The 131,458-nt window shown below is 46.6% G+C and overlaps 5 protein-coding genes and 1 pseudogene across 5 annotated transcripts; 3 read left to right on the plus strand and 3 right to left on the minus strand.

Annotated features, from left to right (window-relative positions):
- The first annotated feature begins 4,775 nt into the window (after window positions 1–4,775).
- On the plus strand, window positions 4,776–9,765 carry LOC104026713 (C-type lectin domain family 4 member E). The gene is made up of 6 exons (XM_009480883.1): window positions 4,776–4,812; window positions 5,471–5,566; window positions 6,615–6,707; window positions 8,810–8,961; window positions 9,179–9,309; window positions 9,606–9,765. Exons 1-6 carry the CDS (start codon window positions 4,776–4,778, stop codon window positions 9,763–9,765), a joined length of 669 nt encoding a protein of 222 aa, XP_009479158.1.
- A 19,546-nt stretch (window positions 9,766–29,311) lies between these two features.
- On the minus strand, window positions 29,312–36,469 carry LOC104037755 (C-type lectin domain family 4 member D-like). Its single transcript, XM_075724838.1, has 6 exons — window positions 36,427–36,469; window positions 35,776–35,871; window positions 31,399–31,491; window positions 30,629–30,780; window positions 30,283–30,404; window positions 29,312–29,572 (listed from the first exon to the last, which is right to left on the minus strand). Exons 1-6 carry the CDS (start codon window positions 36,467–36,469, stop codon window positions 29,425–29,427), a joined length of 654 nt encoding a protein of 217 aa, XP_075580953.1. The 3' UTR covers window positions 29,312–29,424.
- Window positions 36,470–41,926: 5,457 nt separating this feature from the next.
- On the minus strand, window positions 41,927–62,565 carry LOC104027945 (TRPM8 channel-associated factor 2-like; annotated as a pseudogene).
- A 3,786-nt stretch (window positions 62,566–66,351) lies between these two features.
- Window positions 66,352–79,818, minus strand: TCAF2 (TRPM8 channel associated factor 2). Its single transcript, XM_009489812.2, has 7 exons — window positions 79,163–79,818; window positions 75,895–76,865; window positions 73,823–73,917; window positions 72,595–72,808; window positions 71,513–71,752; window positions 69,328–69,665; window positions 66,352–66,597 (listed from the first exon to the last, which is right to left on the minus strand). The coding sequence occupies exons 1-7, from the start codon at window positions 79,816–79,818 to the stop codon at window positions 66,352–66,354; spliced, it is 2,760 nt and encodes a 919-aa protein (XP_009488087.2).
- A 10,359-nt stretch (window positions 79,819–90,177) lies between these two features.
- FKBP4 (FKBP prolyl isomerase 4) lies at window positions 90,178–110,517 on the plus strand. Its single transcript, XM_075719927.1, has 10 exons — window positions 90,178–90,261; window positions 96,412–96,556; window positions 97,836–97,978; window positions 101,984–102,104; window positions 102,641–102,797; window positions 104,137–104,227; window positions 104,569–104,652; window positions 105,371–105,556; window positions 106,045–106,284; window positions 110,330–110,517. Exons 1-10 carry the CDS (start codon window positions 90,178–90,180, stop codon window positions 110,426–110,428), a joined length of 1,350 nt encoding a protein of 449 aa, XP_075576042.1. The 3' UTR covers window positions 110,429–110,517.
- Window positions 110,518–113,787: 3,270 nt separating this feature from the next.
- ITFG2 (integrin alpha FG-GAP repeat containing 2) lies at window positions 113,788–126,755 on the plus strand. Its single transcript, XM_075727682.1, has 12 exons — window positions 113,788–113,883; window positions 115,547–115,642; window positions 116,083–116,124; window positions 116,959–117,136; window positions 117,451–117,590; window positions 118,028–118,176; window positions 119,273–119,367; window positions 121,914–121,967; window positions 123,866–123,957; window positions 124,488–124,605; window positions 125,210–125,383; window positions 125,541–126,755. The coding sequence occupies exons 1-12, from the start codon at window positions 113,788–113,790 to the stop codon at window positions 125,687–125,689; spliced, it is 1,383 nt and encodes a 460-aa protein (XP_075583797.1). The 3' UTR covers window positions 125,690–126,755.
- Window positions 126,756–131,458: the final 4,703 nt, after the last annotated feature.

Here is a 131,458-nt window from a genome sequence, read left to right on the forward strand (position 1 = left end):
GCAACTACTGCAGCAGAAGTTGCACCCACCCAGGGAGAGTAAACCCCCCCCGAGACAACCTGGCTACACAGTCCCATTGCACACAGCCAAAGCTGTGGAGGGAGCTGGGCACAGGAAACCAGCTCTAGGGATGTTATCACTATTTGTTTCCATTGCCGAAAGCCTTGGCTGGGAGAGTAACAGGAACTCGTGCCAGCAGTCTGACCTGCACATGGCTGACCAAGTGTGAAGAGTATCCTCTCTCTGGGTCCCAAAGAGAGGCAAGAATTTTTACTAGAGGCAAGGTAACCAAGAGATTTGGATTCCCAAAGCAATCAGTGGTAGTAGTTCTGTGAACCCTGGTGGGTGGTGGCAGGAGCTACTGAATCCCATAGCCCAGCAAGGCTGCTGCAGCTCAATGTCCCTTTTTTTGCAAAAAGATCGTCTTTTTCCTGTAGCTTATTTGGACACATGGGTAGTGGCATGGTCAGCTGCCTGGGTAACAACCTGCAGAGAACAATCCATCATTGTCCTCATGGTTTGGTGACTCCAGACAACAGGCCATATTCCCTCTCTGTCCTCTTGGTAGCATTCACTCTGTGGCCTACTCAGTGCAAGGCTGGATGTGCTGTACAACTGGCTGGAGATGCTTTCAAAAATGCTGCTACTACACATTGGCTGAACAGATGTCCTGGAATGAAAGCAAGGACACTCGCACAGGGTTGGGGTCCCACATGGTGATCGATACAGAAGCAAATCAGGTAGGTGGGAGTCTTCCTATGGGAATCTTCCAAGCAGATCCTCAAATTGGCCAGTGTCTGCTCTCCTGAATTTTCTGGTTGTGATCCTGGGTTTTGCCCTGCTCCCTCCTCACAAGATCCTGAATTCCAACATCTCATAGCCACCACAGCCAAGTCTGCCCCCAACCTTTACATCCCAAGCCAGTTCTTCCTCATTTGTAAGTGTGAGATCCAGCAGATCACGTCTCCTCATCAGATACTCCATAACCTGTGTCAGGAAGTTATCATCAAGGCACTCCAGAAACCTCCTGGGTTGCTTGTACTTTGCTGCTGAAAACAAAGCTTGGAAACTACTGCACAAACTGCTAAGCCTGCTGGCTGCCTCTGTTAGCTGCACTCTGATACATACTGCTGGGGCTCAGGACTGTGGAGCTGGTCTTCAGTCCTTAAAAGTGCAAAGCAAACAGGCATGTTGGGAAGAAATTCCCATGGGATTAAGTCTTTCTTCCTGTACTGTCACAGCTGGTAGCACTTCCTCTGTGTTTTCTGCCTTTCACTTTGTCAGTATTCCCTTCTAGACTGCTTGCCTTTATTTGACTCTTGCAGCTAAGTCTTTCCCTTCAAATCATTCTGAATTCAAGAAAACTGGAAAACAGGACTCCCCAGGGGATTCAAGTTGATGGAGAAACTGCCATCAACCCCTGAGAATGAGTTAACTAGAAGTTCATTTCTGAACATGAGCACACTAGCTGTTCTTTGTTGGTGCTTGGAACTCTCATGCATTCTCCATCCTGCTTCAGGTAGCCGGTTGCTTCTAAAACTAGGCATCTTCAGTGCTCCCAGCATGCAGTTCACTGTGTTTCCACCTCTTAAATAGGAGCTGCAACTAATTTCTTGTGTGGTATAATTTTGCAGAAAAGCTGATGAAATTTTATCTTCTAGCTTCTGGCTTTCAGCTTCTCAGATCCTGAGTACCTCTGAGGGAAGTTACATTCTATGTCTTCTGCAACCTTAAGTCCTGCAGGACACCCTGTAACTACAATATTTTCCTTAGTTCATGTCCCATTGATCTTATCTGTATCCATTCTGTGCTCATTGACTCTTGTCTGTACTGCAAGGGTTTGTGAAAGTAGATTCAAGGTTCTCCAGTGCCTGTTCTAGGAGTGCACTTGTTATAACCAAGTACCACTGTCTTCAGTGATTCAGGGGCAGGAGTCCCTGGCAATTCTGCACTGCCAGGTTGCCACCCTGTTGTCCCAGCACACTGATCTGACACATATTATTTGTGAAATAACCAAGGGTCACTCATGAAGCTTTTCCTGACTGAAGCAAGTAGAATACAGCTGAGAATCTTTACTCACAGAACTGTGGAAAGACATACAGGAAGACTGAGGTCATTAATACATGCTCTCCCCAAGCATGCTGCTGGTGTTTATGGAGCAGGAAAGAGAAGTAAGTTCCTGCCATTTTGGAAATACATTTGCAATGTTTCCAGAGCCTTCCACTGAGGAGGTAACCTCTCCTATCACTGGTCCCAGCTGCCTGGCACCAGGACTACTAAGGAGTTTCCATGCAGACCAGTACAGAGTTTGGCTACCATCACCACTTTGAGACTCTCTATCCTGGAGTGGGACAGAGCTGTTAGTCATCTGAATGTTGTGAGGTCAGCTATTGATTTGCTGGGAACAGTAGTTTCGTTTGTGATGCTGAAAAGACAGTCTTTTGTTGTCTCTCTGCTTTAGACCCTGTGCACACACCAAAGTGCTTTCACATGAGGGTCCTTGCACAGACCTTCATCTTGGTCAAATGGTCTGGATAGCAACAACTGATTGATAAAACAGAAACATGAACATAAACAGCTGCGTGAACTGAATACCTGAAACCATCTGAGAGGGCATTTGCCCCAAATCCACTATTGTTAAAGAAGAACATGACCACCAACTGGCTTAACAGTAACCAGGGAATTAGTGAAAGGCTTTTGAGACAGGGCAGAATCAGTCTGGAAAAAAAAGTTTAGAATAAGCAAGAACATTTTTAACAGAGAAGAGAGAAGTGGGAAGGAAGTGGCAGTCAAAATCTAGTTTTACAGTTGTTGCAACTCTACAACCTCTGTCTGTAACAAAGCATCCTCCCTGTTGGATGCCATGGGTAGCCTGCATTCCTGGCAGTGAGGGGTGCAACATGTACCAACCCACGACTTCAGTGTGCATATGTGGCCTTGTGCTTTCTCACTGGCCTGTGGGTTCGCAGACTGTAGGAATTGGTGTGGGTACACACGAACCCTACATCTCCAGCAGAAAGTGTGTGAGAATAGGAGAACCCCTGTGCCCAGAAAAGGGGATGTGTTCTTGCAGCCTGCACTTCCTGTGGCAGGGGTGGGAGGTTGCACAAGTAATCATGTGAATGTGTGTGTATACGGGGGTTACAGCTTTTGGGGATTAGTTGCGTAAAGACGTTTAGAAATTTGTAGGTGTTTATTAATATTTTGTGTCTGGTATTGTGCTTTATCTGTTGGATTGCTGATATTGATCCTGAAGGTACAGGTCATGGTTTGTCAGTTAATTACATGTCATGAATAAATCGGTAAACTGCTGAGATCCATCCTGATTAGATTTAAACCACATGAACTGAGCACATTTTCCTTCTGACAGTTTTGCACCCTCTGCATTCTCCATACTGATCAGCTGAAGTCAGCATCCTGCCCATATATGCAAAAGCAAGTATATCTTAGAGCAATAACAAATACAATGCATTCTCATTTTTGGGCATTTGTAGCACAAGTGTTCTCCAGCTCAGTTCTGTTCTCCAGCGTGATGGCTGGGAACTTTTTAAAATGTCACATGAGAATCTCTCACTGTGCTGTGAATCCAGTAGTTTCTATTAGCTGATACCTTTTATGACAATACCAGCAAGCACACGTATGGACCATCTTTCAAATGCAACAGAGCTGTTGGATGGTTTGACCCTGCCTGCAGCCTGTTGTGCACAAAACATACTCAGAGGATATTTCCTACATACAATTTAGGCTTGTCCTCATTTGTAATCAGTTTTGCGCCTTGCTCTTTTGAGACTTCAACTGATATGCTTGTGCTATTGCATTAGCTATCCCATTCCTTCCTCAGTGCATCCATGCATGCCTCTTTACAGGGAGAAACTAGCTGATGAAACAAGGAAGATCAAAGGCTGTGTACCCACCCCAGTCCATTCAGAGTACAATGAGATCCAGGAGGCATTCTTTATCGTTAGGGGTATCCTTAGGGACACTTTATCCTGCAGGGGTTTGAATCAAGTTGCCTTGAGCAGTGCTAGAACCACCCCATATGGCTGTGCCTTTTGTAGTTGTGACCAAGTAAAACTTCATGATCTATAATGCACAGGGATTCTGGCACTGTCTAGTGATCCCTTCTGACCTCCAGCTCCATAATGACAGGTCATATGCAATCCTTCCACTCAAAGGTCTGTCCTCTTTTTATGAGCAACTAGTTAAAAACAGTGTTGGCAAGTTCTTTGTTGTGCTCTGGGTTACTGGGCTCAGGCTTCACATGGGGACTTGCCCAGACTGAGTCATAGATATGCTTTATTTTTTGACTCCCTTTTGCAGGACACTGTGAGTGGGTTTAGCCTTTTGCTGGCAAATACCAACAGCATAGGCATTTCCACACACATACTCATTTACCAAGGAAGAACAAACACCAAAGAGGTAAGGCCAGTAGTATATCCTGTGAAACTGCTTGAATATGTGCAAAAGGAGGTTGTTTGAGCTGCAGTGATACTACTCTTCATCTGGTTTCATTTGCCTCTGGGATTTTCTGTGTTGCAATGAGCGTCTTGTGAAATGTCCCAGCAGAGAAATGATGAAAATTCCCCCATCTCCATGTGCCATGGGGAACACCCAGGATAGAGCTTTTTCTGCACACTGGATTAGAGACTGTGAAGGCTCCTCACCAGTGTGGGAGCTGCCCTCGTGCAGTCTTCTGTGCAGGAGGAAGGCCATATTCATGGCCATGTTGGTAATGTGGACTCCTGGTGGAGAAGAGTAATACTGTGGTAGAGATAATGAAACGCCGAGGGAGAGTCAGTCCTGGAACTGCAGGTAACCACAAAGCCTTCCTTTTTGTCCTCTGTAGAAGAAGGAGGGGGTGGGGAAGATACAGGGCTGGGATAGATAATGGGCATGGTACAGTGGCTAGCCTCATACCAGGAGAAGGGGCTTAGGACAAGAGCAAAGCAACAGATGAGGGAACTGGGGAGTGCCTGGGCTGGGAGAATGACCTTTTTCCCAGAGCCAGAGGGAATGAAAGTCCAGGAAGACTGCCATCCCCTTCAGTGTTTTTTCTGTTAACAATGGGACTGAAGAGTGCTATTCTAGTATCATTATCCAGGTAAAACTATCTGCATCAAGACAAGCACAAGGCACTGCTCACGTCGCTGGTGTCTCTAAGGAGAACCAAGCGAGGGCTCTCCCAAGAGCTTCCAAGTGCCCGTTCTCCCTGTGGAAACAATCTCTTTTGTGTGTCTGCCTGTGCAAACACTGAGCTGGACAGTCACTCCCTTGAATGACTATGCGCTATTGCGCACTGCTAATGACAGGCAGCAGGACCTGGTTACAGCAGGACCTGGTTACAGCTCCTGTGGGGCTTCCCAGTCCTTGGAACAAGGGTACCAGCAGGTTGTTGGGGCATGGAGCCACCGGGGTTATCCTGCCCCAACTCTGGGCTGGGGGATTCCCACTCTTGCCTTGTGTTTTTCAGCCCCAGCAGAAGAGAGAAGCTGCTCCTGGCTGAACCCCTGGGTCTTCCTTGTTTCTGTCCTTGCCATCAAAACTGCCTTTGTAACCGTCTGCCTTGGTGGGTTCCTGGGATGAAGGGAGCAGTTGACTGCATTTTGTCAGATGGAAAAATAATATACTAGTCTCTCTGCCAGCAGGCAAATGCCCTTCACCAAAACTGCCTGTTCAGATGCCCCTCCTCTGCCTCTGCCCTCTTAGTCAGGGAGTAAGGTCCCTTCCACAGTTAAGGTTTGGTCCCGGTCAGGGCCTTCCCACTACTCCTCTCACTTTCCCACGTGCCTGAATAAAGCCAGGGCTGGATGAAACCAGTCAGTTTCTCCCCTCCCACCAAGTGCTAAGAAGTCTCTTTAGTGCCAGAGGGTATCTGAGTAGGTTTCCCGAAGGCTGGCTGTTGGATGTTGGCTCTCCTGACCTGGTCTGTCTCTCAGAGCTCCCTGTGAAAATGTTGCAGCCAAGGAGCCAGTGTGATCTCCTTGGAAATACTGGTACCAGGCTGCCCATATTTTAGCAGGGTGGGGGTGAATCCATCAAAATGCTCCAGCTGCATCCCACCCACACTGCCTGGACTGACCAAAAGGGAAATCCTTCGCTTATACTGTCCTGGAGTATCATATTGATCTGTGATGACTCTTCAGTGCTTCTTCTTAACTCCCTTGGGTGAGGCCTCAGCACTCAACAGTTCTACCCTTTCTTGATAAGGGTAAGAGTGGTGCTCTAAAGCTGCAATGGCTGGGAAGATTAAGAGGGAATGTGTATTAATACTGTACCTTTATTAAACTTATCCCATGACTTCTTTGACCCTTTTCTGACCCCATCCTCAAAGGATGTCTAAGCTGGTTTTGTCAGCTGGGAAAATGAGTCTCTCAGGCAGGAGAGGTGAGAGGAGCTCATCCCATTAATGCCTGTTCAAAGGAGAGAGTGACCAGTAGTGGGAGAAATGGCCTGTTGTTTCTTATCTCCTTGTTCAGTACAGATTTCAGAGCCTGTTAATGTAACAGAGTCTCTGTGGGGACTCTAATCCAGAAGGTGGAGAATAGGACAGGTTGCTCATCAATGAGGAAGAAAGGATGACAGTAGCACTTTCCTTTTCTCTCCTCTCTTCCCAGTTGTTTTCCTTCATGGAAGCTATGGCCAGTACAAGACTCTGCTCCAGAACACTGCAGAGTGGCGCTGCGTCCCCAACGTATCTGCAGGCGAAAGTGAGTGATGCTAAGAGCCTCATAAGCAACACTAAGAACCTCACCAAAATTTACTCTGGTGTCAGTCAGCCTTTGAGTTTGGGAACATGGTTGTCAGCCAAAGTTGGATTGTTTTAAGGAAGGAAGCTGGAGAATTGAGGAAAGAAAATGCTGTATTACATGATTTTACTTAGGATGCTATGAAAATATGTTCTGGGCCAGTGGAAGAGGGTGGGTTGTTCCAGACCTACCTTTGACCACCCTTCTGACTCTTCCCCTCTCACTGGCCCTCACACAACATCTCAACTGCTAGTCCAGTTCACTAATCTAGCTGAAAGTGCTTCATCCTTTTGTAAGGGCTGGTTCAATCCAGCTCCACTCCCTGTGCTGGCTTACTGCCTGTTCACACAAGCATCATGGGTACTGTGAGGGACAGAGGTAGGAGTGGTAGGAGGATGTTGTTACGCAGTTTAGAGTAGCTGGAGAGCTGGGCTGCAATCACACATGAAGTGATGGCCATGGCAAGTGCTAGAATTCCTGCAATGCAGATTCCCAAACTCCACTTGGACATCTGTTCTCACATTCAGAAAACAGGTTGCAGTTAGCACAGGGGCTAACCGCTACACATTGAGTACATATGAGCTAGCTGTTCAGACTCCCTTTATAGTCCATGATAAAGAGGTGTTTGTAGGTATAAAATAGGCATGGTCCACCTATTCTTCTGGTGGGCATCTATGGAAGGCCAGACAAGCTGTGTTCCACACATGCTCAATTTGCTGTTCCCTGTAGAAAAAAAAAAAAACCCTGCCTAGCTACACGAGGCACAAGCATGTCCATTGAACAGCAGACAGACTCTCCCAACAAACACACTTAAGAATTCAGAAGAAATTGTCCAGCATTGCTTAGTCATGTGGGAAAACTTTAGCTTTCATTGTGGAATTAGAAATGGATGAAAAAGTTTTGCAGAGTACATGATGGCTACAGGCCATCCTCCAGCAGTTCAGTGAAAGATCAGGGTGGGCAGCACAGAGACAGAGAGCTCCAAGTTCATTAGACTGCTTGAACTTGATTTTGCATATTTTCTGATGCTCTCTAGTGCCACGGTCTCTCTTTCTACAAAGGTACTTAATGGTGCACCTTGAGTGGCTCTAATATATAAGAGCACAGTTAGATTAACAAAAGTTTTGCTAGCTGTTCCACGCACTGGACCCTACTCCCTCCATTTGGTGCCAAGAATGACATGTGAGATTCTGTGCTGTGAAGACAGCTCTTGAAGGGCACAAGTTATCTGGGTACACCTTGTAGTATGAATATGATGTGCTTGCTTGCTGTGGGTGGGCTGGAGCATTGGCTTGACCAGAGCACCATCACTGCATGCAACTGCCTGAAGAGCTCCTGGCTGGGAAACCCATGAAGAGAGTCCCTGTGAGGTCTGAGATTCCGAGCAAGCATCTAAGGTAGCACATACAGGGGTGTATTTGTTTGTTGACTTTATTGGATAAACTTTTCAGTTATATTCTATACAGAGATACATCCAGACTATAACATACACAGATCACAGATATATATAGCCTCAAAGCATGTAACCTCATGCTTTGAGATAATATATCTGTGTTTTTTTAATCCATCATGTGACTTTCTGGCTATAAGGCAGATCTCTAGGAAAACCTGGCTAGTGTGGGGAACTGCCTGTGGTGGCGGCAAGGCTGTCAGAGAGCAGTTTAGAGTACATGTCTGTCAGTCTGCATGAGTTGAGAGCTAAACACCTGGACAACACTCCCCTGATGAAAGTGTTCCCAGAGGAGAGCGCGCCAACTACTTCCCATCTCGCTTCCTCAGGAAGGGTAAGGCAGAAACTGTGTCTCTCACCAAACAGAGGTTGCATGGACATGACAGAACAGATAGAGAAAAAGAAAGACACTTCAGGCAGGGGCCTTGTGACAGGAGCCTTGTCAGGCTGTTGACAGCTCTACTTGTGGAGCATGGAGGAGAGCGTTTACCTCTGTTCAGATTAAAAGTGTGGTTCAAACCCTTTCCCTAACACTGGGGCCCTACATTAAGGTCACTAAGATGAAGGAGAGCACATCTTGTTCAAAAGCAGGTTTTTTTTTTTTCCCCCACAGAGGAAAGCTGGATGTGCTGCCCGAGGGGCTGGAAACACTTTCAAAACAGCTGCTATTACCTGTCAGATGATCTGATGGGGTGGCCTGAGAGTGAGCAGAACTGCACTGGGATGGGCTCCCACCTGGTGGTGATCAACACCAGAGCAGAGCAGGTACGTGCAGGGCTGAGAGAGGGGCACAGCAGCCAGAGACACGGTGCCAGGCCCTGGAGGGGACTCAGAGCCCCCCCTTGCTCCTGCGGGGGAGGGGGATGTCCTTTCTGCATGCCTTCAGCACCAGCTCCCCTCTGCCACCAGCCCCACCCCACAGGGACCCCTGCCGCCTCCCTCTGCTCAGTCCTGCACCTCATGGACATTGTGCTTTTTCCAGGAATTTCTCTTCAACTTGGCGAAAGGAATATCTACTAATGCCTATGAAACAAAATACTACATAGGCTTAACTGCTTACGAAAATGGGCAATGGCAGTGGGTGGATCAGACTCCATATAAGAAGGCAGCCACGTGAGTATCCCAGGGGAGTGAGGAAGGTCCTGTAATTCACACCCCTCGGTCCAAGTGACCAATACACTGTGTAAGGCAGGTATGTGTCAGAGAGGGGTCTCTGTCCCTAACTGCACTGTAAGTCAGAAAACTTGACTAGTTTTCTGGTCAAAAATATGACTAGACTTTGCCTTGCCAGAGCTCCTGATCTGTATTACAGTAATCTTCCCCTTTCTCTTCCACAACTGTTTGAGGTGACTTTACTCCCATTGTCATGCATGCCAGTGCATTCCCAATAGAGGAACTTTCTTTTACAGGTTCTGGAAACCTGGGGAACCCAATTTACTCTTTGCAGAAAAATGTGCTGCAATTCACATCAAGGGAAACAAAGACTCTAGCACTTACAGTAACTGGAATAACATCCTTTGCTTCACAAGTTGCTATCGAATTTGTGAACTGGCAGTCAAATTTGTCTGAAGAAGGAATCTCCACTTTGGATGAAGGACCTGAAGGAGTATCCTTGAGAAAGGGCAGCTCATGAAAGAGCTTATGAAAATCTGGTCTGAACCCACACAAATGCTTTGTCTTGCAGTGTAGGGTGAGCAAGCCTGCCACAGAATCCCAGCTCTGAAGGACCTCAGTTCCCAGCCTGTGCCCCTGCATCTCTTTCCAAGCTGAAGATCAGTCCTGGATGAAATTGCTCAGGCTAATATCAAGGACCTACTGTGCCCCTTTTCACTCTCCTCCTTCATAGATGGGTGCCCTGATCCTCCAGTACTTTCCTTGACTCCAGGTCCAGTAGATATCTCAATGATGCGGAAAAGGCCCTCTCTGTTTCATGAAAGGATATTGGTCCTACAAATCACTGGAGCAGAGTTTGAAAGAAGAGCATTCCGTGGAGTGTGCTTTGCCCACTCCTGAAGGGAACAATTATTCATGGCTTATCTTTAATGTTTCCTTCTTCCTTCAGCATATTCTGTGTTGATTAAGTTAAAATAACGTATCAATAACTGTTAATTGTGCTCTTTGCATGGCAATGAAGGGGAGACAAAGCAATCAAATATCACATGAAGGATAAAAGCCAGAGTCCCCAGGAGGGATTTCTAATGGGAGAAAAGGGTAGAAGACCCCTATCAGAGGCATCATTGCAAATCAGACACAGAGAAGTCTTGAGCAAGTGCTCTGCTTCCCCCAAATTCCCCAAACCTCTGTCTGTATATTCCTCCCCTTTCATCAATGAGAGAGCTTGAAGAGCTGGGAGTTTTCAGTTTGGGACTAAAAATACACCCTGAAAAATCAGTTCTGTGTTTGTTTTAGATTTTTTTTTTTTTAATTCATCAAAAATCTGAGCACGATTTTGTGTCATTTCCACCTGAAGCAATGTATTTGCCAGGTTTCTGTTTTAGCCATTGGACCAAAATCTTGGCTGTTGCAAGGTCTTGGTCTCCTATTTTCTAGAGTTGCTGGGTTCTTTTCACAATGGAGAAAACTTTGTTGTCCTGTCCAACAAGACAGCAAACAGAAACATTGCAATGGACTTCTCTTTTTGATTTCCCCCAAGTCAGTTCTGGAAACCACAGCAGCAGGGTTTTGAGGAAGAAAATGGGACAGATAAGACACACAGAGTGACCAATGTTTTACAGGAGATTTTAGAGGCAGCTGCAGTTCTGGCTGCTGGGACATGGTATAGAACAGAGCAAAATTCACACCACAAGACTGGTTTGCAAGAAAATGTAACTTGCTAGAAACAGTCTCCATGCCCCAAATTTGGAATGCAAAGTTTTTCTTGAGATGTCCTGACAAAAGAGGGATCATGGGAGATGATACTGGGTTTGCCTGCAGAAGTGCTGAAAGGAAGTTCCTGATCCCACCTCCCTGCAAACACAGACACACATATATATGCATACACAAGTACAAACCCATTCTTTTACATTCGTTTTACAATACAGCAAATGAAGGTAGACAGAAGTCCCTGCTTTGTGCAGCTACTGTTGAAGGATAAGTAGTAAAACTCTGAGCAAGAGTTTCAGCCATGTCTCTGAGTGAAGCCAATGCCCTTGACTAGTCCACCCCAACAGCAGCACTCAGGGTTTAGGTAGGGATGGACTCTGTATGCAGTAGGTGTTTGCACAGATGTAGAATAATGCCTTCCTCAATGTATTCCTCTTTGATACAGATTTATCTGAAAGAGGTACCTTTCTCCAACATATGAGAAACAGGCATTACGTCTCAAGTCTGTCTTGGTTCAGGAGGCAGCAGATGTCATTGCAGAGGTAAAGATATACAGTCAGGTATAGCACTCTTAGAAAGCTTCAGAAGGACAATTCCTGCATATTGAACTAGAAAGTTGGGTAGAAGGGACAAAAAGTTTATCAGATTAGCATACTTCATGATGGCATCTGTAGTCCTTGCTTTCAGGTGGGCATCCTGGCCACATCCCAGCTGCCTGTCAGAACAAGACCTGGATGCTCACCACTCCTTGGCACATGAACTTCTCCTTTAGCAAGGAACTCAGGTGTGAGGATAGGGAAGGAGCCACAGTGACATTCGCTTCTGAGGATACATATGGTCTGACTGCAGCAAAAAAAAAAGTCTCTTGTGGTTCAAACCTGAGCTAGCTTCTGGTTTTCCTCAAGAAACCATGTGATGCCCAGTCTTTGAGATGCTGTCATCAGCTGGAAAAAACATCAGAAGAGCCATATTGGAAAGACAGCCTGGGAATACACGTCATTCTCCTGCATATTGCTTCTTTCTGCAAGGAAAGCACAGCCAGCTCTCCCCACTCCCTCAGTCCTACTCTGCAAGTCTCTTTGAAATTTCCCAGTGGGAATCTTGTTGTGGGGGAGATGGTGGTGTGCCCTGCTGGTTTTGTCCCACCTGCTCAGATAGCAGCCTAGGTAGAAAGGGAGGTTGGTTTCCTTTCTGCTGCTGGCATCATCAGCAAGAGATGGAAAGAAAATGCCAGGCATCACTGGGGAGAGAGACAGAGAAGCAAGAGTGGGAAAGAAACACTACTGCATTCTGTTTTCAGAAAATGTGATTAAAATGTGTATCCTGTGTGAGCTGGTGCAGAAGATGACATTCATTTTGTCCATGGATGGCATTAGGCAGGAGAAGGCAAGACCGGTACTGGTCTGTCACCTTGCCAGGATAACATGGAAGAGGAATGGTGGTGCAGGGTCTATTGCAGTAACAGTCTATTCACCCTCTTAAAAAATTCCCTATTGCCTGGCACATGCTGGCTTACCTTCCTTCTCCCTGTTCTGACAACTGATTCTTCTTTATAGGATACACCTGACTGTCTCTAATAAACAATGATCCTTGCCAAGCCAAGTGAAGAAATAAAGTGAAATGTATGTGTTTTTCATGACAGCCACAGTCTTTAAGGACTTTTCTATAAAAATTTCCTCCAAAGGTCTCTGTTTTTAATACAAAGCAGGGATTTCCTCCCTACTCTTTCTCACTTTTTCTCTCTTTTCTCTCACCTCAAATTCTTCCATGTTCCCTTACAACATGTATTCCTCTACTTTTTTTGTTTCTTTGCACTTCTGCTGTCTCCATATTGTTTCCCCCTTTATTCCTTTTTTTTTTCTTTCCCCTTTTTAATTTTGTTTTCTTTTACCTTTTCTGGCTACACCACAGATGAGGAGCATACAATGTTGTTTTGAGAAATGGCATTTAAAGGAGTTCTGACACTGGAAACACATCTGTTCTGGCTTTTAAAAGTTGAAAGAAAGAGGAGGTTATTGAGCTGCCCCATCCCTGATGCTGATACAAGTGTCTACTGTGCTGTGTTGTATCTTGGATAATAATAAAAAAAAAAACCCAAACAAACCTGGGTCTAAGACCACTGCTCTTTTCTCTTTCTTTTTCTTTTTTTTTTTATGGAGAAGGAAAATAATTCACATTCTTCTCACAAATCACTTTCATGAAACACTAAAATCAGTACCACCACCACACAATGAACCATGGCGGGAGAGGGGGGTACCAGCTGGTGAGAATGGTGGGAAGAGGTTTCCCACCTTAAGCACTCTCTGCTCGGGCAGGAAATTATCCTGTAGCATTGCTGCTGATCTGTTGAAAGGAGCACAAGAGAGGGCTAAAAAGGCCTGGCCACAGTTTTACAGAATAAAAGAAACTGGGAGAAAAGCACTTGTGAGATGCTGAGCCCAGCATAAACAGGTCAATCAGCAGGTGAAGAGTTAACACTTTCATAGCTGCAAACATGTTTCCAGTTTCTGCCAGTGTTACCTCAGGATTTGACCTTCCTCTTTAGATTGCAAGCTTGAGACATATTTGGTCCAAAAGACTATATTCAACTAATCAACACACTACTAAGAAATGAATAAATCAATTAAATGGCCAATAAATTAATTGACACCTCTGTTATCAATTTACAGCTCTATGATTTCTCACAGCTACTTGCAATTATGCATCTACAGTTTATTCCTCATACACACAACTAGCACTGAGTTGCATTTCTACTGCCCTTTTCCCTACCATCCCACACCACTTAGTTTTAGGATGGAATCCTGTCCCACCTTACTCCACCCTCCCACACCTTGTCTTTCAGACACAGGCCTGACAGAGAGGCCAGTGGGTTGTCAAAGGGGGATCCCTCCAATGTTCTGCTGGATTTGGATCCTCTGGGCAGGTTCATTACAAGCTGGAGGGATTCATAATCCTGCTGTTGGAAGACCTGCCCTCCTTTGTTCTTTGACTGATTTTATACTTTATTCTCCTTTATTTCCATTTTTGGAGCCAACTTTTTGCCACCGTAATACCAATCTTCCTCTACCCAGTCTCCTCCCAAGTAAAGAGCCTACATCTAATTACTCTTTCCCCATTGACTGCAGTTTTGCTACATCTGTACCCAAATTTGGTGTTTCTGAAACCACTTCCTAAGCAATTTTGTGTAAGGTATTAGTAGTAACCTAGGTACTGTTGGCCTTGCAAGGTTCTTATTATCCAAGAGATCCCCAGAACCCCGCTTCAGTTGTCCAGTTCATGCTGGTTACCCATTGTTTACCTCACATGTTGTCTAAGACAAATCCTGTGACTTTATCCTTTATACCTCTACCTGGTTACAAGTAAATACAAACACTTTCTTATTTTATACGCAGATAGTCCACATACCAGAGTAAGGTTTTTCACATTCTGTTTTTGTGCTCACACAACACCTTGCTCTCTCTTAGCTGCCTAATTAGAAATTATTTCTCTTGACATGCTTTTGGATAACCTCCTGGTTTCCTGCAAAGGCCTTAGCTGATTATGAGGTCCAATACTCCAGCACCATCTCTTGCTCACAGCAAGTCACCTGCCACTCTCTCCCAGTGTCAGTGTGATTTACATTCACCTGATGGTAATGGACACCCGCTGGGGAGAATGAGTGGTGGGAAGGCTGTTGTGGTGAGAGTGATGAACTGTGTGATGTGAGACTCTGAAGTCTCACACTGTAACGGTCTCCCACACAGCAGAGACATTTCTACCAGTCAGTCACCTCAGGGCTTTATCTCTGCCATACCTCTACACACCCTGGTCCTCCACACTGCCCACGGTTGTCCCACATTGACTGGTTCAGAATGAGATGGCTTCTCTCCAGGAAGGGCAACTCAGGTGTGCAGGAGCTGGAGAGGAAAAGAGACAGGAATAAGCTAAGATCTGCCCTAGCAGATAAGGAGGAAATGTTTGAAGCTCTTGGTTTCTTGATTTTGCAAACCAAGTCAGATTCTGAGCTCAGCTGCCAAAGGCCATTGTGTGGTATCGAGCAAGGACCAGACAAAGAACCAGTACCAGACACAGCAGCAGTATCAGACTACTGGTGGAAAGAGTATGTCAATTAAGCACTCTTTTTCCTCTAGAAGGGGATGTCTAGATCATGCAGCCAGCTGATACTCAGTCATATATCTCAAAGCAGCCATGAAGGTCTGGTTTGAGTGGACTTTGGCTGAGGAAGCCTGAGGACTGGGAATCATAGGGCCAAAGCAATGCAGTTGCTTTGGAAGACAGTTGCTGCATATTGTGCTTTTATCTGCAGTTTCTGTACTGTGAGAGTGCAATATGAAACTGTCCTGCCATTTGGTACCTTTGATGAACCATAGAGCACTTCAGGTGGGATTGAACTTCTGGAGGTCTTTAGTCCTACTTACTGCTAGCAGCAGGGCTACCTTCAAGGCTACATGAAGTTGCTTAGGTCCTTTTCTTGTTAGGTTTTGGACAGTCTCAAGGATGGAGATCCCATAGTCCCTCTGGCCACGTGTTCCAGTGCCACACTCTCAGGGAAGACTTTGTTTTTTGTACCTGATACAACTTTCCCTTGCAGCAATGCATGAAACTTTTTGCTGCTCTTCAGCATACTGACTTAGTGGGATGCAAGGGAATGTATGGGTTAATGAGATTATGGAGAAGGAATACGCACAGCCTGTGCCTTCTCAATTCCCTTTACACTGAGACATCAATACATATTTCCAGATTGTCCAAATCTGTTCACCATTTTACAAAAGAGGCAATAAAAATAAATCTCTTCCTCTCTCCTCCCCAAACAGATGTAGAAAAAATTCTCTGCAGATAACCAGTTACAGTTCAAGGGTCCTTTTTGTCCACCTCAGAAAATCAGCTATTTCAGACTTTTGCAGTGCCAGTTGCTTAGTGGCTCCGAACTAGAACCACTGGATAAAGCCATTTCCAGCTGTGGACAACTATAAGGCTCAAAGAAGACCTGAGACACAACTAAATTTAATTTCCAACCTAAAATGAAATGGTTGGATTCTTTCAGCTCTTCCAACAAGGATTGGGAGCCTCTGGGTGGAAGACAGGTATACTTCTTGGAAAAGGGTCTACAGGGCAGGAGTGGGTGCACTGTCAGAACTATGTGAGGGTCCCAGAGCTAGAGCAGCAGGTAGTCTGCAAGGCAGAGGCTTCTTGGATCACAAAAAGCAGTAAGGCAGCTGTTTGCAGGGGCCTTTGGCCAAAGGGCTGGCCTGCCTTCCTCCTGAGCGGGAGACTGCTGCCTCACAGCCCTGCCTGGAGCATGACAGCCAGGGCTGCCCCAGCAAGGCTGCAAGACACCTGGGCTTTTGCGCAGCTTGCGGAGAGACAGGGAGGAGATGGCAGGACCTGAGTGGGACGTACTTGACAGGAGCCATGCGGGGGTCTGCCAGGAGACAGGAGGAGGTGAAGGGAGCTGGGAGAGGGCTTGTGAGACCAGCAGCTGTGGCTGGGGAGAGACGGGGAAGGGAGGCAGGGGCGGAAGCAGCTGACCAGCATCTGCAGGTGGAAAGAGCCCCCTTCACATCCTCCTCCTACCAGAGGAGAGAGACAAGGACTTCTGTCTGTTCCCTCCACCCCTGCTCAGCTACCACGGAAAGTACCAACCAGCCTTGGGCTGTAAGCTTGTGCCATGAGAGTGTAAAGGGCCAGTCATGGCAGGCTGCTGGTGCAGCTTGGGTGGTTAACTGGGACTGCTGGGCAGTTGTGCTGCATGGGGAACAGTTGCAAGCTTGTGACACGAGAGCTGCGATGCAGAAAACTGCTCCCACAGCTCATGGCCCTGAGGAGACAACTTTTCAAAGCTGCAGCAGCAAAATGCTGCTGCTTCACATCACCAGGTTACCCCAAAGCAGTCTCACCAGCTCAGCAGAAATTTTATTATTCTGCCCAGAATAGTGCACCTATCCCACACGGAAATATGCACAGCAATCACAAGTTCTCATGGTCAGGTCCTGCATGACTACACCTGGAGCAGACATGTTTGCCTGGGAGGGTTTCTGCCCTGGTGGTGCAGTGCCCGTGGGTTAGCTGCCCACAGGTTTAGGCTGGCTCGGAGACACTGTGAGGCGTTTTGCATGTGACAAACTGAGACAGAATTTGAGCTGGCTTAGAGGAAGGCAGGTTGGACAAAGTTCCTGAGTAGAGGCTATGAGGCAGGCCTTTGCTTCCTTGTTGACATTTTTCACTGGGTCAAAGAGATATGGTGGGACAGCTCACACAATTGAAATGCTGAAATGAACAGCTACAGGCTCTTTAGGAAGGGCAAGCTGGGAAGGTAAGGAGAGCGGAGACTACCTTTATGGGGAGAGCATCAGGGATGCATGGAGCTCTGCCTGGCAACAGGAGATGATCCAGATGAGAGCTTACAGGTCAGAATCTGGGGGCAGACCACCATGAGTGGTGGTGTAGTGGGTGTCATTTAGACCACCCGATCAGGAAGAAGAAGTGGATGCAACCTACAGACAGCTGGCAGAAGCCTCATGTTCACGGCAGCCAAACTCCCTCACCTATAAAAGTAGCCCCCAGAGAGTGTGAGCGACCAGGAACGGGGCGAACAGGACGGGTAAACAGGGCGTGGCACGTCAGGAGGGCGTGGTGCGTCAGTTTGCACGGCAGTATGCGCGGGCAGGGTGTGCAGGGAAGGCGAAGTCCCCCTCCTAGCTCAAGAGGTAGGTTCGGTAAGTTCAGCTGGTGAGAGGGAGCCTGGGCATGGCCATGGTATCCACCCGGCGGAAGGCTGTATCCCCTGCACTAGCCAGAAAGGATGCATCCACCCAGACTGAGTTCCCAGGGAAACACACAGCCGTCCAGGTCTCTGGCTGCAGGGAGTGCCACCAGATTGCCCTGGGAACAGATGGCAGTGGAGGGAACAGCTGTATGCGCTGTGATCAGGTGGACTATCGACTTGGCCTGGTGGCAGAGCTAAGGGAGGAAGTAGACAGGCTACGGAGCATCAGGGAGTCTGAGCAGGAGATAGACTGGTGGAACCACGCTCTGAGCTCCTGGAAACCTGACCAGGGACAGCCTCCAGAGAAAGCCTGTGACCAAAGGGATCCAGTATCCTTCCCCCACCAGGATGTAGGCAGGGTCTTAGAGGGAAACAGCGGGTGGAAACAAGTCCACAATCGGGGCAGCAAGCGAACCCTTTCCTTGCCCACCATGACTCCCCAGGTGCCTCTGCACAACAGGTATGAGGCTCTAGAGGTGGAGGACCAGTCAGTGGACGATGTGGGTGTCGATTCATCTATACCAGAGGAGTTGCCAAGACCACAAAGACCTAACCCCCATATTCCTACCACCTCCACAAGGAAGAAAAGAAGGGTCATAGTTGTAGAAGACTCCCTTCTGAGGGGAACAGAGGGTCCAATATGCTGGGTGGACCCTCCTCATAGGGAAGTCTGCTGCCTCCCAGGAGCCCGGGTCAGAGATATCGCCAGGAGACTTCCCAGCCTGGTACAGCCCTCGGACTACTACCTGTTACTGCTCTTCCATGTGGGTGGTGATGAAGTTGCAGTGCACAGCCCAAGGGTGATTAAAAAAGACTTCAGGGCCTTGGGACGGTTAGTGAGGGAATCTGGGGTGCAGGTGATCTTTTCCTCCCTTCTTCCAGTTGTGGGAGGTGACATTGGTAGGTACAGGCGGATCCAATCTCTTAATACATGGCTCCATGGCTGGTGCCACCATCACAACTTTGGGTTTTTTGACAATGGGATGACCTACATGGCACCAGGCTTGCTGGCATCAAATGGGAGCCACCTTTCTCAAAGGGGAAAGAGGGTCTTTGCTCAGGAGCTTGTGAGACTCACTGACAGGGCTTTAAAGTAGATGTGAAGGGGGAGGGGGAACATACCAGGCTTGCCTAGGACAAGCTGTTGGATGGTACGCAATGGTTAGAGGGATGGGGTGCTACTATGAGCCCTCAACCTGTTGCCCAGAGGGATGATGGGGATGCTGCAGCACAGCTGAAGTCTTGCAGAGATGAGCTGGGGGCTCCTGAGGTAGTAGGAACTCACAAGGAAACCTCCGTGAAACACCCCAAGGGAAACAAGGGATCATAGAATCATAGAATGCTTTGGGTTGGAAGGGACCTTTAGAGGTCATCTAGCCCAACCCCCCTGCAGTGAGCAGGGACAGCTTTAACTAGATCAGGTTGCTCAGAGCCCCATCCAACCTCACCTTGAATGTTTCCAGGGATGGGGCCTCCACTACCTCTCTGGGCAACCTGTTCCAGTGCTTCACCACCTTCATTGTAAAAAATTTCTTTCTTATGTCTAGTCTAAATCTATTCTTCTTTAGTTTAAATCCATTATTCCTTGTCCTGTCACAACAGGCCTTGTTAAAAAGATGTTCCACTAAGAAGGCGACACGGCCAACAGCCCAGATGAAATGCCTCTACATGAACGCACGCAGCATGGGGAGCAAACAGGAAGAGCTGGAAGCTGCTGTGCTACTAGAAAGCTACGACCTGATTGCCATAACCAAAACTTGGTGGGATGAATCCCATGGCTGGAATGTGGCTATCGATGGCTACAGGCTGTTCAGAAGGGACAGGCGAGGAAGGAGGGGCAGAGGCATTACCATCTATGTAAAGAAATCAATACCGTGTGAAGAGCTGTCCCTGAAGAATAGCCACGAGCATGTCGAAAGCTTATGGGTAAGAATCAGAGACAGAGGCAACAAAGGGAACCTTGTGGTTGGTGTCTACTACAGGCCACCTGATCAAGGGGAGCCTACTGACGAAGCCTTCTTCCTCCAGCTCCAGGATGCTTCGCGCTTGCAGACTCTCATCCTGCTGGGGGACTTCAACCACCCTGACATTTGCTGGAAAAGCAACACAGCAAGCTGTAGGCAATCCAGGAGATTCCTGGAATGCATAGATGACAACTTCCTAAGCCAGGTAATAGACACCCCTACCCGAGGGGATGCGATACTGGACCTGATGGTCACCAATGCAAGTGAGCTCATTGGTGATGTCAAGACTGGAGGCAGCCTGGTCTGCAGTGATCATGTGTTGGTGGAGTTCATGCTCCTGAGGGACATGGGAAAAGAGAGTAGTACAGTCAGGACCCTAAATTTTAGAAAAGCAAACTTCCAGCTCTTCAAGGAGTTAGTCAGAAGGACACCCTGGGAGACGGTCCTCAGGGACAGGGGAATGGAACAGAGCTGGCAGATCTTTAAGGACATCTTCCATAGAGCGCAAGAGCTCTCAGTCCCCAAGTGTAAGAAATCAGGCAAGGAAGGGAAGAGACCAGCACGGCTGAGTCAAGACCTGCTGGTCAAACTACAGAGCAAGAGGGAACTGCACAGGCAGTGGAAGCAGGGACAGGTGTCCTGGGAAGAGTACAGGGAAGCTGCCTGGTGGTGTAGGGATGGGGTCAGGAAGGCCAAGGCGCAGCTGGAACTGAATTTGGCAAGGGATGTAAAGAATAACAAGAAGGGCTTCTACAGGTATGTCAACCAGAAAAGGAAGGTTAAAGAAAGCGTACCCCCTCTGATGAACAAGAATGGCGAACTTGTATCAACAGATGAGGAGAAGGCTGAGGTACTCAACAACTTCTTTGCCTTGGTCTTCACCAGCAACCCCTCTCCTCACCCCTCCCAAGTCAATGGACCAAAAGATGGAGAGCAGGGGGGTAAAGCCCCTCCCACTGTAAGGGAAGATCACGTTCAAGACCACCTGAAGAACCTCAATGTACACAAGTCTATGGGACCTGATGAGATGCATCCCAGAGTCCTGAGGGAATTGGCTGATGTAGTTCCCAAGCCACTCTCCATGACATTTGAAAAGTCATGGCAGTCAGGTGAAGTCCCTGCTGACTGGAAGAAGGGGAACGTTGTGCCCATTTTTAAAAAAGGAAGAAAGGAGGACCCTGGGACCTAGTGACCTGTCAGCCTCACCTCTGTGCATGGGAAGATCATGGAGCAGATCCTCCTAGAAGATATGCTCAAGCACATGGAAGACAGAGGAGTGATTCGAGACAGCCAGCATGGCTTCACCAAGGGCAAGTCCTGCCTGACCAGCCCAGTGGGTTTCTATGAAGGAGTGACTGCATCAGTGGAGAAGGGAAAAGCAACAGATGTCATCTACTTGGACTTCTGTAAAGCCTTTGACACGGTCCCCCACAACATCCGTCTCTCTCAACTGGGGAGATATGGATTTGATGGGTGGACTGTTTGGTGGATAAGGAATTGGCTGGATGGTCGCATCCAGAGGGTCATGATCAATGGCTCGATGTCCACATGGAGACCGGTGACAAGTGGGGTCCCTGAGGGGTCCGTATGGGGACCAGTGCTGTTTAACATCATCAATGACACAGACAGTGGGATCAAGTGCACCCTCAGCAAGTTTGCAGATGACACCAAGCTGAGTGGTACAGTTGGTTGACATGCCAGGAGGATGAGATGTCATCCAAAGGGACCTGGACAAGCTGGAGAAGTGGGCCTGTGTGAACCTCATGAGGTTCAACAAGGCCAAGTGCAAGGTCCTCCACCTGGGACGGAGCAACCCCCAATATCAATACAGGCTGTGGGATGAAGGGATTGAGAGCATCCCTGCAGAGAAGGACTTGGGGGTACTGGTGGATGAAAAGCTGGACATGAGCCAACAATGTTAGCTTGCAGCCCAGAAAGCCAACCAAATCCTGGGCTGCATCAAAAGAAGCGTGGCCAGCAGGTTGAGGGAGGTGATTCTGCCCCTCTACTCTGCTCTGGTGAGACCTCATGTGGAGTACTGCATCCAGCTCTGGAGCCCTCAGCACAAGAAGGACATGGACCTGCTGGAGCGTGTCCAGAGGAGGGCCACAAAAATGATCTGAGGGCTGGAGCACCTCTCCTACGAGGCCAGGCTGAGAGAGTTGGGATTGTTCAGCCTGGAGAAGAGAAGGCTGCAAGGAGACCTTATTGCGACCTTCCAGTACTTAAAGGGGGCCTACAGGAAGGATGGGGAGAATCTTTTTAGCAAGGCCTGTTGCAACAGAACAAGGAATAATGGATTTAAACTAAAGAAGAATAGATTTAGGCTGGATATAAGGAAGAAATTTAATTTACAATGAGGGTGGTGAAGCACTGGAACAGGTTGCCCAGCGAGGTAGTGGAGGCCCCATCCCTGGAAACATTCAAGGTCAGGTTGGACGGGGCTCTGAGCAACCTTATCTATTTAAAGCTGTCCCTGCTCACTGGAGGGGCTTCGGGCTAGATGATCTCTAAAGGACCCTTCCAACCCAAAGCATTCTATGATTCTATGAAAGACTCACTTTGAAATTAAGACTACTTACACTGATTCACACATGCATACACACAAACATGACTACATATATATGTATATAAAAATGGTATACCTGTTAAAAATTCCCCTCGAGTTTAGTGAAATATTCACATTGAATGTCTTGGCATTTCTCAACAGGCGAGGGTTGAGCCTCAAGGAGTGAAGCGTTTCAGCCCAGGCTCCACTGTCAGTCTTTGGCAATGGACCTCTGATTTTTGCAAGCTTTAAGAGTTTGCTAGCTCTGAGAAGAGTCCTGCTCAGAGGGAGGTGCTGGTGCAGCCCGCTGCAGTCCAGGAGAGCTCAAAGGGCCTCACTTAGGACTGCTGCTTTATAGGATCGTGAGATGATTGGCTTTAGTCATTGTAAATCTCCCTCCGAGCCACTATCTGGGTCAGTAATTACTGCTCTGTTTCAAACCTGTCAGGGGTAACTTGATTGTTCTCACTCCCCACTTCAACCATGTAAGAGTTTCTGATAAGGACAAGGCCAGTCTCCACTTCAGTCATGTAAGAGTTTCTGGTACAATTAAGGGGCACCTAACTGACCAACTCACTACACAAGGTCGCTGTCTGGCAGGAATCCCTGAGGTCGTAAAGTGGTTGAAGAGAGAGAAAAGGGGCAGGGGGGATGCACTACCACATGCCCAGTGACCTGACAAGAAGCAGTGGGCACAAACTGAAACACAGGAAATCATCTCCTAGTTCCACAAACTTCTTCCACCAAGTTAGGAATGCAGAGACAGACCAGGCTATTTTCTTTCACTTCTTCCCCTTCATCTTCTTTCTCCTGCCTGTGGAATTCATTTTACTAATGAAATGCAACTACAAGCATCTGGTCAATGAGGTGAACATAACAACTTAGATGCAATGTGTATTGTGGCAGATGTTGTGGTTTCTGGCCAAGCAGTACTAGACATTGCCTTTCAGGTGAGTTTCAACGTCAGAGAATGAATTAGTGAGGCAGCATGTGGGCCTCCTCTCCTGCACCTTGCTTATGTACTCCAGTATACCGCTGCATACAACCCCTTCCATAAGGACTCATGAGAGAGTCACCACCACCAGTTTCTAGGTACCTCCTCAGTTTCAATCACTGGCTCTAACTAGAAAGAAGCAGTGTGGCCAAGGTGACCCCAGTAAGTCTGCTGCAGAAATGGCAGCAATGGAGAATATATCCCATAAGCAAGGGAACATAGAAAACTCAGGAGGTCAGTGTTTGTGCCTGTACTGTGAGGCTAAAGAGAGATCTAGCTGTACAAACACCATGGCTACTTCTCACAGCCTAAGCACATAAATGTTTGATGGAGGTAGCAGGGGTGCACAGGAGAGATTTAACACTGTCAGGGTAATATGCCATTGGATAGACAGAGCACAAGCACTCAAAAATTTAAACTCCACCTCCAAGTCTTTTGAGCGTAAACGTGTAAAGAAATTAATTTTTCAGCAACTTGTATTTAATCTCTAATGGCTGGGTAGTAAGCTAGAGGCAGAGCAAAATCCCACTGAAGAAAGCAGGTTACTTGGAGTTACTGAACATCTTCCTCCCAACCTCCACAGGAATACTGAATAGTATTTTGAATGTTTGAAAAGTATAAAAGTAGTTGTGCTCTGTATTAGGGACCCCATTTCCTGTTCTATAGTTATGAATCACACCAGCCAGGAGGCAGACCCTAACTTTGCAGAGGTCAATGCTGAAAGGAGGTTGTAACAAGATGTGCATCAGTCTCTTCTCCCAAGTAGCAAGTGATAGGACGAGAGGAAATGGCCTCACGTTGCACCAGGGGAGGTTTAGATTGGATGTTAGGAAAAATTTCTTCACAGAAAGGGTTATCAAGCATTGGAACAGGCTGCCCAGGGAAGTGGTTGAGTCACCATCCCTGGAGATATTTAAAAGACGTGGCAACGTGGTACTTAGGAACATGGTCTAGTGGTGGACTTGGTAGTGTTAGGTTAATGGTTGGACTCAATGATCTTAAGGGTCTTTTCCAACCTAAATAATTCTATGATTCTACCACTTAGGCCAAGGTGTGGGTGGTGGTGACAGGCACTGTGACATGCCATAATGCCAAAGCAAAGGACAGAGGTGGCTTGTTCTTTGTTTTCTGCTGGTGGACAGTGCTTTGAAAACAGAAGTTCAAGGAACCACAATTTGGAATTAATCAGAAAGGCCTGCAAAAACTATAGTTGGTGCAGAGAAGACTCCACTGAGGATGTGGTAGCTCTGATCCAGACCTCAGTCAGACAGACAAAGGTGAATTGAAGCTGTAAGAGAAATCATGAGGGTGGCTTAACTCCTCTGGGTGTGCTGTACACAAAGAGATCTTCCATGGACCAGCCTGCTGCATCTTGGACTCCTAGGACTGACAGTCCCTCACCTTGGCTTCATGTCTAAGAGGGTTGTGGGGAAATAAGAACAGAGGTCTCCGTCCATCCAGCATTTCAAGGTCTTTGACATTAGGACAAACACAAGAAACACTGAGTGTCATGTTAAAGTCATGAAGCTGTGTGGTGGGTTGACCCTGGCTGGATGCCAAGTGCCCACCTAAGCCGCTCTATCACTCCCCTTCTCCACTGGAAAAAAGCTCATGGGTTGAGAGCAGGACAGGGAGACCACTCCGCAATTACCGGCATGGGCAAAACAGACTCAACTAGGGGAAAATCAATTTAATTTATTGCCAATCAAAACTGAGTAGGGTAATGAGAAATAAAACCAAATCTTAAAACACCTTTCCCCCACCCCTCCCTTCTTCCTGGGCTTAACTTCACTCCCAGTTTTTCTCTACCTCCTCCCCCCAAGCAGCACAGGGGGATGCGGAATGGGGGTTGTGGTCAGTTCATCAGGCATTGTCTCTGCCGCTCCTTCCTCCTCAGGGGAGGACTCCTCACACTCTTCCCCGGCTCCAGTGTGGGGTCCCTCCCACGGCAGACAGTCCTCCATGAACTTCTCCAATGTGGGTCCTTCCCATGGGCTACAGTTCTTCACAAAATGCTCCAGCATGGGTCCCTCCCATGGGGTGCAGTCCTTCAGGAACAAAATGCTCCAGCATGGGTCCCTTCCATGGCGTCACAAGTCCTGCCAGCAAACCTGCTCCAGCGTGGGCTCTTCTCTCTCCACAGGTCCACAGGTCCTGCCAGGAGCCTGCTCCAGTGCAGGCTTCCCACGGGGTCACAGCCTCCTTCAGGTACCCACCTGCTCCGGCATGGGGTCCTCCACGGGCTGCAGGTGGATATCTGCTCCATCATGGACCTTCATGGCCTGCAGGGGGACAGCCTGCCTCACCATGGTCTTCATCACAGGCTGCAGGGGAATCTCTGCTCCGGTGCCTGGAGCACCTCCTCCCCCTCCTTCTTCACTGACCTTGGTGTCTGCAGGCTTGTTCCTTTCAAATATTCTCACTCCTCTCTCTGGCTGCAATTGCTGTTGCACAGTAACTTTTCCCCTTCCTAAATATGTTATCACAGAGGCGCTACCACTGTCACTGATTGGCTTGGCCTTGGCCAGCAGTGGGTCTGTCTTGGAGCTGGCTGGCATTGGCCATATTGGACATAGGAGAAGCTTCTAGCAGCTTCTCATGGAAGCCACCCCTGTAGACCTCCCGCTACCAAAAACTTGCCACACAAATCCAATAGAAGCTGAAAGATCAAAAACCTCATATGAAAAAGGAACTGCCTTGATATCAGGCTGCCAAGTGGCTTACCCTACTCACTAGCTGATCCAGCTTGATACTAGCTAGCGATCACGTTCTGACGTACATACCCACGCAACACGCACCTGTTCCGGTCTCTCCAGTTGGTAGCACCCCAGACACACAAGCCTCTACAGTCCCTGGTCTCCATTTCTGTTGCTGGCCCTGCAACCCTCATTCTCTCACTCCCATTGTTTGTACCAAAGATGCATGGACACCTATGAGCCATGGTTAGATCACAGCCCCTAGCACATCAACTCTCACCTGCTTCCTTCTCTCCAGTTACTGGCACCACACATACGTGGACCCCTATAACCTCTGGTCCCACTTGTCATTGGCACTTAGACCAAGACAGAGTTCTGTCACCCAGGAAAACAGACAGAAATGAAGTTAGACAGGATGGATTGCAGTGACCAGGCACAGGATGTGGCCAGACAAGTGTACTGACCAGCAACCTGTTTACATGGAACTGGTCCCTCTTATCCCCTTTTCCCTCTTTTCCCACACTTCTTCCTCCCCAAAACACCTTGATCCTTCCCTTCCCCCACCTTTGGTTCCTCACCTCAACATCCCATAAAAAGTCTCACACAATCCCAAAATGCTCTTCCCAGCATCCCATAATATATCATATACCCCTGTAGGCAGTAAGCCCCTCAGACTGACAGGTGGTGTGGGGAGCCTCTCCCATTGAGTCATCTTGATGGGTTTCACACCCGGTCCATGGGCTGATCATTGTCCTATGACAGCCTTAGAAAGAACCAGACAAGCATACTCTGTTTCTCTGACCAGGTTACTGTGGTTCCCCTACCTGCCATCATTCCTCTGTGCTCCTCTGTGTTTGGGGACAAGATCCTTTAATCACATAACCAAATCTTCAGATATGGTGGCTTCAAAGCTCTCTACTTTGTGCATTTGGAAGGAGGAAGCTGCCAGTCAGAAAGGCATTTTCCTTATACTTGCTAGACATCTTTAACAGGAGCAGCAGAGGAAATCACATATTATACTGAGGGAGCTGGCAGCTAGTGCAAGAGTTAGGATGTTGGTGAGCAAGCCAATAAGTGAGAAAGCTAAAACCTGCTGATGCCTGCGAACTACAGGACCTCAAGTGCAGTGGCCAGTGTGATAATCATCACCACTCAGGAGCAGGTACCACTGGTGTCTGTTACCCTCAAGTAAAGAACAGACTCAAGGACAAATCCTGGGACAAGTGACTACAACGCTACTTTGCCAGGGTGAGCTTGGCCTTTGTAAAACTCCCTAAAGAGAGGAGTAAACTCCTTGTCCAACAGCGGGTCTCCACGGGAGGCCTATTAATTCCAGGGATAGAGGTATGACATAGGGAGAAAGAGGTAAATTGTGCTGTTCTGCTCACAGCTAGAGGATTGGGCTTAGCCAGAGTCAGAGGGGAATGGGAGGAGTCCCAGGTCAAGTAAGAAAAATGGTGAAAAGAAGTCCGTTAAGTAGCACCTGTGAGGAAAGATGAGGTTTGCCACTGGGAAACAGCAGTTGGAAGAGGGGAGAAGCATCTTAGCCACAGAGAGGCTGTGAAGAACACAGTGGTCATGTTCCCACCAGAGGACACTGGAGGACATTAACTGAAGTGGCAGTGGAGAAGGCTTTTGTTCTACGTGAGATACACCACTGTCCTGTGAAGCTGGAGAGGACCGGAGCACCAGGAAGGGTCAGGGAAGCAATCTCCAGCACTGCACTTCTCCAGTTCCCTGATACCACCACAAGTCTCTGCTGACCACCACTTTCTGACAGCTGTCTGTGATACTGCTTCATGTTGGCTTGTGTTATGGACAGTATCCTGTGGAATTAAGTCAAATCCCTACAAGTGTCAATACTACACCAGTAGAAACACCCCCGTCAACCCGTGGGGGTGGCTAGTTTCCAGAAAAGGACTCCTGAATCTTCTCACCTGTCAGATTACATGGTAGAACAACACCAGGCAGTTATGAACCCCAGGAACCTCATCACTGAAAATGGATCAGGGGTCCAGGTGTCCAAGTCAGCTCTCAGACAGACATGGGGGACTGGGAGGCAGCTACTGGGAAGGCCAGAAGTCTTGACCAGCTACCGGAGAGACCTTTTTTTCTTTGTCTCTGGCATGAGACAGAGTGTAGGGAAGACCAGGGGATTTAGGGCAGGGGCAGCTACGTGTAGACAGAATGGCTAAGCTTTGGTACTGGAGGAGTCCATGTGTAAACATACATTTTTTTCTGCTAGCAGGCTTTCATCCTGCTAGCAGCCAGAGAGGGGAACAGGATCAGCCTACTCATATTATTTGTGCTTGCATCAGTGCTTTCTGTCTGTGTTGCATTGTGTGGCTGCTTATATGTACATATTCTTTTTCTTCCATGTGCATGTATATATGGATGTATTGTACATACACACTTGGTCTCACTACTGTCTGAAGCTGCAGACATGGAGCTGCAGCAGCCTTGCTTCTGCTGGGCTATGGGGTTCAGCAGCTTCTGCCACTACACACTGCTGTTCACAGAACTACTCCCATTGATTGGCTTAGGAAGCCAGAGCTCCTGGTCACCTTGTCTCCAGTACAGATTCTCCCCTCTCTTTGGGACATAGAGACAGGATTCACTTTCATAGGTAGGACAGAGTCACACAGCGAGGAGATGCACAACAATTCCCTGTTTGGTCAGGAAAGCTTAGGAAGATGATGTTTCCTGAGGAGGAACCACTGAGGTGTCAGCCTCCCAGGAAGGTTGCTGCATCAGGTGAGTCCGGGATCAGCTCTGAGTTGGGAAGAGGATTTCTTCCTAGAGGTGGCACTGAAGACCCCAGTCATTTTGCTGCTGGGGACAGATCTTGATATTTGGTCAGACTGCTGGCACGAGTTCCTGTTACTCTCCCAGCCAAGGCTTTCGGCAATGGAAACAAATAGTGATAACATCCCTAGAGCTGGTTTCCTGTGCCCAGCTCCCTCCACAGCTTTGGCTGTGTGCAATGGGACTGTGTAGCCAGGTTGTCTCGGGGGGGGTTTACTCTCCCTGGGTGGGTGCAACTTCTGCTGCAGTAGTTGCGTAAGGCTCTATCCTGGCACAGCAACAGGTTTGGATCCTGCTTATACAAACCACCTGCAGCTTAGAGGGGGAAAGAGAAAGAGAGACAGACACACACCCACACAGCACAGAACCTTTTTCATTGGTCTAATACTGTATTTTCCCTTCTATAGGAAATCAGTATTTATTAAGCAAAACCAATGCAAGAAGAGGACATTCTCTGTGTGCCCCAAGAAAAAGCAGAAAGCTCTGCTCAAGGAGACAAAGGAAATCACAGCTCTTCACAGTCTTCCATTCCTGTGTCTTCTTCTTGGAGAACTCAACCTCTTTTCAGCCAGTGCCTGCTGGACACATGCAGGGAGAAGAGAACACAAGAGCCCAGAATGAGGGTCGCTCCGTCACACACTTACTGCTGCAGCTTCACAAATTCGATAATGGTCCTCGCATCGGATATCATTCCAGTTGTGTATTTCTGAATTGATACTGGTATGGATTCCACTGCACATCTCAGCAGACACATTACTTGGTTCCCCTTTCCGCCAGAACCTGAGATAGAGACAGAGTGTTACTCCCCAGCGTACCCCGTAGAGCACTGCTGGAAAAGGTCCCAGCAGGATGCAAGGCTTGGAGGGGAGAGAGAAAAATTCCAGATGCCGATTCACGGACAGAAGCACTACCCTTCCTCCTGCTCCGCTATCCCACTGGCACCAGTCTCATGGGGAAACCTGCCTTCTTCCTACAGCCAACACAACAGGGACCTGCTCAGTCCTGGTCGGGGGAGCTGCTCACCACCGCTCACCCCATGCGCTTCACACCCAGCAGAGGCATGTGTCTGCCTCCAGGGCAAGCTTGTCCTCCAGACTGCGGCGCAACAAGGACAGCCCTGGTGATCTCCCCCTGTGCCCCACCTCTTCCATAGCATCACAGCACTGGCCTGTGCATACACGTGCACATGTGCATGGTGGAGGCAGTATGGAGGTCAGGCAAGGCTGGTCATCCTGCTGGCAAGATACAGCTGCTTCTGTGCCTGCAGCATTGATGGCCGTGTCACAGGTAGTCAACTAACAACCACTAGCCAGCATGGATGGGGCCGTGCAAACCTGGTGTCATACACAGCCCTCTCCTGCTCCATCATTGTCCTCTCACAGGGATTTGTCTCGCCTCCCTCTCATGCACCAACAGACACCCCCACATCTCTCCTACTCTCTTGCACTACCAGGAGCCGCACTAAACACTCTCCATCTGGGGATACTCACGCTGCCATCTCATTATACGGAGTCTTGTCCACCCACTGCCACTGGCCCAGAAGCTGTGCCCTCAGACCGATGTAGTAATGCACTGCTCTTGCGATTTTTTGTAGCTCCTTAGTGAGGAAATCCTGGAAATCAGGGAGAGTGCAATGTCCATGAGGTGCAGGACTGAGCAGAGGGAGGCGGCAGGGGTCCCTGTGGGGTGGGGCTGGTGGCAGAGGGGAGCTGGTGCTGAAGGCATGCAGAAAGGACATCCCCCTCCCCCGCAGGAGCAAGGGGGGACTCTGAGTCCCCTCCAGGGCCTGGCACCGTGTCTCTGGCTGCTGTGCCCCTCTCTCAGCCCTGCACGTACCTGCTCTGCTCTGGTGTTGATCACCACCAGGTGGGAGCCCATCCCAGTGCAGTTCTGCTCACTCTCAGGCCACCCCATCAGATCATCTGACAGGTAATAGCAGCTGTTTTGAAAGTGTTTCCAGCCCCTCGGGCAGCACACCCAGCCTCGCCCTGTGCGGGGAGAGACCACAGAGACGAATGCTAACAACAAGAGAGATGGTGAGTGCAAGGCTCCCAGTTCTCCAGGGACAATGCTCATGTTCTCCTCAGGTCAATTTCCTGACAGAAAGGGCTTGAAAAAACAAGGATAGTACAGATATTTCTTCCAATTGCTTTGGGGTATGACCAGTGACATCTGTGTACAAAAATCCACGGTAATCCTTGAAAGATGATCTCAAGGTCTTGACACAGACAAAGTTATTTTGGTGGTCTGGTTTGGCTTCTCCTTGTACAGTTGCCTTGAGGCCTTTAGCCCCAGGGAACAGGGAATATTGCTTCTTTCCCTGACTAGAGCTGCACTTTTACTGTTGCTCCATTGTTAACCTCCCCTGTGTGGCTGTATGCTGTCCCTTTTGTTTTGCCAGTGTTCACAGCCACCCTGCCCTCCAGGGCATCAGTAACATGGCCCTCTCCTCCCCCTAAGCTGTTAGCAGGAAAGCCTTGTTCTCCCCACCTCTCTCCTCTGGAGTCTCCAGAGTCTGCTCCCACTGCTGCCTGCTGTCATAGCAGACCCCCGCATTCATTGGCCCCATCCCAAAGACCCCCTGCACCCCTGCCAGCACTACTGACCTTTGCCTTGCGGCACCGCCAAGATGCACTGCCACTCCATGAATTTCTGCTGCAGGGCTGTGGGCTGGTCACCGCTACGGGAGCAGGGAACGACTGGACAGGGAGAGGAAAGGCGGCAGCGTTACCCTTCCCTCACGGCTCCTCACACACCATCTCTGGCCTTCACTCTTCTTTCCCCATTTCCCCACCAAGCACTGTCTCAGCATCGCCTCTCCTCGGGCTGTCTCTTTCCATTGCACAAGAGGTAACTGCCACCCTCTCAGCAAAGGCAGCAGGCATTTCTGCTCCCAGCATCCCACAGTTGCCCGCAAGGTCTCCTCCGCCCACTGACTGACAACATCTAGCCAGGATGACCTGGCCAACCAAGCCAGAGAAGCCAAGCAGTGCCTGGTGGCCATAGCCAGCCTGCGGTTTGTCAGCAGTCTGTCCCAGCACCCAGCAGCTACCATCAGGCCCCCTCGGGAGCTGTGGAGCTGAAGGTGTGGGGTTAGTGGATCCCTGGTCCAAGGCTCTGAGAAAACTGGCCCGAACAAGTGGTATGGCTGCCTTCCCAGGCAGAAAGAGACAATCTTCCGTGCCAGAGAGCAGAAGGACCACTGGAAGGACATCACACTGAGGACATGCCAGACGGGGTGGGATTGATTCCACCCAACCACAGGCATTTACCATGTAGATACCTACAGCCAAGCTGCCTGTCTAACTCTCTTTACCATCAGTGAATTAAAAGCAGCACTTCAGTGGCACAGTTTGTCTCTTCCTAAGACAGACATCAACAGTACTTTGGATGAGTAACACAGTAGATGGGTCTACTTCAGCAGCAGCAAAGTCAGTCCAGGCGAAGGCAATCACATACAGCTAGAGCTGCTGAAACCAGCGTGGAAGGCACACTCCTAGGACTTACTAGCCAGTTTATGGGGAATAATACAGTGGTGGTGACAGCTGTCAGCAGGCCACATCCACAACCGGAAGGACTTATCACTAACTCAAACACTCAGGGATATTGACTGGAAGCTGATCAGGGTCTGCTCAGTAATACAGATGCCTATGTTTATCAACCGTTTCATTTGGAAATATCGTTACTAGTGAGGAGGGCAGAGTAATCATAGTGGCCTCCGTGACTGATGAGTGAATTCCTATAATGGAAGAAGGCTCAGAGGTGATGGGCAAGGGCGATGCGTGGCTGAGCACACCTGTTGCAAAGAAAAGTGACCTTATCTCAACACAAAGGGGACCAGGGGGTGGCCTTTGTTCTAGTTCAGGTGAGTGAATTGACCAGCTGTGTAATTCTCCATCCCTCTAAAGATCAAAAAGAGGGCAATGTCTTCCTAAGATAGCCAGACGGGCATGGGGCGAGCGTGTACGTGGCTCAGCCCAAAATAGCATAAAAACCTGAATGTTTAAAAAAAACATGTCTGAAGAAAGCAATGGGCCTGAGCTGGCTTTAGCCCACGTATTCGTTCTGGGTCACTGGGGACTTGACATTGAGCGTATTGCAGAGACTGGTAATGAGAATCACATTTGGATTGTGATTCAAGCGTGCATTGCAATTGCTACCCTCCACCCGGGACACCTCATCATCTGACAGATAATAGCAGCTTTTTTGAAAGCATCTCCAGCCCCTCAGGCAGCATGTCCAGCCTCGCTCTGTGCAGGGAGAGACTGCAGAGACGAAAGCTGATAATGAGAGAGACGGTGACTGCAAGGATCCCTGCTCTCCAGTGACAATGCTCAACTATTCTCCCCAGTTTACTGTGCAGGGCAGTGACCTCCCCTATAGTTTGGCTCCTGCCCCAACAAGGACAGAAAAGTTAGATGTTACTGGAGATCATGCTCAGTAACTCCCATGCATTGTTTCAGGGGCTGCTGACCTGTTCTAGTCACGCACCTTGATGCCTGTCATTAAACAAACCCCCAAATGTTCTCCTGAGGTAGTTTCAACCCTTCATCCGGAACAAGCCTGTGGTAGTCCAGTCAGCCTCAGCCACAAGGATTGTTTCCTCACCAGCAACCTGGAAAACTCCTCTTTCATACTTTAGTGTTAACACCCTGTGCTCCTCTTCCCTTGTGATGTTCATATCTATGCCACCCTGACAGGACTCCACAACTCCACCTCTGTCTTCTCCTTAGTCACTTCATAAAGGCTCCAGTTTTCCTCTCCTCTCCTCAGCAGTCCCACCCAGCCCTGTCCATCTGCTTGACCTTTAGCCAGATCTTGAAGGGCCCTTTCTGACCGCCCCAGACTCTCCTGTCTGCTCATTCCCGTCTCACAGGCACTGACCATTGCCTTCAGCCATGCTCAGAGCTGTGATGGAGGAGGACAACTGCAAAGGGAGAGGAAGCGTTAGAGAGATGGTTTAGGTTGGAAGGCATCTCTGGAGGTCACCTTGTCCAAACCCTTGCTCAACCAGGGCCACTTAGAGCCCATTGCCCAGGATCATGTCCAGATGGCTTTCAAATATTTCCAAGGATGGAGATGTCATAAACTCTCTGGGTAATCTGTACAAGCGCTTGGTCACCCTCACAGTAAAAAGGTGTTTCCTGATGTTCAGAGGGAACCTCTTGTGTTTCATTTTGTGCCCATTGCCTCTGGTCCTGGTCACTCCGTGCCACTGAAAGGAGCCTGGCTCTGTCTTCTTTGCACTGTCCCTTCAGTTATTTACACACACTGGTAAGACCCCCCCTGAGCCTTCTTCAGGCTAAACAGTCCCAACTCTCTCAGCCCCTCCTCATAGGAGAGACACCCCAGTGCCTTCATCATCTTTGTGGCCCTTTGTTGGACTCACTCCACTATGTCCACGTCTCTCTTGTGCTGAGGAGCCCATCACTGGAGACAGTACTCCAGGTCTGGCTTCACCAGTGCTGAGTAGAGGGAAAGGATCAGCTCCCTTGAGCTGCTGAAAACACTCCTCTAATGCAGCCCAGGATACCATTTGCCTCCTTTGCGGCAAGGACACATTGTTAGCTCATGTTCAAGTTAGCGAACATGACTAGGACCTCAGGTCCCTTACTACCAAGCTGCCTTCCAGCTGCGTGGAGAGAGGTCACAGACCACAGGTAAAGAACGAGGGCTGCAGGAGCAGGGGGAATCAGCCACCTAACCTCCAAGTTGCCTGCATTGTAACTGCTCCCTTCTGCCTGCCAGTTAAGTCCTGACAGGTTATGTCTGTTGCAGGGTTAGCCATGTGGCCATGTGGCCAGTGCACAGGATTTTGAGCACATGGAAATTTAAGCAGCACAGAACAGCAACGGGGAGTGATGAGGCACTGCTAAATGAAGCCACAGTGAATGGTACAAACTGGTGCTCTGGGGCCTGCTGGTAGGATGCAGCTTTAAAACATCGCCACGTAGGAGCTCAGGATAGGAGTCGTGTTTGGGATGCCTTGTGCATTCAGCAATGCTGTACATCAGCAAAGTGCAGGTGATGTTTTTATTGAGAGGAACACTCTGCACTTAAAATGGAGCAAAGCAACATTGCAAAGTTTGTGTAGCCCAGAAATCACAGGTTTGCACTAATGATTAGGGGACCATCTTGATTTGGACTTTTATCCTCACTCTTTCTTTCACCATGAGGAGAACAGGAAACATATTCTTTCCTAAATGACAGCTTAGCTTTCTGTTTACAAGTGTCAGTCACTGAGAAAAATCCCAAGCAGGAGTCTCGTGCAAGGACTGCAAGCAGCCGGACAACTCACGTCCCAAGTATAACTACCTACATGTGAACAAGCAACAGTGTGTCTCTTAACAGCTTCTGCAAGTCAGGGCAAGGGTGGCTTGGACCACTCCCGGAAGAACAGTCTGTGGAGCTCCAGGGACCATGCTGTTCCCCTGACCAGTGCTCAGCCAGATGGACAGATAGAATGAGACGGGGTCAGTAGGCATTCCAACTCCTGAGGACACGCAAAGGAGTAGCAGAGCAGTTGTGCAGCAAAGATTCTTCCTCACCTAGAGACTAGGGTCAGGCCCCCTCCGGAAGGCATATCTTAAGAAAGCTCCTTCCCATCTCACACCAGAGATGCTGTGTGGCAGGGATTCTTCCCATCCTAGTAGGTACCAGCTTACACCCTTGTGCACAAGAGTGTATTACTGCTCCTTAAGTTCCTCAGTCCGGCAACTATCACACAGAAACATCATCAGGCTGTGAGGATCCCTGCAGCAGAGAGGCATATTGACCACATGCAGTTGCCACCACACTAACCAGGAGTGTTTGTACAGCTGTGAACTGTTTAAGTGGGAAGGAGCTCAATCAGATGTCACACAATGAAGACAGTTTCTACAAAGGCAATTGAAGCTTCTGTAATCATGTCATCTTCTCCCACTACTCCCCTCTCCCCCAGTTCCTTCCACCTTCAGGCATAATAAATAAATTCAAGAACCCACCAAGACAGATGGATATGAGACTTGCTTTGAGGACAATGGCAGAAATGAGCAGGACCCAAGAGCTAAGCAATGGACAGCTTCTCTTCCCTGCTGGGGCTGAAAAACAAAAGGCAAAAGCAGGAGTCACACACCACCTGAGACAAGGACAGAATTGACCAGGAAACTCAGCAGCCCTCACCAGACAGCTGGCCTCCTGCAACACAGTGTCTGGAGAGAAAGGTGTGGAGTCCCACAGGCCCTTTTGTAATATGTAATATGCGGGCACTGAAGTGGGCAGCAAGCCACAGTGTCTCTGCTTTGCTGGAGCTCCTCTCCTTCCCCCTTTCCCCTGAGCACTTGTCCAACCCTTCACACCCCAGCTCCCTTCTCTCCCCTTTCTAGCCATTGCTCCCCTCTCTCATGCCCTTCTTTCCCATGATAATCACAGCCCACGTTGGTTGCAGAGGGAGGGTCCCTTGCACTCATAACTACCAGCACTGGCTACAACTAGGTGAGACTTGGACACTGTTCGCCTTAGCATTGCTTAGAAGCTCAAGAGAGTGGGCACCTGTTCAGTCTCCCACCACCGCTTCCCAGAGCCTCATCCCTCCTTGTTCCCACAGCCTCCTTGTTCCCACAGTGCCTGGACAGGACAGTAGAAGCAATCCCCACCATCACCTGCAGTCCCTCGACTGGGGCTCCCTCCAGGGGTCATCGTCTCTGATGAATCGTTCCTTTTCTCTCTGCGGAGTCCAAGGAACACAGGGTGTTGCCAGTACACAGCTCTTGTATTGCAGAGACAACTACAAGCAGCTGGTCGTCCCTCAGTACGGAAGTTCAATGACTGCTGATGCAATGTGGTGGCAGAGGCTTAGAGAACTGTCATGGTTTAGCCCCAGCCAGCAACTAAGCACCACGCAGCCGCTCACTCACTCTCCCTACCCCGACGGGATGGGGGAGAGAATCAGAAGAGTAGGAGTGAGAAAAACACCTGGGTTGAGATAAGAACAGTTTAATAATTGAAATAAAGTAAAATAGTAGTAGTAGTAGTAACAATAACAATATAATAATAATAGTAATAATAATATACAAAGCAAGTGATGCAATTGCTCACCACCCACCCAGACAGTTCCCGAGCAGCGATCACTGCCCCCCGGCCAACTCCCCCCAGTTTATATACTGAGCATGACGTCATATGGTATGGAATAGCCCTTTGGTCAGTTTGGATCAACTATTCTGGCTGTGCCCCGTCCCAGCTTCTTGTGCACCTGGCAGAGCATGGGAAGCTGAAATGTCCTTGACTAGCGTAAGCAGTACTTAGCAACAACTAAACCATATCAACATTCTTCTCCTACTAAATCCAAAACACAGCACTATGCCTGCTACTAGGAAGAAAATTAACTCTATCCCAGCCAAAACCAGGACAAGAACAAAAAGAACAAGCGCCTTCTAGAGCAGGGACACACAGAATCACTTCACCTTCTGTGCCATTTCTCAAGTGATGCTCATTGTAAAGCAAGCACTGAAAGCTCTGAAATTCATGCAGCAGCATTCTCATAGAAAGTGAAAGAAAGAGACTGGACAGAGGAACTCTGCATCAGCCCCATCATGCACTGCTCGTGCACACATTCAGCTAGATTTACAATCTGCAGTCTTAACCTTGCATCTGTTGGTTTGCTTCCTGGAAAAGGAAAGGTTAATAAACGAACAGCCTCATTCTTCACTTTTGGAGCTCCAGTAATCATTTGTGCAAATCGGTGATTTCTGGGCCATGTTGCACTTTTCTCATGAATGTAAGAGCCAATGATGAGTGCTAGCTGTGCAGCAGTATCACCTCCTCCCACATCTTCCCACCAGGAAGGCATGAAAACAAAAATGGGAAGAAGTAGAAAGCTATTTCTTTTCTGTGCAGGTTACTTTTGACTGGGAGGAGGGGATGAAGGGAGAGAGTTTGTCCTCTCTCTCATGATTTTTTGTTTGATTATCTACATGCACTTTGTTATTGTCACTTTCTGGGAATTCTTCCTGATGTTTCACTTCCCAAAGCATCTCCAAACCTCACCTCTAAAGCCTCCTTCAAAATTTGCACAACAGATAACAACATTCTGTCAGCAGTTCCTACCAGGTGAGTTGCTTGGTTTTTATTACCCCAGCTCCACACATCTGTTCCTTCTGTTTCAGCATTTTGTGGACAGCAACAAAAGGAGATTCCCAAGTACAGGTGGAACATGGGAAGTTTAGGACTACAATGAACAAACCAGGAGATGTTTTCATCTGTGACATGCTAATCTTGGAGCAAGCATTGAATCCCCCTACTGTTCCACTTCTGGCTGACATATTACAGGACTGGAATTTTCCTGCCACTCATCCACTGTTCAAAAATATCCTGTTTTCTCTCAGTAATACAGTAAAATGTCTTCAGACACCACTGAGCTGCGCTGCTCAGTGTCAAGCTACTGTGCCAACTACCGGGTTTAGGTTTCTGTCCCTTGATCTTGGAGGGAGCGGTTGCCTTCTGTCTTCAGTCCCCTAGCAGGAAAGAGGGGCAGACATTATCCCAGTTCTTGGGGGGTTCCAAAACTAGATTCCAGCTTTGTCCAGCAGTCTGCCACCTTGTCACTAAGTTTCATTTCCAAAAGGAAAACTCTGGCAAGGGGAAACCTCACCTATGATTTCCCTACCTGCATGTGGAGAAGAGGGGTGGTACTCTTCTACCTGCCTAGCAGGGAAGAACTCCTGAATCTAACCTTGGTAGGAAAAGAGTTATCACTGGGCATCTGCAGAGAGTGACTGGTGACTCCTTGCAGCAAGGAGGAGAGGAGCTCCTGTGAGGTGGGGTCTCTGGGAGTTAGAGGTGAGAGAGAAGATAAAACTCAGGAAGAAGGAGAACCATCGGAAAGCACTGAAGATGTGGAGCCAATTGAAGACTAGTGGAAGGCAGAATCCCCCTGGGGAGCAGTGTGGCGACATAGGATATGAGTTTCTGAGAGTGAGGGTCCACTAGCAGTAATGGTGTGGGTATGCACATGCATGTACTGTATTAGGTTGAATCCAAGACAAAATGAGACCTTTCATGGCACCAGTGCTTGTAGAGCATGAGCAGGGAGGCTGAAGTGAGATGCCCTCAGCCTTAGACAGCACCACTGCTCTTGCTCACCTGTTGCTGCTGTCACAGCTTTCCTGTTTATGCACTAGTCTGCAGAAACTAGGGTTCACTGAGAAAATAATTACCCATGATAAACTGGCTGATTCATTTCAGGTTAGGCTCACTGATGGGTTCCTCACAAAAATGAGATCTTCTGTAACAATAGCTGTTTGTAGTTGGTGGACAGTTTCAGGCCTAAGCTGGCAAACTCCAACCCAACTGTTCATGTCCTCACCACCACTCAGAGGCACTAGAGCAGTGCAGTATACCCAGCGAAGAAGTTTGCAGCTCTTCGGAGACCCCTGCAGAGGCAGCATGTCTTCTCAGCCTTGGCTACCGCAAGCACACCAAGCACTATGCTCCAGACCCTACACTGCCTTTCATAAAAGAAGCAACTGACTTGCCACACCTAGAGGATCTGAAAGATCAGATAAAGCTGTGGGCTCATGGCCATGATCCTCATCATGCGTTCCTGAAATAGGAAACAGCTCTCTCAGGCGCCTGTCCCAGACTGTCAGACAGATTGTCTGAGTCATCATGAATCTTCTGCGCAGAGTGGAAGGCACAATTCCTTACCTTCCTTCCCTCTTTTAATGTAAAGAAGCAGTAACAAGTACCTACCCATGCCTGAACACACAAGCGTGTGTTACTATTTTAAAATAAAACACCATACTACTCAGACTCCTTTCCAGGGGAGAAGCTGGGGAAACAGGTACAGAGCAGATGTCTGTTATGTTGATAATGCCAAGTTGGGGAAACCTGAAGATCTTCCCTAGCTCCAGGCCAGCATCTGAGAGCACAGTCAGATGCCTGAGTATATCTTCTGGAGGGGGGTTCCATGCAGTTACTGCCATTGGAGACTGAGGTACGTTTCTTCCTCATTTCTGGAGTATAGCCCTCCAAAGCGTTCACAGAAAATAATCATAGAACCTCTGCCAGGCCTTCATTTTTCAAGGCTTAAGCAACCTACGGTTAACAAAACCAATCTTAAGGCTGATTCCTCGCTCCTCCTCCCCATTATCTTTTGCATTTATTTCAGTTTCAGTGTATTGTAAACTATTCAGTGACCCACTAATATGCCCAGATTTTTTCCTCTATGCCATTTCCCATCAATAAGCTCTTAGCTTAGAAAAGAAACACTTGATGAGGAGTTCAAAATAGTTCTGCACTTTAAAATTGCGTCTTCTTTCCCATACTAGAGTCTTCAGTGACATCTGATTATTTTCAGATAAAGTTCATATGCTCTATACCAACAATGCTCATGTATTTGTGGCATAAGCAAGACTTATTAGCATGAGATCATGGTGAAAATGCTAATGAAATTTGTGCCTAGTACAATTCTTCAGGCTCTGCTGGTACATCATAATGGATGTTCATAAAGGAAACATTTCTAACACCTTGGATATACCTGCTGAATCCCAGATGTGTTAACAGTATGTTACCATATTGGGTACAAACAGATAGGAACAATCAAAAAGCCTTTATTAAAGACACCACAAAATACCAGAGGCAAAAAGAGGTTCTGCAGAAACATTAGATATCAGTGTTAAAAGTATCCAATTTGGAAGAATATTCTCTACTGTAGAAAAGGGAAGAGATAATCAATGCACTGTCAAGCTTTAATTCCTGAGAATAAAATCATAAAGTCTTCATCTCTTTCTCAGCTTAGAATCCCCCAAATTTCAAAACAGAATAGTTGTAGGACTTTGCCAGAAGAAAAAATTGTAGCATTTGAACATTTGGCTTCGAAGTATAGAATAAAGATTTTCAAGCTCAGGATGGTTGAAGGATTTGTGGGGAGGGTGGGGGGTGTCTTTCTGGATAACATTTGCTATTGGATGTACATGTAACTGATTTGTAGTATTATTAGTGCAGGTCACTTCATCAACGTTGGATTATTCATAGGTTTGACATACGTTTATCTGGGCACAGTAAAAAGAAATTATTGATCCTTGTATCCCTTACTTTCCAGCTTTTTTCCTGAAAAATCTGCTCAGCTATGGCCATATGATCTGGAGGAGTTGCAGAGAGCCTCCAACTCTGTCGCTGCTGTCCCTTGTGGTGCATGCCAGTGGCCTTAACAGCAAGACCAAGAATTCTGTAACGTTCCCTAGAAAAAGAAACCACAGCCACAAGACAAGCAACCATAAAATTTGGCTTGTGCTATAGTCCATGTTTTAACACAGGGGAAATGCAGGTGTAGCATTTAAGAAAGGGCCCTTGATCTGAATATTTAGATTGGAGACCAAAATAGACCACTGTAAGCACACTCCAGTGCTGCTTTCCTGTCAACACATTAAATCCTATGAGGTGAGGCACCTGCAGTCTTAGATCCTTAGGCAGAGCAAGCTGCCCCAGTTTTACATTCACGGATTTATTCTAGCTGAGGATCAAGGTGGTAATGTCACTGCCTGGACACTGTTTTGCTTCTGACATGAGCTGAAGCAGCAGTTTCTCACTACACAGCTACCCTTTTCAAAACATTAAACAAAGATCAAGGCCTTTCCTATGCTGTCCATCAAGGTTTTCCTTTGAATGATCATTCTCATTTCTCATTGCTGTAGCCATAATTTCACCTGAGTTCTTCCATTTATTTCTAGCTTTATTATCTCATAACATGTCTCTATTTTTAAAGTGACTTTTTTTTCCCTGTTCCTACTCTTCTTCTAGTGATCTTGACAACCTTTGCATATCTGTAACAAGAGTAAGTCTCAGAGAACCTTTTAGAGACAAGGAAAAGAAGAAAAAAATGGGAGGTGGTTGCTTTGTTTCATAGGTATTAAGACAGCAAATGCTTCCCCTTCTGCAGTTGAAATGACTGCTGTTGGGAAAGGAAGTAGTGGGACCCTAACATACAAAGGCAGGCTTAGAAGGAAGCCAAGAACAAACCCTTCTATCACATCTGCAATGTAGAGCTGCTTCTCAGATTCATGATAATATCATACCATTCAGACCCATTTAAAACTATTGCAGAGCACTGTCTTTATCACAGAAAATCACATTTCATTTTCATGAGCAAAAGCATGTTTAGGAGATATATTGCTTCATTGGATCATCTGACCAACTGGGGAAAGAAACAGCCAGGTGCTGGGAAAGGCTCTCCTTGATTGGCCATCCCCAGGCCTTAAAGAAAGGAGTCAAATTCTCCTTCACCAGAAAAGAAAAGGTTTCTGCCCATGGATTCACTGTTGAGCCATTATCACCTGGGAGCTCAGACATATTTTTAGTATTCAGAAAAGATTTCAAGGAAGGCTTCCTTTCCAAAGGCCTTTTGCAGCTATAAGGCATAAGAAAGGAGAAACAGTACAAAATATATGTATGGAAGTTGTGGTGGTTTGACCCTGGCTGGATGTCAAGTGCCCACCTAAGCCGCTCTATCACTCCCCTTCTCAACTGGACAGGGGAGAGAAAATATAATGAAAAAGGTGGTGGGTCAAGATAAGGACAGGGAGATCACTCACCAATTACCATCATGGGCAAAACAGACTCGACTTGGGGAAAATCAATTTAATTTATTGCCAATCAAAACTCAGAAGGATAACGAGAAATAAAACCAAATCTTCAAACACCTTCCCCTCACCCCTCCCTTCTTCCTGGGCTCAACTTCATTCACGATTTTCTCTACCTCCTCCCCCCAAGCAGTGCAGGGGGAAGGGGAATGGGAGTAGTGGTCAGTTCATCACTCATTATCTCTGCCGCTCCTTCCTCCTCAGGGGAGGACTCTTCACACTCTTCCCCTGCTCCAGTGTGGGGTCCCACCCATGGCAGACAGTCAGTCCTCCATGAGCTTCCCCAATGTGGGTCCTTCCCATGGGCTACAGTTCTTCACAAAATGCTCCAGCATGGGTCCCTCCCATGGGGTGCAGTCCTTCAGGAACAAAATGCTCCAGCATGGGTCCCTTCCATGGCGTCACAAGTCCTGCCAGCGAACCTGCTCCAGTGCGGGCTCTTCTCTCTCCACGGGTCCACAGGTCCTGCCAGGATGCTGCTCTAGCGCGGGCTTCCTATGGGGTCACAGCATCCTTTGGGCACATCCACCTGCTCCGGCGTGGGGTCCTCCACGGGCTGCAGGTGGATATCTGCTCCACTGTGGAACTCCATGGGCTGCAGGGGGACAGCCTGCCTCACCATGGTCTTCATCTCGGGCTGCTCCAGTGCCTGGAGCACCTCCTCCCCCTCCTGCTTCACTGACCTTGGTGTCTGCAGGGTTGTTCCTCTCACATATTCTCACTCCTCTCTCTGGCTGCAATTGCTGTTGCACAGTAACTTTTTCCCCTTCCTAAATATGTTATCACACAGGTGCTACCAGCATGGTTGATGGGCTCGGCCTTGGCCAACAGTGGGTCTGTTTTGGAGCCGGCTGGCATTGGCTCTATCGGACATAGGGGAAGCTTCTAGCAGCATCTCACAGAAGCCACCCCTGTAACCACGCCCCCCGCTACCAAAAACTTGCTGTGCAAACACAATACAAGCTGAAAGATCAAAAACCTCAGATGAAAAAGGAGCAGAAGTTGCTGTGATGGCCCTTGAGGCCAATCGCTAGTCCCTGAGAGGCTGATGAGGCTAATGTGGGGTGGGGACAGCTCCAACTGTGAGAAAGCAGCAGCACAGCAAGCTGTCTCTCACAGCAGAGACCAGAGCAGAGCCAGCCTGTCTGCACTTCCGCCAGGGACAGACTGTGTTTCTCAGGTAAACTACACTGAATTACTCAATGAGGCACATAAGTGACCAAAGCCCACTAACCCCTTCAGATGGAACCTGTTGGGAGTTGCCAAATCCAGTAGCCTGAGAGAGGTGAAGCTGCCACAGTTCTGTTTCCCCTGCCCAAGCCAGTAATGAGGTTAAGCATTTATTTCCAGTAAGCAAACACACAAACACACATGTGCAATGCACACTCACACAGACTCAGCCAGTCATGCATACATAATAGCATACAAATAGGCAGCACAGACAGAAACACTCAGCACTCATGCAAACACAAAGAGCACCAGAGGCCTCATCCCGTTATCAACTCTTTGGCTGATCAGGATGAAGGTCCATTGGTGTGTAGCTACACAATGGGTATCCCCCAGTAACTGGCCTTAGACACTCAGTCTACTCAGTAGCTGTCCCTTGGATCCTGTTGTCTCCAGTTGCCTCATGCACAGACACACACATGCAAATGGATCTTTCAGTCAAACCCAAGACCCTACCAGGAGTTGGCATAGACCTCCTGGTCCCTCCGGTAGTCAAATCACAGACCCTCAAAAGTCTCCCCAGTAGCTGGTCTAAACTTATGGCTGCTTGATTTCAGACTGCGAAATGTCTTACCCAACTCACTAGCTGATCCAGCTTGATACTAGCTAGGGATCACACCCTGACGTACATACCCACAAAACACGTACCTGTTCCAGTCTCTCCAGTTGGTAGCACCCCAGACACACAAGCCCCTATAGTTCTTGGTCTCCACTCCTGTTACATGCTTATAAGTACGCATACTTATAATATCTCTGTATACTTATAATACATAAGACTCTCTTCTCTCAGCACAAAATACAGGCTCTTTGTTTGGTGACTCTGCACTTGATGTTTGTACCGTCCATTAATTCTGGGTGCTACTGAATGAAGTATTGCATCAACAAAACTGAAAGACTGGCTTAAATTAAAAAAAAAAACCACAATTATCAATGATCAGAAGCCATCTTTGCTAATGCCCAAAGGCTGTACTTTACCATTACATCCCAAACCAGTACATTCCACAGACCAATGGCCTTTACACTGTGGTGAGATCACAAATGCCTTAAAACAAGTACATTTTTTGAGGACTGCTTCAAAAACTTTTCCCTGCAGCCCTGGGTCTCCTGCTGAAGTGTGCTACTCAGAGTCATATCAGGACTGACGCATATTGGTTTGTGGAAACCTATAAGCCTGCCCACAAAGACACTGTTGGAGACTAATAGGCAACAGAGAGAGATAATCTGGGGTAGGGATCAAGTGGCTGCAGAAAGTGAGGAAAAGGAAAGAAGCAGCTCTGGATTAAAATCAGTTTGTAAATCATAGAATCATAGAATGCCTTGGGTTGGAAGGGACCTTTAGAGGTCATCTAGCCCAACCCCCCTGCAGTGAGCAGGGACAGCTTTTAACTAGATCATCAATCCGTTGCAAGCTAAATTTGCCAGCAGGTTACCTGCAGGTATGTCTCCAGGGCAGTAAATACTTCCCAGTCCTTCAGCTGTGCTCCATTTTCAATGTAATCTTGGATCCTCTTCTTTCTAAGTTCTAGTGCAAGTGCATTGTGGGCCTTATCTCTTGGGATGTCCAACACAGTCTCATTCACATAAACAGACCAGAGATTGCAGGTGGCTTCAGTGGTGTGAGGGGGAAACTCCCATTCAGATTGCTGCTGATTGTGGCCCCGCTCATGAATGGCACCCTAAAGTCCATTGGCTTGGAGGGACTGCACATCTACTATCTGTCACTGACTCCAAATGATGCATGACTGGGTAGCCAGCAAGCATCCAACGTGCAGGGAAAGTAAACCACAAACAATCTTGGCAATCTGTCTGGGAAAGCTCAGGGGATGGAACACCACAGTGAGGAAAATAAAATTAATTCTCTTTATGTTAACTCATTCTTGGAGTTGTCATGAGTGGATGCTACTCATGATGTGCTTCCACCCCCTGTGCTGGAGTATCAAATGTGTCAACCACAAGCAAAAGTTTAATGTGCATATTGTATGCTCTTCTGTTCCATTTCCCCTCCTTGGCACTACCAAAAGCAAAGAACAAAAAAGGCCAAATGACTTTTGCCAAGAGCTACAGACATTGCAGATGACCGTACTCCCAGATACAGGAGTGGAGAGGAGGTGTGGAAATCTAATTCTGTCTGTAGAAGAATTTTCTTTGACACTGGTCTTATTTTCAGATCTGGTGAGGAAGATGCTATTGCCAGGATAGTTTGTATTCTTGTATAGCCAAATAACTGAATAGTTTGTGTTCATTAAAACAACCCCAGCACCTGCCCCAGCTCTCCCTAGAAGCTCTGTAATCTAAGTTCTGTCTCTGGAAGAAGCACAGGGCAGGAAAAAACTCATGATAAACAGCAGACAGAAATAAGGTAGAAAAATGGATTATTTTTCCTAAAGTGCTCCCAAAGAAGCAGCAGATTTTCATCTTGAAGGAAGGGGACTAAAATGTTTCATTGCAAAATTTTGTGTCAGGGCCCTGAGTGCACCAAAAGGCTTTAATGGCCTTGAGCAGCCCCACCTGGGGATTCCAGCCATACCTCCTGTTGGTGGCCCCAGGGGCTGCATTTCAGCTCAGCCCTGGGCCATCAGTCCCTTCCTGAGCTATGTTGTAGGTGTGCCTGTCTCCAGCTCTGCCACAACCATGCCTGTGTCTGGCCATGGACCCTGTTGATCCTGACCCATGATCTGACTTCCTTGCTTGATTTCAGATGTGCCTTATCACGATGGGTCTGCAGGGTAATCACTGGACTGTGTCTGATCCTGGTTACCATCACTGGACCTGATCCTGACCTGCAGATGGATTTCCTTGCTTGATCTCAGACCTGCCTCATCCCTGAAGATTTGTCTAGCAATCTAGACTCTGAGCTGACCGTGGCTGTTGTGCCAGGTCTGCCCTGCTTGCCTCACTCAGGTGTTGTGTGATGGTCCCCAGCTGGAAAGGCACCTGTCCTGCTGGCTGTGTTACTGCAGTTGGCTCCTGGCTCCCTGTCTCTCAGGGAGCAGCCAGCCTCCAGTGTGCCCTGACAATGTCCATTGTACCAGAAAGCAAAACGTGAACTGGGATTTTTTTTGTGTGTGTGTGAAGGCAGATTCTTGTCAGTGTTTTTAGTAAAGTAGCTCTCTACTATTGAAAAATATTCCATAGTTCATTTCAGCTTTGGTTAGGACTTGCTGCTGATGACCATGTTTACTACTTCACTATAATTGTCACCACTTCAGTTCCAGTTTTGCTGTTTCTCATGCTGTTCTAAAAATCTTTTTTCAGAAAAGACAAACAGACTCAACATACTCCTTAATATCTCCCATGAGTTTCTCAGTATTGCTGTCCTGGTTTCGGCATGCTACCTGCATCTGTAGACATCCAAGGATTTTAAACTCTGGCATTTGGAAACCAGTTGTTCCTGTGCATCAGTAAAAATTACTGCAGAACAGCCACTTGTGTTAGCACAAAACCTACTGATTGGCCTGGGTCATACACATGCCGTGGTTTGCTTGCTAGGCTTTCAAAGTCAATACAGCTAAAAAAAAGCAGGGAAAGGGATGGACTCTGTTCTCTGACATGCACTGCCAGATGAACTGCTTGCTCATCCTTTCTATCTGTACAAAACTACTAATGGCGATTACGTTACCTTTGTGTCCCGAGTCTGAATTTTCACACACGGCTGCCACTATTGGTAAGAACTAATGAGAAAAATATAATACTCCCATGTTCCCTGTTGAGCTTGAGGGGTTAGCAGTTACAAAAATTAGCAACTGACATGTAATCTAAACACAATTGTTGCAGAGTCACTGACAGATTACAACTTCATTGTTAAATTCAGAGCCACATGTGGCCAGATGTAATGACTGATTACTCTGATAAAATCCTTCTTAAGTGAGGCTATGCTTGGAGGGGCATATACAACATGGAAACATGGAACCTATTTATTTTACTTATATTTCACCAGTGATTATAATAAACTCATTATTAATACCTGAAGTGCAAACTGTTTACACTCGAGCGAGCCTCTCTTGAATTAGTCCTACTTGACTGACAGCAGCTACAGCACGTGAGTTAAGCTGCTAGAGCTGTGGATTATTGACAGATAGGTGGCCTGGGCAGCTGATGAACTTACCAATTCAAGTGGTAGAAAACACCTTTAGTGTTGCAATCAAGCAGAGCTGAAAGCACCTGCCAATCCTATTGAGAAAAGTGCAATACTTGAACAAAGATTAATTGCAAATAATGGTGAGATTTGGCAAACTTGGTTTTAGGAGCCTCCTTACCACCCATAGTAACACATCAGGCTGCTCCAGCCTGTTCGGTTCCGCTGACCCAGTGAGTTGTCTTTAAGCAGCACATTTCTTAAATGACAGATAGCAAAATGCTGCTTACAACAAACTTCTCCCCCTACCACCACCCTCACTTCCCCACTGATGTAAGCAACCCTACGCCTGCTAACATCAGGGTCTTATTACATAGCCGGCTGCCTGTGTGTCTGTTACATGCCTTAATTTAGGTTTCAAGATCTCATTTGTCCTGCCTATAACAGCTAGCTTTGTCTCCCTTCTTTCTGTTGCAATTAGCATAAACTCACTCCCACAGTACTAAGAGTAACATGACACAGTATACACATCATTTTGTGGCCAGCCTGTCTCCCTCCACTGTGTTTTGCCCTGGGATAGCCTCAGATTTAGCAGCAGAATGTGTTACTTCTGTGTACCAGCTCTTGACAGTCACAGAAGATTCTTACTCTCACGAGCAGTCTCCTTTGGTGGGATTAATCTGCTGATTTGAGGATCTGCATGATCTTGTGATAATGTTACTGCCTTGTGTATTTCCCTTAAAAATATCCATCACAGATAAAGACAAAATGTTCTAGTTATGATACTTGCCATGAGATATCTGGACATCTGCCATCATGGCCTTGGAAAAATTGCTGGGATGGCTGCCAGTCTGGCTGTTGCATTCACCGTCTTGTTCCAGATAGAAAGCAGACTCTCTGGGTTGTCCCTGTGGCGTACGTCAGCAGCTGGTACTGTCAGGATGATGTTCTCCGTGGCCAGCTCAGCCCAGGGGGCTGGGTACTGACGGATGGTTGACTGCCAGGCAGAGATGTCAGTTTCCCCTAATTCAGCATTCAGGTGAAAAAAGGTAGCCAGTTTAAAAAGAGGTTTTAAGTGTGAAGAGAGGAGAATCACCATAGCTAAAACCCTCTGCATAGCCTCAGAAACAATAAGTTAATCTAGATGTAACTGGGTTTTACTGAATCAGTGGGCAGATCCTGAGATTCTGGTGAGGGGCCCAGCCATCTTTGGTGACTCCAGGTCTACTGTCGCTGCAAGGGGTTCATGATACTTGCTTTTCAATATCAAGCCACTTCAAAGGCGGCTCAGACATGCTCATACTGGGAACATGTACAGAGATTAATTCCTAAATGAAAGTCCTATCAATATACTTTCTGCACTGTGAAATGTGAAGCCTTATGCAAAGCCTTTCCTGGGGCATTACTTATTCTGAGGTCTTCTCCATACATGACCACAAAAACCCAGGAAAATATAGACAAGCCAGCAATACAGAAATACTTCTTTACTCACCTGCCTATAGTTAGGTTTTTGGGACCACTTACCAAGCCTGAAGAATGGAGACTGCACAGTTTTTTTAATCGTGACTCATATTTAGCCTAATGTGCTCTCCTTTGGCACTATGATATATATGAGGCCACCCCACAGGCTAGAGACTTCCATGGTGTTTTTTTCAACTTTGAACTTCATTACCACCAAGGGAGGCCTCTGCAGCTCCACAGCATAGCTGAGGTCATCAGTGTGAATGCTGATCTGCACCTGGTGGGGAACAATTGTTGCCAAAAGGCACTGCAACTTGGACAGGCTTGGGTAGCTCCACTCCAAACTTGGTGTGTTCTGTAGCTACCATAGGCAACAAGATGCTCTTGTCTCAGCAGGGAAAAGCAACAGTATGCTACCATATGGAACATTATTCCATATCTCGGCACAGACATCAATCAGATGAAAGTAGCATGAAAGAATTCAAGGGCAGACTTAAGCCCCATGAAGAAGAAAATGGAAATGCTGGATCAGCTGCTAAAGAAAGGTAGAATTATCTTTCTACAGCTCTGTTCAAAAAGAGGGACTCCACTGGTTTTGAAGAAATTTCAAAGTTGGTTGGCCCCAGTTTTAGCACCCTTACCTCCCATCACAGCTACCATAGCTGTGCTGCTATAAATGGATAGATGTGGTGGGTTGACCCTGGCTGGATGCCAGGTGCCCACCAAAGCCGCTCTATCACTCCCCTTCTCAACTGGACAGGGGAGAGAAAATATAATGAAAAAGGTGGTGGGTCAAGATAAGGACAGGGAGATCACTCACCAATTACCATCATGGGCAAAACAGACTCGACTTGGGGAAAATCAGTTTAATTTATTACAAATCAAATCAGAGTAGGATAATGAGAAATAAAACCAAATCTTAAAAACACCTCCCCCCACCCCTCCCTTCTTCCTGGGCTTAACTTCATTCACGATTTTCTCTACCTCCTACCCCTCAGCGGCACAGGGGGACAGGGAATGGGAGTTGTGGTCAGTTCATCACATGTTGTTTCTGCCACTGCCTCCTCCTCAGAGGGAGGACTCTTCACACTCTTCCCCTGCTCCAGTGTGGGGTCCCACCCATGGCAGACAGTCAGTCCTCCATAAGCTTCTCCAATGTGGGTTCTTCCCATGGGCTACAGTTCTTCACAAAATGCTCCAGCATGGGTCCCCCCCATGGGGTGCAGTCCTTCAGGAACAAAATGCTCCAGCATGGGTCCCTTCCATGGCGTCACAAGTCCTGCCAGCGAACCTGCTCCAGCGTGGGTCCTCTCTCTCCACAGGTCCTGCCAGGAGCCTGCTCCAGTGCAGGCTTCCCATGGGGTCACAGCATCCTTCAGGCACATCCACCTGCTCCGGCATGGGGTCCTCCATGGGCTGCAGGGGGACAGCCTGCCTCACCATGGTCTTCATCTCGGGCTGCTCCAGTGCCTGGAGCACCTCCTCCCCCTCCTGCTTCACTGACCTTGGTGTCTGCAGGGTTGTTCCTCTCACATATTCTCACTCCTCTCTCTGGCTGCAATTGCTGTTGCACAGTAACTTTTTCCCCTTCCTAAATATGTTATCACACAGGTGCTACCAGCATGGTTGATGGGCTTGGCCTTGGCCAGCAGTGGGTCTGTTTTGGAGCCGGCTGGCATTGGCTCTATCGGACATGGGGGAATCTTCTAGCAGCTTCTCACAGCAACCACCCTTGTAGCCACTCCCCCCGCTACCAAAACCTTGCCACGGAAACCCATTATAATAGCATAAAGGTGAAAAGCAGAGCATGAGCAGAGCTTACCCTGATATGAAACGAGTGAGGAGAAAGGAAGCTGCAGAAGGGGATAATGCCCCCATTTGTAATAATTCATCTGCTTTCCACCCACTCTCTGAAACACTGTAATGCCTGCATGGGCCAGCCATTAGTGACTGAAGGCATGGGAATCCCTGTTTCCCAGACTAGTTCTGCCCAGTTCTGCCCAAAGCTTGTCCTATTATTATCTCTTTAAAGAGAAAAAAACAACCCAACCTGATACGGGATAATACTGTTTGGATAACTACCTCTACTGTAGTGTTTACCCCTTTTCACCTAGAATTACACATAGCCTGGTTTCAGAGTCAAGATATAAACCCCCAAAAAATATTTTTTAAAGTGTGGGTGTTCATCTGTCCTAATGACAAATATAATAAGACTTGAAAGAAAACAGCTTGGAGGCCTTGAACTGAGGAAGGATGATAGCAGAAGACAGCAAAGTGGGGCAAGTAAGATATTTTTATAGTGGGCAGAAATACCTACTAGTGTCCTCCACATAGACAACATTCAACCTTCTTATTTCTCATCATATTCACTGTAAATACAGGCATTATTCCTTTAATCTTGAAAGCAACAATATAGGTATTTGTCTTGTTTGGCCTCTGCCTTATCTAGGGGAATGGAGAAGGGCACAGAGGAGGTATGAAACCAACATGAGATGGCCACGGTATGGAGCAGATGAAAATCAGAGGTGTGTCCATTACAGCTGCATAGGGCAGTCATTTTTCAGGACAGAAGTGCGAGAGAATAACTTGAGAAATGTAGAAAGGTTTATGATAGGAGAAACTTGGGGAGAAATTGTGATTCATGTCTCAGTAAGGCCAAGACAAAGTTTGAAGAAATGAGAACGGAAGCAATGAAAGTTCTTCTGACTGCAATGAGAAACAAAGGCAAATGTTCACCTCCAATTTAGCTATAAGAACAGAAGCAGGAAAATGCAGAGTGGCTATTCTTCTGGGAGGAATATAAAACCCAGTGCTTCTCCATGCTTCTGGACCTTAGAAGGAACCGCAGGCATCAAGATAAAAGCACCTAAGTCATATGATAGTCTTCAAGTTACAGACAAAATTCATCAGCCTCTTCAGTTCTAATTCTAATAAATTAGTTTTCTGAAGCTTTCACCTTTGTGCTGAATCCTTCCCCATCTGACCAACAGCTAATGCTGAACCTTTTTTGAAAATTTTGAATTCTTAATGATTTATGAGGGAATTGAGAAAATGCAAGGGAATTTCAGACTAATCTATCAAGATAATCCTGCCCCACCCTCACGTCATAACAGTTAGTTCAGTTGGATAAACTTGATACCAAAGTGACCTTTCTGGTAAAATTTTATTTAAAAAAAAAACCAGCAGACATCTGAAGTAATGCTTGTTTCTGAAAAGAATGCAGGACAATCTCCAAAAATGACTTGTGATTTTATATGTCCAACTAGAAACACTCCATAACAGTGTGGGATTTTTTCTTTCCAGAGAAGCTCTCCTCAAGCAAGACAAAACACACAGATCCATGCAATGACATCTTCAGGTGAAATGTTGTAGCACCTGAATTTGACAAAGAGCAGCAGTGGTACTTCACATTGACCAACAAGTTAAATCACTTCCTCTAGAAGCATTTATGGTCCACCTGCCTGTACATCTCCCCTATTGCATAACCAAAAATTCATTCATCATCTGACCAAAATTGTACCCAGCAGATCAGATGATCCATATGCCAGCATCCATCATAAGACTGAGGTATTTGTGATTACATGGTTAGCATGCAATCTCAGAAGAAAGCTGGGGCAGGAAGGAAGCAGAGAAATTTAGACTATTATATTTATAGATTACTCTGGTCAGCCTCATTCCATTCCACAGTTTGGGTGCTGCTGAGAAAGGAAATAGAAAAAATATCCCCTACTTTCATTTCTTCCATCAATCTGGACAGTTACAGCTGGGGATGTAGTAATTTCTGGAAGATTTTGGTTGGGAGCATGTATTTGTTTTTGTACATCAGGGAAGTTGTCATAGAGCTCTGCAGCTCTGCTGATTAAAACCATTTCCTCAGAGCTTGCCTTTGGGCTGTCAGCACTGACATCGGGAACTCTCTGGGAAAGCACTAGCTCAGCCATCTCCTCCTGAACAGAGCAGATAGCTAGGGAGGTCTGAGCTGGAATCCTCAGGAACACTGTTGATGCCTGTGCTAATTTCTTGAGCCAGGAGGAATATGGTGGCTTTAGAGCTTTTCTCTTGAGGTTTTGCTGAAACTGGGAGAGTGCCTTGAGCAAGTGGTACTGTGAGAAGACCTCATCAGGATGTAAGACTGGCTGACTTGATGCTACTATGTTATCCCCTAAGATACCAACTCCACATTTTTGCAGTATTTTGTTCCCGGGGAACCCAACAATGGTATTCTCATCAGCATTCCCTGCAGCCCAGGACCATGCCTGTCCTCCAACCAGCAGACCACCGCCCCTTGAAAAAAAACTCATGAACCTTCTCCACCGCCTCATCACTGTAGGCTTTGCAGCAGTACACACTCAGGTTTTCCTTAAAATCTGTTAGCTTGCAAGGGATCTTCTCCTGGCTTAGGAGAGTGAAGAAGTCCTGTGGATCACCAGCAATACCAAGTTGTCCTCCCTTCCCAGCATCAAGCCAACCAATGGCATTGAGGATAAAGGTTTTCATTGCTGATGCTTGGAAAAAGTTTTCATGAGTGAGTACTACAACACAGCCCCTGCCATAGTGTGCAGCTGCAAGGAATGCCTGGTGGGAGTCAATCATAGCAACAGGAAATGCTAGTGCACCATGGATGAGTAGACAGGAGGAGACACTGCCATCTTCTATCTGAAATTTGGTCATTCCTTTCAAAATAACTTCTAAATACTTTTTCACATCCAATCCATGTCTGGAAAAACAAAAGAAATCCTTGTCACCCAGATTGATTTATAAATGCTGAAAGCTGTACTTATCTTTGCCCTGCTAGTAGTGATACAGTCATGACTTCCTATTAACATTCCTTGTTTCAAGAAGTTATCATGACAAATACATTAATGTCTATCAAAAGAGACTTGGAAGTTAAACCAACAGATACCAGTGAAGTGGCAACAATGTTAAAATTACAGGGATCACCAGCTTTTCTTAAGCATGGTATAAACGGAATTCCAGGAAAGAATGGTGCTGTGTGCTGTGACTCATGTTAGATTTTTCTGCAATGGGCTAAGATATTACCACCCACAGAAGGTGGCTCTATCCTTCACAAGAAGAACTTATTGTCCTCAGGGCACAGAATCCATAAGAGATCAGGCAAGCACTTCCTAATCCTTTTCAGTACAAAGGCAGACACGTACCTCAAAACATTCTCAGCGATGGCTTCAACTAATCCAATTGATTTTGCTTTCAGGAAGTCTAGGGGCTCTGACACTCTTTCTTCTAACAGTTCAGCTTTAAGGCAGTGACCTCCAGTCATAGAGCAAATGGAAACCAGGTAGTAAAATGTTAAAACTGTGATAGTTGTTTGCAAAGTTGCACAGACATCTGCTCTCTTGCTTGTCTCTTTACTACAGGTTTCAGTGTAAACTTTAGCCTCCATTGCCTGCCTGCCTCTCCATCCTAGGACATAAGGATAATTTTTTCCATCATAATGGTGGTTAAACACTGAACAGGTGCCAAACAGGTTGGGGGTGCTGGTTGACAGCTGGCTGAACATGAGTCAGCAGCGTGCCCAATTGGCCAAGAAGGCCAACAGCATCCTGGCTTGTGTCAGGAATAGTGTGGCCAGCAGGAGCAGGGAAGTGATTGTTCCCCTGTACTTGGCGCTGGTGAGGCCGCACCAGGAATACTGTGTCCAGTTTTGGTCCCCTCACTACAAGAAAGACATTGAGGTGCTGGAGCGTGTTCAAAGAAGGGCAACAAGGCTGGTGAAGGGTCTGGAGCACAGGCCTTATGAGGAGCGGCTGAGGGAACTGGGGTTGTTTAGCCTAGAGAAGAGGAGGCTGAGGGGAGACCTTATCACTCTCTACAACTACCTGAAAGGAGGTTGTAGTGAGGTGGGTATTGGTCTCTTCTCCCAAGTAGTTAGTGATAGGATGAGAGGAAATGGGCTTAAGCTGCACCAGGGGAGGTTTAGGTTGGATATTAGGAAAAATTTCTTTACGGAAACGGTGGTCAAGCATTGGAACAGGCTGCCCAGAGAGGTGGTGGAGTCACCATCCCTGGAAGTGTTCAAAAAATGGGTAGATGTGGCACTTCGGGACATGGTTTAGTCTAGTTGGATGGTTGGACTGGATGATCTTAAAGGTCTTTTCCAACCTAAACGATTCTATGATTCTATGATTCAGTACTTGACTAGACAAAGCCCTGAGCAACCTACTCTAAGTGGCCCTGCTTTGAGCAGACGTTGGAGCAACTGACCTCCAGAGGTCCCTTCCACCTCAACTATTCCATGACTGAGATTTCTATCAGCATGTTCCAAATGTATTGGCAGTGCAGCACACCTGAGAAACTACTGTGAGGACAATGGCTTATTGCCTCAGCAGAGCTGCCTCCTGAGCATGGCCAGAGCTGAGTCTTGTTATCATGACATGGTCTATTACCCTTGTCTGAACATAGCACTGAGACAGATGAAGCTTTAATAGTGTCTTCCTTATGTAGCAGTGTAAGGTCCAATTATAGAGCTTCAAATTCCCACCTTATTTGTGAGAAATTCCCTGAAGAATTATCATCACTTGCAGGGCCTTACGACAAGAAAAGAAAGTGCCTTAACTCTAATTGTCTAAGGTCACCTGCCTAGTGGATGAAGGGAAGGAGATGGATGCAGGTTTTCTGGATTTTAGTAAGGCTTTTGATACTGTCCCTCACAGTATCCTTCTGGGCAAGTTGACCAACTGTGAGACGAGCAGGTACATGGTGCACTGGGTGAAGAACTGGCTGAAGGGCAGAGCTCAAAGGGTTGTAGTGAATGGGGCTACATCTGGCTGGCAACCAGTCACCAGCAGTGTTTGTAAGGCCTCAATTTTAGGACCAGTTCTGTTCAATACATTTAGCAACAATCTGGATGCAGAAGTTGAATGCAGCATTACCAAGTTTGCTGTCAATACTAAACTGGGAGGTGCTGTTGACTCTCTGGAGGGACAAGAGGCCTTGCAGAGGGATCAGGATAGATTGAAGCATTGGGCAATCATCCATGGCATGAAATTTAACAAGAACAAATGCCGGATTCTGCACCTGGGACAGAGTAACGCAAGACACAAGTATAAGGTGGGAGAAGAGTGGCTGGAGAGCAGCCCTGCAGAAAGGGACCTGGGGGTGCTGGTCGACAGCAGGCTCAACATGAGTCAGCAGTGTGCCCTGGCAGCCACAGGTGCAAACTGCACCCTGTGGTGCATCAAACACAGCATAACCAGCTGGTCAAAAGAGGTGATTATCCCACTGTATTTAGCATTGGTGCAGTCTCACCTTGAATATTGTGTGCAGTTCTGGGCCCCACGATTTAAGAAGGATGTTAAGGTGCACAAATGTGTCCAGAGGAGGGCAACAAAGCTGGTGGAAGGGCTGGAAGGAATGTCCGTTGAGGAGCAGCCAAGGACTTGGGGTTTGTCTAGTTAGGAGAAAAGGAGGCTGAGGGGCGACCTCATTGCTCTCTACAGCTTCCTGAGGAGGGGAAGCGGAGAGGGAGGTGCTGATCTCTTCTCCCTGGTATCCGATGCCAGGACACGTGGGAATGGCTCAAAGCTGTGTCAGGGAGGTTCAGACTTGACATTAGGAAACATTTCTTTACCGAGAGGGTGGTCAAACACTGGAACAGGCTTCCTAAAGAGGTGGTTATTGCCCCAAGCCTGTCACTGTTTAAGAGGCTTTCAGAAAATACCCTTAATAATTTGCTTTAACTTTTAGTGAGCCCTGAAGTGGTCAGGCAGTTGGACTAGATGATCTAGTTGGAGTAGATGAAGTGTTCGACACAGTCCCCCACAACATCCTTCTCTCTGAATTGGGGAGATATGGGTTTGATGGGTGGACTGTTCGGTGGATAAGGAATTGGCTGGATGGTTGCATCCAGAGGGTTGTGGTCAATGGCTCAATGTCCACACAGAGACTGGTGACAAGTGGAGTCCTTCAGGGGTCCATACTGGGACCAGTGCCATTTAACATCTTCATCAATGACATAGACAGTGGGACTGAGTGCACCCTCAGCAAGTTTGCAGATGACACAAAGCTGAGTGGTGCGGTTGACATGCCAGAAGGACCTGGACAAGCTGGAGAGGTGGGCCTGTGTGAACCTCATGAGGTTCAACAAGGCCAAGTGCAAGGTCCTGCACCTGGGACGGGGCAACCCCCAATATCAATACAGCCTGGGGGATGAAGGGATCGAGAGCAGCCCTGCAGAGAAGGACTTGGGGGTACTGGTGGATGAAAAGCTGGACATGAGCCAACAATGTTAGCTTGCAGCCCACAAAGCCAACCAAATCCTGGGCTGCATCAAAAGAAGCGTGGCCAGCAGGTTGAGGGAGGTGATTCTGCCCCTCTACTCTGCTCTGGTGAGACCTCATGTGGAGTACTGCATCCAGCTCTGGAGCCCTCAGCACAAGAAGGACATGGACCTGTTGGAGCTGGTCTAGAGGAGGGCCACAAAAATGATCTGAGGGCTGAAGCACCTCTCCTACGAGGCCAGGCTGAGAGAGTTGGGATTGTTCAGCCTGGAGAAGAGAAGGCTGCAAGGAGACCTTATTGTGGCCTTTCAGTACTTAAAGGGGGCCTATAGGAAGGATGGGGAGAATCTTTTTAGCAAGGTCTGTTGTGACAGGATAAGGAGTAATGGTTTTAAACTAAAGGAGGTCAGATTTAGACTAGATATAAGGAAGAAATTTTTTACAATGAGGGTGGTGAAGCACTGGAATAGGTTGCCCAGCGAGGTAGTGGAGGCCCCATCCCTGGAAACATTCAAGGTCAGGTTGGACGGGGCTCTGAGCAACCTGATCTATTTAAAGCTGTCCCTGCTCACTGCAGGGGGGTTGGGCTAGATGACCTGTAAAGGTCCCTTCCACCCCAAAGCATTCTATGATTCTATGATTCTATGATCCCTTCCAATTGGAACTATTCTCTTCTGTTCTGTTCTGTTCTGTTCTGTTCTGTTCTGTTCTATTCATAGCACTGGGCAGGAAAGGATCACCTATGCTACTGAGTCTACTTGCCTCCACTACCAGGTATCTACACAATACACAATCTAGTGGGGAATCCACAGCTACATCATGGACCCCGTGTGAACAATATCCAAGCCTTATGGATCCACACAGTATCTACCCCACTCTTCCCAGGGACTTTGAAGTGCACCCTGAAGTGCAGCAGCACTTAACAAAGCTAAGAACTCTGTTACAAATGCCTTGAAGTTTACACCATGCCATAGGAGATTAGCAGGAAAGAAAAAGGTCATCTTTTCTGTCCCAGGTCCTGCATCAGGAAGGATTTAAATACCTCAGGAAGTGGCCTCATAGCCATGCTATTGACATAGTGGGAAAAAAGGCTAAATGTGCCATAGCACTGCAGATCAGACCCAACCAGAAGTTTCTTCCTGAACAGTCATCTGTTGAACATTTTACCATGGAGCACATGAACCAAGCTGTTTGGTAGTTTCTCAGTAACCTGTAGAAGCACCTTCAACTCCTGCACATCCATCGCTATTCATGGTCATTTCTTTTGGGGGACAGGGAGAAGAGATCTTTTTCGTACCAGCAGGCCAATAGCAGAAAACCCAAGGCAGAATAAACACTATATACAATCTAAAGAGTGTGCAAACAAATATTTAAATACTCACTGGGTGATCAGAGGAATCCTCAGCATTTTGTCAGACAGTGAGAAAGCGCCAGTCTCTCCCTCACTGCCTGTGAAGTACATGCCAGCCACGCTGGTCACCTGGTTCCCAGGGAATTCAAACAGCACCTTCACCTTGCCACGTCGACTAGCCCAGTGCCAGGCTTGGCCTCCAATGAGCAGCCCTCCACCCCTCTTTACAAAGCCAACCAGGTCTTTCGCCTGCATACTGTCATAGGCGTCCATACAGTACACCCCCAGGGAGGGGCTAAGCTCTGCCCCAGCCTGTACTTTGGTGCCAGCCTTGAGCAGGAGCTGCGAGAGGGAATCCAAATGAGGATGGACCCCAACCAGGGCCTTGGGGGAAGGCTTGAGCCACTCCACAGCATTTCTGAGGAACTGGGAAAGCTTGGAGTCCTTCAAGATTCCCTCATGGTAAACAACCACCACCTGGTCCTTCCCATAACAAGATGCTGCAATTAGCACTTGCCCATTGGTGCTCACTAGCACTGGGAAGGCTTCACCTCCAATGAACAACAGCTCACATGGATGATAGTTTGTTGTGAACTCAAATGAATTAACTTCTTTCACTAGAGAGACATAGGGTGCTGTGGCTGATATACCTCTTGTTAAAGAGTACTGAAAAAGAAAGAAAGGGAAGCACTTTTTAGATCAGAAGCTATGTTTGAAATGTTTAACACATACAAGCTGTTGCGATATATACCAGCTATGCTGTTCTATAGACCCAGGAGGAACCTGTATCCACAAGTGATGCATAAATATATAGCCCAGAAGTAAGGTGAGCCAGGAAAACATGACAGGAATGAGGAAACTTTGCATAGCTACTAGTCACAATAACCCCAACGGACATGTTAGAAAATGTACATTGAAGACATAATTCCAGTTAAGCCTTTCTATATTCTTCTGCTTATGAGTGTTTGAATTGGTATGAAACTGCTTTATAACACTAACATGCCTGGAGTTGCAGAAGAAAAATCCAAATACTTTTTTAATTAGATAATATGTAGATTTCAGATTACTAGGTCTAGCCACAAGCTATTAAGTTTTCACAGCTCGATTTTAAGATGAAGTCTTGCGTCTCAGATAGGCAAAGGCCTCCAGTTTTCTCTAAGAGTGTAGGGCTTAGCGTTCATTCCACTGGCAGAGGTGGAATCAGTGGCTCTCATACTATTGTACACCTGCTGTCAGAGTGTGTTGCACTCAATGAAAGTTGTATAGACTTAAAGGAACATACCTTATATACAGACTAAAGAATTTATCATTAGTCTCAGTAATGACTTGACAGGGCAATTATAATACAGCAAACATTAATCCAGTTAAAATGGTACTAACATATATAATACAAAATATTCAATTATTGCTAAATCCCAATAATGATGCAGTTAAGATTGATATACATAGGCTCTCCAGTATCTATTTCCCCAGTGTTGGGTCCTGATGTTCAGTGGTGCTAGTCTTTTCTTAGAAGAGATGATTTGCAGTGAGCCATCAATATCCTGAGTTCTTTGCTGGGAGGAATTCAATGGAGGAAAAAGAGAGGGGAGTTCTTCCTCCTTGATCTTAGGTCCTCTTGGAGTTATTTTTGTATTTCTTAAATAACCTGTTTCTTTACTGGCCCATGGGTCAGTTACATGATGACTACTTAGTAATGTTAGACCTCTACCACATCTCATAAATATGCAGAATCAGCGTTAAGCTATAGGAGATAGCCCTTCCGACTCTTTCCTGACACAAATTTCTGAAGTTATATCTAAAAGAGACCTGTGGCCACTCAAGACAGTTACTGGTGAGTCTTGAGCTGTTAAATTAGTGCAAGGCCTGTGGCTTGCCTCCAGCAATAGCAACAACGCGTTTACTGGGCAACAGAGAAGATCAAACCCCTTCCAAAACATTATGTATGGAGTGCTGAAAAATTAGATAGACCTATGCTTTTGCAAGGCTGTGTGTTTAGGGGCGTGTCTTCTGGCATAAGCAGTGGAGTCTCATTGCCTCCCCACCCATCTACCTGACTATTAGGATAGATAACTGCCTCCATTCATGACCAGCATATCTCCTCTGGGGCTACACTGGTGTAGCAGGTTCCACGTATCTCCACCTGTCCAGACAGGGAAACTAACCAGCAGGGTAAAGCTGTGTTAACAGAATTTTTTTTAATCTGATCCTGCACCTGGTGCCACCTTCTTACATAAGCTGACCTAGCGATACACTGGGTGCCTTCCTGAATCAGCAAGGGGACAGGGCAGAGACCTAGAGATATGGCCCACAGGGAGAAGGAATAGGGTGCTACTTCACATCTACCCCAGGCTGGAGTGAATGGAAACTCTAGCCATTTAATATTTGCTTCCTATAACCTCAGTGAAGCGACTAGCTGATCTAAACCTGGGAGTTTCCCTGGGAGCCAAGAATACATTGTCAAAGTAGCCACCACATATGGTTTTCTGCCGGTAGTGTCAGCTGAATGTCAGGGTCCTGAGTGCACCAAAAGGCCTTAATGGCTTTAATGGCCAGACTCACCCGGAACCTCCACCCCTCTGCCCTTGGGCCCCAGGGGCTCCATTTCAGCTCCGCCCTGGGGTGGTGGTGGTGTGCCTGTCTCTAGGCCTGCTTCTGGCCCTGCCTCCTGGATGGCTCTCAGAAATTTGTTGCAGATAGCTTTTCTCCAGGGTGGGCCCCACAGGCATATGTTGTAGCTAGTCTCTCGTCCTGTCTCTGACCCTCTGTCCTTTCGCTCCTGATTGGACTCCGTGGATGGACCTGGCTCATTGCTTGCCTTGCCTGGGGCTGTTGAAGGACTCTGTTACCACCACCCTGCTCTGCCTGCAGCATTCAGACGCCGTGGGGCTGTGCCCGGTGACGGGGGCACTGCCTGTGCTGCTGTCACCCTCAGCTCCAAGCTCACTTTCCTTTAGGAGCAGCTGTCCCTTGCTGCTCCCTCACACCAAGAAGCCAAAGCCTGACAGTGCCACAGAGCCGCCCTGGCCTCCTCACTCTCGGCTGCACACAACTCTGGGGCACACAACGAAGGGCAGGTGGTAGACTGTAGTTCATTCAAGGGACAGGGTCTAGGCCTCACTCTCAGAAGACAGTGATTTTCATCCTAATCTAGCTGTGGCTAAATCATTTTATCTTTTAAACCACTTTCATTTGCTTAACTAGACTGTAGCCTGTGGGGAAAGGTACCATTTGTTTCTGCATGTTTGCACAGTGCCTAGCACAACAAGGCTTGCACCCTCACAGGACCCAGAAAGAATAATTATAGTAAATGGCTGTCAACTCCTAGGCTGAACCTCTTTGAACCAATTTGAATCAATGCTTTTGCTTTCTTGACTATTCAGTCAGGTGGCTTCAGTAAACAGTGAAATACCTATTACTATTTTTTTTTTAAGGTCAAGGTAACATTTTTTTTTTATTTTCTGTGTACTACTGAGGCCCTGCATCAACCGTCAAACCAAAGATAATATGAATGATGTCAAACCAGATCTGTTAATTCCTCACTGAGATCACCCACTTAAGGTTTTTTTCTTTCCTCCTGCTCTGGTCAAACTACAGGTGCTGCTGAGCCTTGCTGTTCTCAGAGCAGGAACAGGCAAAAACAAGCTACTGAGGGCAGAGCAGCGTTAACACCCACATGCATTTCAGTGCATGATGGATGAGAAAGGCCCCACCTCAATAACGTAAACAGACTTGGAATCAGCAGTCTCTTTGGCACTGCAGTTGGACAAGCTATCCAGAATAGAAGGGTTAGAGAAAAAGGGCATGGTGGAGACCATAAATATCAGAGGTGGCTTGCTGTGGAGACTCTTACCTCCCTCCCCAGCCCCAGCACTGCCTCTCAGAAAAGTGCCCTCTTGGTCACATGCAACAAGGAAGCCTGTGAGGGTGCAAGACAGTACCCACACACCATGTGGCCATCTCTGGACTTGGATTTACAGACACAGCCATGTGCTTCAATTAGGAGGATCCAGTAGGAGGACGCTTCAGTTGGATTTGCTCCAACATGCAAAATCATCTGTTATGATTTAAGCCACCTGTCACCAGGTTTTTCATACTATATAGATGGCATTGTCCCCTGCTACAGCAGTCAAGCATCTCCTCTCAGACCACAGAGGTTTGGTAGGCACCTGACTTGCCCATATACCCTTCCACAGCCCAATGACAGCCATGTCCCTCCCCTCTGAAGCTGCTGCTATTTGACACATCCTTGAACCTCTTCTCTATGTGAGCATTCTGGGTCATCTCAAAGCACAGCTAAAAAATACATCTCCATTGACAGAGGTCTCCAAGTTTCTTCCTCTCTTCTACAATATTAACATAAATGAAATTGTTCTTCTGTACTTCCACACTGTATTTCCTCACAGAAAAGAGCCACTCCTGTATTCCAGAAGAGTTTTATTTAGGGAATACTGTGTCCCATTCAAACTTCAGTTCACTCACATAGCTTGCGCTCTTGACAGTTCCATCTGACTGTCCAAAATCTCTTCATCTGCAACAGGCTTCTTTCTTATGTAGCCTTAGGCTATCAAGTATTAAATCACTCAGTAAGTTCTTTTATCCCACTCTTTTCTACTCCCACAGAACTCCCTGGACCCCTAGTACCCCACTTCTCCACAATGGAAATCCAACTTCTGCTCAGCTGACAGCAAACAACTCATACTGCGTGTTTTCAAGTGTCACTTGAGTCGTCCATCTTCTCCAGCCATTATTCCCCGTTCTCATGTACATTCAGCTTTCCTATTATTAGCACAGTTATACTATGCAAGACTGAGTGGGAAGAGTCAAGTCCTCCAGACAGGTGCACGTAGCACTGAACACCTGAGGAAAGTGGTCAAAAAATCACATATGTCACTGCCATACTGCAGAGTTCACTTTCCTTCATGCTAAGGTGATTCATCTAACTTACCTTAGAGAGAAATAGAGACCTGCAAAGGGCAACTCCTCTGCGCTCTTAGACAAATTGCCCTCTGCGGCTGCCTGCTTCTCTGCATCGGCCCTAAAGGGAGCCTTGGGTGAGCAACTCAGATTGAGATGGCTAACTTTTGGAGGCCTAAACCAGGGCAGATGAGTCCCATTTTAGCTATGCTTGATTTGTGGATTACTTCCTACAGCTGCTGCCGGAGAATCAAGGGCTAAAATAATTGATACAAATAGCACAAATTTCTCTAGTTGTCTAACTAAATTTTGAGAAATGACCAGAACCTGTTGTTGAATCAGCAGCTTGTACAATGCCACTTAATTATTACCAACATGTTTGAAAATAATTTGCTGCTAGCCAGAAAGCTTATACAGTAATAGTTAATAAAATTGACAGTCATCAGCATTTTATTTCACATTTGGTCTTGAAGAGGTGTTGTGCCTCTGTGTGTTTCTCCAAGTCTCTTGGCAAATCTGACACTTCACCCACTGGTGAAATCACCATTAGCCTGATAATAAAAGGAAAGTCTTCGTCAGATCTTTGTTGGGCTTCCAGCTCCCTACTAGCAGGAGTATATAGCAATAGCAGGCAACTTTCCACTAAAAGCAAGCTGACTGTAAAAATGAAGCTAGTAAGTGTACATGTAATTTGAAAACCTCACCAGTGAACCCATTCATCTTAGTTTATTAGAGCATGAAAATCCTCTGTTTCTGGTTTTATTTTTGCTAAGGTCAACGTGGCCTCCTAATCTATTTTACTTTTTTCTGCTTCAGCTCCTGCTCAGGTCAGTCTCAGGTGTGTCCTAGTATTTTCCCAGACTGCATGCTGCATTGTTCTGTGACTGTGCTTGAACTACATTTTCATAGAAATTATTAAATGTTTCATGTGTTATTTTGCAGTCTGTCCCTGTGATAACATTTTCTTGTCATATTGTCACAATTTCAGTCTGGCCTTTCTCCTTTGACAAGTTACTCTAGCATGTACCATAACTAGTGGATAAGCAATTGCAGGATTCAGGCCTGTAACACGCCAATCTTTTCTCTGATTTAGACTAGATTGCTTTTTTTTTTTATTTTACAGCGGAGAACAGACATCTGAGGGTGACATTAATTTAAGTTAGTCCAATTTTAAATTTCTTTACTATGTATGCCTAAATATTGCAGGCTGCATTTAGAGCTGGTATAAATAAATTATAGTTTCTCCACCTGAATCCCTATGGTTGGACTAATCCAACCTAGCTCAGAATCCAACCCATCACCTTTTTCTTTTGTCTTTTTTTTCTCTTAAACATTTCATGGCTGATTTTGTTGTGCCATTCATGAAAAAGGAATAGATCCTGCCATACTTAGGTAACAGATCTGATAATATTTTGAGCATTTGTTTAATGTACATGAATTCAACTTTTATTCATAAACTCATTAGGGGTGAAATCTGCTGCAGTAGGTAGGGTCAGGTCTAAATCTTTATACCATGTAAATTTTCTTCTGAATCACCAAACCAGGACCAAAACAGTACTGAAACACTAAGCTATGATTAGCCTCTGCATTTATTGTATTGGAAGAACAACTCATACTAGCAGTGAATAAGAATGGAAAGAAAATTTGAAAGACAAAGCAAAATATTAGGTCAATGAATCACAGGGAAATCAGAACCATATCTGAGCCAGAACAAAAATGAAAAGCTGCTGTAACAAATCTTTGGGTCACTTCTATTTAGGCTTTTTTTACTGGGCATAGAGACATGAAAGTAGGACCACACACACAACCTGCAAGTCCACAATGATTGTTTAATTTATTGCTCATACACAAGGAATGGGTTGTGACTGGTATGCCATCAGGCTAAGCATTAACGTGCTTGCCAGCCCTGTGTAGTCACCAGTGTGGCGTGTTAGTCAAGCAATTATGAATGAAGTGGGAGAAAGATTAACTTCTGTTGCTGCTTGGCAAAGGCTGGTCCTCTGTCTTGATGAACTGCTGTCTTCATCTTCTCTGCTCCCTCATGTTGTTATGTCAGTGCCTATTTTTTTAACCTTTGATGAGTCCATGACTTAAACCGTTACTGACTACAATCAAGTCACCTCTTCTTTGTTTCCACTCTCTCATCTTCCGTGACATGTATCTTACTGTCAAGCTACTGTAAGAGTGACAGCTGCAACTTATAATTGACTTATTCACATAAAGCTGGATGTTGGGTCACAGAGTCACACAATGTAGGAAGAAATCTACAGCATTTCAGTATATGCTATGTATTATATAAGCTGTACATAAGCATTATAAGATCACTTTCATAATAGTAGGTGTGGAAGTTCTGCATACTTAAGAGTGATTAAAGATTAGGGATTTTAGGGTAATCAAAACCATAGTGAAAATCCCATGTTACTGAGATTATAACTGAAGGATACAACATTGTGGAGGTTACTTTATGTACTTAATGTACTTTATATACTTTATGCTTTATAGATCCATGTTCTATTGGTATTGTCCTTGAGACCACTCCAGTGACAGCTCCATTGACAACAGGAAGCTAAAGAATTTGGTGTGAAGCTAAAGATCCAGTGAGCTATCAGGCAGCACACAAGGAGAAAAAGATAGGCCATAGCTGGTCTGAGAATCCAGGTTTAGATATTTTTCCTTCACGGTCTATAGGATCTCATTGGGTCCTGTTCCCAGCTGGGTAAAGAGCACAGTTCCACAGACAGCTCTTTCTTGATAGGCCATCCCCAGGCTGTAAAAAAAGGACCCAGGTTCTTATTCACCTGGTGAGAAAACTTCTGCGCCCACAAGTTCATCTTAGAAGTGTTGTCTTTTGGGATGGTGGACATTTTCTGGTAGTCAGAGAAGAGGTGTGTGAAAGGGTCCCAACCAAACCCTTCCTGCAACTGATGGAGAAGAATACAGTGTAAAAACAATGAACTTCTCATTTCACTGGCATTATTCCTGTGTTACAAGCAGTAGAAAATTCCATAGGTTCCTGCAGTGTCTTTTAGAATGAATGTAAAGTTAGATGAAGGCATCCAACTTTCAGGCTTCAGAGCATAACTTAGAGCAGGAAAATACACCTTCCCATTATACTGGCCAACAGAGATGAAAGATGCATTTGGAGCAGCCAGAAATGTCAGCAACTAACTATACAAATTGCTGATTTGGACAGAAAAAAGCTTGTTGTGCATGAAAAAGCATCAAAGAGAACAGTGACAGAGAACCTGGGAAGAAAGAGCACAGGAGATCAAGAACTAATCAGAAAACGGGAAGGAGAGAAGCAGGGCATGCTTTGGCTAGGAATAAGAACAAAAGAGATTCAGATAGAAAAACTGCTGTTGCATGAGTAAAGAGTTTGAAGTAAAGAGGGAGGGGAAACCTACATTGTTGCTCAAGATGAGGTTAATATGAAGAGCTGACTTGGAACAACAGTATGACAGGACGCAGAATGTCTACTCCATGTCCATAGTTCCTTACTAAGCCATGACCCACATCTTACTTTCTGATAATAAATAGATTGATACTAAATTGCATTCCACAAATCCTCCATCATGCTGGAACAGCTAAGCAGGAGACAGCACTCCTACATTAGGCAGAACAAACAGGCAGGTTATCCACCTCTGATAATCCGCTACTGATATGGAAACTCTTGGTCCTGAGACTAGCTATGGACTAAGCAGTATCTTTTTGTGAGAAGGTTGGAGAGCCATGAGGCAGCTGACTGGAAGATGGGAGACCAAAGGGTCTTGTGCCAGGTCAAAAGCAGTAAGCCAACTTATACTGGAGGAGGCTCTACACCATGTTAGGTTATGTCTGAACTGCAGAATGCAGGAGCATCTCTTGGACCCTGAGTTCAAGTATCTGTCCCAGACACTTCCCAACTCCTTGTCACAACATGTCCACAGTGAAAACTGTTCCCTTCCCCACTGCCAGTTTTCTATGGGAAGAAAACACAGGTACTTGTGGGGGGTGAACTGTGGCACATCCTGGACAACTGGGGGAACCAGCACCATAGAGCATGCTGCAAGTGCTTCTTTTTCCTAGTCTAGACAGAACATTGGAGGTCTCCAACTTTACTCCAAAGCAAGCAGTGAGGAGGTGGAGACAGAACAGTACAGACAGGAGTTTTGTTCCATTTAAATCTGTAAATCTCTTGGGCCGATTAACTGATTTTCTAATTGTTTCATACTCTTTTTTGCAAGATCTGTGTTACAGGCTTTAGTGACGACCCTGGAGAGGTAAATGGGTATCCAGGCTGAACTCTGAGAGATGGTATCCTCCATCAGGCAATGGCAACACCAGAGGACACCATGCTGCCATGCAAGTGTAAGAACCAGACAGGAGTTGGACCTAAACAGGCCAGAAGAAGGCTGAAGACTTCCTGGATTGAAGGAATGTGAAAAGTGTCTAAAATGGCAGCCAAATGTGGGGCTCAAAGGAACATGGAAACCATTCCATAGGGCGGGGAAAAAAAAAAAAAGGCTGTAATAGGGACAGTATATAGACAGAATTGTAATTGTTCTTTCATGTCATGTTTATCCCAGCAGTCCTGTCAGTACCTGGACAGGAGACGGGAGATCCCAGCCTATAGGGTGTGGATAAGGCAGTGGGGCAGTGGCCAAACTGGTAAGGTAAGTGTGGGAAAATTTCCCCCTTTGAAACTGTTCCACTCTGTATAACTATTTTGACATTCATTGCACCAGAGAAAACAGAGGTTGACTCTTCAGCTTGATGATTTGGCACTTCTCTGGGATGTGAAAAAATCAGGATCAGTACTCCTCCAATATTTTCTTGTTCATATAAGATGTGAGAGCTCCAGACAAGGGGGCTGAGGGATACTCACAACAGTCGAATAGCTTAAGCCATCATAACGGACACTTGCCTTACAGTGCCCAGTTAAAATCACGTTGAGTGCTCTCTCCATTAGACTACTAGCTGCTACGAGGATTAAGGGAAAAGGGGAAGGGAAAAATCTCTCTAGCATGCTTCCCAAGAGAATGCACTTCAATCTAGGACAGGGTTCCTGATTTAGAGTCTCAACCACAGTCAGGGATCCAGTTACATGTGCCGGAGGATGAGCTGAACCTGTCTCCTTGCCACTTGATGGAGAAGTACACTGGCTCCACTTAGTGCACTGGCTGATACAAACACCCCACTCTTTGCTCTGTTTTGTAAAGAGAAGCCTAGCCGTGTAACTCACCAGGATACTGCTAGATGAGTAGCTCTTCTAGACACTTTACAATGCCAAGTTTTTTTCTGCCAACTAGCCCAATGTCCCACAATAAATCTGCAGCAGATTAAAGAGCTGTGCCCAAGTTTGATCATCCTTTTCCCATGCTGTAGAACAAGAAGCAGTTCCTGTTTCTCTCCTAGGGAGAAAGATTAGTATATTGCACTAAGCTCTGTCCCTGAGTGGCTAAGTCCAAATCTGGCAAAGGAAGGTTTTTGGGAAACATCAGCATTAGATGATCTGTCTGTATACCTCTCAGGTGCCTTCTGGACCCAAGATGAACCCAGATTATAAGCAAACACTTACAAGGCATGACAGCTACAGTCACCAGGCTGCAGACATCCTTTTGACACAAGCCTCACTGACTGCACTAAGAATATACCTGCTTTTCCCCAGTTACCTGCAGGTATGTCTCCAGAGCAGTCCACACCTTCCAGTCCTTTAGTTGAGCACCTTTCTTCAGATACTCTCTTATCCTTTCCTCCCGACACTCTGACCTAAGCGCCTGATGGGCCTGATGCCTGGGAATCCCCAGCACCTTCTCATGAACATAGACAGACCAGAGGTTGCAGGTGGCCTCTGTGGTATGAGGGGGAAACTCCCATGCTTGCTGCTGTTGATTGTGTCCCAGCTCATGGACAGGACCCCAAAGACCAGTAGTTTGCATGTGCTTCATGTCTAACATCTCCTTCACCGAATCTAGGTGACCCATGATGGGGTAGCCAGCATGCATCCAGCCTGCAGGAAAGACAGGTACCAACACATGTCATAAGGGCTCAGCCCAGTGCCTCTTAGACATAAATGACTATTTTTTTTTCATTGCTCTAGTGCCTTTCCTCCATCTCACAAACCACACTGAATGACAAATTTTTCCATTTGTGAGATAAAAAAATACTGCAAATTTCACCCTAACAAATAGTCAAATAAGCAGCGTAAAGGTAGTACTGAACTATCAGTTAAGCACAGTTTTGCCTGCTTTCCCTTTTTATACATAAGCGTACACTCATGGTTGGACTGAGGTTGAGATTTTAGCAGGAGGGAAAAAGCCCGACCATTGCCCAGAATACACCTGAACTCTCACAAACTGAGCACAGTTGACACCAACCCAACCATGCAATAATGTGATTCAGCACCCTGGCAGAGCTTGAGTCTTCCTGTGTAGAGTGTGGATACTACAGGTCTGCACTCCAGTAGTCAGCAGTGTGAATGAGACACAGGAAGTCACAGTTTGTCATGCTTAAGGGCTGCAAAGCTTGCCATGCTTAAGCCTGTTCTTAACCTCAACAGGATAGCTATTCTATAAACAACTTCCCAGCATCATGCTAGACAAGAATCTTGCACTGGAAGGGATTTTACTCATGTCTCTTTGGTGTCTTCATCCCTAATTTGTCATCCTTCTTGAAGATTCTCAAAGCTTCATACAAGAGTCATCTCCCCAAACTCAAACACCTGTTGTAGCAGGGGATAAGCAGCCCTTTACACTCACTACATAGGGAGCCTATACAGCTGGCTTTGACTGAACACTAAGCTTGTAGACTACCCAAGTTGGAGAACATGAATGGCAACCCCCTTCCTGCAGGAACTATTTAAGATCTTGAGCTCCCTCTTTTTTAATAAGAGGGATGCATGCATTTAGCAGCCACTGGCACCCAAAAAATTCAGGTCCAGAAATGTGAGTGAAACCATTTAGTCCACCCAAAACAGAATGGAATTTTATGTCTGCAGAATGTGATCTTTTTAACTGCCGTTTGCTCAGGATAGCAGAACTTAACATTCCGAAGATGTGCAACAAATTCTTTCCATGTGGCTTAGCAAAGGGTTAGGACATCAGGGTTCATGCCAAGTCCTTATCTCATTGTGGGATGATGAATTTCAGCAGTCTATTTTGAAAAACAACTGAACAAAACTTGTATTGCAAAGTTCCACATTTACCATATAATTTGACTCTAGATCAAATGCACTCAGTTCACAACTGGAAAAGCTGGGGTGGGGAAGCATCAGCTGCAAAACTACAAACTCATGGGCTTTGACACTGATACCAGTTTACTTCTCCATTGGCATCATCTTGGGCACACACCTTTTCAGGCTAAGCTTTGCCCACAATAACCTTTGTGGAGCCCATCTCCAGCAGGTAAGCACACACAGGTTTAAAAATTGTCACTGAATGCGTGAGAATAGTCCTGTGGCTGAGGCAGGGAAAAAATAGAAATCAGGTCGCTGTCTCCCAGCTGTACTGACTCTGCAATGCATTCAGGAGGGAGAATAAGTAACTACATGTGAGTCAAACCACTGCAGTCAGCAGCCCTGCCTCTTAACACACCCAGGCAGCAGAACAGCTGAGTGAGACAACACCAGTTTTGAGAGCAGGGAGGCATCTGAAAGGGTCAATATGGTTTTTTAAGCCCTGTCCTACCATGTTTCCATCGTGATGGAGTAGCTCACAATTATGCAAGGGTCACAGTCATTTCACACCTTACATATGTTCCCAGTCTGGTTTTAGCAAAATAACCTTGCAGGAACAGACACTGCTGCTAGAGGCCACTTGTGTCTTAGCCCTTGAGAAGGCCATGTGGCAATGTACCTACCACATGAGATCTGGACATCAGTTACAATCCTCTCTGGCCTTGGGAATTTTGTTGGTATGGCTGCCAATTTGCTTATTGCCACCATAATCTCATTCCACAGGGTCAGCAGCGGCTGTGGGTTCTCCATGTGGCGGATGCTGTCAGACGGCACCGTCAAGATGAGATTCTCAACTGCCAGTTCTGCCCAGGGAGCAGGATAGTGCCGGATACAGGCCTTCCATTGGCTTTCACAGGTCTCCCCTACATTGACAACACAGAAAATCAGTTAAGCACACTTTTGAGCACGCTCCCAGAGGTCAAACTGGAGAAAGAGACCACAGTCGTGAAATTCTCTTGGAAAACAGTATGTGATACTTGTGTGACTGGGGGTGGTGGCTGTTAATTAGTTAATCTTCATCCTGTGCTTGGGAAGTCTCCTCAGGCTCTTTTATGGAGGGGAGACAGACAGAAGAGGACTGGCATATACCAGAGTAGTAGCATAGCAAGAACAGATCCCTGTTTTCCATCTGAGAACAGGAAGCATCAGGTTTCTCCAGCGTCTCTTGATGATCTCATTTCTTCTTCTCCAGCAGAGGTTTGTTGTTTCACACAACAACCCTGGTTTTGTTTAGTTTGACAAAAGAGCAAGAAGAAATTGCATACAGGAAGAGAAACTGACAGAAACCCTGGACATTCAGCAGAGAGATTTACTGTAGGGACTGGAGACGGCCATATGGGGGCACAATAAAGCAGGCAGAGCACAAGACAAGCTTTCTCATGGCAGCAGCCTGTCTCCCTCCAACACAACGGTTTCCATCGGAAATGACAATTCCAGCCTCCAAGAAATGTCGGTTTGGAAAAACCCTGCCCATTTTGTGACAGCTCCCTCACCCACCTGCTGCCACATAGGAGGCACAGAGTGACTAAGTGACTTACCCAGAATCCTGGAGGACGACAAAGCAAGGAAACTAAATCTGGGTATTCCTAAACCCAGGCATTCCTAAGACGTTCCTAAGCACAGGACCATCTTTCCTTTCAGTTACAGGGATAGCAGCATCTGTGAGCAGCACTCTGGAGAAAGGCACCGAGGTAAACAAACCTACCAAGCTTGAAGAAAGGAGCTCTGACTGCCCCTTCTACCGTGATGGGCACTTTCCCCAGGACACTCCTTTCTGGTACTACAATGTAAATGAGGCCACCCCAGAGGCAGGAAATAGACTGTTTCTGGCAGGCAATATCACAGGTGCGTATTACCACTGGGGCCCGTTTCAGCTCTGCGGCGTGAGAGAGGTCATCCGTGTGACACCCAATCTGCACCTGGCAAACAGAAGGGTAGGAACAGCTGGTCAGAGGGCTCCAAGTGTGACTGGGCAGACCAGCCACAACACCCTGAGCTGTCTGCTGCAGCCCTGTCCCTGCAGGGCATGCACACATAAGCAGCCTTCTGACTCCAGCCTAGTTCAAGCTTTCAGCCTGTGGTGACCAGAAGCAGCAAAACAAGTGAAAGAAGATGGTGAGGTTCACTACTGTCCCTGTCTCAGGCAGTCTTACAGCTACACTCCCATTATTACTGGGTCAACTACATCCTTTGCCACCAGTTCAGGGTACTGCAGTGACTTCTTTCACTGCACTGCACTTCCATTGATCGTTCCTTCACCCTTCACCAGCATCAAAGTCACATCCTGTAACATTGGATTGGACAGATGTGACCGCTGCTGGCTTCTTTTATTGTGCCTCTTCCTTGGTCTTCCTACAGTAAAACAGACAGCACGTGGCTGCAGGATCAGACAGAAACACCTGAGTTAACTTTGCATTTCAGCTGCAGGGAGCCCACTGCAAAAAATATCCAAGCATGTAAGCATTTATCTGCTTCGTAGTTTGCAGAGAACAGGATCCCAAGTAACTAGTTTATGTCTGATCTGGATACATCTACATGAGCAATAGTGACAGCACTGTGAAAGTACCTTATGAGAGATCTTGAGAGAAGAACTAAATTTGGTGCTTAGAAGGACCCAAATATTTATCTTGGGCCTGAAAATCACCTTCATCAGTTCTTTTTGCTCGATAACAAAACAAATACAGCTGCCTTCAGGCAGCAGCCATAGTCAGTTATCCCGCCAGCACACAGAAATAAGGTGAATGCAACAGAAGAGAGTGGGAAACAAGGTGAAAGATTATGACAATGCATTGAAAGCGCCACAGGGTGGCAGCAGTAGGAAAGGACTGAAAAGGCAGCAAAACCACTAAGGAGAAAACCCTTCTCCGTGCTATTGAGTGCTCACCCTGACAAATGCATTGGTGTAAACAGAACCCAAACTAGAGACAGCTTACCTTCAGACCAGCACCGACCAGCAGGCAAGGGAATGTTATAACTGCTGTGTGCCCTTCAGGAAGGTAGAGTCCCGTGCTCCTCCAGGCTGTCTTACCTAAAAGGTAAGAGAACACAGAACAGTCAAGCACTTCTTCAGCCTGATGTTACAGATTCTGGAGATTTCAATCTGCAATGGAAGAATATTCCACCCTTTTCTTTTCCCTTGCTCTACACTCACAGAACTGTCTCACGTTTTACCCCACCTGTCAGAAATATAGTTTTAAAGTAACAGGGTAGCAGCGTGAACAAGATCATCACACCATTAGCAAGCAACCCAAATTTGAACTTCTGGAAATGCCAAGCTTAAATGTGTTTACTAGTATCTTTTAAAAATAAGAAGGAAAAAAAAAAAAAATGAAAGAAGCCAAAACCCCAACACCTCCTCCACTCAGATCCTCTTACGCTAAAGCCCTCGTAACAGGGGCATACTGTGGTGGTAACAAACACGGTTGAAGTTGTAATGGTCATAAAACATTTCGTGAATAACGGACTGACAGTGACATTGCATTTTTCCTTACTGACTGGTCCACTGTGAGCTGGGGCCCACATGAATTACCATTTCTAGCTGACTGAAGTTATAAGAAAGCCTGAAAGGACTGTCCTATGCTAGGTGTAACTCCAAGATGGGTACTCCACCATACCACTACAATTCAGCATGTTTCTAGACAGTCTTCCCATGGAAATGCAAGTCTCCTCTGCCTAGATTTCTGTAAATACTTGCAATACACAGTGCAAAACTGATCCATGTCTACTGTACTGATCAAGCAAAATACACTCCCTAGTTCTGACGTCCAGTTTACTCAAGCGTATTTCAACACAAACAGCAAAAGCCCTAAAAAGAGCTGAACTGTCATAAAGCACCCAACTTATAGCCCTTCCTGTCCTCCAAGAAAGCAGGACCAGTTTTGTCAAGCAAAACCTAATCCAAGGAAAAATGCGTAGACCATATCACAATGTTTCACCAATTAATCTCAGCTTTGCTGAATTTGCACCAAATGGTGTTCAGGGTTTGCTAACATTTCTTTCTTTTTTATGTGAAATGACACAAATTCTGAACAATTCTGGTCAAACAAAATACTGTGTTCGATCCAATGTGTTCAGTTCAGCCAACCCTAACAATTTTTCCCTTTTGTCCTGACTCATTAGCGTTAAAACCGGTGAGCAGTTACTCCGCAACTTTTCTCTCTGTGTATCCTCTGCACTCAAGACATCACCACTCCAGAACTGTCTCCTTCATCTCATTAGAACAGTTTGGAAACAACTCTTCTCAATCATATTCCAACACAAAAGAATCAAGATTAATCTGTCCAGGGGATAATACCTTACTAGTGGAATTTAACCTAGAGTTTAAACACATCAGCTGTGAGCGGGAATCTCAGCAAGGTTGTACAGATACAAAGCCTAAGCTTAGACAAATCGTTCAGGGTGTAATTACCAAATACCTTGGTTTCAGTGGCAGTGTCAGCTCAAGAAGTTCCCACCATGCTTCCAGCTTCTTGATTTCACCCCCAAAACTAGACCTTCACTCCATCAACTGTGCTGACACAACAAGTTGTGAGACTGTGCTATAACTCAGGCTGAAATTATGTAGATAAAAAAACAAACCTTTTGTTCCTAACTCCTACCTCTTCAATAGGATGGCCCCATAGACAGCTGTATCAGCACAACTATGGCAAAAACAACCTGCACTGTAGAGCCCAGGGTTTCTCAAGGAAGCTTTCCTGCCAAAGCCACTGTGCTGTGCAAGTACCCTGAGGTACCTCTGTTAGGTGGTTCTTCTCCCCCAAGTGCCTGTGCACCAACAGCGAAGATGCAGGACTTTCACAGGGTGTTTCAGAGCACTGAAATCAGGGCTGGCCACAGAAGGAGCCTATCTGCCACTACACAGAGGTCAGCCTCCTCACAAGCCCACAGCGAAATTGCACATCTGTGCCCATGGTCAGACATACACAGACACATGCACACTGAGGACAGGCATCCCACCGATCCCAGCTACAGGAGGCCTCAAGAGGAAGGGAGGTACGCTCCTCACCTGGGTTTGTGCCATCAATTTCCACAGTGATGGGGAGGGCACAGACCCCAGCAACAGATTTCTGCACTAGGGCTGCACTGTCCGTCATGGTGAGGGACAGCTCGGTCGCCATGCAGAGAAGGACTGCCTCTTTGGAGTTGCTCTTGACAGGGCAGTGCCTGCTGACGTGTGGGATCCCACTTCTCTGAAGCACTTTGGTCAGGATGCGGTGGAGCGAGGCATATGCAGGGCAGTCATGGGCTGGGATGCGCAGAAAGGCAGTGCAGTCTTGTGTTAGCCTTTGCAGCCAGTCCTTCAAGGGAGCCTTGAGCTCCTCATGCTGGTCTACATGCCTGTTGAAAAGAGCGAGTGCCTTGCGGAAGTGGTAGTGCTCCCCAGACCCCACGGCTGGGTGCTTAGCTGCCTGGACACTCTGCCCCAGGATACTCAGCCCAAAGCTGTTGAGGATTTTGTTGCCAGGATATTCTGCCACAGCAGCTTTGCCATGGTTCTGGGAAGCCCAGTACCAAGCCTGGCCTCCAACCAGTAGGCCACCTCCCTCTGCCACGAAAGCGTGAAGCCTCTCTGCCTCTCTGTCGCTGTAAGAAGAGCAGCAGTACACGCTGATGTCGCCCGTCAGCTGTGACACCTGTGACTTCACTTCTTCCTGAGAGAGGAGGCTACAGAGTTTCTTCAGGCTGGCATCCACACCCACCAGCCCCTTTCTCCCAGCATCCAGCCAGCGGACCGCATTGAGCAGGAATCTGCCCAGCTTTGGGGAGAACAGCTGGCTCTCGTGGGTTGCCACCACAACACGGCCTCGGCCATAGCGCGCCGCAGCTAAGAGGCAGCGGTGTGAGCTGTCCAGGCAGAGTGGGAAGGAGAGCACACTGTGCACCAGCAAGATGGAGGGTGTGCCCCCTGTCACCAAATCCAGCTCCGACACACCATGCAGGAGGAACTCGGCATCAAGTCCAAGGTTGGCCTGGTGCCTGCAAAACCAAGAGAGGTCCAGGTTAGCCCCTGTCCCAGAATCCTTTGCACAAAAGGCCACCTTGTCCATCCCTGCCTCTTCTTCCTCCCTCATCCTAGTATATCATGTTGCCAGTTCTTTCATTTAAAAAAAAAAAAACCAAACCAAAAACAAAACAATACCTCATTTTTCTCCTTTTAAAGCCTCAGTTTTTGCAGCCAAGCATATCTGTAAGAATCTCAGCAGTCATTTAAAAAAAGGAGAGAAAGAAGAGGTCAAAAGGAAGTTTCTAGACCTCTGGGCTTTGAAGAGCAGCTTGAAAATCTAAATACATTGCAGAAACTAAAAAATCAGAAGATTTTTCACATTTTTTAAACTGCAGGTTTAAACTGCAAATGATGTGGGAACTGGCACATCTCCTGTAACAGAAACTTTCTCCATTTACCCCACCCTAGTCATTACCAACTAGGCAAGCCCAGAAGATTTCTGTGTCTTCTCCCAACCTCTGCCACTGTTGAGAACTGAAGAAAGGATAGCTAGGCCAGATGGGCTAGATGGACAGGCAGACACACAGCTAGACAAATGAGTGACTGGAAATTGAATCAGGGCCCTAACACATAGGCCTCACATTACCACTAGCTGGTCTCCACAATATAAAGAGATGATACTGTGCAAGGCCCTCTTATCTCTGCTATTTCCGTATAACTCCTGTATGTCACTGTGGAGAAAGACATGTTGAATTACTCTCATTTGCTTTGTTTACACTTTCTCCTGGTTCTGCCAAACACAGTCTTCCCGCAACACCTGGAAAGAATCTGTTGTTATGTGGCCATTGCAGCCAACTCAGTAATAATAAACAATGCTGCCCTTCTGCATGCCCACAGGACAGGAATTAAAGCTGCAGCTCTCCTTTGGTTGTTACTTTAGTGAGACCCTTTGTCACACAGAGTATGTACCCAAGCATATGGCACAGCACCTTCCTTAGACTGCAGTCTGATTCTCTATGGGTTAAGCAAAGGCCAGCAGGAAGGCCCAGATGCATAGAGCTGCTGTGTTGCATGGAAATTAGGTACCTAAATTTCTCTGTGGCTCTGGATCCAATCAAACCCACCGCAAAAGCACACTAAACAAGGTGTAATTCAGCCTTAGTTACCAATTAAAGTCTTGTTAATTGCTGTGTAATTGAACATGCCCGTGCACTGCAGGTGAGAACAAGACTCAATCAGAAAATTTTAATTAAGTGACTTCATTTGTTAGCTGTGTCCTAAACACTTCGCTGAATTCAACAGCAGAGCTTTCTACTACCTTTATTGGGAAACAAACTGAGCATCCAGAAAGTATCAAATCCAATTATTTGTTTGAAAATATTAGAAATTTAGTACTATATATCCACAAGAAAAAGGCTGTGCAGGAAAGACTTGCAGGGCATTTTATTGTAATTGTTGCAGCTTCCACTGCAGTGAAATGAAGCTGCCACACAGAGGAAGCGCAGCAGCGCTCATGCTCCTCGGAGAACTTGCTGTGCCTTGCGAACTCAGCAGAAAGTGGTGGGAGGCACAGCCTGGCACACCTGCTGGCAAGGGGAGGTGGAGGAAGACAGCAGAGCAATGCCCAGGACTCCACTGCCTGGTCAGCTGTGTGATACCAAGTCACAGCAGCCCTGAGTTTTTTACACCTGCTGCTCCAGGACCGAAGGGGCCAGGCTGGAATCCCAAACAAACTGGGAGCACAGAGATTTCCTGTCCACATCCTGTGTCAGAAGCTGAGAAGGCAGGTGGCACCCAGCCGGCCCCCTCAGCTCTGCGCCAGCCCCAGGGTTTCACTTGCAGAAGGTGAATTTCTGCAAGTAAGAGGCTAAACAGGTTTAGCAGCTGCCAGCCAGAGCCTGGCCCAGAGGGCTGGCCTGGTGCTCCACCTCCAACCTGGTTTTGAACTGTGGGAAAGTGGCCCTGAATGTACACATGTGTGGGGAGAGGGAGAGGATTTCCTCCTCCTTCCCCCATGTTGCTGTGTGTTGCACTCAGGCACACTTGCTCAGGCAAACTGCTCTAAAAGATGGCTCCCGTCATTTCCTTCCCCTTGAATGAATTCCTCAGGCCTCGCCCAGCTGCCCTGGAAGCAAAGACACCATTCTTCCCGACTGCAAACAGCAGGAAGGTCCCCCTTAAACTGGAAGGCAACAGTTGCATCCCAGCCCAGCTATTAAAGAACCCGCATTTGCTATCATCCTCATCTCTCACCTCAAGAATCTTCTGTAAACACCTCACCTGCATAACCTGATCAGTTGTTTAAACAGAGAGCAATTCAGATACTCACGGGACAATTAATGGGATCTTGGGAATTTTCTTGGCAACTTTGAAGATGCCTTTCTCCACAGCATTTCCTGTGAAGTACACGCCAGCCACGCTGGTCACCTGGTTCCCAGGGAATTCAAACAGCACCTTCTCCTTGCCACGTCGACTAGCCCAGTGCCAGGCTTGGCCTCCAATGAGCAGCCCTCCACCCCCCTTTACAAAGCCAACCAGGTCTTTTGCCTGCGTACTGTCATAGGCGTCCATACAGTACACCCCCAGGGAGGGGCTAAGCTCTGCCCCAGCCTGTACTTTGGTGCCAGCCTTGAGCAGGAGCTGCGAGAGGGAATCCAAATGAGGATGGACCCCAACCAGGGCCTTGGGGGAAGGCTTGAGCCACTCCACAGCATTTCTGAGGAACTGGGAAAACTTGGAGTCCTTCAAGATTCCCTCATGGGAAACAACCACCATCCGGCCCTTCCCATACTGTGAAACAGCGATCAGAACCTGCTTCTTAGAGCTCACAAGCACAGGGTAGGCATCCTCTCCAACAAGTAGCAGCTCACAAGGAACAAAACTGCCAGTGAAGTCCCATGGCCCAACACCGTCCACTAACAGCTCATAGGTGGCAGAGGGTTTCATCTTCAGGTCACTCCTACCTGGTGGAGAGAAGACCAACATTCATTACAGCATTGCTCAGCAATAAGGAACAGCTGTAATGACCCTGTGGGGTCATTTTGTTGTTGTCTAGTAGGAACTCCAAACAAATGGGAATCATTTACTGGAAGCAGCTTTGTGGACGCAACTTTTTCAGGGATTTGGGATTTTTTTTGTTTACTTGTTTGGTGTTGTTATCACACTATTTACCTTTTAAACAGAAGTGACAAGTATATCAAGATGATGGAGGAAAAGAAAGTGACTGTTTCAACAAGTTCCGCTATGCATCATGGAGGAGAACAGGGAAATAAAGGTATTTACTTTCCCATTAACAATTAATTTGCAGAGGGAGAGTGCCAGAGGCTCCAGGAAGTCTACTAGGAACTTGCCTGGTAGAGGCGGTTTACATGGAAATAGCCAGAAAATGAACAGACCTTATCAACAGAACATACCGCATAATTCAAACATGCAGTTCACATTTTAGCTCCTAACTGGGTATATACAGTTGCTCCAAGATGGTATTACAACTACCTCTGTTTAGGCACTGTAAGCCCTTGCTTAGTGTTAGGAGGTGCTCAGAGGGGAAGGAGGGTCAGCAGAAATGATGGAGACAACCAGCTCCCCTGGAATAACTCTCAGTTTAAGTCACACAGTACCTAGGAGAGCAGGTCTGCGCACAGGAGATTCATGCCCTAGTTCCCTGATCCAAACTGCTGCATGATCTCAAGGAAATAATTTCCCTTTTCTGTAGCTTTGTTTCACCTGTTTTCCCATCTATGGAGTAAGGAGAGTAGTACTGACCTCGATTGCCGAGCTCTTTGAGGTCTATGGGTGACACGTGCTTCGTTTAGGGTCCCTCAGTTTGAAAGGCTGGCTTAGCACTTCAGCAAAATTATCTTCTGCAGAGCTGGGGCTGCTGTGACTGTGCAAACAGGAAAGTTTTGAGGTAGAGAGTATGACCAAGTCCCTCCCAGTTCCTGATTCACAAGGCTGACTTGGACCACACCACCTACAGCAAGGGAAGGAGCTGCTCCAGGGCAGGCCTGTCCCTTTCCCTGGCAGCATCCTGTGCCAACACTGGGGCAGCGTTCTCTGGTCTTCACATGCATTTCATATTTGGCTACCCTGAAAGCAAATCATTGGCATGCAAACACAGAAAAATGGAGAAATCCTGGAGAAGCAGCATCCTTGATTTGGGTTTGTCACAAGCCCCAGGGTGCTCAGAAACAGCAACCTGATCAAGAATGACAGTATCATTCCCATTGCTTATCCTCTGGACATGCCTGGAAGCGCCTGTTCTTCACCCAAACTCTCGTGAGACTCCACTGTTGTGTTACATATGATTTATGAGTCAAAGCTGCTGATTAACACAGGATAAAAACTACATTGCCCAGTAATTTAGTGCTTGTTTGCTGGCTTAGTCTGAATTCCAGCTTTGTTTCCCTGGGTTTGAATAAGCCCTACATTTAAAGGCAAATACGAGGTCTAAGTGGTTTAGGTTGTTTTACCAGGAATCATGCAACAAAGTAGTAACACAGCTTGACTAAAGTTTTTTTCCCGGTGGCTTCTGTGGATTTGATACTAACGTACCTATACTGACACACTGACTATGCTGTAAGAGAGAGGAAAATCAGGTGGACAGTTTCAGCAATTCGTATTCTACCTGAGGACCACCCTATAGGACTAGGTTTGAAGTAAATTCAGTAAAAAAAATCGACCCTTACTTCTTAGCCCCCACTCTTGTTCTTACCTAGACTCTGGACCCATAGAAAGATGGGTGCTTCCTGGCACTTATCCAGAACAAGGAGTGGCTGTCTTGGAAAGGATTTTAAGCCTCTCTTAACTGAATACAATTACCACCATATAACAGAATTCCCAATTTTTACGTAATCACAATTTCTCCATTTCCACTGTATTAACCGTTTCAGTGTGGAGAAAAGGAAGTGTACTCACTGGACCCAGAACAGACACAACTACAGGTGAACAACTCTTTTGAGAGAGAGAAGGGAGAAGACACAGCAGGGACAGAGAACGCCCATGTCTAACAAGAATTGCAGGAAGCTGCAGAAGACTGAGCTGTATGTCTGTCATGTCAATTAGGAGGAAACAATAGCTACATCTGGGCACACACAGAGGGAAGGGGAAGATCCTGGCTCCTAGCTGCCTCCCTTATTAACACAGAAGTGCAAATTCTCCATGACAAGTGTCTCAAATGAGTCAAAGACTCTCCATTCCTTGTCTTTCCTCCTGTCCCTTCCACCTCCCACCTCCAGACAGTTCCCACTCCCCACAGAGCTGAGAATACTGAAGCAGGTATTGGAGCATACATTTACAAATCCTGCCAGATTACAATAATTATCTCCTAGCTTTTCTTCTGTCTCTGGAAAAGGGACAAAAACACAATGGGAAGCTTCATTAAATGCAGACTTAAGATTCCATCATTTGCTGTCCATAAGCCATCACACCCAGGCAAAAGGGATGTGGCACAAAGGAAGGAATACCCCTTGGTCTACTTAGGAAGAGTATCTCTGGGAGACAGATGACCTGTCAGGGGGAGCTCTAAGGGTGAATAAGGGAACAGACTTTGTGTGTCGAGTGTCCTTAAGGTCCCTGTAAAGCCTGTGAGGATCTCGATGAGTAAAAAGTATGGGATTGTGCAATATCTGAGAGGAACAGGACAAAAGGCACCAGACAGCCACTGCGGTGGATCACTTGTTAAGAACACAGGCAGCTGAAGTGAGTGAGAGACATGCAATTCCTAGGGATTTGGCTGCTCTTCCTAAATAAGGGGGACTGTTGGGGTTTCCAGTCTTTCCTCTCTTTCAGATTTATAGTCTAGCTGTCTGCACAGTAACCAAGCACCAAGTATGCTGCAAAGTCTGTAGGCAGTAAAGAATTGGTGGGCTCTTGCTTCTTAACATGTTTATCAACAAATTGAGCAAGGAGAGGAATGCTGACATTCGGCATTTGCTGAAGAGACAAAAGTACTTATATTCATTATGTCTGTTCATCATCAACAAGGCTTTAAACTGAAAGATGGTAGATTTAGATTGGATATAAGGAAGAAATTGTTTTTATGATGAGGGTGGTGAGACACTGGAATGGGTTTACTCAGAGAAGCTGTGGATGCCGCATCTGTAGAAGTGTTCAAAGTCACGCTGGACAGGGCTTTGAGTAACTTGACCTAGTGAAAGATGCCCCAGCAGGGCAGGAGGGTTGGACTAGATGATCATTGCAAGTCCCTTCCAACCCAAACCATTCTATGATTCTGTGATTCTATGACTCATGTGCTGTGTAGCACAAATGCAAATTTAACATCATAAAACTACAAGTGTACTTCAAAGTGCTATGGCATATTCTTACAATGAAAGGCAGTGTCTACACTGCAGCAGTAAGCAGGCTCTAGAGCTGGTTTAAGCATACAAGTGAGAGCCTGGGCTGATGTTAGGGCAGCAAAGTGCTCAGGATCTGCCCTGCCAGAAGTTCAGGAACTCGGTCTTAGCCAGTGTGTGCTCACATACATACAACATCCAGGGTAACTGTGAGGCTGGAACACTTGAGAATGGGCTCAAATTTGTGTTAACCTGAAGATGGAGATGGCAACTCTCACGACTGAATATCTCTGGTATGTTCTGCATGTTTCTCCACCCTTTTCAACACCTGTGAAAGCATAAGCACCACGAAGCCACCAGTGAGGTGTAAAGATCAAGCAATGCGCAAGAAGGGTGGTGAGATGAAGCAATAAATTCAGGTGCACGTAAAAGAGAATACAACACTTAAACTTAGACAACAACCTTTCTTAAAGAACTGCACAAAACTATGGTAAAAGAAGGCACGTAGTGGAGATCACAGAATCACAGAATATCTCGAGTTGGAAGGGACCCATAACAATCATCAAGTCCAACTCCCTGCTCCTCACAGAACTACCTAAAACTAAGCGATATGACTAAGACTGTCATCCAGATGCTCCTTGAACTCTGACAGGCTTGGTGCCATGACTACATCCCTGGGGACCCTGATCCAGTGACCAACCACCCGGAGAACCCTTTCCTGATGTCCAAGCTGAACTTCCCCTGATGCAGACAGAGAAGTGGGATGGAGAAGTGGGAGGCAACCAAGCAAGAAAGCTTGCACGGGAAAGACAAAGTTAGAAAAAAATACATCAAAAAAGCCTTTCTAATGTTACGTAACGAAAGTCAAAGAAACAAAGCTAAATACATCAAATGGAAATAGAGCCAAAGAAGTAACAGATTAGGCTGTAAATGAATGACAACTCTAAAATTAGGTCAAGAAAGCAATTACCAAAGGAAGTTACCGTTGTTTTTTTTTTTTTACAATTACAGTGTTAAGAGTTATTAGAAAACATTGAAAACTGATAAAAATGAAAAAAAAATTAGTAAAAGTGCAGCAGAATCAATCAGGCAATTGCCATCTGTAATTACTGTTATTGGTGTTATTTTCATACGGCACTTTACAGCAGTAGGTTACAAAACACTACAATTTCCAAACCTAGTAAAATGCTGTTGTGTTTTAAGGAAAAAAAACAGGAATTGCCCATCCTTTCTGGTGGTATTAATATGCATGCATTAGGGTACGCTCACTGGCTAACAGGATGCAAAGAAATAGAAAACCTAAATGGGCGCCCGGCCGGCGGCTTCAGGCTGGGCGGAATGGCTGTGGGGAGCCTGGCCAGCCCCCACCGACCCCCGAGGGTGTGCGAGCAGCTGACACAGGGGAGCTGGCCCTCGTGGTGGCCTCCTGGGTGGCCTCCTTTGGGGCATCCGCCTGAGGGCTGAGCTAACCCCGTTTTCTCTGGCAGCAGCCCACTTCCTTGAGCCACCATACCTGGGTTTAGTTCCCCTTCAGGCTGTGATTCTGGGGTGGCCGAGTTTCCTCTTTGTGAGGCGGGATATTCTCTGCTGGTGTATCTTTAGTTGTTCGGGTGGTAGAAGCTGGATTTCCTACATGTTATTGGGACTCTTATTCAAGGAGGAATCTCCAACCGTGGAGATTTTCAAAAGCTGGCTGGACACAGTCCTGAGCAACCTGCTTGTGCAGGAGGGTTGGCCTAGACGATCTCCAGAGGTCCCTGCCAGCCTCAGCTATTCTGTGAGTCTATGAAAGGTAATTAACACCTAAACTACAATGAATTTTACTAAATTCCTATGAACTGAAATCAGGCTGATGGGTTATGATCAGTAAAGGCAGGGATACACTGAGTCAGAAGAGATGTGTATACAAAAAAATGCTGTTTAGTCTTTTAAAAATCTACATCTGTGATCTAAAAAGGACAGCACATATCACATAAATGAAATTATCAAATAATAGAAAGTAACGTCCAGAAGCACAGGAGAAGAAATCATAATCTTACTAGAAAATAATTTAAAAAAAAAAAAAAAAAAGAGAACTTGCCTAAAGGCAAGTCCTATGACCTGTAGTTTTAGAAAAATGTTGACATCTGCTGGTGAACAAGGAGCAGAGCAGCTCAGAAATCTGCGGGATCTGCAGACAAGAGCCCTTTCCCACTCCCACGCCAGTGGTTGAGTATCATTTGCATGCCAGCTATCTAACAGCTTGGATCACTTCCCTTTAAATGTTCCTAGGTTTTAAAGAAGGGGATGAGTGTAACACCACTGTTTTAATTTGAAAAGGAACAGCGAAAAGGTCTAAATGCTCTTTGCATGTGGGCCATGCCAATCTACTGTAACCTGCAGTGATGTGGTAAAGGATAAGGAAAACCCACAACTTTATCTCTTCTAAACTAAAAGGACAGCACAGGACTTGGTTTGCTATATACTGCCGGGGAGCAAGAGAAAGCAGGGATACTGGGACAGCTCACTGAAGCTGTGAATGAAGAACAGTCAGGGTGTAACTCAGGTGGCAGGCAGTGGCTGACAGCCTTAATAGTCTATTACAGATGTCACACAAACTAACAGTGTGGGGTTAGACTGATGAAGTTTGTGCCCTACCATGGACCTCAAGGGTACACTGCTTATTGCAACAAAAAAATGTACAATTCACATAAACTGAACATTGCTTCCTCCTTATCATGCGCCATTATGGTTGGGCTAGATGATCTCTAAAGGTCCCTTCCAACCCAAAGCATTCTATGATTACATTTTATAATGCAGCAAGCAGAGGTATTACAAGCTATCCCTGAGCTCTTAACCCGTATCCTTTTCCAACTCAGTGTAAGCATGACACACCAACAGAGGAGCATCCCGGGTTTCTTTCAGATTCTGAGACTAACCAAGCAATCACTCAGAAGAAATGTATGCCAAGTAAAAAAAAGTAACAAGTTTACTTAGTTCTTCATTACTGCAGCTAGATAGATATTTACAATCAATCAATGTTTTAAGGCTGTATTTCAAATAACAGGGATGCACGAATTACTGCTCTCGCCCATGTCCTACGAGCTATCCCTCCAGTATTAGTTTTCGCAAAAATGTCCTCACCTCACTCGAGCCGCACTGGGTTGAATAGTGTCTTCCCTGGCAGTCGGCAACAGAGATGTCCCTGCCGATGGCTGGGCTCTCAGTCCGCCCGCCAGCTGGTGCTAAGTCCGAGTCAACACAGAGTGCATGGCTGCTGTCTTTATTCCTTTCTTATGCCCCGTGCTCAGCCCTTTCAAACCGATCAAGTGTGAGCCCAGTGCTCATGATGAGCTTGGTTTCAGTTCGTGTTCCAATCACAGATGAATATTCAGGGTTGTTCTCTTTTTGGTTATTCGGTTTGCTGTTATCTCATGTTGTCATCTTTGAGCTTGTACAGACCTGCATTCCTTGCTTCTTCTTGCCCTGTTCGTGTGAGTCTGCGGTGCCAGCTTGATCCAAGCCTGTCATGGCAGGGCTTTGGTCAACCTACACAGGGCAGTGACTCCAGCCATGACACACCCGGGAAGTTGACCCTTTGACAGCACCCCAAAGGTCCTTCCTTCTTCATGGGCTAGGCCACCCCAAGTCCTGCCCTTGCCTGTGCAGGACCTGTCAATAAAGCTACAGCTTGAGCTGTGTTGCCCTACACCATCTTTAATGTTTTATGGCCAAACCTTGTTATCTCTAGCAAGTCTTTATATAAACCTATTCATAAATGTAGCACGTCGCAGACCACCTTTAGATAGGCTTCATGTCCTAGGAGGCTGTTCCAGGCTCTTGCTGCAATTACTTGTTTTTCAGGACATTTTACTGCCCAGGCTATTCTCTGGTATTTTAGGCAACCACCTCACTTGTCTTTCGCTCCGCCTGAAAGCTATTGCCAAAATTTTCATTTTCACCTCTCCTAAGTGTACCCATCAAGTTCTGAAATCTTTCCTTTGTATTCTTCCCACCTTGCTTAGCTACTGTCTTTAGTTTCAAAATTGCCTCTACCGTACATCTTCTGAAAACAGGCCTGACATGACATTGCTGTGGTACTATAAACATGCCCTAAAAGAGGCTTAAAAGACAGAGGAGACTCTTCTGACCTGCCTTCCACCCATACATACCCTAGCAAAAGCATTACGGCATTGACATCACCTGAAACACTCACTGACTTTTTTTCTACCCTCTCTGCTCCCTTTTCCATAAAGCCCTCCACATACAGCCCCCTTTCAGCTTTTGCCTGTTGCACCCTAAGGCAGGCCCTTAAACAGTACCTAAGCGGTCTTTGAAAAGCTACTAAGGGACATAGCCTGCAGTACTGGGTTTAAATTACTTATGTGAGAGTTTGCACTGCTATACAGAAAACAGGGGAATGGCTGAAAATATGAAATATGCAACACCTGTAAGAGATCACCACTAAAAGACCTCCTTTTCTTTTTACTATTTATCACTTTCCTAAACTTGGTTCTAGCACATTTGGCAGTTTAAACTTCTTTCTAGCATGTTTGGCAGTTGTAGCTAATTTGGCACCATTTCTACATGCTGCAATTTTTTAAATGCTGGGTTACGAAGTATACAACATACAGTGGGAAAAGTACTAGTCCCAAACAGAAACTTCATTGCCAAATGTAAAGCAGATGACCAGCAAAAACTTATTTTAAACCAACATATAGGTGGTTTATTATTAGAAAATCTAGGTGAAAAGAGACATCAGACCCAATGGATTGGGAGTGCAGAGAACTTGTTAGTGCTGACTGGAGAATGTAAATTCAGTAGCATACAGACTCGTTAGTTAGGGAACAGATGAAGAAGTATTTGCCATGTTTTTGCTGTGCCTCCCCTAACAATACCTGCTAGACCTGCTGGACCAGAACCAGCTTAGATGCTTCTGCATTCCTCAGCGTATCATGGTCTACAGTCTACGCACAGAACTAGTTTTGTACCTCCTACAGATTTAATCCACAACCAAGTAACTCATCCATGTTAAATTACAAATTGATAGCAGCTAGAAGCTTCTAGACCACACGCACCCAGAAACCACAATTCTTTCCCTCTCCACCTTCCCCTTACTTACTAAGTTTGAAAGTGCGCTAAAGTGTGTATTTGCTTGGGATTGAAAAGCATGCTTTTCAGAGGAAATCGGTAGTTTTTGCAGTTTATACTCACCTGCTGAAGTAACTACAGGTTCTTTATTTAGGCTCTTTTGCTACTACTTTCTTTTGGGATTATCAGAGTCACCCTAAGGCTGCTGGAGTCATTGCGCACCATGCACAGATACAGCTTTATACTGACACAGAACAACTCCAGGTTGCACGCAGTCAGGACAGATGCAACACGCATGCTCAAAGAGCAATCTCACATACTGCTGCCAAGCCTTCTGCAGCCTTTCCAGGGACCCCTTCTGAACTTAGAGGTCTGCACTGCGCGGGCCAATGCCCTGAGATGGCAACGCAGCTTGGAAAAGCAACCCTGGAAGCACTGACCGCCCGCCTGCGAGCCTCCTGCCTTTTACCTTCAGTGCCCGGTTTGTATTACCGAAGGATCAAACGCCAGGCTGAAGACGCAAAAGCAGAAGGCGCCAACAAGCAGGCGGCTGCCTCCTCCTCGGCCGCTGAGGGGGGGGTGTGCGCGATCCGGCCACGGTTGCGCAGCCCCAGCTCTTTTTTGGGGCCGGCAGCGCGGGGGCGCGGCTGCGGCAGGCAGGCGGGCGGGCAGGAGGGGCCGCGGTGCTGCAGCCCGCCCGGGGCCCGTCGGGAAAGCGGGAGGAGAGAGGGGAAAGGAAAGTTCAAGAAGGGCTGGGAAGGGGCCGCGGGAAGGCGCCGGCCGAGGCGGGGAGCGCGCAGAGCGGGCTGGGGGCCCGGTGTTAGCGGGTTGCGGTGGAAGGTGGGACGCGTTTAAGGCTTTTGCTTCAGTTCTTTATGCCCGAAAGTAATTGACAAGGCTCTGGTTTGATTTTACACCACTGGCAGTCGCAAACGATTTGGCCAGAAGTGGCATACAGCCTGCGAGGTTTAGTACAGATGCCAAGTAACTCCAGAACCTAGTTGGCTAATTTTTCTACCCTTGCACTAATGTTCTTCACATTCAGAGTGGGTATCTCTCCTTATTGATACATCCCCAAATACTCCAGCAGCAGGTCAAGGCACGAAATGGTGCTGCTTACCCCAACGGATTCGGATGGGCGAGCCAGAGAGCTTGCGCTCTCCGCGCTAAGCACGTCCTCGCCTTTCCCGGTCCAGGGTAACAAACCGTTCTCAAGCACGCGGTTTCTAAGGGGATCCCCAGCCCGGCAACCCAAGGGATGCCCGAGCTCCCGGGGCTGCGTGCTTGCTGCCAGCACATGGCTCCCGCGCTTGTTTCGACAGCCTTTCCCGTGACCGTTCACAGGTGCGTGGGGGGCGAAAACAAGCCCACGCAGCTGCTTTGCTAACAGCAAGGTAGCAAGAGAGTTCGCAGCTTAGAATACAACTTCGGCAGGGCAGGGCGCGGTGGCTCCTCCCGGACGCCCCTGCCCCCCCCTCCTCTCCCCCCGCAGCACCTGCCAGAGGTGGGCGCACCTGCCCAGCGCTGTGAAAGCGCGCCCGCCCTCCTCTCTGAATAAACTCTTCCTCTTCCTCCTCCTCCTCCTAGCCGCCCCGGACGTGTTAACGCCGCCAAGCTGCTGCCTCCCCCCCCCCCGCCCCCGCCCCCGCCCCCGCCCCGCTGGCGATAGCCTCTCCGCCCCCAGGGGCGACGCGCACTTTCACCCCGGCCCCTGGCAGGGCCGGGCGCTTTGCAGCAGCCCCGCTGCCTCTCTAGAAACTTCTCGGTCCCTCCCTCTCCCCTCCCCTTCCCTTCCTCCTCCCAGCCCACCGGGGGCCGGCACTGCGGCGAAGGCGAGGAGGCGCGCAGCGCTCCCCCCCGCCCGCGCTGCCCGGAGCCGGAGGCGCAGCGAGGCGCCAGCGCCAGCCCGGCGGGAGGCTGGTGCCAACCCCGACCCCGCGAGGCGGCCCTTCCCTGCGCAACAGTGGCCGCGGCAGGCGGGATGACGGCGGAGGAGATGAAAGCGGAGGGGACTCCCTTGGAGGGGGTGGACATCACCCCTAAGCGGGATGAGGGCGTTCTCAAGGTACCCGGCGGGCTGGGGGGGGGGTGTCCGGGTGGCGGCCGCTCCCATCCCCACATCCCCCCCGCACCGACCCGGAGGCCGGCGCGGGGGGGGCGCGCCTCGGTCCCTCTCGCCTGCGAGCGGGCGCTCCCGGGGCGCCCCGCCCCCGGCGGGGCCCGTTTTGTCCCCTGAGGGGAAGGGGACAAGGCCGTTCCCGGGCTGCCCGCCGCCCGGCAGGCTCGCGCTGCCCTGGCGATTAAACATTAGCGGCGGCGCGCGGGGAGGGCGGGAGGCCGCCCCGGCCGCGCACGCGCTGCCCGCCCGCGGGGGCTCCCACGCGGCGGCCGGCAGCTCCCCCCCCCCCCCCCCCCCTCCCCCAGCCCGGGCCGGGGCGCAGCCGCAGCCCGGGCCGCTCGCTGGGAACCCCCGGGGTCGCGGGGGGCTGCGGAGGGGACAGGCGCATCTCGCTGCCTTCGGGCTTTTCCCCGCGGCCCGGGTAGGCGAGGGAGGCTGGGCCGGGCTCTCCGCCCGGCTCGCAGGGTGCGGCTCTGCCCGCACGGCTTGTTTGGGGCGGGGGGGGGAGGGGTCCGGGTCCGCCCCCGACCCCCCCAACACGTGTTGGGGGTCTGGGAATTAAAGATGGTGCCTCGGCAGGTCACGTGCATTTCGCGTACGTTCCTACCTGGTGCAGAGCGGTGCTGCGCTGCCTACTTTTGCTTGTCTTTAGGACTCTGGAAATGGTGCTCGCCGTTTTGCTAGGAGCAGCCTCTGAGAGCTGAGGCCGTACACGTGGGCCTGGTGTAAACGCGCCCCGGCGGCAGGAGCCGGAAAGACCGCCCGCTGTTTCAGCTTCGGTAGGCGGGCTGGCTGTTAGCGGCGGGCCGGTGAGGCCGCTGGCAGCGCCGGCTGCGGTCGCGGTTTGTGCCGTGCGTGGAGAATGCCGGCAGCCCGGCTCCGCTCCTTTGTACTAAGTCAGCCGATAAAGGTAGGAGAATTTATACCCTGAGAGGGAGTTGCAGTAACTTCTTCTGTCAGATATGGTGGGCAAACTTTGGCCTGTTCAGGATGCTAGTTGGGAAAGTCCCATGGGAGGCAGTCCTGAAGGGCAAAGGGGTCCAGGAAGGCTGGGCCTTCTTTAAGAAGGAAGTCTTAAGGGCGCAGGAGCGGGCTGTCCCCATGTGCCGTAAGACCAACCGGCGGGGAAGACGACTGGCCTGGCTGAATAGGGAGCTTTTGCTGGGACTCGGGGCGGGGGGAAAGGGGTTGGGAGGGAAAGGGGGGTCTACTGCCTTTGGAAGAAGGGGCAGGCAACTCAGGAAGAATACAGGGGTCTCGTTAGGCTATGCAGGGAGGAAATTAGAAAAGCAAAAGCCCAGCTAGAACTCAGTCTGGCCACTGTTGTAAAAGATAATAAAAAATGTTTTTATAAGTACATCAACAGTAAAAGGAGAGCCAAGGAGTATCTCCATCCTTTGCTGGATCTCCATCCTTTGTCACTAAGGACGAGGAAAAAGCTGAGGTACTTAAAGCCTTCTTTGCCTCTGTCTTTAATAGTCAGACCAGTCATCCCCAGGGTACTCAGCCCCCTGAGCTGGAAGAGGGGGACGGGGAGCAGAATGGAGCCCTCATAGTCCAGGAGGAAGCAGTTAATGACCTGCTATGCCACCTGGACATTCACAAGTCTATGGGGCCGGATGGGATCCACCCGAGAGTACTGAGGGAGCTGGTGGAGGAGCTCGCCAAGCCATTCTCCGTCGTCTGTCATCCCCTGGTTAACAGGGGAGACCCCTGATGACTGGAGGCTTGCCAATGTGATGCCCGTCTACAGGAAGGGCTGGAAGGAGCACCCAGGGAACTACACGCCTGTCAGCCTGACCTCGGTGCTGGGAAAGATTATGCAGTGTTTCGTATTGAGTGACCTCAACAGGCATGTGCAGGTGAACCAGGGGATTGGGCCCAGCCAGCATAGGTTTATGAAAGGCGGGTCCTGCTTGACCAACCTGATCTCCTTCTGTGACCTGGTGACCCGCCTGGTGGATGAAGGAAAGGCTGCAGATGTCATCTACCTGGACTTCAGCAAAGACTTTGACACCGTCTCCCACAGCATTCTCCTTAGGAAGCTGGCAGCTCATTGCTTGGACGGGTGTACTCTTCACTGGGTACAAAACTGTCTGGGTGGCTGAGCCCAGAGAGTAGTGGTGAGTGGAGTTAAATCCAGTTGGCGACCGGTCACATGCAGTGTTCCCCAAGGCTCAGTTTTGGGGCCAGTCTTGTTTAATATCTTTATCAACGATCTGGATGAGGGGATTGAGTGCACCCTCAGTAAGTTTGCAGATGACGCCAAACTGGGTGGTCGTGTCAATCTGCTGGAGGGTAGGATGGCCCTGCAGAGGGACCTGGACAGGCTGGATCGATGGGCTGAGGCCAACTGTATGAGGTTTAACAAGGCCAAGTGTGGGGTCCTGCACTTGGGTCATAACAACCCCATGCAATGCTATAGGCTTGGGGAAGAGTGACTGGCAAGCTACCTGGCTGAAAAGGACCTGGGGGTGCTGGTTGACAGCTGGCTGAACATGAGCCAGCAGTGTGCCCAGGTGGCCAAGAAGGCCAACAGCATCCTGGCTTGTATCAGGAATAGTGTGGCCAGCAGGAGCAGGGAGGTGATTGTGCCCCTGTACTCTGTGCTGGTGAGGCCGCACCAGGAATACTGTGTCCAGTTTTGGTCCCCTCACTACAAGAAAGACATTGAGGTGCTGGAGCGTGTCCAGAGAAGGGCAGCGAAGCTGGTGAAGGGTCTGGAGCACAGGCCTTATGAGGAGCGGCTGAGGGAACTGGGATTGTTTAGCCTAGAGAAGAGGAGGCTGAGGGGGAGACCTTATCGCTCTCTACAACTACCTGAAAGGAGGTTGTAGTGAGGGGGGTGTTGGTCTCTTCTCCCAAGTAGTTAGCAATAGGATGAGAGGAAATGGGCTCAAGCTATGCCAGGGGAGGTTTAGATTGGATATTAGGAAAAATTTCTTCACGGAAAGGGTAGTCAAGCATTGGAACAGGCTGCCCAGAGAGGTGGTGGAGTCACTATCCCTGGCAGCGTTCAAAAAACGGGTAGACGTGGCACCCTGGGACATGGTTTAGTGGGCATGGTGGTGTTGGGTTGATGATTGGAATGATCATCTTAGAGATCCTTTCCAATCTTAATGATTCCTAGTTTTTACTTTCATTATAAATGATCCAGCCACCAAGCCAGGAAACATGAACTTGCTACTCTGCCCTTAATTGGTTTAGTGGTGGACTTGGTAATGTTCGTTTAATGGTTGGACTGGATGATCTTAAAGGTCTTTTCCAACCTAAATGATTCTATGTTTCTATATTTCCATATCTCTAGAAACTTCTTTAGTCTCTCTCAAAAACTTCAATAATCACTAGAAGTGGGTTTTATTAACGTCAGTGAAATTTCAGACTTACGGTGTTCAGAAGAAGAAAAGCAGCACCACAGCAAACACCAAATTCTGGTTTTAACCTTTAGAGCCTTCTGGCTTTCAGTTCTGCGCTGGTCATAGAGGCACTGTCTCCAGTTCAGGAAGGGTATCGGGGACCAGACTGAAGATGTGTGGTTGGCTTCTACACCTTGCTTTCACATGTTTGCTGCTAACATGCTTCGGTGAGAGTTTGTTATTTTTTGTACGTAGTGCAGCATCAGGTTAGAGTTCTCATCTGCATGGTTGCCCAGGAAGCTGCCTGCGAGTCTCCCACATCTTGGATCCCTGAGCATGGTGAGAGGCAGTCAGTGTCTGCTTACTCCATGCTGTACCCCCCCTTGTGATGATGGAAGCAAGCAGGTGATTTTTTGTAAAAAATTTTTTTAAAAGGAGGGGAAGAGAAAATACTGGCAAAATAACTGAGGCTGTGAAAAACCTCAAAAAAGGTGAGATTGTGAATTGATAAGGCAAAAGACTGTAGAGGTCATGAAGTCCAGCCTTCATGGATTTTATTTTTCTAGTAATTGCTGGAATGCAGAAGACACCCATTGAAATCAAGGGTCTAACTCTGAACACACCAATTTTGTACTGGTATCATTGCACTGATTCCAGGAGAGTTTTTTTTATTTCGTTCATTAGCTTTGTATCAGATTAGTATCCAGAAGTTTTTACCTGGTATTGCTGAATGTGCTTGCACTATTTCTAGTCTAAGTATTTAAGTTTAGAAATGGAAATATTTGCAATCACAGTGAGAACAGAAAAATTGGGTTTCTCCATCTGAAAGGGAAATGTAAACCCTATGGAAAATAGGTTTGCCATACTGAGTATATGAAAAAAGTGAAACTTGAGTCTCTTGAAAATGAAATAAATGCAAAAGAATAATATTGTATAAATACTGAAAATGAGATATTAATTACTTTCATGTTGGATAACTTGGTATGACCCTACAAGTCACAAATACCTACAAGAATATGTTATTTGGAAAAGTTTAGTAAATTTCCATTAAATGCAGTTGTTATATCAAAGTGACTTCAGATTGGCTGCTTTAAAATTACTAGGTTGGATCCACTTAGATAGAGATATATATATAAGAGATAGAGATAAAATCTAAGCATGATGTAGTTTAGGTTCGTTACCAGATTCATGTTATTTTCATATGTCTCTGTTCCCTTATCTCTGTGAGAGTCATTGCTTAAATTTTTGCCTGACTTGGGGGAGAAATCAAATTGATTTGTTCTGTAATGCTAATAACTGCTGTAGCACTGAGGGGGTTGCAGGGCAGGGCGATGGTGTACTGTGCAAGGTCAGACATCCCTTTTCACACTGAGCATTCTCTACCTAGGAAACTGAGCAGGTAGTATTTTTTCTGGGTTTTTTTGTTGTTCTTTTATGCATCCACTGAGGTGCTTTCAGCTTCATAAGAGTGACGGAAGCTGCCCGCATTGCCTCTGCTTTGGGTGGAGGGTGCTGGCATTTCAGTCGCATAGTCAGTTGTAGGGATGGTGGGAGGTAAAGTGGGAGATTGGCAGTGGTTCATTGCAGGAAGTTGAAATTTGGGAAGGAGACTCCCAAGGGTCTGCTTCCTTCAGTGAAAAACATGATTGGTATAGAAGCGTGACATTTTTATAGCTTTTCTTTAAAAAAGGGACACCAATCCATGCTTCTGTGTAACTGCCCTTGAACAAATGTTTATCTTGCATGAACAGCATGTTTTCCAGGTCTCTATAGATGCAAGCAAATAGGGGCCTCCATTGGTTTCCTTTTGCCTAGGCTAAAGTAATGCAGAGCTTTGGCTTGGAGCTAGATGGTTTCAATCAGTATTGGAGAAAACTCAAATTTGAACTTCAGGAATCTTGTTATGGGCAAGGCTTCATATCCTTGTCCTATGATATATGTCAGTATTATTCCCTATTTTTATATACGTTTCAAATGAACACCAGAGAGATTGGCTGATCTTGCTTTTTCTATAGTGTAGATGTAGTTGATACTGGTCTTGCTAGCTAGGCTAGGGAACCTCTTGAGAAGAAAATCAGATTCTTGCAGCTCTTTGTGAAATTGGGGTGCTGGCAATCTGTGTTAGAGTTGTGGGGAGACAAAATTAATACAATATATTAATTCCTAAGTGTTGCTGTGTTGGCTGCTAGAGCTAACCTGTATTGGGGTGAGATTCTGTTAACCTTTGTTAAACTGTCTGGTTTAATTTGAGTAATCTCAGATTACATGTTACAATAGACTTTGCGTGGAAAGAACCAGCTCTGTTTTTTTGTTTAAATGCTTTGCCTAGAACACTGAACTCAGGGGTAATAGTAGAGCGGTGGTAAGGAAAGTACTTGAATAAAGCAAAAAAAAACCAACCCCTGCCTAATGCTTTACCTGATTGAGTTTCAAGAACATTTAAAATCTCGTTGAGGAAAGGTAAGTGACATTGCTAAGTATAGATGCGGAGATCTGTAAGCTGCTACCAACTGTTGCCAATTAATTTCTCGTATCACAGCAGAGCCATCTTGAGGTTCCTGCATTTACAACACTGCTAATCTGCAGACAGAATAGTCAGTCCATTTCTAGATAACTGAAGTAAACCTGCAAATCCTTTATCTACTGAAGATGATAACACATGCGTCTAAGTAAATGGAATTAATGTCCAATAGGCAGACTTAGTTTTCATCATCTTAATGTTGCTTACTGTTTTTCTCAGGTTGTCAAGAGAGAAGGCAGTGGGACAGAATCTCCGATGATAGGTGATAAAGTGACTGTACATTACACAGGATGGCTTCTTGATGGCACCAAATTTGACTCCAGTCTGGACAGGAGAGACAAGTTTTCATTTGACTTGGGGAAAGGTAATATCTTGTGTTTGGTATTGATCAGTTTTGGTAATAATTGAGATGGGATTTCCTTGCATGTGTAGTTCCATTGCATGTTAGAGTAGCTACTTAAACTTGTTCTCAGAGCTTAAGGTTTGTTCTCTTATAATGGCCCAATTGGAATGGCTTTGAGATTTTTCTGAAATGAGAAAACTGTGTAGCGCCTTGATGAGGCCTGCTGAAGAATTCATGGGCCTCAGACAAAGCGCTCCAGGGGAGCAAATTTGCCCTGAAGCGTAGTGATAAAGGGTAGTTAAATAGCCAGAACGTGCATTTTGTTGATTGTTTTTTTTTGGCGGAAGACTCAAATTCGGGAGTACTTATTTGCGACCAGATACTGGGACAGGGTGCGTGGGTGCAGCTGTCAGCTGCAGCATGATGAAATGTACTCACTTTTTCCCCAAGTTCCCAGATTAACTCAAATATGAATCTTGAAGCAGTGCGTCTCTTCATTATCAAAAGCCTTCATTTTTTGAATGCAAAAATCCAAACATCTTTGTTCCAGCAAATCTTATTACTCAGTTACTCAATCTGAGTTTCTCCCTGGCAGTTCCTTACCTGCTGCTTTTTTATTTGGGAGATAACTCTGCAGTGTGCTGAAATTTGAGATGATACGAAGTGTACCTGTTAATACAAGACTAATAGAAAGGCTGCTTAATTGAGTTGAGAGAAGCAGCAAGTAGAGCTTGAGTAAGAGATAGGATTTTGTTACTTGAGGTTCCAGCTTCTGTTCGTTTCTAGCTTTAGAAGGAATACTACTTCTCCTGCTTTCCTCCCCCTTTCTGTTACAAGTGCATGTTGCTTTTAGTTACCACTCGTGCTGCTCTTTGCCAACTGATAAAGTACAGAGAGAAAAGACTGTTGTTTTGGATTGTTTTCAAAATACGAGCAGGCAATCTCTCACCCTAAGACCTTCCTCTTTGAAGAGTTTATTGTTATTTCCTCGCAGTTGAGATTGTGCAGAGTGCTTCAGCCTGTGTTCAGATTACTTGTATTCTCTATAGACGAGGAATTAAGGGGAGGAAAAGAATTGCTACACCTAGAATGAAGAAATTTAGCCAAATTTGGGTCCCCGGGTAACTTTATAATTTGATTAGGGTTAAAACTGATGTACCTAAATCAGAGTGAGCACAAGTCTTTTAGTATTTCTGCTCTAAGGCTTTTGTATACTAAAAGTGATGATGCTCAGTTTCACAGCTGATCATGTCTTTCATGTATGCCTAGCAATCATGTGATTGAAATTTGACTTGGGTAGGTGAGGTGATCAAAGCATGGGACATTGCTGTGGCGACTATGAAGGTTGGTGAAATCTGTCGGATTACATGTAAACCAGAATACGCCTATGGCTCAGCTGGGAGCCCCCCAAAGATACCTCCCAATGCTACGCTGATTTTTGAGGTAAGTGAGAGATGGTCACTAAAACTGTATGCTTGAAAAACAAACAAACAAATCATACTTTGCTGTAGAAAACGTGTGATGTAAGATCCCATCAAAACATGAATGTTAGGTTTTCTAAAGAGAAAAATACGGTCAATTAGGGTAGTGTGGGCAAAGCACAGATTTCTAGTCTGGCTGCTACTGATCTGCAGTGCCTCAGGTTCCCTTATTTTGGAGTTCTTAAAATATTTGCATGTTTTCCAGTGTTCGTAGTTTTAATTTTACAGTTATGGAATGCTTCATTGTAGGAGAGCGCAGGTTGCGGGGACGGGGCAGGAGGGGGAGGACTGTCTCAGTGGCAGACTCTGAAGTAGTTGAAAAAAACAAAGTCTTTAATCCTCTTTCCACTTCTGAAGACTCAAAGTAATGATACTTACATTAAATGTTATGAAGTTTTCAACAACAGAAAGAGCTATTAATGTCCTCAGTAATATATTTTTCATACTTTTTTATGTTTTCTTTGCAATGTTAACACAATCTTTAATGAGCTCTTTGGAGGAGGAAAGAGATAATTACACTTTATATTCTAGCAGTTTATGTGGGGTATTTGAACAGCCCTGCAACTATGACCTCCGTTTTCTGTAGACCTGAGCATGTTAACAAGCTTTAAAGGACCACAAGAACAGTTTGGATTCAGGTTGCTTGTTGATTACCAAAGTCTGTGGATCCAGGCTACATTGGTCAATCTTACCATCGTAGAAAGTAATCTGTACACGCTTGGTCCCTGTGACAGATTCAGTAGTCTTGAGTTTAGTGTCTGGGTAACGCTAGGTTTACAATTCACGTGGATGGTTGCTCTCCAGAGGTGAACGGCGTGTCTCGGTGAGCATGGAGCCAGTTAGCATGGGTATTTCTTAACCCCACCACCAGAGGACAGAATTTGTTTCCTAGTGATCTTTAAGGCATCCTCCCCCCCTTCCCCCCTTTTCCAAAAGGGGTGGAAATTGCAGCTGTCTCGTGTATTATTTCAGTAGTGAGAGTGGTTGCTCAGAATGCTCATGTTTGATTTTTCCATAGAAGATGATATTAAAGCTGTTCCAGCAGCATGCTCTGACAAACAGTCTAAACAGTGTTTTGAGGGGATATATTTTTGTTATTGTTTAAACAGTTAAATTTTCCAAGAAATACTTTAAAATTAATTGCACCTGAGAGAAGGCAGATGGACTCTTTTTTAAAGTGTGATTTTTAAAATTTCTTTGTTCTAAAATACTTAATCAATGGAATGGACTCCTACATTGGGGGCATAAGGAAAGGTTTTAAGCTCTGGTGAATGCTCTAAGATTGACTATTTTATCTAATATCTGAGAAAGGTAAAACAGCTCATAGAGTAGGGACTGAAAGCCTGTTTCGATTTTAATGGAAACAATGAGCATCTGTTAAGAAGGGTAAATTAAACGTAGTAGGGTATTGTATTTGTATTACCTTTGGATAGTGTATTTGCATTTCTTTTTTCCATGAACTTGTGAGTAATAGCATCAAAGATGTATTTTGTGCAGAAGGATTCAAAAAATACTGCCAGCAGGTAGTATCCCAGGCCACTAAGGATGAGAACTTACTCATTTCAAGTATATCAAATAATGCCATTATTCCTGCAGTTGACTGTTGAAAAACATAATCTTGTAAAGCTGTTGTTAAACATCGTTTTTTCATATATAAATCTGAAGATACCCATGGCTTATTTATATTGGTTCAAACTACACATGCTGGAATGCTGCATGCTTTGCACAAATGCAAGCGATACTAAGTGTAATTAATATAGGGCAAGAATGAAAGGGGAGATAAAAACACTTAACACGTGTTTACTGTGTTCTGACCTGATTCAAATGTGAACTCTACTGGGTTTTTTTTGTCCCTACCCCTCCACCTCTTTCTGCTCACTTTGTTTTGGTTGAGGGAAAGGAAATGCAAACAGAACTTCAGTGTAGCAATTATTGAAGACGTTCAGCTTTTCTGCTTTTTACTGTCCATGTGCAGTGTCCCAAAGCTGAAGACCTTCTACCTTGGCAGCATAATAAAACATTCTTAATGGCTTAGCACTACTACACAGGATGCTACATTGTTGTCCTGCAATGAGATAATACCTAACCTTTTGTTAAATAAAAGCACTAACTGCAAGATAGGATTTGTTTCATCAGACTACTACTGAGTCTATCTGATACAGTCATCCAGATGCTTCACTTCCCACTAGGTTTTTCTTAATGATACCCGTCTGACCTCTCCATCTTGTAGGTACTGTTTAGGTAACAGTAGTGTTTCATTCATGACCGTTTATATCCTCTACTGCCTGCCTGATCAGTAATGTTAGAGGAGAAAAGGGAGAACGAAAGAAAAGGACTGAAGCTGCCTGTGATGGTTTTGTACTTACCAAACAAAATGGCCTGCGGATGACTGGCTACAACAAATAATCAGTGCCAGGTGTGTCCTGAATTGAGAGGGTGGGGTAGAACTTAGGTCCAGAAAGTTTTCCTGAGTTTTATTAGGTAGGAGTGATTTCTGACTAGTATGACACTCAGGCACTTAAAATCTCTTAAGTTTCCACTTTCTTTAGTCTTGCTCCTATGTTTCCTTTTTATTATTTCAAAACGTCAGCGTGGTTCTTTTGCAAATGCCATCACCATTCAAAATTTTGTGTGAGTTGCCTTGAAAAGGACTTGCTCTTTTGTGCTGTTTTTACTATTGTTTTACTCAAACATAGAATAGCAAAAGATCTTTTTTTCTTAATTTCATAGCAGCAACAACAAATCTCTTTTGCGACTAGACTATTTTTCCATCTTGTCATGGTACTCCAAACTATGATTTGCATTAGAGACTTTGGAGGGCCTGTGAAGATTTGGGCTGGGTAGTTATCGCCTACATTAACACTAGCTCTTAATTCTGAACAATTTGTTGCAGCAGCAAGTTTAGATTAAAGGTGGGCCAGATCATGGTTTTGTTGTCTCTTATCATTCTTCTGGAAATAATTTTTTTTTTTTCCTGAAACAATCCCACAATACATAATGATAAGGCAAGACTAGAGGGGAAAATGTAACAAGTAAAGAGAATGCTAACTGTTCAGGTATGCGAGGGAGAATGACACACAAGTTTTGAAATGCTTTTCCTGTGGCACAGGAGTAGGAGGATGAAAAAACAGGTGGGGAATAGCTGAAGTCTGAAAAGATATTCTTGAATTTGTTTTAATATTGCAGGACAAGCATTTGGAATCAGTTTGGGCTCTATTCCAAGCACTTTGAAGTTGGTCTGAATTTGACGATAGATGGAATTAAGGGTATAATCAGGCCTTAAGGATAAGGATTGCATCTTTATATTTAATTTTGCTGCTCCTTTTGTCCTTGCATTACTTACAAATTTCCCTGGCCCTTGGATGCAGTGACAACTACTGGTGATTCTACTTGACTGTAGAGTAAGAGGGTGTGATAACTGCTGATGAGTGTGGTAGCACTGCAGAGTGGCAGCTGAGAGCCATTCTTCCTGGCTTAACGTGTGCGAAAGGTATTTTCCTTCATATTAAAAAAGCCAAACAAAACCTCAAGCCCCAAATCTCTGATCTGTACTTCTGCCTGCAGACATTAGCAAAAATACTGTATGACTTTAATAAGAAGCCTTAGAAAATAAGAGTCTTTTTTTACAGTAGTCCCTAAGCATGTGGCTCATGTAAGCTTTATTCAGAAGCCGGGTTCACAGTCCTTTCAATGAAAGGATCTAATTTGTAGTACTGGGAGACCAAGGCTGCTGGAGAAAAAAGCCACAGAGGCCTGAATATAATCTGAAACTCTTCAGTACGTTTCCATCCAGTATCTACTGAATACAGCATCTTCATAGCCTTGGCCATCTAATATCTTACAGGACATTAACTAAGATAGTGGCTTCCTGAACAGCTATAGTTTCAAAGATCTCTGGAGAGCAAATTCTGTGAGTTACTGAATTGATGTGATGAGAATAAATGCAAGGCTTTTCTTCCTTCCACAGATAGAACTTTTTGAGTTCAAGGGGGAGGACCTCACTGATGATGAAGATGGTGGCATCATCCGAAGAATCTGTAAAAAAGGGGAAGGCTATTCCAAACCCAATGAGGGTGCGCTTGTAGAGAGTAAGTATGTTACACAAATAGTAAATGGGTTTACCATGTGGGAGAGCAGAATCTTTTTCCCAATCTACAACTCCTTGCCCTGAGAGAGAGGAATACGTGGCTTCTCTTCCCTTTACCAAGTAACTTAACAACCTGGAGTAAGCTTTCATTCTCGTATTTCTAGCAAGGCTTACATTTTCCAGCAGCAGCCACGTTCTCCAGAGATACTGAATCTGATAAAGTGCTTATCTGATCACAAAATGTAGATGAGTCTAACAAATTATTTCCATTTGCTGAGGGACAAGAGGGGAAGTAGTTCTGACACTTGGTGGAGTGGAAAAAAAATACAGATGAACAAAAAAAAGGGGTTATTAAGTTCAGCAGCAGAAGTTCTATTTGCTGCCAGTAGCCACCGTGCATAGGTAGCTGTGAAAAGAGAAAAAAACAGTTTAGGAGGAGGCTTTGGCACTCCCTATATTACCTGTGCTACCTGCCCCTTGCCATACATGGATGTCTTCTGATTTTTTTCTCTGGGTTGTCCTGGTTTTTGTTACCAGTCCAGTTTGAAGGCCGATATGGAGATCGTGTTTTTGACAAGCGGGAACTGCAGTTTGAGATCGGAGAAGGTGACAGCTATGACCTTCCTCATGGTCTGGAGAAAGCAATTCAAAAAATGGAGAAATCTGAGGAATCTGTGTTCTATCTCAAACCCAGGTATGCTGTTTCTAATCTTTTGATACTTGAAGGGCTTATACTAAGCGTTTGGCAAGAACGAAGTGTTTTATTATAATGCCTTTCAGCTTTTTTCAGTGCTGTAGTAAAAACTTGATCAGCCCCTAAACTTTGATGTATGAGAAGTATGAAGCTAAGACTGCTTTGCCCACTAGGTTGTGAAGTAGTAGCACTCCAAAAGAAATTTATTTAAGTCTCTGTAGCGTTGATCTTGGTGAATATTAGAAAAAAATTGTTGCTCTCTATAACTGACATTTTTGTGGTCCCTCTTAACAAAACAGTACTTACTGTGCAGCAGTGCATATGAAAACACCTAAAGAACAGCCTCAGAATAGGAAAAGAGCCGATGAACCTTCTGAGCAGCCTGGTGTGACCAGATAGCTAGTCCTTAGGTGATGTGGTTGGTAAAGAGTATCAGAAATCCTTTGTCAGTAGAAAATATTCACTGGTATTCTGAAAGCCTTTTGGAAAAAGACCTTCAAGATTCCTGTGAGATACAAGGCAGAGTTATATCCAAACCTTGGACCGTTATGAGAACTCTGAGACTAGCTGAGACGTATGACTGCCTTATATTGTAACCTTAAACAGTCTTGGATATAAGCAGAGTTTTCTCTTTACATACATCTGAATACATCTGAAGTAAGTGGAGTTTGCACTGATTGTTTCCATCAAAGTTTAATTCATTCCAGATTTTAAGTTTTTTCAGCTGGAAAACCTGATGGGAGAAGAAAAGCAAAGCAATCTGATGTTGAGGGTTTTCCTGTTAATATGCAGCTTCTTACTGGAGTTGCAATGCAGAACCTTTCTATAGGTGTTTACTGTTAATCAGCTGATTGGCAGTATGTGAAGTGTACAGCTGTTCACTTAATCTCTGTATTTATTGTTGTCTTTGCTTTTCTGAGAATAGTACTAAAATACGGGTGCTTTGAAGGAAACATTCAGTCTCAGACCATGAATATAAAGAAAGATGTATATAACTTGAAAGTATTTTTTTTTCTTGATGGAGAGAGAACTTGCTTTTCCTTCACATAAGCTAAAAAAAAAAAAAACCCCAAACAAACAAACAAAAAAGGAACTGGTAATCTAGAGATGAATGAAATTACTCCCAGGTTTCTCCAGCTTTCTTCTGTCTTGTGCTTGCTAATTTTAGAATAGTATCCAGAATTCTTCAAGCCTTTATGTCTTGTAATAATGCTGTATAGGCATCCCAGATTTGCATGGGGTTTTTGCCTCCAGCTTCCTATGTAGCAAATACGGCTGGCTGGATAGTTTCAAAACTCTTATTTTTTGTTTGTTTCTCCCCTCTGCCCCCATCTTACAGCTATGGTTTTGGAAGTGCTGGGAAGGAGAAATTTCAGATCCCTCCAGATGCAGAGCTACGGTATGAAGTGAAACTCAAAAGTTTCGAAAAGGTAGGAACGAGAGGTGAAATCCCAAAGAGATTGGGAGGTGGTGGAAGAAGTGTGATTGCAGCTTAAACAAGGACTATGGAATCCTTGAACATTGATCTGAAATAGGGAAGCCACTGTTGTTGGAGATGATAACGACACACTGGGAGCTCTTGGCTGAAACTGTCCTTGTTCTTACTGTATCCCTGTCTGTTGCCGTTACTGTCTCTCCTGCTCTAGCCCAGTTTCCAGTAGCAGTGCAAAACTCTGCTTTGCCAAACCTGTCTCTACCATATTGTTAGTGGGAAGCAGCATAGCTTCCCCAGAAGTTGTATCATTGACTTGAACTGTTCCTGTTTGGTTAGGCTAAGGAGTCTTGGGAAATGAACACAGATGAGAAGCTGGAACAAAGCTGCATTGTGAAGGAGAGAGGCACTCAGTACTTCAAGGTAAATTACAGTCCCCAAGTAATAACAGCATTTCTTAGTTCATGTCATGAGCTGATAATGATGACTACAGCTTCTGTCATTTCAGAGTGTTACGCATGGTATTCTCTGTGACCTTTTACAGGGAGGACTGGAGGGGGAGGGAAAGCCTCAGAGTTGGAATATCCACAGAACTAACTCTGCAGGGAGTTAGGTCTCTCTGTCAGTGTGGTTTGCTGTACCTACAGATAACTTCGGGGCATACATTGAATAGTAGCAAGGCTACAGTATTTTAAGTTCCTACTGTGGGATAATGCTGTGAATGAACAACTTTCATTTGGGTAGAGATGTGTGGAGGAGCTGTTTCAAACAGTTTGACCAGCTAAAGGCAGATTTTCCTGCTATCTTCATGACACAGCAATAGTTGTACTGTTCTGAAAAATGCCCAGTGTTCCTTGTTTTGTATCGAAAGTTGAATATAAGGTGGGAGTTGAAAGTGAAGTATCAATGCTGGCCTATATGCCTCGTTTTAGTGGGGGAACCAGTAGGTATTCCTACAGATTTTCTGATCCTATGCAGGAATGGCTTTCAAAAGTAGTATATTTTTGATGATAGAAGTTATTTTCTGATTACTCTGAATTATTGTTTTTCAGATCTACTGCTCAAGGTAAGCAGAAAGGGCAAGAGGGGCATAAAAGTTACTGTGATGAACTGTGTGATAATTGAACTGCCTTGTTTACAGGAGGGGAAATACAAACAGGCAGCATTACAGTATAAGAAGATTGTGTCGTGGCTGGAGCATGAATCAGGACTCTCCGATGAGGAGGATACAAAAGCCAAAAGCTTGAGGCTTGCTGCCCACCTTAATCTAGCTATGTGCCATCTCAAGCTGAAGGAATACACCCAGGCTTTGGAGAACTGCAACAAGGTAGTAAGGGTTTATTTATTCTTAAGCTACACAAGCAATCTGAGAGTTTATCTCTTGCTTTACCAATTTGAGGAATACCAGGACATGTGGTGTTTGGCCTTTCTTATCAGCTGGCAGAACAGACTTTTCTCATAATTATTGTCCTTTGAGTATCATTTACTAACTTGCTGCTATATTCAAGTATTTAGAAATTAGAAACACTGAGATGTGATGAAGGTAATCATGTTGGGAAAGGTCCTTCAAAGAGCGGGAATAGAGAGCCAGGACTAAATCTTAGACTTACTGGTTCCTGTCAAATAGCCTACTATATTCAGTCCTCTTTGTACTTCTACTGTGTTCAACTCGCCTTATTAGTAAGCCCTGATAAGACTCGTAAATCTACATCAGAAGGTACAGTTTCTAGCAGTTTCTGGTGTTCTGACTGCATATTACTTTCAAGAATAATTATTCCTTTTTTAATGTGGCTTTGTTCTGGTTTTTTAATGCAGGCACTCGAATTGGATAGCAACAATGAAAAAGGCCTCTTCCGGCGTGGAGAAGCACACTTGGCTGTCAATGACTTTGAATTGGCCCGGGGAGATTTCCAGAAAGTGATACAACTTTATCCAAGTAACAAAGCTGCCAAAGTGCAACTGGTAACTTGTCAGCAAAAAATACGGGAGCAGCACGAGAAAGAGAAAAAGATGTATGCCAACATGTTCCAAAGGCTTGCAGATAAAGACCTTAAGGTAAATAACACTACTCCATAAGACTATAAGAAGTGGTATCATGCGTTAGGCAAGGAATAGTGTTTTAGGTATTCACCTTACTTCTTAGTACAGATAAATAACAGCGGAGGAACACTGAAGTAGCTTCGTCTGGGGCGGGGAAACTAGAAGTAGCCAACAGTCAAAATGAGGTAGACCGTCTTGTTTGAACACAACAACTAGCAATACCGAGCATTGCACAGAATGCTTTTACTTATTTCAACTGATTTTGCAACAGATCAGTGTTAATCAGAAAGCAACTGATGAGATGCAAACATGATAATGTTCAAGAGCTGAAAAAAGTACCTATTCTCCTTGAACTGATCTTCCAAAGTAGAACGGTTTGTTCTGGTGCCTGGGTGGTCCATCTACTGAGACCTTATGTCTGTCATATAGATGTTGCTGAGCATCATCTTGCTTCTCATGGAGACATTAAGATGTGGTTGATGCTCTCCATCTCCAACATCACAGATTGATTATGAAGTGTCAGAATTCAGACTGTCAGAAGATTCGTTATTCTACTACTTTTCCTACTAAGGTTGCACTAGGATTTTAGTAAATACTATTTCAGTTAATGGTGGAAATACTTGAATACAGGTTACAACAAGGTTGTATCAGCTAGCAAGAAACACTCAAAGTTACTGGTGAGAATTGCATATCCTAAGAAAATGTTCTGTTTGTTTTCCTTAAATCTGATGATCCAGAAGGACTAGGTAAGCCTGTAACTTGTAAGACAAATCTGGTATTTATATCAGACCCAGATTTTCTCAGTAACATTGCAGAGTGCAGAAGCTTGCATCTTGTGAGACTATTTTCACAGATCTTTGCGTGCACTTTCCCAGAATATGCATGGAGAATCTAAAAAAATTGTCAGACTTTGGTATGCCAGTTTCCTGTGGTTAACTGTGTCAGTGAGCCTGTCCAGGGGCCCACTGTCCTCAGATGAGTATATCCTGACAATTCAGCCATCTCAGACTGTCAGCTGACAATTTCCTACATTAAATGCCTCACAAACTTCTCTCCTCTCTCCACCCCCCACCCCCGAGTCTTTCAAAATGAGATGTATCTGAAATCAGTTTATCTCCCAGAGACAATGGGAGATGTATTCCATTCTTCATCTCTTCTTCTGCTAAAGTAGTTATATAGTAAGCATAGGGTCATCACTCCTAACTGGATGGTTGGGTGGGCAAGCTGTTCTGTTTGTGGATTTTTGGTTGTGGGTTGGTTTGGTGTCCGTGTCCCCCCCCGCCCCTTCTCTTCAAAGAGTAGCAGTAGTTCTGTGGAGTTGGCTCTGCTTCTCATGGAGGAGTGTAGACAAACATATAAATGTAGACATTCCCTGCTGATTCTACAAGGAAAGTGTCATTATCCATGTAGTTATGTATCTGGCTAAAGCAGCCTGATGCAACAGTATTCTGTCCTTTTAGACATTGTCACATACAGCCACGCAGTACCCTAATTTTTGGTAGGCTTTAATGAAAAATCTCAGGAAGATAAAGATACAGCAACTAAACTAGAATTACTTCACTGCTGGGTATCTTCACTTTTGACATTGCAGGTTTTAATTGCCAGCTGTCAGGCTCTGCCATGCAGCTAGCACAGCTGCTGGGAATCTGGCTTCTTCCACTAGGTGTGGGACACAGCAAGATCTGCTGTTCAGAGAGGAAGAGTGGATTGCTGAAAGAAGCTATACCCACTAAAAGTACAAAAGCACTGCCTAAGTGCTTTTCAAAATGCACACCCCAGCCCCTAAGACAGTTGGTAGAGTTGTATTCTTGGCAAAAGGCAGACTCACAGTCGTTGCATTGCAGACTGTTTGCGATACTGCAAAGACATGACACTTAGTTCCAATTTTTCCATCTACTGCAGATAGAATCAGCTTATAGAGTCATAGAATCATTTAGGTTGGAAAAGACCCTTAAGATGATTGAGTTCAAACGTAAACCTAACACTGCCAAGTCCACCACTAAAGCATGTCCCTAAGTGCCACATCTACACGTCTTTTAAATACCTCCAGGGATGGTGACTCCAACACTTCCCTGGGCAGCCTGTTCCAATGCTTGCTTGACAAACCTTTTGGTGAAGAAATTTTTCCTTGTGTCCAATTTAAACCTCCCCTGGTACAACTTGAGGCCGTTTCCTCTTGTCCTATCACCTGCTACTTGTGAGAAGAGACTGACACCCACCTTGCTACCATCTCTTTTTCAGGTAGTTGTAGAGAGCGATAAGGTCTTTCCTGAGCCTCCTTTTCTCCAGCCTAAACAAGCCCATTTCCCTCAGATGCTCCTCATAGGACTTGTGCTCTAGGCCCTTCACCAGCTTTGTTGCCCTTCTCTGGACACGCTCCAGCACCTCAATGTCTTTCTTGTAGTGAGGGGCCCAAAACTGAACACAGCATTCAAGGTGTGGCCTCACCAGTGCCGAGTCAAAGGGACAATCACTTCCCTACTCCTGCTGGCCATGCTATTTCTGATACAAGCCAGGATGCTGTTGGCCTGGGTCATTCTTCTCAATAGTTAGATGATCTTGGGAATGTGCGTGTTTACATTGTTTTTTCTTGGAGCCATCTGGCCTACTTCAAATGGTTGTGGTTTTATATGAAAAGGGATCGATGGAACATGGAACTGTAAACAAAAGATGCTTACTCCCCAGGTCAGTCTTGGGGATTTTTCCTGCAAGAAAACTTGTTTTCCTGTTATTCACTTATCATGTTGCTTTACTCTAGCTCCAGCAGTTTCTCTGTTAGTGGTGATGGGAGAAGTTCAAGAGTTATGGAGAAGAGGGTTTACCACATGTCTTCTGATTGCTGAGGCAGCAGCTTGGACGATAGTTCTGGAATTCCTGACATCTGTGTATCTTATGGTCTGTTGAAGTTTGACAGCCACTGTTGCATCAGTAGTTCTTTTCATGAATTTGAATAGTTCACATATGTAAAGTGTGAATTTTTAAAGGTCAGGATGTTTATCACCTTATCTTAAGCCCAGGATTGTTAGCCAACAGATTTTGTGGAGAGGAGACTTAGCTCTTGTGCATTTCACAGAATGCTTCTAAGGATGAAAGGTTGGCCTTCGTCTGGATGTTCTTTGGTTGTGGTTTCTTGTTGCAGCTAAGTTGATGTAACGTATTAGTTTAAGGATTCTACCCCTTTTTACCCTCCTATTCACCTCCCCCAACAAGCATGCACTTTGCTTATGGCTTTGCTTGTTCTTGTCCTGTTCTCATCTAACCTCATAATAGAACAGATGGTTCAGGGTGCTAGGCCAACAGGTGGAATAGCAATTGCATTGCACTGTCTTTTGAAATGAGCAGGACAAGACACTTCTACCTCCCTTTACTGTGTTTGAAAATTATTGCAAGGTCAGGATATGCTGGTTATGTCGTATTGTAAAAACCGACCCTTGCCACATGGCGCTCTGCCTTCCACACCTTTTTATGTGGACTGGAAGATACAGCAGGGAGAGGGCTTTTAGAGTAGCTACCTCATCAGATTAGATTTTCTTCTAGCTAAGCTCTTATAGAGGATGTCCAAGTGACTGTTGTCAAGTTGAAGTTACTCTTCGTGAAACTAGTTGTCCAACAAAGATACTTCTCCGTATCTTGAATCCAAGTGCGCCTCATACAAGTTGGGGGTGGGGGCAGGGTATGGAAATTGCTCAAATTGAATCACACTGAAACTGAAGCAGGACAAAAAGTTCTATGCAGAAACTTCCTAAAAGAATTTCAGATTGTGGGAGAACGTTTTCTTAAAGTGTTATGGGGCAACTGTGTGCATGCAACATGAATCATAACAATCTAACACTAGTAGTATTTCTCAGCCTCCTCTAAGCTGTTCCTGGTTTCTTAGATTCAGAAAAGATGCAAAGAAATTTTTGGTTTCTCTTGGCTGAAGGTCCTAATATCTTAATTCAGTCTTGTAGGGAGACCATGTATCCTAGTGATAAGAATCAAATTATGTTTGTGGTATTGTCTGCAAATGCCAGCAATTTTGTATAACAAAGGAATATATTTTCTTTGTGTCTCTATTTAGTCAGCTGCTACTCTTCAAACCAGCCACACTGAAGATGAAGAAATGAAAGATGAGCAGAATGGAGTTGAAGATAAATTGGAAGTTGACACAGAAGCATAAAAACAAACCCTATTCCATTAGTTTTGTAAATGAAAGAATTTCCAGTGAATTAGACCTTTATTTTTCTACCTGGTTGGACAGTGGCTTCAGGAGAGCAGAGGCTGAAGCCACCATGCCACAGTCAGTTACAGCTTTATATGTCTGTTGAAGAATCTGAGTGGCAGCATAAATCTGGTTTAATCCTAGGGACTTTATTTATTCATTCAGCCTCTGTTACTATTTGGGTTCTGTCTGGATTTACTCTGCTTGGTTTATTTGCATTTTGCGATTGGTGTTTGTCTCTTTCTGGTTCCAGTTCACTTTAATCCCGGGGTCTGCTTCCTAAATTTATTTCCTTGATTTCTTTCAAGTAATCGGCCTTTCCAGGAGTCTCACATGAGACTTGAGAACAAATTGGCGCTCCCAGTTCTTCTGCCTTGGCATTGCACCCTTCTCCCCCTGTTCTGTAGGGAGTCCCTGCCATTAAGTGTTGTAACCTTTCTTGTATGCTTCCTCTTTGCAAACTGCTGAAGGTGAAGACTGTGAAGTCACAGCTTAAGTAATAAAGCTCCAGTTAAACTCAAGAAAACATTATTTTTCGTGGGTTTTTATTGGAATTTGCACAGAATGAAGAGAATTTACTGTCCTTTGGTCGTTCAGCATTTTCTCATCCACATACCTGTACAGTAGCCACAGTATCTGATTATTTTTCTATGTTGTTTGTTCATTGCCATAGAAAATTCACACAATAATCGATACAGTATTTACCCATACATTTGAAAAAAAAAATGTTGCTGAAAAATGTACAAAAAGCAAGTCTGTAACCTATGCATAGAGCTTATTTCCTGTTCATATTGCTACCTTCCTCTCCACCTTCCACATTGTAAGACTGGACCAGAAAAAACCTATTTATTTATACCTGAAAGTGACTGGTTTTGAGGAGAAAATAAGTGATGATGTTTTAACATGTTACAGATACTTCCAATTCCTAATGGACCACAAACTTCTGAGTGATTCTAATGTCTGCTTATCCCCATCTCACAAGACAGCTATTGATACTCTGCTGCTTTCTGCAGTATGTTGTGTCGTCTTTGGGGACGGGTGTGCTTCTGGGTTTTGTGTGGGCTTTTTGTTGGGGTGGGTTTTTGTTTGTCTGCAGGTGTGGAACATGGTACTCAAACTCACCTTCTCTGTTTATCCTGTTATGTAGTATTAAACTCAGCATCTCCACTGTCCTGTTCTGAGACCCTCTAGCAGCAGGGATGCGCTTTTTTTTTTTTGCCTGCTCCACAGGAGGAACGTAGATAATCTGTTCCTTTCAGATACAGAAATGGATGTTTTTGCAGTGAGAAAGATGGCTTATCTTTCCATGGCATGGGATGGGCTGGAATTGTGTGTATTTTGCAGAGTATCCCTGTTTTGACATGAATGACATCTGAAATCTTAGTTTGAATTCCTGGTCTCCTTTGTTGAGACGAAGTACTGTGTAAGCATTTATTCACGGGGCTGTTCTGAGCCAGGGGGTTGCCAGCACCTGCGCCTGCAGGCGTGCTGGCCTGGGCCTGGCAGCTGTATAACTGAGCTGTCACTGCAGTGGCAAGGCCTGCTTGACCTGCTCTCCAGCCCCCAGGCCCAAGACAAGAAGTTCAGCACCTGCTGTGGGGTTGGAGCCCGGCACAGGGACCCGCAACCTGCACCACTCTCCACGTGGTGTAGCAACGCCCCAGGCTTCAGTGGGGTGGGGGAAGGATAGGAGAAGGAGCAGGATAGAGTGCTTGGTTAGGCCATCACGTTTAAGGAAACGCTGATTTGATTTGCTTAGCAAAATCTTGGCATTGCCAGGTAATGCCAGGTGCTTTTCATGAGTTCTGACTCTCAATAGCATCAGCCCTGTGTATGTGAAAGCTGTTTCACCTTGTACCGAACCAGGACTGCCTCTGAGGGGATCACCTTGTACCAAAGCAGGACTGCCTCTAAGGGGAACGTTACAGATGGCTTACAAGGGGTGAAGAATGTCTGTCAACTGAAGTTACAAGAGGGGATTTCCAGACACAGAAGAACAGTATGGGGAGCAGGAATGTGAAGCAAGAGTTCTTCTCCAGCAAGGAAACACCTTGACTTGTTGGGAATTATTACTGGAAATACGAGCCCCTGTGGCTGACACTCTTGTTGCTGTGAAAGTAAATGTAGGGCCAAGTCCTAATGATAAATTTCTAATTCTTGAGCAACAGTTTTCAAAAGTATCCCATAGGGATGACAGTTTTTCAACATGTTTTTGAAAGAAAAAAGTGGGATTTCTGTAGAGCACCTAACACATCCACCATTGACTCTAGGAATTTTTTATGTGTGAGCAATCTTGGAAGTACTGGTTCGCCCTCATTGTTACCACATAACAAACTGAAACGTTTAAGAATGTAAATCTACTATACTTAGTAACGTCCTATTTAGGCAGCTGGAAGGAGGTTCCATGCTGTCTTTAAAAATGGATCTAGTCAGTGCGGTCATGCATGTAAACTTGAAATATAAACTGTTTGTTATGCGCTTACAGAAAAATACCTAAAATAAACAATTACAATGCTAACTTTGTAAACCACACACATCTTCTGTCTCAATTTATAAATCCTTCATCCTGTGCAGTATTCCTGTAATAGTACAGTATCTTTAAAGTAACAGAAGCGTCCCGGTTCACTGTCACCTGTGATAGTGGAAACGACCCATCTTTGCGCAGCCCGCAGCAGGAGCGGGAGGGAGCCGCTCGGTGCTGGCGGATGCGTGACCGCGCCCTCGCACCCGGCCAGGACTCGGGCAGCTCGTTCGCAGACCGCGCTAGGGAAGCGGCTTTGCCGTCAGGACGAGCTGGATCCCGTACAGCGGCAGCCACGCTCCCGGCTACGGGCGCGGGGCTGTGGCGGAGCCTGCGGTTCCCAGTCGGCAAGCGGCGGCGGCGCCGAGGCTGCGGCACGGCCCCGAGCCGGCTAACGGGGCTCTGCCGGAGGGACGGGCAGCGCGGCGGGCGGCAGAGCGGCCGCATGCCCGGCTGCCCAGAGCACGGAGGCCAAAGGCGCGTTTCCGCAGCCGGGGCGGGGCTGGCCCTTCCCCTCGCCCCGGCCTTGGCGGCGGCTCCGCGGCGCCGGGCTCCGGGTCGCTTCCGCGCTGAAGGCCCGCGGCTGCCGCCGGAAGGCGGTGGCGGCGGCGGGGCGGGCGGGGTTGGACGGGAGCGCGGCGCCGCCGGCCAGGCCTGCCGGGAGCCCCGCCCCCTCGCTCCGCGCCCCGGCTGCGTTTGTACCTGCAGAGCCGCCGTCGCCCCGCCTCGCCCCAGCCTGGCGGTCGGCCCGGCAGCCGGCGGCGGCAGCTCCGCCTCTGCGGACGGCGGCGGCGGGATGCGGTCCGTCAGCTACGTGCAGTGCGTGGCGCTCGACTTCGGCGGCAGCCTCTTCCCGCACGCCATCTGCCTGGGGGATGCCGACAACGACTCGGTCCGCAAGCGGGGGGCGGCTGCTGTGGGCCTGCGCGGGCGGGGCGGGCTGGGCTCCGCCCTCGCGTGGCGGCGGCGACCGCGGGGCAGGCTGGGCCGCGCCGCGGGGCTCGGGCGGGAGCGTGGCGGCAGCGGCGGGAGTGCCGGGCCCGGCTCGGGTGGCGGGCTGGAGCCTAAGCCAGCAGCCGGGCCGCCGCGCTGCCCGGGGGGCTGCGGCGCACGGGGGGCGGGGGAGCCGGGCTTGGCCGGCGTGGGGAGCACCCGGGGGCAGCCCAGGGCTGCCCGCAGCCGCCGCCCGGCCCCTCTCGGAGGTGGGCAGCGGCAGGGCAAGGGGCAGCGGTCGCAGGTTGTAGCGAAGGAGGCTAAAACGGGGCGGGGGGGAAGCGCCGAGAGGGTGGTGCGGCACCGGAGGCGGTGCCCGGAGGAGCTGGTGGGGCTCCCACCCTTGAGGGGACCGGGAGCTTGACGGCCACTTGAGCAATGTCAGAGACGCAGGGGTGGGATCAGATGGCCCCCAGAGGTCCCTTGCAAACTGAATGTTTCAGTGATTCTGGGCTGTGGCTGGCCAGTGCTCCCATCGCCATTAGAGGTGCTAGGCGCCCTTGGCATGGGCCCTGGATGATGTTTAGCTAGTAGGGAGGTTAGCTTTTGGTCCCAAAGAGAGACGCTCTCCTATTGTGGTGGTGGAGATGTAGAGATGTGGGGAAACGCTTTGCTGGGGCACAGTTTGTTAACCCTGCAAACAGGGTAGAGCAAGTTTGAGTGTCTCTTGACCTGTATGATGGATGGATGTGCGTCAGGAATGTTGCTGTCAGCCCCACAAATGGCTGTTTCTGACAGTTCTGGTTTGTCTGTAACTAGGAAGAGCCAGATATATGTAAACTTAACCAGATATATGTAAACTGTCCCTTCTTCTCCTCAACAGTCAAATTTACTACAGCCCTGTCCTTCTGTTCTGAAAAGTGTCATGGTTAGCAATGCAGTAGATGATGAGACAGATTTTCCCATAAGAAGTTGTGTTATGTGGGGTAATGTGTATAGGGAGTTACAAAATGTACACCATTTAAATACACAGAGGCATGATGCAGAAGATGCGATGCAGAAGATGCAGGAGTAGGCTCATCAGCCAGGGAGGTTGGTGATTTTTAGCAGTTGTCTTTAAAGAAATAATCACCATTCTGAAAGACCCCTTCATCACTGAGATTTAACATCCAGTGTAAATTTGTTGGTGAGTGTTCTTGCAGCTTCTTTCTGGATGATGACATTTTCCTCATTGCCATCATCTTTCTCAGGTGGTTCAAGAAAGATCAAGTCAATCTAGATTGAAGGATGGAAGATGTGGGGGGTGATGATGACAATTAGCAGAGCAGGTTGTTAAAACAGTCAGTGATGCAACTCTGAAACAATGGCTAGAGAAGCAGTGGATAATAGGATGTTGCTCTGAGGAGCCACTCTCCAGCTCTTTTATCTGCAAGAGTAAAACTAGGGCTTTTATTTTTTCCCAGACCACCTCTATTGATTCAAGGCTGTCTTTAACTCTTGTTTTGCTTTTCTACTGCTTCGCACAGAGTGATTTTTAGATATGAATTCTGTAATTATTGCTGTGTGGGAATACTGTCACTGTAATTGTGAATTCTTCTTACTAACCCAATTCTCTTCTACAGCTGAATGAGCTAGTGGTGGGAGACACCAACGGGAAACTCTATGTTTACAAGAATGATGACAGCAAACCCTGGGCTGTGCGATCTTGCCAAGGAATGGTCAGTTCTTGACAAAATTTTCAAATGGCTGGGCCTTTTGGTGTATGTGCAGCCAGTTGTCCTTGACCGCTGCCTAGGAATATGTAGGCCAGAGGGGAATGGCAGCCAGAATGGTTTCTGGTGCCTTTCATGTAGTTATGCAAGACCCTGCTTTTGCCCACAGCTAGCCCCATGAGCGAGAAGTGATGAGCAAAGTACTGAATAAACACAGGAACTGTCCCACCTTGACCCTGCTCCTGTGCACTGTGGATTTTGCCCCACGGCTCTGGGCAGTTGTGTGGCAGATGTGTTTCTGTCCCTGACTCTGCTGTCTTTGTCCTTGAAAAGGCTGTTTAACATTCAAGAGATGGTTTATGAGGGGAGGGGGTAGGGCAGAGGCTTATCCCAAAGTGCCGTTTTGGGTTGCCTTCTCTCATGTATGGCCTTCTTTTCTCTTGCAGCTTACGTGTGTTGGCGTGGGAGATGTATGCAATAAAGGAAAGGTGAGAGCAGCCAAACTCTTCCCAGCTGTGTCTGTAGAGCATGTGGGAGATGCTTAGGAGATTAGGGTTATGTCATACCCTGAGTGTGGAGGAGGACAGGTTGCAGGTGCTTTCTCTCCAGGATCTGCCCTTGCGCATAGACTTTGGCACTACTGTTTTAAAACTGTTGTTCTGTTTACGTATAACCTGTATCTGTCTGTGAGCCATACTCTGGTTTTAGTGAGCAAGGAAATCCATCCTATCTTCAGAAAGCACTGTTGATTTGCATATTCCCTTGTGTGAGCACCACAAGGCTTTGGTGACCTCAGTGGCTTTTGCCCTGCTCTGTGCTGGTCCCTGCTGTGGACCATGGCCCTTCTGCCACTTGGCTGGGTGCATTTAAGGTCATTTAAACAAGACTGAGCCACAGAGTAGTCTAGACTCCCAAGCAAATTTCCACTGGGTCTACTATGACTCCTTTTGCTGGATTACTATTTCTGGGGGTTAAACCGGTGAGTCCAAAAGTCCCAGTTTAGGCACCTTGCCTAAAATACTGTAGCTGTGTGTGTTCCAGTGGGGAGCAGAGCTGAAGTGAGCATTGAGAAAGCCACACATTGTTTGGGGATTGCGTGCACATATCAGCTTGATCTCCTAGTCTGACAAGGATGAACAAGAAGTTTGGACCCTGAAGTACCTGAGTAGTTTATATGCTGGCCAAAAACCTTCTCCTGTTCCCTCTGTATCAGTCACTGACCTTGATGGGTCTACCCTCATATCTTCCCTCGCCCTGCTGTGGAACAGCTTCTGCAGTTTCTAAAAGAGGAAAAATCAAAATGTTTTTCTCTTCCCTCTTAGAATCTCGTGGTGGCAGTGAGTGCAGAAGGCTGGTTTCATCTTTTTGACCTGACTTCTCCCACTTCAAAACACCCAGATGCTTCAGGCCACCATGAGTTGGCAGCAGCAGAAGAGCAGAAGCCAGTGTTCAAGCAGCACATTCCTGCCAACACCAAGGTCATGCTGATCAGTGACATTGGTGAGCTGGGAAGCTGGTGTGGGAGTGCAGGGTGGGGGAGTTCATGGGTATGAGGTGGGGGTGGGAGAGAAAGTATGTGGGACTCGCAGGAAACTACTGTCTTGCTGGAACAAGTGCTCTAACAAACCACAGCTGAGTCACGGAGGAGAGAAGCAAGAACTTCAGGAATTTTCCTGCAGTGCAAGTTTCATTACAGGATTGGGATCCTCAGGGATGCTACCTGATGGAAACCAGCACAGTGGTTGCTGAATGCTGGGGGTCTTGGGGCTATGAAAGCCTGAGAGAACGCATCTATCTCCTTGTATTCCCTGCAGATGGAGATGGGAAGTGTGAGTTGGTGGTGGGTTACACTGACAGGGTGGTACGTGCCTTCCGCTGGGAGGACTTGTCAGAGAATTCAGACCATGTTTCTGGGCAGCTGCTCCTGTTGAAGAAATGGCTGCTAGAAGGTCAGGTAAGGAAACAGGATGTTCAGAGCAGAACTTGTCATACAGTCTTCAAGAGGTGGCTCTCCCAAGGGAAGAAGCACAAAATCTCAGTGCTATGAACAAAGCAATTGTCATGTTGATGGCTTGAAAGGAGATTCGCCCTGTGGTTGTCCTGTACATGCAGAGCAGCTGGTGGGTTGGTCTGGGAAACAGTCAGTTGCTCTCACCTGACTAGAGAGCTTTAGTGGAAAATACTAGTGCATCCTTAAGTGGCTTTTGGTAGGAAACATAACCTTTTACTGTAACTTGGACATTTTGCTTCTAGCTGAATTTGTTCAGCTCCTGTTCAGCTCTATCAGAAGATCTGCCTTATTCAAATTTGGGTATAAGGAGCACAGTGAACCTTTCTGAGGTGTTCAAAACTCTGTTTGACTCTATCCCTGTTTTTCCTCTGTCAGTATAGGTGGACAGCCTCTCTGTGAACCCAGGCCCTGATGGCTCACCGGAGATGATGGTGTCTCAGCCAGGCTGTGGTTATGCCATTCTCCTGTGCACCTGGGACTCTGAGCAGCAGGCCACGACAGAGGGAAGAGACAACTCTGCCCCAAGCAGGTGAAGAGCATGACTGCATGGGATAGATGAGGAGAGTCCGCTGTAGATGTCGGCCCACAAGGACGCACCACCTGTCTGAGGCAGGGGGTGCTGTCACTTGTCCTTGTTTCAGTGACCTGCTGTGCTGCTGGGAGTTCATGACTTAAGCCCACCTGCATCCAAGCTTCCATGAACACTCTTCATGCCTCTCGTGAAGATGAACACTACTGCTTTCCTTGTATCCAACTCTCTTCTCCTTGGGTTGGGCAAGGAGAGAGGCAAAACCAGCTCACTGGGGGCTAAGGCAGGGAAATGAGTGACCTAGATCTCCAGAGAAAGACTAGTAGGCAATCTGATGACCTATCTAATGGTGGGAAAGGTAGCAACTGTGAAAGGCTGGGCCAAGCCCAGTTAGTCTGAAGCCCAGGATTACACTTTGGGTTCACTCACTCGTTTCTTCCAGGTGCGGTAGTTGGAGGTTTTCCTAATGAGACCCCTGGCAGCCAGTGCTGTAAATCACAACCAGAGCAATCAGGATGAACAGTGAGGTTATTGTCCTTGGTGCTGGAGGGAGCCTTGTGGGGAATTCAGGTGCTTGTGTGGCGTTCTGTGAGACTTTAAGGCAAACCCAGAAAACTGCAGCGGGAGGGGAGCTAGACACATCTCCTTGATGTCTTAGAGACCTTAGCGGAATGGTACCCTCCTAGCCAGAAGCCAGGCCCAGGCATGATCTCTGACCAACCTGTTCAACCCTGGGCAGACACTTCCTGAGTGAAAAGCAGCCAGGCTTATGTGACAGTAATGATAAAAATTTGTCTTTTTTTCCTTGGTTAGAATACATGGTTTACTGAATTTGTCTTTTTTTTTCTTTGAGCTCTTTCCAGTTTTCTGATGCATCAAATCATTCTGTTTTCATTTTTTAAACATTAGTGAGTTCCATAGCTGGAGTGGCATGCATTCTTTTCCTTGGTCTTTATCATTAAAGGGCTAACCTATGCACAAACTCTATCAGTCTCTGGATTTGTAGAGCTTTGGGGTACACTGCTCTTGAGATTGTTCTGGCACAGTCCCAGGCATGGTTCCCTAACCTTTCCCTGATGTCTGTCTTTTTCCCTAGTGAGGCCCCTGTTCGAGATGTTATTCTACACCAAACATCTGGACGGATTCACAACAAGAATGTTTCCACTCATCTAATTGGTAGCATTGGCCGAGGTGAGAGATTAGGAGCTTGGGGTCTCTGGCCCAGCAGTTGCCCTTGATAGTTTTTCAGTACCTCAGTCCAGCATGAAATCAGATTTCCCGTGGTTAAAAAATAACAGTGGGAGGCAGCTGCAGGAACAGAGAGAACTCTGCTTCTGTTAGCCAGCTCCCAAAGAAAGACAGCTGGATATTTGCATTTGAACTTTCTATAGCCTTTGTCCTTCCCTAGGTAGCTCTTACTCTTCACCTAGCACAGCAGTTTCTCTGCAACCTCCACTGGCCTGCATTTAGTCATCCTGAATGGCTGCCATGCCTTGCTCTTGCAGATGTCCTTGATCTTTGCTTTTGCATGGCTGCAGCTTATGCACTCTTCTTATTCCCTAGATGCATCTCTTCCTTTCCACAGCCTCATCTTTATTCTTGCTTTTGTGCTTTTCAGCATTTGATTCCTGATATCTGGCAGCTATATCCTGGTCTTTCTTCGCCTATGCAGTCCCAGCCCCTCCAGAGCTGCTTCCATATTTCATTTATATCACTGTCCTCTGTTGCCTTCCAATGTATTCTGTTCAGCTGTTGTATCTAAACTCTCCACAGCTGCTGGCTCCTCTCAACCCTAACACACTGCTTTTGTGTCCAGACTTTTCTTACACACTGCTGCTGCTTCCCTTCTGTAACTGCTTTGTGCTCTGACCTGTGCCTGGTGCACCTGCTGAACCCTGTTTTGGTACCTATGGAGAATAAGCAGATTTCACCCCCCCTTGGAGTGTGTAGGCATAATACAAGACGGCAGAAAATTCCCAATGCAGATCTCTTTCTCTTGTCTGCAGATGGTTGGAATCCCAGCTGCACTTGCTCTGTCCAAGTATTACCCCGTGCAGTGCTGTCTGAGAATGATTTAGGCTGTCCAGTGTAATTAGAGCTGGGGGAGAAGAGCAATCCACTGAAACCCCTCCTCTTCCGCTTCCCTGGAGTACCCTTCCTCCCCAGTTCCTAAGCTTGAAATGTTTTTCAGCATCTCGGATGCTGCTGTGATTAACATTGTCAACAGAGCATGAAATCAATTATTTCACTGCATACAAAGCCTTGCATCTAATGAGAGATGTCTGTGCAAAATGAAGGCACACAGAATAAGGGATGAAGAGAAGGCTGTGAAAAGCTCACTGGTGCTGGACCATCAGTAATGAAACAGCTGAAGAGTGCCATGCTGACCAGTGTGTAAGGGGGACACAGCGGATCTTTTGGATCAGAGCCTGTCTGGATGAATGTCAGCTGGGGGCAATAGAGTGCTCAACCAGCTGACTGTTTGCTTTGAGCTGAACTGCGGAAATAGGGTAGTCTGTGTCCTGGGAGTGTGCAGGGTGTCGTAGCTTGGAGCTGTCTATGGACAGTGGAGGTAGGCTTGCAGTATTACGTCATTCTGGGGAAACTGCCTATTTGCTTTCAGCTCTGCTGGCTTGTCCCTGACTGTCAGGTTTTCTGGGTTCCTGCAGACCTGAGGGAGCCAGTGTCTCTCCTACATTGTCACTGAAAAGATTAAATGCATCTGTAGTTGAATACAGCTCCGGTCCTCCCCTGCCAAGTGTGATACCACTTTCAAAACCTGACCTTGCATATCTTTTTCTGACTGGTAGGTTGATAGAGTGTGAAGGGCTGAAGCAGCACGGTGGTTGGGGAGTCTCCTCTTTAGATTTAACTAGTCACGTTTGTCAGTGCTGTCCTGCACACACCTGTGGTATACAGGCTTTGGAGAGGATAATGCTTGCAGGAAGCTCACAGCTGTATAAGCATAGCCCAGGAAAGCCAGGGCTGAGTGTGTAGATGAGCATGAAGGCACATGTCTAATCTGCTCATAAAGCAAGAGCTCTCTAGGATCTGACCAGTGTTTGCTGGGAGAGGATCACAGCTTCTGTGCAGTTTTGCTGTAGCAAAACCAATCGAGTTGGTAGTATGATCTCCACAGACTCATTCAGGAGTTGCCATGGAGGTGCTTTTGTGCTAATGTGACTGATGCTTTGTCCTTCTGGCAGGACCTCTTTCCCCCCCCCACCCCACCCCACCCCACCCCACCCCCGCACCTTCCCACAACAGCTGAAGGCCATGTTCCTGTCCTTGAAACAAACAGTAAGGGTACAGTTGTAATACTCTTGTTTGGCTTCAGCTGTTCTTCACTTTGTCCCTTGTGATGGTCCTGCCTGTGCTTGTGCATTTCTGGAGCCTAGAGAGGATGTGATGCAGTCCACTAAAATTGGAACTGCCATGGGTGTGCAAGTGCCTATGTTGTATAGACAGACTCCTAGGAGCAGCCAGCAGAGACAGACATGCCTGTATCAGTCCAAACCAAAGGTCTTGGGTTTTGAGATGCTAGTGCTCTACAAATAAAAGCCATCATGAAGTACAACTGGTTGCAAGAATCTGCAGATATCTGCTAAGCAAGGTGTCAAGGCTGGGCAAAAAAGGAGGCAGGATGGATCAGCTCGGTTTGGATCCTCTTTTTCAGGAGAGGGAGGGGGCAATGCTCATAAAATGGCAACACCTGTAATCCTCTTCTGCACTTACAGGCTGCTCCAGTGAGAATAGTGGCTCAGGTCTCTTTGCCCTCTGTACTCTGGATGGTAAGTCCTACCGCTGTCCTGGAAGAAGGGCCTGTGGGGCGGCCAAGGCCTGTCACTAAATCAAAGCAGGGAACCACGGGCTCAGTGCTTCTGATTTTGAAAGAAGGGGGAGATGGGCTTCAGAAATACTTCCTGGTTCAGGCAAGAGAATTTGACGCAAAGACTCCTGCTGACATATTTCATATGAAGGTGTGAAAGCTAAGACAGGAGCCAAGGTAAGAGTTGTCACTGTGAGCAAGGCCCCCATAAACCAGGTGTGTGATAACATGCCTGTATCTGAGGATATGATGAAACATATTAAAGCTGAGTCTGTCTTTCCATTCCTTACTGAATTGGGTCTAATAATGCCCAGGCTTGCTCTTTCCTGTTGTGTTTTCTACCCCCCGGTACAGCCTATTCATCTGTGGATTTCAAAGCATTTTACAGACATTAATTATTTGTATGGTCCCATGGCCTATGGGGGTAGAAGTATTAAAGCTGTGCTGCAGCGAGCAGCTGGGAAAATGAAGAGGCTAGGTCATTGGCCTAAAGGCACACTGAAAGCTTGAGATGAAGAGTGAGACTAGAACTTTCATCTGATGAATCCTAAGTTGCCTGCTTACCCAATGGTCAAACGACTGTTCGAGATGCCAATTCAACAGTGCCATTCATGTAGACAGGAGTGTTTAAACCACAGCAGAGATGTGTCCTTGTACTTGAAGGGATGGTGGGCCCATGGGCCCATGGTACAGGCTGTGGTTGATAATAGATAAGTCTCACTTCTGGGAAGGACAGCAGTCCATTATCTTGTCATAGTAACTGGAAACAGAGAGGAAACATGGTAGCAGCCCTGGTAATTGGATTGTGCTCTAAGACAAGAAGAAAACTGCCTGCTCTCAAAGTACAGTACATAAACAGATCTCACACAAGACACTTGTGTGAGATCCTTGTACTTGAAGGTGGTTTCCAAAAGCAGTAAAGGAAATGTATGCTGGAACTTAAGTATTGGTAGAGAGGAGGTGGCCTCACACAGGCCCGGAGCCAGGTTCTTCGGCTGTTCCCCTGGCAGAGAAGTGGTAAGACAGGCTGCAATAGGACTGAACCTGATGAGCTGAAGGCAGGATTTCTGTCCAAATACCAACAACACAGAGACAAGATGCTGTGCTTATCTCTTCTCAGATAGGCAGCCTGGCCTCTTTGGGCCAGATGTTGACCTGCCCAGTGATATTCTGCTAGGGAATTTCTGATTATTCGTTGGGCCTGAACTCTGAAGCTTCTGCATCTGGCAAGGCGTCCTGCCTTGCTATGGTTCACTCATGAGCCTTACCAAGGCTGGAGGGCACTGTATGGATAGATCGTTGTTTATGTTCCACTCTTTCACAGCCTCCCCTGCCCACCCCTGTACTGTCACAGTATCTCTGGATGATAGAAAAATGGTATGTGAGGTAAGTGTCCAGTATGGTTTTAGCAGCCAAGAGGCCATGCCCATGCTATTAGCCAGCCAGCTTTCAGCTGACACCTGTCAACATGTTGTCCTGAGATCACATGTTCTGTGGGACACGGTGAGAAACTTCTAGTTTACTCAGCTGTCTTGAGTGAGATCTGTTGATGTACTGTACTTTGAGAGCCTGTTTTGGGCAGTTTTCTTCATGTCTTAGAGCACAATCCAATTACCAGGGCTGCTGCCATTTTTCCTCTTTGTTTCCAGTTACTGATGACAAGATAATGAACTGCTGTCCTTCCCAGAAGTGAGACTTACCTGTTATCAACCACAGCCTATACCATGGGCCCAACCCTCTGCCTGCAGACACGAAGTGTTGAAGGAGTGTGCGGGGCCCAGTGTTTGCAAACATCTTGCTCCCTTTTAATATTGTCAAGACAATCTTTTTTTTTTCTTTTTTTTTTTCCCCCACCTTCAGGGACTCTGAAACTCATGGAGGGAGCAGACAAGCTGCTCTGGTCTGTGCAGGTTGATCACCAGTTGTTTGCTCTGGAAAAGCTGGATGTTACTGTGAGTGTCTGTGAACAGGGCTGGGAGGGATGAAGACAAAAACTCAGCATGGCTTTGTGTATATGAATTTAGGAAGGGCAGAGGGAGTATGACTCATCTGAAAAAGGCTGGGATTATCTCAGCATGACACACAAAGTGCTCTGACTGTGCTGGTGCATTCTGCACTTGTGTCAGTCTGTCCACCTGAGCTGTGTCTGCCTGTTTGACGTAGTGAGCCTAGCACACTGCTATGAACTTCTTTGTCCCCCAGATGCTCTTTTATCTTATTGCAAAGTTGAATGGTTTTGCACACTGCTAATACCCCAATTGTCTTCAAGCTCTTATGATACATAAGGATTACGATAGAGAAGAGAGAGATGGTCTCTAAGTGCAAAAAGACTGGACAAGTGCAAAATGTCTGGACAAGACAGCCAAAAGTGACGTCTTGTTCAGATGTTAGTGTTCTGTCTCTGAACAAGCAGGAAGGATTCTTGACTGCCTCTGGGAATAGCTGATGTCAGTGCTAATATGCGATCTTATGGTTCCTGCAGGGCAATGGGCATGAGGAGGTGATTGCCTGTGCATGGGATGGTCAGACATACATCATCGACCACAATCGGACTGTTGCCAGATTTCAAGCAGATGAGAATGTCAGCGCATTCTGTGCAGGTGGGGAGCCTGACTGCAGAGCAGCCCTCACAGCATTTCTCCCTCAAAGCTACTACTCCCCTCTGGGAGTCCTGGAAGCCTTTGTCCATCTGTGGTGGGGAATAATTTCCCTGTGTGTATACTGCAGAAGGCCCAGCTAGTCTTTCCTCTGGTGGCATCTGGGAAAAGTAGGGGTGAGAGGAGGTGATGCTGAGGTTGGTCTGTGATGGTTTGGGGGTTTTTTCCTGTCCTTTTTGGGAGTGCTACAGTGATCTCGTGTCTTCCCCACTGCTTTTTTTAATTTGCAGACTTCTAAGCTGTTCTCAAGTGGAGATAAGGAGCCCTATGGAACCAGCCTGAGCCATGGCTTTGCTCGGTCCCCTCTCTCAGACCTGCAAGAAGCAGCTTGCAAATCCCCAAGCTCCATGCATTAATAACATTTTAGAAACACTTTCTTGGATTGTCTCAAAGGGACTTCATATGCCCAAGTCTATGTCTGTGCCCCTCACCCCAGGTGCTTGCTGCTTTCTGCAAACATCATTGGTACCTCATCATGAGAAGTTGCCTATTTGCTTTCTCTGTCCTTTTAGAAGTTGTCAGATCTCCACACTTTTGCTTTCTTCAGGCCTCTATGCATGCAAAGGAGGAAGCAACAGCCCCTGCTTGGTTTATGTCAGCTTCAATCAGAAGATCTACATCTACTGGGATGTGCAGCTGGAGAGAATGGAGTCCACCAACCTGTTGAAAATCCTGGATGGTGACCCAGAGTTCGGAAATCTCCTGCAGCAGCTGGGTGTTGGTGAGTGTAGAAGGGGTGAAGCATGTACAGGAAAAAGAGAGGAAGGGCTGCTGGCAGGTGATGTGCTGGGAAACTAAAGCTCCAGGTAATTCTTGAGGAAGAGGGGCTTTCATACTGCCTGTTGAGAAACCCTAACAACTGTCTGTCTTTTCTGTAGAAAGAGGTGACGTTTCTGCTGTCAAAGATCTGATTCACAAAACACTGTATTTTCCTGAGAAACAGCAGCAAAGCATCCCCTCCCAGTGTCAGGACCCTGCTGGAACAGACTCCTCTGTCCACTACACTGTCATCCAGGATCCTGTATAACAAGTCACGTGGAGGTTGACATTTTTAATACCAGCGCAAACTCTTCTCTGACTGGAATTGGGCATCTAATGAAGATGAGACTGTTTTTTTTCACATCTCTGTCAAAGCTTCCAGACAGCAAAGGGAAAGAAGGGCCGGGTACAGGCTGGGTTTTGTGGAGGGATGTGCTTGGCTGTAGGCTTGAGTGAAGGTGGTGGGTTGATTTGCTTTTAGCTGAGGAAGCTACCAGAACAGCAAGAGTCCAGGGTCCTCCTACTCATTGGCCTTCCATTGCCAGTTTCCATGTTCTTCGCTACCTGAAGCGCTTTATGGGTAACTGTGAAGGAGCACTGAGGACATAGATGGAAAGAATAGCTGAGCTCAGTCTCTGTTTTGGCCTATTCTTACAACTGCTCTAGTGATTAGTACAGGAACTGCAGATGGAAGAATTGAATTAGGAAGCAGGCAAGGGCCTTCTCTCCCATTTAGGTGTGTTTTTAAAGTAGACCTGGGCATTGTTTGCCTTTGCTTTGCTGCTGCTCTTCTACCAAGCAATTTCTCACAAACAACCTCTTGTTCTGAGGAGCTGGAGACATGTGTGAGAAGAACCACAACTTACACTGATAAGGTGTTGAGAGGTAACAGCTCCAGTGAACTCTAGCTGTACTTGAGAGGCATCGCTTGTCTTCATCTTCTCGGGCAGGGTGCTCCCACAGATGGCTGTGACTTAGCAAAGCAGCTGTGAACTGGGCAATAAGAGGAATCTGTCTTAACTATGGATCTGTGGTGCTGTGAGAGCTTGGCCATTCCATAATAAGCAGTGGAAATGTTACATTTCCCTCTTGTTGTGGAGTGTGTCATGCTATTTTGAGTCCTGCACAACTGAAAGACGTGGACTGGAGGTGATGTTCCGCTTGCTGGTATGTGGAGTCTGGAAAAGGCCACTGCTCATGCAGGCTGCTTGTATGCAAAGGCCCAGGCAGAAACCTTTCCATGTGCTGCTGGTGTTCTGCTTTTCCCCATCTCAGCTCGCCCCTTCCCTAACTCAGCTTATCAGGATAGGAGCAGCAGGCTCACCTGCTGGTTTGCATCTGTTATCTTCTCTCACTTGTGTGATGTTTCGTTGGATGTGCATAACGGATGGAGCTGTCCCTTCACCCTATGGCAGCCTGAGTCAGAGCAAATATAATTCAGTGATCTGTCTTTAGCAAATGGTAACATTTAAATATCCTGCAGGCTGTTGAAAACCTACTGTTCTATACTCTGCAAAACATCTAAGGGCAGCCCTAACTGGGAGAAAGAACTTTGTACAGAGGAAAGGAGTGTCTTGCCGTTGGGTCAAAAGGACCGTTGTTGAAGTAGCCCTATGCGGTAGAAGAGCCGGATCTTTACATAATGAGCCCTAGCTTTTCTTTGCAATTTCCATCTGTAGATTTATATAAGCTTTATAGATAGAGGACAGCTTCTGTCTTCTATATTTGATAGCTGTGAAAGTTGAAGCATGGAGCTGTGAAATGGTATGACCGGCTCTGTACCAGCTAGCTTGCTTCTTGGACCACTCTGTCTTCCAACTCTGTAACTACAGTGGAAGTTTCTCTCCATTTTAATGAGCTCACTAAGAAGCATTTTTAAATGTTCCCCTGTCATACTAAGTGCTTGTGTACAACTGGACATTTCAGGCAGGAGCTTTCAAGTCATAATAGTGCTTTAGTAATGGTGGTGCTCAGAGCAGCAGGGCTTGAGTTTGTCAGCTATGGAGAGCTGATAGTGTAGGGACCATTACTGATGGGCTAAAGCAAGGAGTTGTCTCGAAGCTTGTCAGCTCTTGACTGTAACCTCAAGAAATTGTCAGCTCTCATGATGCTGAGATGTTCAGCCACCCATCCCAGTGGGCAGTCACCCCTGCTTCTGGCAAATTAGTCAGTGTGACCCCTTGGGCTCTCATCAGTCTCATAGTCTTTTCCTAATGAAGATGAGTCTTGTTGGGGCTATTAACTAGATGACATTATATTGGTTCTTGCTACTTCCAGGTTTCTGTTTCCCAAAACCTCAAGCTGCTCTTTCTGATCACCAGAACAAGTAAGGATTCTCCCTTCTCTCCCTTAAGGTGAAGGAGTAGCAGTTGCTACTCTTATCTCTTCACCTTGGGGCCCAGCTGAGTTGGGGAGAAGCAGATGCCCTTACAGGTGGGGTGAACAGTTTGGTTTCACTGTATTCTGAGATACTTTCCACCTAGCCCTGTTGCTACCCAATTTTAATCTTGCACTTCAAAATTAGTGGAACTGACACAAAGAGGGACCACAGCAGAGCAGGACTCCACAGAACAGTTTCCAGAAGCATGCAACAAAAATGACGTTGTAGCAATGTCTCTGAACAGGCCTGTGTCTTGGCGTATACTGTTCTTCCATCCTGAACACAGACTGCTGTTCTTCCTCTGCTTAAGGTTGTGTATTTTCTTGTCCTGCTCCCCCTTCTCCCCTCAACCTCCACAATTCTGTGGCTTCTGTCTCCCTCACCGGGGACAGAAACAGGATGGTTACAAGCAACAGAAAATAGTAATGCCGGAGTTTTCAGTCATAACTTGGACAACCTGGCATGAGTACTGCTGCACAGATGATGGGCTTTTCTGCTGTGTGTGCTTTGACAAAAACAGATGGAGTCCTACCTGCCATGGCCCCACTCAATGTTGTTTGGCTTTGGTGGGACAGGTATTCTCCACAGTACTCTCTCTTGATCCTCTGCTGGAACCCCAGAGGTTCCTGCTGCAATTGCCTGGAACATTTTATTTGCCTGAGAGTTGGGCTGGGCTGAGTTAATCTGGTAGCTGGGTCTTACAGACTGTTGCAGTGATGCTATATTGTAATTCCTTCTTGAGGCCTAACAGGAAAACAGGATTGTCTACACTCATAACAGAGAACAACTCAATGCTGTCTGTCCATGCCAAATATAAACCTTTATTAGCAACACAAGCGCAAGGGGGATGGAGATGGTAGTATGACCGAAACTGTTTTATGCAAAACAAACTTTGCTGTACAGGTCAAATGATTTCCAAGGAAGGAAGGTCAAATTGATCCACTGTTGGACTGTTAATTGTTGAGAAAAAACAGGAAAGGGTTAATGGGGGAGAGATAACATTTTCCTAAGAACCATTTTTAAAAGAAAATGGGGCAAAACCAATACAAATGTTGGACAGGGCAACCTGCGCAACCTAGCCCTCTTCTCTCATTGGCCTGAGGATAATGTCGCTGTGTTCTGCGCAAGCCAAGGCATGCTGCGTTGTGGAAAGCAGAGGTGAGAAGATACAGACGCTACAGATCATCCATTCCCCAAAACTCTTCAGCTCTTAAAACCATTTGAGAGGAAAAATATTAATGTTTGAGGGTTTCCCCTGACAGTTTTATATTACTTACAGCACATAACAACTTGCAGATGCATTTTGCTCCTGTACCCCTTGTGCATAAAGGAAAATGAAAACTCTCTACAGAAGAATTAATTGGAACTTCTGTACTGTTCCTTGGCCAAAAGATTACTTTCCTTCTTTTTTCATGCCCTGAACTCCAAAGTGACAATTAATAGACTGGCTGCAGTCAATACTTCCTGAAGTTGATGCTTCAGGCTACTTCCCTGGTAACAATTTTCTGTGAAGTACACATCTACTCAGAGAAGGAGCCACGTAGGCTCTGTGTCTGGACTGATGGAGTTATGTTATACTTTCATTGTAACTCGTTGCCTGTTTGTCCTTGCCAGTGAACACAAGCCACAGAGTTGGAATTAGAAGTTGTTCCTTCCCACGTAGCAGAAAATGTTTGCTGCATCCTACTCAGTAGCAGATGGGCATACCCACTGATGCCAGGAGGGTTTTCCACAGGGCAGGACTTGCAAGACACATTCATATGTCCCAGTGCCAGCATGCAGCAAGTGAGGAGTACAAGAGCATTCTCAGACACTAGGGGAATTTGCAGATAAATGATTCATGGCTTTGGTTGTGACACTCAGTTTACTAGCAAGAAAATAAAGGGAAGGGATTATTTTATTTTCCTGAGACATAATACACCCGCTGGCCGTCCCTGCTCTCATTTTTATGATCGCTTTGCTGAATGCAGTTATTCCTATAACTCTTCAGCTATATCCTGGCATTTGCCAGTAGAGTCTCTTGAAAAGAGGACTAACTGCAAACATATATAGGTGGCTCAGTGGTCTTCAGTTCCATAACTCACCCGCTAGTAGAGAAAGAAGGAGCAGGCCTCTGGGAATATGGATGGATGGAGCTCCAGTCCCATTCAAAACCAGGTGACCACAAACTCCTGGAAATGGTCCTGATTATGGCTTCAGCAGAGTGCATGTTCTTGGGATAGGTTTACCTCTTGCACACAGGCCTTGGAAGGGGCCTCAGAAGTCCATCTCCCCATCACCGGGCATGTTCAGCCATATGTATCTCACACCTGCTATGTGACACTTGCTTCTCTGTTCCAAAGACTTGCTGTGACAGACACTTCCCTGCAGACTATTTCACAACTGCTGTGTCCACTCTACTGGAAAGTAGCCCTAGTAGGAGCTGACCCCCAAGGTGATTCAGAGAGATTATTCCTAAAATAATAACATTCCATTGTCTGTATTGAAGGGATGGGCCTCATCATGAGGAAGCCAGTGCTGGACACGTACAGGATGTGCCTATGTCCTGTTCTGAGGTGGCAGTTTGTACTGAATTTCTACTTTCCATATGAAAGCATTAGCATTTTTTTATCTCCAGCGGAAAAGACCTTTAGATAGCTCCTTCCTTCATCTTGTCCCCCAAAAGCAATAGAGATGACTGGAATTGGGGGTAGGGAAGTGTATCTGTATAATAGGCTTTTCCAAAAGAAACTACAATTGAGACAGTCTTCAGCCTTGCTAACCCATTTAAAAATTACTTCATGGGCTCCCTAACGTAGGAAGACTTAAAAATTACCATGTTTATAGATGGGGTTAAGTTTGCTTCTTTGAGATGCTGTAAATCCTGTTTTATGATCACATCTTTTAAAGCTAAGATTTGTCTTTCACAATGGAAGCTGGGATTCCCATGTAATGACACAAAAATGCTGGTCTTTGGAGAAAACACCAGTTTGGGCAAGAATTCAGAATACATGTGTTAAGGTCAGTAACAGCATGTCATTTAATGCCAAGGAACTTTGGGAGATGGAAACCCACCAGGAGTTCTGTTTGATGATGAGGAAACCAGGTACTGACACTGTAGGATTAGACTGTGATTTAGGGAATGAGTTGAAGTGAGGTGTCAGCCATGGTGTTATGACCTGCAGTTCTCATTTAGTCATATAAATGTTTTTTTCTGTAAGCTCTGCCTGCAACAAAGCTTGATGGGGAGGTTCCAGTATAACTGTTGGCAACAGCTTCCTCAATGTCTGTGTGGAAGAGACCTTTACTGTGTGGACCTGCATGTTCAACTGACATGGACAGGAGGAAGGTGAAAAGCACGTCTTCTGCTCTGGAGTTGATTTCACAGCTGAAAAGAGCTTTTACACACTAATTTAGCACTTGCTTGGAAACATCCTCTCTGTGACTGACAAGTGGCACAGTCTACATTTATACATGCAATTGTTAAGAACAAAGAGGAAAGGCTGGCAAGATAGTGGCACAATGTGAGAGAGTATTAGCAACCAGGGTACAGGAAAGTGTTAAAAGGATTGTCTAATAATGCAAGAATTCCTTTTGGAAGAAGCAAATTTGTCACTTACCAGTGTGGAAGAATGAATGATTTGCTTGGGGGAAGGTAAGGAGCATGCAAAGAAGGAT

The sequence above is a fragment of the Pelecanus crispus genome, chromosome 1 (genome assembly GCF_030463565.1).
Source record: "Pelecanus crispus isolate bPelCri1 chromosome 1, bPelCri1.pri, whole genome shotgun sequence".
Lineage (NCBI taxonomy): Eukaryota > Metazoa > Chordata > Aves > Pelecaniformes > Pelecanidae > Pelecanus > Pelecanus crispus.

What these genes read in the sequence shown, in the direction of transcription:
- LOC104026713 (XM_009480883.1), top strand. Translation starts at nt 4,776, where the DNA reads ATGAAACGCCGAGGGAGAGTCAGTCCTGGAACTGCAG. An exon ending in CAACGTATCTGCAGGCGAAA is followed by an intron (nt 6,708 to 8,809) that starts GTGAGTGATGCT and finishes TTTCCCCCACAG; the next exon opens with AGGAAAGCTGGATGTGCTGC. An exon ending in TCAACACCAGAGCAGAGCAG is followed by an intron (nt 8,962 to 9,178) that starts GTACGTGCAGGG and finishes TGCTTTTTCCAG; the next exon opens with GAATTTCTCTTCAACTTGGC.
- LOC104037755 (XM_075724838.1), bottom strand. Translation starts at nt 36,469, where the DNA reads ATGACCCCTGGAGGGAGCCCCAGTCGAGGGACTGCAGGTGATG. An exon ending in TCGAGGGACTGCAGGTGATG is followed by an intron (nt 35,872 to 36,426) that starts GTGGGGATTGCT and finishes TTTGTTTTTCAG; the next exon opens with CCCCAGCAGGGAAGAGAAGC. An exon ending in GGCGGTGCCGCAAGGCAAAG is followed by an intron (nt 30,781 to 31,398) that starts GTCAGTAGTGCT and finishes CTCCCCGCACAG; the next exon opens with GGCGAGGCTGGGTGTGCTGC.
- TCAF2 (XM_009489812.2), bottom strand. Translation starts at nt 79,818, where the DNA reads ATGTTGGTCTTCTCTCCACCAGGTAGGAGTGACCTGAAGATGAAACCC. An exon ending in AATTGATGGCACAAACCCAG is followed by an intron (nt 73,918 to 75,894) that starts GTGAGGAGCGTA and finishes CTTACCTTTTAG; the next exon opens with GTAAGACAGCCTGGAGGAGC. An exon ending in CTCTGGAGACATACCTGCAG is followed by an intron (nt 66,598 to 69,327) that starts GTAACTGGGGAA and finishes CTTCTCCATCAG; the next exon opens with TTGCAGGAAGGGTTTGGTTG.
- FKBP4 (XM_075719927.1), top strand. Translation starts at nt 90,178, where the DNA reads ATGACGGCGGAGGAGATGAAAGCGGAGGGGACTCCCTTGGAGGGGGTG. An exon ending in ATGCTACGCTGATTTTTGAG is followed by an intron (nt 97,979 to 101,983) that starts GTAAGTGAGAGA and finishes TTCCTTCCACAG; the next exon opens with ATAGAACTTTTTGAGTTCAA. An exon ending in TGAGGGTGCGCTTGTAGAGA is followed by an intron (nt 102,105 to 102,640) that starts GTAAGTATGTTA and finishes TTTTGTTACCAG; the next exon opens with TCCAGTTTGAAGGCCGATAT.
- ITFG2 (XM_075727682.1), top strand. Translation starts at nt 113,788, where the DNA reads ATGCGGTCCGTCAGCTACGTGCAGTGCGTGGCGCTCGACTTCGGCGGC. An exon ending in TGGAAAAGCTGGATGTTACT is followed by an intron (nt 123,958 to 124,487) that starts GTGAGTGTCTGT and finishes TGGTTCCTGCAG; the next exon opens with GGCAATGGGCATGAGGAGGT. An exon ending in TGTCAGCGCATTCTGTGCAG is followed by an intron (nt 124,606 to 125,209) that starts GTGGGGAGCCTG and finishes TGCTTTCTTCAG; the next exon opens with GCCTCTATGCATGCAAAGGA.